Source organism: Cervus canadensis, chromosome 11 (assembly GCF_019320065.1).
Source record: "Cervus canadensis isolate Bull #8, Minnesota chromosome 11, ASM1932006v1, whole genome shotgun sequence".
Taxonomy (NCBI): Eukaryota; Metazoa; Chordata; class Mammalia; order Artiodactyla; family Cervidae; genus Cervus; species Cervus canadensis.
The window spans coordinates 72,327,891-72,472,069 of NC_057396.1; the positions used below are offsets into that span (position 1 = coordinate 72,327,891).

Consider the following 144,179-nt stretch of genomic DNA (forward strand, 5'->3'; position numbering starts at 1 on the left):
AACAAAATTTCCCGTTTCCACTTACCAAGCACCATCCAACTACTATTCTACTTTCTGTCTATAAACTTGACTAGTTAAGTGTCTCAATCAAATGTAGTCACACACAATTAGTTTTTCTGTGTGACTTCCTCTTTCACTTTGCATCAATATACTATCCTTTCTCCATCAAATGCTCTTGACACTCTTGTTGAAAATTATCTAGGATGTATATAAAGCTTTATTTCTAGATCATCTATTTTATTCCATTAATATGTTGTCCATCTTCATTTCAATGGTCGTGCTGGGATTACCATAACTTTGTATAATATGTTTTAGGATCAGGTAACGTGAGACCTACAACTTTCTATTTCCTTTCAAAATTGTTTCAGCAATTTGGAGTCCTTGAGATTCTGTATGAATTTTTCTGTTTCTATAAAAATGATTCTGGGATTTTGATAAGGATTGCACTGAATCTGAAGGTATTATTAACATCTTAATAATATGTAGAGGTATTATTCACATCTTAATACTGTTAAATATCCCAGATCATAAATATCTTTCCATGTATGTGTGTATTTGATAATATCACTGAGATACATTTTGTAGTTTTCAGTTTATAAGACTGTCTCCTTGGTTAAATTTATTCCTAAATATTTTATTCTTTTTGGTGCTCTTGTAAATGTAATTATTTTCTTAATTTATTCTCGGGTTTTTCATGATCGTGTAGACGTTCAACATCATTTCATAAAAAACTCTCAACAAATTGGAAATAGAAAGAATGTAGCTTGACATAATAAAGTCCATATATGACAGATGCACAGCTAACATCATCCTCAACATGGAAAGGTTAAAAGCTGCCCCATTAAAATCTGGAATAGACAAGAAGGCACAAGTCTTTTTTAACATAGTACTGCCATAAAAATTCCTGTGAAAATTTTAAAGTTGTGTTAAGTATAGCTCCTGTCATCTCTGAAGTGGAATACTTTTATTAATTTTTATATACTTTCAATTGCTGTAACAGGGCTTATTAAAAACAAACAAACTTATTTTTATATTGGAGGGTAGCCAATAAGCAATGTTGTGATAGTTTCATGTGATAGCAAAGCAAAGAGCTCAGCCTATGTACACAAGCATCCATTCTCCACCAGACTCCCCTTCACCCAGGTTACCACGTAACACTGCGCAGAGTTCCCGGTGCTCTACAGTAATACCTTGTTGATTATTGAATTTAAATGTTGCAGTTGAAACTGGAGCCTATTATACAGAGTGAAGTAAGCCAGAAAGATAAAGATCACTACAGCATACTAACACATATATATGGGATTTAGAAAGATGGTAATGATAACCCTAAATGCAAAACAGAAAAAGAGACACAGAAGTACAGAACAGACTTTTGAACTCTGTGGGAGAAGGCGAGGGTGGGATGTTTCGAGAGAACAGCATGTATATTATCTATGGTGAAACAGATCACCAGCCCAGGTGGGATGCATGAGACAAGTGCTCGGGCCTGGTGCACTGGGAAGACCCAGAGGAATCGGGTGGAGAGGCAGGTGGGAGGGGGGATCGGGATGGGGAATACATGTAACTCCATGGCTGATTCATGTCAATGTATGACAAAACCCACTGCAATGTTGTGAAGTAATTAGCCTCCAACTAATTTAAAAAAAAAAAAAAAGGAAAAGAAAAAATGTTGCAGTGTGTACATGTCAGCTCCAAAATCCCTAACTGTCTCTTCCCCAAGTTCTCCCACCCTCACAAGCATAAGTTTATTCTCTGAGTCTGTGAGTATGTTGTGTGTGTGCTGAGTCGTGTCCCATGGCCTGCAGCCCTCCTCACTCCTCTGTCCATGGAATTTTCCAGGCTCCATTTCATAAATAAGGTCATTTGTATAATTTCCATAACAGTGTCTCTGATGGATGTCACTTCCTATACTTTCGAACTCAGCTTGAGCATCACCTTAAGAAAGCTCATCTTGGATTACTTTATCCACAGTTGAATTTTCCCTCTTATTTTCTGTCACTATACCCTATTTCTTGTCTTTTAAGCAGGGAATAAAACTGCAACTTCTTTCTTAAAATTGTCTCCTTCTTTTTTGTATGATTCTATTATAACAAAATAAGATCCACACAGGGGAAAGTTTTACATGATTTCCCCCTGATTTTATTAATTCTTGTATCCTCACTTATAGCATGGTTGCTGGTCAAATGCGGGTATCATCAACTTTTTGAAAAATTAATTGGGTTATTTACTATATATAAAATTTTAATACATTTAATTGTGTTTTTGGATATTTTATATACATATATAAAAGCAAATTTAAGATAATTAAATCTTGTCATGGCTGGTAGGGAAACACATAACAAATAATTTCACTAAAGCTAAATGACTGAGTTGATATTTCATTCTTGATTTGTAGTCATTTCATGATTCTGGAGCTCTTTGTCCACGTTGCACCTTTCTGACATTAATTTTGTGATTTGGCCTATTAATAACTTTACATATAGACTTCCTTTAAAACTTTGGGGAAAATCACAGTGAATTAATTAAGCAAGAATTAGTCCTGGACACATGCCAATTCCAAGACTCAATGATAATTGCAGCTGGAAGGGATGAAATATCTTGTGATCTTCACCCCTAACGGGAAGAAGATGCTACCCACTTAGTGACTGACAGAAATTTTTCAGAAGGTCCTTTCTTAGACTTAAGGCATGGCTTAAAAAAGGTTAGGAAATTTTTTCAAAATCTCAGTCAACTATTCTGTCCATGCTAACATGACAGTGAAAAGGGATAAAAAGTCAAATTCATTTTTTTTTTTTTGACATTAGCAGGAATAAGTTACTTGTGAAAAATTTCCCTGCGAAATGACTAATTGATATCTTCTATGTATATATAGAATTTCCTGGTCATTTCCCAGCGTAACAAACTTCTCTTTTCTCTGTGCACCATGGAATTCCATTAAAGTAATATATACTGCACATAAAAATAACCTTCTGAATAATCAGAAGACTCCATGAAGTTAATGAACAGACAGTCAAACAAAATAAACTATATCCTCAATTAATAAGGCAGCTTTTTGCCCTCTGTTGCCAAACTGGATGAAAAATAATTTCGGTGTTTATGAGTAATTTAAGGTCATCCTTCAGATTCTGAACAAGCCTCCACAAGGTAAAACTAACAGTAAATAGTGGGAACCAGTCTCCCAATTGTGAGACATTATTATGTAGAAATTAAATTACTTTGAAATCAAACTTAGACTCAACTCTAGGTATATCACTTAAAAATGTGACTTGGGAAACTGAATTAGTTGTTCTGAACCTTAGCTTCTTCAGTTATGAAATGAGGATTGTGGTTCTTGTTACAGTAAATATTAAATGTGTTACATTAAGATATGAGTATATGTTTGAAATATATTTAGGAGCTTTGAGCAAAAGAGAGATGCTGTCAGAATAAGATTAAAAAGGACAATTTGGGCAGCTTCAGGAGAGCCAATTTTTTGGAGGCCAGAATAATTTTTTCTCCAATTATTTGGAGAGACTTGGTAGAAAGCTATTTCTAAGAAATTAAGAAGTTGAGTATGACCATATTTGTAATATATTTTGAAAGTAGAGTTGATAGGATTTATTAAGATTTTATGAAATTGATAAATGAGAACAGTACTGAAAGTTTTTTGTCTGAAAAATAACATGGAAAATGATAGCATTTAATGAGATAAATACAGAACACCTCTTTAAATTTTATATGTTTAGTGTTATGTTTAGTGTGGACAATTTGAAACCATTATGTATAGTGTGGCCAATTTAAAAGTTTAATAAGTACTAAATTGTCAATCAATCGAATGTCCAAAATTAGAAATGTTGCATATAGGCAGCTTGGTGGTAAAGTATCCGCCTGCCAGTGGAGGAGAGGCAGAAGATAAGGGTTAGATCCCTGGATTGGGAAGATCCTTCTGAGGTGGAAATGTCAACCACTCCGGTATTCTTGCCTGGGAAATTCCATGCATGGCACATATCTAAGTTTGAGAATTAGAAGAGAGTTAGGGACTGGGGACACAGTTTAGATTGTTGCCGTGTTTATTGGTCAGGAAAAGGGAAGTATCCACCTAAAGACCTAAGAAGTGTCAGTGCAGTTTGAGACACTTCAGGACAGGGAACTTTTATTTATTGTTTGATCTACTCATATTGATCATGTAAATTACCTTAAGCGGGTCTCAAGTCTTGCACTTTTTTGACCTTATAAATGGTGCACCTCTTCATGAACTTCTCTTCCCATCTTTTTTATTCTTGCATTTTTAAAAACTCAGCTTCAGCATTGCTTCTACTGGGAAGCCTTCCTCTGATTCTAGTTTGAGAAAATCCTACTGTGACTCTTAGCCCTGTATTGATACTCATTTAATGGCATCTATTATGTGGGTCTGGAATTGCCTGATTCCTCATTATGTGTCTAGCACTAGAGTGAAGGGAACTATACCTTATTCAACTTGGTAATAAAAATGTCCATGACGTATTGGACACAAATAGATGCTCCATGCATATCTTCTAATGAATGGATAAATAAAAAACAAACATTGAAGTTTTTTCTGTCTTTAAGTGTTTTTCCCTTCATTTTGGAGGTAAACTACTCAGATGTGAAGTCAGCTTCTGTACAGACGAAATGGAAGCAAGGAGCAATGTGACTTACTTTGTCCTCCTGGGCCTCATACAGAATCCAAAGTAGCAGAAAATCCTTTCTGTTATGTTCTTGCTCTTCTATATTTTGACTGTGGTGGGAAACCTGCTCATTGTTGTGACTATAACCGTTAGTAAGACCCTGAACTCACCGATGTACTTTTTTCTTGCTAGCTTATCATTTATGGATATCACTTATTCCTCTTCTATTACTCCCAGGTTGATTTCAGAGTTGTTCTTTGGGGAAAAAATCATAACCTTTGAATCTTGCAAGACACAGCTGTTTACAGAGCACTTTTTTTGCTGGATCCGGGGTCTTCCTTCTGCTGGTTATGGCCTATGACCGCTATGTGGTCATCTGTAAGTCCTTGCATTATTTGGTGATCATGAGGCAAAGGGTGTGTGTTTTACTGCTGGTGATGTCCTGGGTTGGAGGTTTTCTACACTCAGTAATTCAACTTGGCACTGTTTATGGGCTCCCATTCTGTGGCCCCAATGTCATTGATCACTATATGTGTGACATGTTCCCATTATTAAAACTCGTCTGCACTGACACCTATGTCATTGGCGTCTTAGTTGTGGTCAATGGAGGACTGATCTGCAGTCTTGGGTTTCTGCTCTTACTCGTCTCCTATGGAGTCATCCTGCACTCTCTGAAGAACCTGAGTCAGGAAGGGAGGCGGAAAGCCCTCCAGACCTGTGGTTCCCACATCACCGTGGTTGTCTGCTTTTTTGTTCCCTGTATTTTCATAAACACAAGACCTGCTAAGACCTTCCCCATTGACAAATTATTGAGTGTGTTCTATACAGTCATAACCCCCATGCTGAACCCATTAATCTACAGTCTAAGAAATTCTGAGTTGACTAATGCTATGAAGAAGCTCTGGAGAAGAAACGTCATATCTCATATTAAATAAGTACATCATCCACCATGAAGGGAGTCATTCGACATCAGGGTCCATTTCCTTACAATGCAGAAGTCATTTTAAAATTTGATTCTTATTTCTCTTTTTTGCAAAACCTTTACTATAATTATAATTAAAGATAGTTATACAACTGTGCTGTTAAAACAGTTTTCCTCTCTACTAGAGTATAAAGCCTATAAATTCCTATTTATCACTGTAGCTAGCAAGATTTAATGGCTATGCAGCAAGATATTAATAATATATAATAATTTGCAAGGTTACGATTATATAGTTACACTGATTTTTGATCATTTATGCTTTTATCTTTTTTACTCTTGTTCAGACATAGAGTAATTTTTATTTAGATTCTTGTCATTTAAGTAAGCTCATTTATTTATAGAACTTAAAATTTTTATTTTATATAGATTGTCTTCTTTGCTATGTTTCCATCACATTATGCCCCCAAATTTTAACTTAAATATTTTGCTGTTTACAAGAAAATTTGAAGTAAAATAGGGATTAATTAACAGCCTATATGAGAACCAAACAATATAGGATTGAAAGAAAGTGAAATTTGCTTAGTCGTGACCGACTCATTGCAACACCATGGACTGTATAGTCCATGGAATTCTCCAGGCCAAAATATTGGAGTGGGTAGCTTTTCCCTTCTCCAGGGGATCTTCCCAACAAGGAAATGAACCCACGTCTCCTGCCTTGCAGGCAGATTCTTTACCAGCTGAGACACAAGTGTAGCCAAAGAATACTGGAGTGGGTATCCTATCCCTTCTACAGCGGATCTTCCCACCCCAGGAGTTGAACCGAGGTCTCCTGCATTGCAGGTGGATTCTTTAACAACTGACCTATTAGGGAAGCCCAAACAATATAGGATTAAGTCTCAAATAAATTTCCAAATTTCCTATTTTTTTCTCAGCATTTTCTGGTCTTCATAAATGTAACCCCTAATTTTGTTTCTTAATTTTCATTTGACAATAATCTTTGCAAATGCAAATGTGTTTAACAAAAGGATATTTGTTACTATCTCTATATATAATCCTTGCTTTTATTATGCAATGTCTTGAAAAAATGTTTTCGTAGGAGTCCATATATATCTCATAACCTTTCTTATGCTGCACAATACTCCTCATAATTTTATACTAAAATTAATATGTCCATTTCTCTTCATGTGGCTGCTAAATTTTTCTATGACAAATAATTTTCCAATGAACATATGATTTTGAGTATGTACAAATATAGTTCATAGGCATAGAAGTGTAGCTATGATATTTGAATCAGTGGTAAAGTAGTATATGAATTTAAAATGTTGAAATTGATAGTTATTGCCAAACTACCATTCTTGAGATTGTCCTAACAGCTACTGTCCTGTACACTGTCTATGAGAAGTCTTTTGTCCACATTCTCAAGACCAGTCACTGATAAATATTTATGATAACTGATTAAAGTTAATTTTACATTTTAACCATTACCCTTTTGATATAATTGAGTTTGGACATTTTTCCATATGTTTTGTTTGATTTGTATTTTTTCATTTTTTTTTTTTTTTGATGCTGAAGCTGAAGTTCCAATACTTTGGCCACTTGCTAAGAAGAACCCACTCACTAGAGTGTTATTAATTTTTGCCTTTTGATATTGAAATTCCAACTAACAATGTTAATTTATGTACTTAAAAAGTAACTGTAGTATATAGTGGAACTATGAACTTCCCTGACGGCTCAGCAGGTAAAGAACCCTGCCTGCAATGCAGGAGACACAGGGGATGTGGATTCCATTCCTGGGTTTGGAAGATCCCTTGGAGGAGGGCATGGCAACCCACTACAGTGCTCTTGCCTGGAAAATCCCATGGACAGATGAGCTTCATGGGACACAGTCCATGAGGTCACAAAGAACTGGACATGACCGAGTGAGCACCCAGCACGCACACAATGGAACTATGTGTAACTTTGTTCTGCATTTTCCAAGTCTCCTATAAATGTGTTATCTTACTTTCCTAATTTAAAAAATAAAATAGAAGGAAGAAAAAAAAGTCTTTTTACCATTGAATATGTAACTACTATTTTCTGGTTATATGTTTTTACCTTTTTAAACTACTTGCAGTATTTTGATGAAAGTGAAAGAAGAGAGTGAAAAAGCCAATGCTATCTCAAAATGCATGTTGTGGGTGAGGGGCCTGTTGCAACTCTCTCAGTTTTCAGGCATTTCCTTTCTCTACTTAGGAACTTGCTAAAGGTCTGTATAGTCAAGGCTATGGTTTTTCCAGTGGTCATGTATGGATGTGAGAGTTGGACTGTGAAGAAAGCTGAGCGCCAAAGAATTGATGCTTTTGAACTGTGGTGTTGGAGAAGACTCTTGAGAGTCCGTTGGACTGCAAGGAGATCCAACCAGTCCATCCTAAAGGAGATCAGTCCTGGGTGTTCATTGGAAGGACTGATGCTGAAGCTGAAACTCCAGTACTTTGGCCATCTCACGTGAAGAGTTGACTCATTGGAAAAGACCCTGATGCTGGGAGGGATTGGGGGCAGGAGGAGAAGGGGACGATGAGATGGTTGGATGGACATGGGTTTGGGTAGACTCTGGGAGTTGGTGATGGACAGGGAGGCCTGGCGTGCTGCAGTCCATGGGGTCGCAAAGAGTCAGACACGACTGAGAGACTGAACTGAACTTAACTGAATAGGCATATAACTTTTTGCTACAAACCAGCAAGGGGGCACTCTATCTGTCCCCTTCTGATGTCTATGTCAGAAGATTTCACTGTCTCTTTTATACTTTAATAAAACCTTGCTACACAAAAAGCTCCAAATGATCAAGCCTTGTCTCTGGCCCTGGATCAAATTCCTCTCCTCTGGAGGCCACAGATCCCAGCGTTGTTCCCGGCTCGTAACAGCAACATTTCAAAACCATCATATCATGAGTGACATGATGGTTTCACAGTACAGGAAGGGATGTGGCTCACTCTTTCAGATATGGGAGCTACAGGATTGTCCTTGCAATCACCCAGATTCTCTTCATGATGTTGCTGCCTGTCTGCGGCTCCCATGTCACAGACCATCCATGTGTGAATTAAACCCTTTACTGAAACCTGTCTGCACGGACTCTCATACCCTTGGTCTCTCTTGCTGCTAACAGTGGGTTCATTTATCTGTTAAATATTTTTCCCCTGATGGTCTCCCATGTGGTCAGCTTGTGCTGCATAGAGACTTATAGGTTGGAGGGAAGACTGAAAGGCCTCTCCACCTATGTCTTTCACATCACTGTGGTCATCGTAATCTTTGTGCCCTGCTTATTTGCCCTGAAGGCGTGGCTTATTTTATATCACGATAACTCCTTTGTTAAACTTATTAAACTTACTCACTCAGAAATCTAGAGGTGAAAAAATGCTATGAGGAATTTTTGGAGTGAAAATATGAGCTTGGGAAATAATCATAACAATATGAAATGGCTTTGTATTTTAAATGGTGAATAGAAAATAAATACAATTTTATTGTTCAGGGCCAACTGAACATTGTTTATCAAAAGTATGTTGATTTTGATATATAAGTACTCAGGGGTAAGGTCCAGGCAGGATATCACTAACCATTATGAAAATTGTATTTAAATTTATATATTGCCCTGTTCAGAATTCATTATGGTTCTGAGATTCTCTGGGTTTCCAGTGGTTGGGACTACAGACTGTTATTGCCTAGGGCTTAGATTCAGTCCCTGGTAAAAGTAGGATCCCACAATTCACATGGCATGACCAGAAGCAAACAAACAATACCAAGAAAAACATACAAATAAAAGCTAGTTAACAAATAATCAAAAAAAGAGAAGTTGTTAGGATGGTTATAGAGATTTTACTTTTTGAAATGCAAACATGTTTATTTTATTATGACTCAATACAATTTCTCTTTAGGTCGTCACTCTTCCACATAGCACAGATTATTCCCTGTCACTCTGAGAGTAAACTCTTCCCAATCGGGGGTCCATCAGTCACTTTGGTGCCTTTCTTTGCAGGGTAGAGTTTAAGTCCAGTCTCTGGTGTACAATCTGTGTTGTGTATATTTCTACTGCTTTGTAGAGAGGGACGTTCACTTATAAAATCCACTCTTCCCCATGCATAACCAGGCATTCTGAATGTATCTGGAGGAGCATAAAATCCTTCAAATATGTTTTCTAACTTACAACCAAAACCTGATTTTGAAACTTCAAAATAAAAAATTTGGATTTCATTTCTTTCTTTCTCACCCAGGCTTTTTTTGGGTCTCCTTTCTTTTTCTGATGCATCCTGAGTACTTAGAACAATGCCTAGTCCATGGTAGTCCATGGTAGGTACTTAATATTTGTTGAATTGATTATAAAAAAATTTGAGATTGACAAATATTTGCTACTATATTTAAAGTAGATAGTCAACAAGACATACTATATAACACAGGGAACTCTACTCACTATTTTGTAAAAACTTAAATGAAAAAAATTGAGAAAAAAATTGACATCTGTCTAACTAGCTATATACACATATGTCTGAATCACTTTGCAGTACACCTGCACCTAACACATTTTAATCAACTATACTGAAATATAAACTGAAAATTTAAAACTAGGCAGGAAGGGGGCGAGGCCGGGCGCGGGAGCCGGCGGCGGCCCCGGGAGCTCCGGATCGGCGCCGGGACAAAGGCGCGGCCGCCGGCGCCGCGAGCAGCCCGAGCCGGGGCGCACAGCCGGGGCGCACAGCCCGGGCGCACAGCCCGAGCCGATCCGGGGCGCACAGCCGGGGCGCAACCCGCGCCCCCCGCCGCGACTGACATGATCTTTCCACAAAGCAGGCATTGGGCTCGTCGCACCTCCCCCAGCAACTCAAATTCACCACTTCGGACTCCTGCGATCGCATCAAAGATGAGCTTGAACTGCTGCAGGCTCAGTACCACAGTCTGAAACTCCAATGTGACAAGCTGGCCAACGAGACGTCAGAAACGCAGCGTCGTTACGTGATGCTCTAGGAGATGTCCTATGGCTTGAACGTCGAGATGCGCAAGCAGGCTGAAATCGGCAAGGGGCTACATGGGATGCGTGCCCAGGTCCTGGCCTACCTGTCCCAAGAGCACCAGCTGCAGGCCTTGGGAGCCATCAGAGGGCTAAGCAGGGCACTGCTCCCGAGCTGAACTCCGTCATCCGACAGCAGCTCCAAGCCCACCAGCTGCCTCAGCGGTAGGCTCTGGCCCTGCCCCGACCCCCCTGCCTGTGGGGCTGCAGCCCCCTTCTCTGCCGGCGGTCAGCGCGGGCACCGCCTCCTCTCTCTGTCGGAGCTGGGCTCCCAGGCCCACCTCTCCAAGGAAGACAAAAACGGGCATGACGGTGACACCCACCAGGAGGACGACGGCGAGAAGTCGGACTAGTGGGCGGCTGGGATAGGGAGGGTGGGGGGTGGGACCAAGGGGAGACAGACCCTGAGAGCGAGGAAGGTTCAGCACGCGAGACACAGGAATAGCTTGGGACTGGCCAGACTCCGGCAGTATTTACGGTAGCTGCCTGCCGGGGCTGCCGCCCTGCTTCTGGGCCCTACCCTCGCTTGGCTCCTACCCCCAGTTCCTGGCCTCCCTCCTCCTCCCCTGTAGCCTGAATGGGTCAGTACCCACGCATACCACAGATAAGGCAAGCTGAGGCCTGGAGATGCAGGCGGGAGGCCAGGTCCTCAGGGAGCAAAACCTCAAGAGGTCCAACACCCCCTGCATCTCCCTGATTCACACACATGTAACTGACAGTCTACCCGCCAGGGGGGCCCCCACCTTGGGGGACGCCCAGCCTCCCATCCCGGCACTGCATGCGAACACAGTGCTACCTGCCCCTCCCCGCCCTGGGCACCCTGCGTCTCCCCCTCCCACCCACTCACCCTCCATGAGCTCCTGACGCCTGCACCCACAAAAGAAAGGGGCCGCCGACAGCGATCTTAGCCCCAGGGGAACAGAGTGGGGCCAGCAACTCAGAATCCCCTCTCTCCCCTTCCCGAATAAAGATGAGGGTACTCAAGTTGTCTTGGTTTTTATTTCTCCTCCCCCTTTTCCAGTATACTAGCTTGTCTTTTAAGAAAAGGGATATTAAAAAAAGGAAAAAGAGAAAAATGAAAAAAGAAAAAAAAAAGTAACACCCACACCTGTGTCTGTATATAGCCTTTTAGACTGTCAGCTTTTGTTGTGTTCAGGCGTTTGATCTCTAAAGAAGTGAAAATGCTGGATCAAGGGTGGGCTTAGCTGTGCCTTTCAAATGAAGATGTGAGAAGGTTAAAAAAAAAATGTAAAACTAGAGGTTCTAATTTAGTAGTTTGTCATTGGATTGACATGAATCTGAAAGTGTTAGTTGCTTAGCTGTGTCCTACTGTGACTTTGTAGACTGTAGCCCACCAGGCTGCTCTGTCCAAGGAATTTTCCAGGCAAGAATACTGGAGTGGGTTGCCATTTCCCTCTCTATTGGATTGACATATTTGTCTCTTAAACAATTACCCATGTGTATCTGAAGCCAATGATATTTGCATATATTTGGGGCTATTGGGTTATTTGCCTACTGTACTTTAGTCCAGATTCACATCATAAATCAATTAATGAGGTGACCTGAGTTCTTAAATTTGTTTTTTTAAATTATGGTCAAGTATGGTCAAGTATGGTCAATTATAATAAATTTATAATTTCCACAGGACTGGAAAAGGTCAGTTTTCATTCCAATCCCCAAGAAGGACAATGCCAAAGAATGTTCAAACTACCTCCCAATTGCGCTCATCTTACATGCTAGCAAAGTAATCCTCAAAGTTCTCCAAGCCAGGCTTCAACAATACGTGAACTGTGAAATTCCAGATGTTCAAGCTGGATTTAGAAAAGGCAGAGGAGCCAGAGATCTAATTGCCAACATCTGCTGGATCATTGAAAAAGCAAGAGAGTTCCAGAAAAACATCTACTTCTGCTTTATTTTATTTTTTTTAATTTTTATTTATTTATTTATTTTTGTCATACATTGATATGAATCAGCCATAGATTTACACGTAAAGACTTTGACTGTGTGGATCACAAAAAACTGTGGAAAATTCTTCAAGAGATGGGAATACCAAACCACCTTACTTGCCTCTGAAAAATCTGTATGCAGGTCAAGAAACAGTTAGAACCAGACATGGAACAAAGGACTGGCTCCAAATTGGGAAAGGAGGACATCAAGGCTATGTATTGTCACCCTGCTTATTTAACTTATATGCAGAGCACATCATGAGAAACCCTGGGCTGGATGAAGCATACGCTGGAATCAAGATTGCTAGGAGAAATATTAACAACCTCAGACATGCAGATGACACCACCCTTATGGCAGAAAGTGAAGAAGAACTGAAGAGCATCTTGATGAAAGTAAAAGAGTAGAGTGAAAATGCTGGCTTAAAACTCAACATTAATTAGCTGGGATCTGGTGGAGAGGGAGGTGGGAGGGGGGATCGGGATGGGGAATACATGTAAATCCATGGCTGATTCATGTCAATGTATGACAAAAACCACTACAATATTGTAAAGTAATTAGCCTCCAATTAATAAAAATAAATGGAAAAAAAAGAAAAGAAACCAACATTAATTAGCCTGCAATTAAAACAAATAAATTAATTAAAAAAATAAAAAATTAATGAAACAAACAAAAAAATGATGTTCACAGTTGTGCCACTTACAAGAGTTAAAACAGCAGAAAAAACCTACATGTCTAATAAACAGAACTGCTTAAAGGAAAAAAAAAAAACACCTCAACATTCAAAAAACTAACATCATGGGATCCAATGCCATCACTTCATGGCAAATAGATGGTGGAACACGAAAAACAGGGAGAGACTTAATTTTCTGGAGCTCCAAAATCACTGCAGATGGTGACTGCAGCCCTGAAATGAAAAGACGCTTGTTCTTTGGAAGAAAATTATGACCAAGCTAGACAGCATATTAAAATGCAGAGACATTACCTTGCCAACAAAGGTCCGTCTAGCCAAAGTTATAGTTTTTCCAGTAGTCATGTATGGATGTGAGAGTTGGACTATAAAGAAAGCAGAGTGTCAACAATTGATGCTTTTGAACTGTGCTGTTGGAGAAGACTCTTGAGAATCCTTTGGACTGCAAGGAGATCAAACCAGTCCATTCTAAAGGAAATCAACCCTGAATATTCATTGGAAGGACTGATGCTGAAGCTAAAACTCCAATACTTTGACCCCCTGATGCAAAGAACTGACTCACTGGAAAAGACCCTGATGCTGGAAAAGATTGAAGGCGGGAGGAGAAGGGGGAGGACAGAGCATGAGATGGTTGGATGACATTATCAACTCAATGGACATGAGTTTGAGCAAGCTCTGGGAGTTGGGAATGGACAGGAATTTGGTGACAGACAGGGAAGCCTGGTGTGGTGCATTTCATGAGGTCACAAAGAGTCGGACAGGACTGTGGGACTGAACTGAACTGAACTGTTACATAATAAAATGTACAATTTTCACCATCTTAAGGTGGTATTAATTTAATTCACATTGTTGTGTAAATGTTACTAATGTCTATCTTGAGAACTAGTCCAACTTCACAAACTGAAAGTCCATAATTATTAAAGAAAATTTCCCATTTTCACCTACAGAGACCCAGGCAACCTCCATTCTACTTTCTGTCTATGAATCTGTTTTATTTGCCTCAGTCAGTTGGAATCATACAAAGTCTGCTTTTGTGTGTGTGCGTGTGACTGCCTTTTTCAATTAGTGTCATATAAAACCCTTTTTCCATTAAATGTTCTTGACACCCTTGTTGAAATTTATTAAATACATATTTAGAGATTTATTTCTAGGCTGTCTATTATATTTTATTAATCTGTTATTCATCTTTATTCCAATATGGGTGCTTGGATTACTATAGCTTTGTAGTTTGTTTTAGAATGTGGAAGTATGAGCTCTCTAACTTCTTTTTCAATATTGTTTTGGTAATTTGTAGTCCTTGAGATTCCATATGAATTTTAGCTTGGATTTTTCCATTTTTGCTAAAAATATTTTTGGTGTTTTGATAGGGATTGCACTATATTTTAGATCACTTGAGGTAGTATTAATTTCTTAATACTGTTCAATAGTCCAGCTCATAAATGTCTTCCCATATATGTGTGTGTTCTATCATATCTCTGAGTCATGCTTATAGTTTTCAATTTACAAGACTATTGTCTCCTTGGTTAAGCTTATTCTTAACTATTTTATTCTTTTTGATGTTGTGGTGGAGTTATTTCCTTAATTTCTCCTTGAGTTGTTTATGATCATACAAACTTTCACATTATTTCATAAAAATACTTTCAATAAGCTGCAAATAGGAGTGTACCTAAACATGATACTGTTCAAATACGAGAGATCCACAGATAATACACTCACATTTAGGAGTTTACAGCTTCCCATTAAAATCTGGAGCAGGACGAGCAGGCACGCATTTTTAAATTTAGTACTACCGTATAATTTTCTATGAAAATCTTAGATTTTTCCAAGTACAACTCTTGTGAGGCACTTTTATTTTTGTTTTGCTTTTGTTTTAAGCCTTGGTGGTGATATTTATTGGGATTGAATTGAATACATAGATAATGTTGAGGAGTAAATTGTTATCTTTTCAATTATTTTCCTATCCAATGTGGTTCTAGATTAATGTTAATTCTAGGCATTTACATTTTTGTTGCTTTTGAGGAAGCAATCTCTTTTTGTCATATTTTCTTTTTTTTTAAGTTTAGTTTTCTTTTTTTTTTTTTTTGACGTGGATCATTTTTAAAGTCTTCATTGAATTTGTTACAACATTTTTACAGTATTGCATCTGTTGTATGTTCTGATTTTTCGGCCGTGAGGCATGTGGGAACCTAGGTCCCCAACCAGGGATTGAACTTGCATCCCATGCATTTGAAGGCGAAGCTGCAACTACTAGGCTTCCCTGGTGGCTCAGAGGTTAAAGCATCTGCCTGCAATTCAGGAGACCGGGGTTCGATCCCTGAGTCAGGAAGATCCCCTGGAGAAGAAAATGACAACACACTCCAGTATTCTTGCCTGGAGAATCCCACGGAGGGAGGAGCCTGGTAGGCTATGGTCCATAGGGTCACAAAGAATTGGACACGACTGAGCACTTCCACTTTCACGTTCCCCACCTGGGAAGACCTTACACTAAATAGGGTCTATTTTACTTTTTGCATGTGTATGGATTGGCTGGGAGCTTCCCAGGTGACTCAGTAGTAAAGAATACGCCTGCCAATGCAGGAGATATAAGAGGAATGGGTTTGATTCCTGGGTTGGGAAGATCCCCTGGAGAAGGGAATGGCAACTCACTCCAGCATTGTTGCCTGGAATATCCCACGGGCAGATGAACATGGTGGGTTGCAGTCCAGGTGGTCATGAAGAGTCAAATATGACTGAACACACACACACACGGACTGGATATGGATTTTTTGTTTATCATGTGGCTGAGGTACTCCTGAACTCTTTTAATAATTTAACAGTTTTTTTTAATTGGAGGATAATTTTTTTACAATGTAGTGTTGGTTTCTGCCATACATCAGCATGAATCAGCCCAGGCATATGTACGCACCCTCTCTCGTGAACCTCCTTCCCACCACCCGCCCCATCCCACCCCTCTAGGCTGTCACAGAGCACAAGGTCGAGCTCCCTGTATTAATTTTCCATTAGCAATCTATTTTATATATGGTAATGTGTATGCTTCAATGTTACTCTCTCAATTCGTCCCACCCTCTTCATCCTCCACCGTATCTACCTCTATTGCAGTCTTGCAAATAGGTTCGACAGTACCATTTTTCTAGGTTCCATATATATGTACTATTATACCATATTTATTTTTCTCTTTCTGACTTACTTCATGTTGTATAACAGGCTCTAGGTTAATCCAGCTGAAGTGAGATAATTTTATTTGTGAATTTTTATTTAGTTTTGCTTTCTGTAACAGTGCTTCTAATGGCAGCTTCTTCCTACCCTTTCAATCACAGCTTAAACATCACCTTTTCAGGTCAGTTCAGTTCAGTTATTCAGTCATGTCTGACTCTTTGTGACCCCATGGACTGCAGCACACCAGGCTTCCCTGACCATCACCACTACCTAGAGCTTACTCAAACTCATGTCCATTGAGTTGGTAAGGCCATCCAACCATCTCATCCTCTTTTGTCCCCTTCTCCTCCCACCTTCAATCTTTCCCAGAATCAGGGTCTTTTGAAGTGAGTCAGTTCTTCCCATAAGGTGGCCAAAGTATTGGAGCTTCAGCCTCAGCATCAGTCCTTCCAATGAATATTCAGGACTAATTTCCTTTAGGGTTGACTGTTTTGATCTCCTTGCAGTCCAATAGACTCTCAAGAGTCTTTGCCAACACCACAGTTCAGAAGCATCAATTCTTTGGTGCTCAGCTTTCTTTATAGTCCAACTCTTACATCCATACATGACTACTGGAAAAACCATAGCTTTGACTAGATGGACCAGTTTGCTGGCAAAGTTATTTCTGTTTTTTAATGTGCTGTCTAGGTTGGTCATGGCTTTTCTTCTAAGGAGCAAACATCTTTTAATTTCATGGCTGCAGTCACCATCTTCAGTGATTTTGGAGCCCCCCAAAATACAGCCTTGTCTAACTAAATGAAACCATGAGCCTTGCTGTGTAGGGCTACCCAAGATGGACAGGTCATGGTGGAGAGTTCTGACAAAATGTGGTCTACTGGAGAAGGGAATGGCAAACCACTTCAGTATTCTTGCCTTGAGAACCCCATGAACAGTATGGAGTGTTAGGTTCACAAGTCAAGGTAAATTGGGTGTGGCCAAGTAGGAGATGAGGGCTTCCCTGATGGCTCAGAGGTTAAAGTGTCTGCCTGTGTCTGCCTGCAATGCGGGAGACCTAGGTTCGATCCCTGGGTGGGGAAGATCCGCTGGAGAAGGAAATGGCAACCCACTCCAGTATTCTTGCCTGGAGAATCCCATGGACAGAGGAGCCTGGTGGGCTACAGTCCACAGGGTCGCAAAGAGTCAGACACCACTGAGTGACTTCACTTTCACTTTCACTTATGTAGGAAATGACAAGAGTGAACATTGACATCTTAGGAATCAGTGAACTAAAGTGGATGGGAATGGGCACATTTAATTAAGATGACCATTATATCTGCTACTTTGGGCAAAAATTCCTTAGAAAAAATGGAGTAGCCCTTATAGTCAGCAAAAGAGTCTGAAATGCAGTATTTTGGTGCAATCTCAAAAAAAAAACAGAATGATCTCAGTTCATTTCCAAGGCAAACCATTCAACATTACAGTAATCCAAATCTATGCCCCAACCACTAATGCTGAAGAAGTTGAGGTCAAATGGATCTATGAAGACCTACAAGAACTTCTGGAATTAACACATACACACACACAAATATTTCTTTTTCATTATAGGGGATTGGAATGTAAAAGTAGGAAGTCAAGAGATACCTGGAGTAACAGGAAACTTTGGTCTTTGAGTACAAAATGAAGCAGGGCAAAGGCCAACAAAGTTTTGCCAAGAGAACAAACTGGTCATAGCAAACAACCTCTTCCAACAACACAAGAGACAACTCTAATATGGACATCACCAGATGGTCAATACCAAAATCAGATTGATTATATTCTTTGCAGCCAAAGATGGAAATGTTCTATACAGTCAGCAAAAAGAGCAGGAGCTGACTGTGGCTCAGATCATGAGCTCCTTATAGCAAAGTTCATACTTACACTGAACAAAGCAGAGAAAACCCCTAGACCATTCAGGTTTGACCTAATCAAATCACTTATGATTATACAGTGGAAGTGGCAAATATATTCAAGGGATTAAATCTGACAGTGTGTCTGAAGAACTATCAACAGAGGTTTGCAACACCACCCAGGAGGTAGTGACTGACACTACCCCCAAGAAAAAGAAATGCAACAATGCAAATTGGTTGTCTGAGGAGGCCTTACAAATAGCTGAGAGAAGAGACATGGAAGTAAAAGGAGAAAGGGAAAGACATATCCAGCTGAATGCTGCTGCTGCTGCTGCTAAGTCGCTTCAGTCGTTTCTGACTCTGTGCGACCCCATAGACGGCAGCCCACCAGGCTCACCATCTCTGGGATTCTCCAGGCAAGAACGCTGAGGTGGGTTGCCATTTCCTTCTCCAGTGCGTGAAAGTGAAAAGTGAAAGTGAATTTTTCACCGGTGCCCACTCTCACCACTACTGTTCAACATAGTGTTGGAAGTTTTGGCCACAGCAATCAGAGCAGAAAAAGAAGTAAAAGGAATCCAGATAGGAAAAGAAGAAGTGAAACTCTCACTGTTTTCAGATGACATGATCCTCTATATAGAAAACCCTAAAGACTCTACCAGAAAATTACTAGAACTAATCAATGAATATAGTAAAGTTGCAGGATATAAAATTAACACACAGAAATCCCTTGCATTCCTATATACTAACAATGAAAAAACAGAAAGAGAAATTAAGGAAACAATACCATTCACCATTGCAACAAAAAGAATAAAATACTTAGGAGTATATCTACCTAAAGAAACAAAAGACCTATACATAGAAAACTATAAAACACTGATGAAAGAAATCAAAGAGGACACAAACAGATGGAGAAACATACCGTGTTCATGGATTGGAAGAATCAATATTGTCAAAATGGCTATTCTACCCAAAGCAATCTATAGATTCAATGCAATCCCTATCAAGCTACCAACGGTATTTTTCACAGAACTAGACCAAAGAATTTCACAATTTGTATGGAAATACAAAAAACCTCGAATAGCCAAAGTAATCTTGAAAAAGAAGAATGGAACTGGAGGAATCAACCTGCCTGACTTCAGACTCTACTACAAAGCCACAGTCATCAAGACAGTGTGGTACTGGCACAAAGACAGAAATATAGACCAATGGAACAGAATAGAAAGCCCAGAGATAAATCCACGAACCTATGGACACCTTATCTTTGACAAAGGAGGCAAGGATATACAATGGAAAAAAGACAACCTCTTTAACAAGTGGTGCTGGGAAAACTGGTCAACCACTTGTAAAAGAATGAAACTAGAACACTTTCTAACACCATACACAAAAATAAACTCAAAATGGATTAAAGATCTAAATGTAAGACCAGAAACTATAAAACTCCTAGAGGAGAACATAGGCAAAACACTCTCCGACATAAATCACAGCAAGATCCTCTATGACCCACCTCCCAGAATATTGGAAATAAAAGCAAAACTAAACAAATGGGATCTAATGAAACTTAAAAGCTTTTGCACTACAAAAGAAACTATAAGTAAGGTGAAAAGACAGCCGTCAGATTGGGAGAAAATAATAGCAAATGAAGAAACAGACAAAGGATTAATCTCAAAAATATACAAGCAACTCCTGCAGCTCAATTCCAGAAAAATAAATGACCCAATCAAAAAGTGGGCCAAAGAACTAAACAGACATTTCTCCAAAGAAGACATACAGATGGCTAACAAACACATGAAAAGGTGCTGTAAGCCAGAAAGATAAAGAACATTACAACATACTAACACATATATATGGAATTTAGAAAGATGGTAACGATAACCCTATATGCAAAACGGAAAAAGAGACACAGAAATACAGAACAGACTTTTGAACTCTGTGGGAGAAGGTGAGGGTGGGATGTTTCAAAAGAACAGCATGTATATTATCTATGGTGAAACAGATCACCAGCCCAGGTGGGATGCATGAGACAAGTGCTCCGGCCTGGTGCACTGGGAAGACCCAGAGGAATCGGGTGGAGAGGGAGATGGGAGGGGGGATCGGGATGGGGAATAAGTGTAAATCTATGGCTGATTCATATCAATGTATGACAAAACCCACTGAAATGTTGTGAAGTAATTAGCCTCCAACTAATAAAAAAATTAAAAAAAAAAAAAAGTGAAAGTGAAGTCGCTCAGTCGTGTCCGACTCTTCACGACCCCAGGTGTCAGGGAATGTTTAATTTTAAGGAATCCTATATGTTGTTTTCTGTTTCTCAAGGGCTCTCTGTTCCTTATCAGTTCCTGGAAAACAGGAACGAGCAGAACTGCACGCAGTTCTCAGGACTGAGGTCACGAGACGGCATGCATACGTGGATTCTTTTCAGTAGCCTTTTACTTTTCTGCAAAAATGCTTAGTCGTGTTCCTATTTCTCAAGATATCGACTGTCTACTGGCCTTGTGATTGTTATTCCCCTGGTTACTGTTGTCATGGCCCTATGATGGTCATTCCCTTAGTTATTGTAGCTATGCATCTGGTTTCGGTGGTTTTGCTCAACTCTATTTTTTTGCCTGAAGTTTCCTTGTGTAACAATATATAAGCACACACTGCCATGAGTAAAGCACCCTTGTTCACCAGAGACTTGCGTCCCCCACGTCCTTCTTTTCGTCGCTTTCTTTTCGTTGTCTCCAGTCCCCAGGTCCGATCTGTCAAGAAGACCATAACACCCAGGGACTGTAGCCTACCAGGCTGTTCCATCCATGGGATTTCCCAGGCAAGAGTACTGGAGTGGGTTGCCATTTCCTTCTCCAACCCAACTGAATACAGAGTTTCAAAGAATAGCAAGGAGAAATAAGAAAGCCTTCTTAAGTGAACAATGCAAATAAATAGATGAAAACAGTAGAGTAGGAAAGACTAGATATTTCTCCTAAAAAATTGGAGATACCAAAGGAACATTGCATGCAAGGACAGGCACAATAAAGCACAGAAATGGTATGGACCTAACAGAAGCAGAAGATATTAAGAAGAGATGGCAAAAATATGCAGAAGAACTGTACAAGAAAAGGTTTTCATGACCCAGTTAACCATGATGGTCTGGTCACTCACCTGAAGCAGATATCCTGGAGCATGAACTCAAGTGGTCCTTAGGAAGCATTACTATGAACAAAGCTGAGGGAGGTGAAAAAATTTCAGCTGAGCTACTTCAAATCTTAAAAGATGATGGTGTTTAAATTGCTGTATTCAACAAGCCAACAAATTTGGAAAACTTAGCAATGGCCACAGGACTGGATAACGTCAGTTTTTGTTCCGTTTCCAAAGAAGGGCAATCCCAAAGAATGTTCAAACTATTGTAAAATTGTGCTCATTTCACATGTTAGCAAGGTAAGGCTCAAAATCCTTCACTAGGTTTCAACAGTATGGGGACCAAGAAATTTCAGAAATACAGTGTGGATTTAGAAAAGCCTGAGGAACTAGTGATCAAATTGCCAACATCCATTGGATCACAGGAAAGGCAAGAAATTCAGAAAAACATCTGCTTCATTGACTATGCTTGAGCCTTTCACTGCGTAGATCACAACAAGCTGTGGAAAATTCTTAAAGAGATGGGAATACCAGAGCATCTTACACAGCTTCTGAGAAAGCTGTATGCAGGTCAAGAAGCAGCAGTTAGAATTCAGCATGGAACAGTGGACTGTTCCAAATTGCGAAAGGAGTATGCCAAGGCTGTATATTGTCACCCTGCAATTTAACTTCTTTGCAGACTGTTGTTGTGGTTTTCAGTCGCCAAGTCATGTCCGACTCTTTGTGACTCCATGGAATGCAGCACGACAAGCCTCCCCTGTCCCTCACATTCTCTTGGAGTTTGCCCAAGTTCATGTTCATTGCATCTGTGATGCCATTCAGCCATCTCATCCTCTGACAGCCCCTTCTACTTCTGCCCTCTGTCTTTCCAGCATCAGGGACTTTTCCCATGAGTCGTCTGTTTGTGTCAGATGACAGAACTCCTGGAGCTTCAGCTTCAGCATTAGTCCTTCTAGTGAATATTCAGGGTTGATCTTCCTTAAGATAGACTCATTTGATCTTCTTGCTGTTCAGGGGACTTTCAGGAGTCTTCTCCAGCACCACAGTTTGAAGGCATCAGTTCTTTGGTATTCTGCCTTCTTTATGGTCCAGTGGTCCAGCTATCATGATGGTACATGACCACTGGAAAGACCATAGCCTTGACTATCCAGACCTTTGTCAGCAGAGTAATGTCTCTGCTCTTCAACACACTAGCTAGGTTTGTCATCGCTTTCCTGACAAGAAGCAATCATCGTTTGATTTCATGGCAGCAGTCACCATCCACAATGATTTTGGAGCCCAAGAAGAGGAAATCTGTCACTGCTTCCACCTTCTACCCATCTACATGCCATGCAGGAATGGAGCCAGATGACATGATTTTAGGTTTTTAATATTTAGTTTGAAGCTGGCTCTTTCACTGTCTTACTTCATTATGCAGAGTTCAGTTCAGTTGCTCAGGCATGTCCAACTCTTTGCAACCCCATGGAATGCAGTACTCCAGGCCTTCCTGTCCATCACCAACTCCGGGAGCTTACTCAAACTCATGTCCATTGAGTTGGTGATGCTTCAAACATCTCATCCTCTTTCATCCCTTTCTCCTCCCTTCTTTAGTCTTTCCCAGCATCAGCATCTTTTCCAATGAGTCAGTTCTTCACAGCAGGTCGCTAAAGTATTGGAGTTTCAGCTTCAGCATCAGTCCTTCCAATGAATATTCAGGACTGATTTCCTTTATAATGGACTGGTTGGTCTCTTTGCAGTCCAAGGGACTCTCAAGAGTCTTCTCCAACACCACAGTTCAATAACATAAATTCTTTGGTGCTCAGTTTTCTTTATAGTCCAACTCTCACAACCATACATGACTACTGGAAAAACCATACCTTTGACTAGATGGACCTTTGTCGGCAAAGTAATGTCTCTGCTTTTTAATATGCTGTCTAGATTGCTCATTTCTAGGTCATTGCTGTCTAAGTTGGCTTTTCTTCCAAGAAGCAAGTGTCTTTTAATTTCATGGCTGCAGTCACCATCTGCAGTGATTTGGGAGACCAAGAAAACAAAATCTCTCACTGATTCCATTGTTCCCCCACCTATTTGCCATGAATTGATGGGGCTGGATCTCAAGATCTTAGTTTTTTGAATGTTGAGTTTTAAGCCAGCTTTTTCACTTTGCCCTTTCACTTTCGTCAAGAGGCTCTTCAGTTTCTCTTTGCTTTCTTCCATAAAGATGGAGTAATCTGCATGTCTGAGGTTTTATATATTTCTCCTGGCCATCTTGATTCCATCTTGTGCTTCATCCAGCCCGGCATTTTGCATGATGTACTCTGCATAGAAGTAAAATAAGCAGCATTACAATATACCGCCTTGATGTACTCCTCTCCCAAATTTGAACTAGTCTGTTGTTCCATGTCCAGTTCTAACTGTTGCTTCTTGACCTGCATATAGATTTCTCAGGAGGCAAGTAAGGTGGTCTGGTATTCCCATCTCTTGAAGGATTTTCCACAGTTTTTGTGATCCACACAGTCAAAATCTTTGGCATAGTCAATAAAGCAGAAGTATATGCTTTTCTGGAACTCTCTTGCTTTTTTGATGATACAACAGATGTAGGCAATTTGATCTCTGGTTCCTCTGCCTTTTCTAAATCCTGCTTGAACATCTGGATGTTCTCTGTTCATGTACTATTGAAGCCTGGCTTGGAGAATTTTGAGCATTACTTTGTTAGCGTGTGAGATGAGTCCAAGTGTGTGGTAGTTTGGACATTCTTTGGCATTGCATTTCTTTGGGATTGGAATGAAAACAGCTTTTCCAGTCCTGTGACCACTGCTGAGTATTCCAAATTTGCTGGCATATCGAGTGCAGCACTTTAACAGTGTCATCTTTTTGGTCTTAAAATAGCTCAACTGGCATTCCATCACCTCCACTAGCTTTGTTTGTAGTGATGATTCGTAAGGTCCACTTGACTTTGTACTCCAGGGTGTCTGGCTATAGCTGAGTGATCACACCAATATGGTTATCTGGGTCATGAAAATCTTTTTTGTATAGTTCTTCTGTGTATTCTTGCCATCTGTTCTTAATTCCAAAGAAAATAGCTAGTTCCAAAGAATAGCAAGGAGAGATAAGAAAGCCTTCTTAAGTGATCAATGCAAAGAAATAAAGGCAAATAATAGCATCAGAATGACTAGAGATCTCTTCAAAAAAATTAGAAATACCAAAGGAATATTTTTTCAAAAGATGGACACAATAAAGGACAGAAATATTACAGACCTAACAGAAGCAGAAGATATTAAGAAAATGTGGCAAGAATGCACATAAGATCTATACAAAAAAGATCTTAACAAACCAGATAATCATGATGGTGAATTTAAAATTAACTACTACATATTTTATTTTAAGGCATTTAACTGTATTTTCTGATGTAACTTTCATATATCTAACCAAAATTTAAGGTGATTAAATTACATCTTAAATAAAAGGATAGAAAATCATGCTATGGCAGGTGGGGAAATACATAACATATCTGTTCACTGGACAAAAATGACTGGGTTTATATGTTAATTGTCTTTAATTAATTGTCTTTAATTGATTGTCTTTAGTCTCATGATGATTCTTTTTTTCTCATGAAATTCTCATTCTTATGAAGAGTTTTTCCAATGTTGGACATTTCTGACATGAATTATGTGACTTGTCCTATTAAAATCTTTGCATATAGATGATCTTTAAAAACTCTGGGGAAAGTCCCAGTGAATTAATTAAATAGGAACCAATCTTGGACATCTTCCAGTTCTGAGACTCAATGAGAATTGCAGCTGGAAGGGATGAAATATCCCATGATCTTCACCCCTAAAGGTAAGAAGATGCTATCCACTTAGTAAGTGGCATCGAGTTTTCCTGAGGTCTTTTCTTAGACTTAAAGTATAATTAAAAAAAAAAAAAATCACACTAACATCTTTCAAAATCTTAGGTCAATTAATCTGGCCAGATAGCATGACAGAATGAGAAGGGCTAAACAGCCAAATGCTATTTTTCTTTTTCAAGCTAGTAGAAAGAAGTTCCTTGTGAAAAATTTTCCTGGGAAATGGCTACTTGATATCTTCTATGTATATATAGGATTTCTTGGTCATTTTGATAAATTTCTAATTTGATAAACTTTTGTTTTTCTGTATGCACCCTGGAATTCCTTTCAAATAATCTACACTGCACATAAAAATGACTTGAATAATCATGAGACTCCATGAAGAAAATGGACAGACAGCCAAATGAAATCAAATTTATCCTCAAATAATAAGGCAGCCTTTTGCCCTCTGTTGTCAAACTGGATGAAAAATAATTCTTAGTGTTTACGAGTAACTTAAAGACATTGTTCAGATTCTGAAGAAGCCTCTAAAGGTAAGACTAATGGTAAATCATGGGAACCAGATTCACAAGTGTGGAATGTTCTTTATTGTAAAAGATTATATTACTTTGAAATCAATCAAACTTAGATTCAAATCTTAAAAATATGTGATTTGAGGGAAATGAATGAGATATTCTGAGCATTAGTTTCTTCCATTATAAAATGGGAATTCCAGTTCTTGTTACTCTAAACATTAAGTGTGATACATTAAACTATGAGTCTGTGATGGGAATATACTGTCAATACTTTTCAGCAACAGGATGATATCATCAGAATAAAATTTAAAAGGACAATTTGGGCTGCTTCAGGAGAATCAGTTTTTGGAGGCCAAAATAAACAGGGAGAGATTTGGCAGGAGGCTACTGCAGTAGACCAGGAAGAAATTAAGAAGTAGGATATGATCAAACTTGTGATATATTTTGAAAATACAATAAATAGGAATTATTAAATTTTTATGAGAGTATCAAAGAGTGAAGAGCATTGAAGTTTTTGTCTGAACAATAACATGGAAAATAATAGGATTTAATAGATCAATAAGGAGCACCTGTTGAAATTTTGTATAGAGAATGCTTATATTTATAGCAGAACTTTTAAAAGTTAGCTTTATAAATACTACATTGCCAGTAAACTATGCCAAAATTAGAGATGTTGCATATCAGCTCAGTTGCTCAGTCGTGTCCCACACTGCAATCCCATGGACTGCAATATGCCAGGCCTCCCTGTCCATCACCAACTCCTGGAGTTTATTCAAACTGATGTCCATTGAGTTGGTGATACTATCCAACCATCTCATCCTCTATTGTCCCCTTCTTCTCCTGCCTTCAATCTTTCCCAGCATCAGGGTCTTTTCTAATGAGTCACTTCTTCACATCAGGTGGCCAAAGTATTGGAGTTTCAGCTTCAGCATCAGTCCTTCCAGTGAATATTCAGGACTGATATCCTTTAGGATGGACTGGTTGGGTCTCCTTGCAGTCCAATGGACTCTCAAGAGTTTTCTCCAACACTACAGTTCAAAAGCATCTATTCTTCAGTGCTCAGCTTTCTCTATAGTCCAACTCTCACATCCGTACATGACCACTGGAAAAACCATACATTTGACTAGATGGATCGGTTTGTTGGCAAATTTATGTCTCTGCTTTTTAATATGCTGTCTAGGTTGGTCACAACTTTTCTTCCAAGGAGCAAATGCCTTTTAATTTCATGGCTGCAGTCTCCATCTGCAGTGATTTTGGAGTCCAAAAAAATAAAGTCAGCCACTGTTTCCACTGTTTCCCCATCTATTTGCCATGAAGTGATGGGGCCAGATGCCAGGATCTTAGTTTTCTGAATGTTGAGCTTTAAGCCAACTTTTCCACTCTCCTCTTTCACTTTCATCAAGAGGCTCTTTAGTTCCTCTTCACTTTCTGCCATAAGGGTGGTGTCATATGCATATCTGAGGTTATTGGTATTTCTCCCAGCAATCTTGATTCCAGCTTGTGCTTCATCCAGCCCAGCCTTTCTCATGATGCACTCTGCATATAAGTTAAATAACCAGGTTGACAAAATGCAGCCTTATTGCACACACATGTTTGAAAATTAGGGGAGAAACAGGGGCTAACCCAAAATTAGACCGTGGTAGCATTTGCTGGTCAGGAAAAGGGAAATATCCAACTCAAGACCTAAGAAGTGTCAGTGAGGTTTGAGACAGTTCAGGACAAGGATCTTCTGTTCACAGTTTGATCTATCTACACTGTAAATTACCTCAAGTGGGTCTCATTTATTATACTTTCTGACTCTATAAATGGTGCACTTTTTCATGGAATTCCCTCCCATCTATTTTTCAATTTTTGAAAAACTCAACCAAAGCATTTCTTCCTCCAGGAAGCCTTCTTTTATTACAGTTTGACATACTCCTAAAGTGAAGGAAAGTGAAAGTCAAGTCATTCAGTCGTGTCTGACTCTTTGCAACCCCATGGACTGTAGCCTACCAGGCTCCTCTGTCCATGGGGTTTTCCAGGCAAGAGTACTGGGGTGGGTTGCTATTTCCTCTTCAGAGGATCTTCCCGACCCAGGGATCAAACCCGGGTCTCCCTCATTGTAGGCAGACACTTTTACCATCTGAGGGGCCTGTGATCCTAAGCACTGTGTGATATTCATTAAAAAAAAAATAACATTGCTCAGTCATATCTGAGTTCGTGACTGCTTGGACTGTAATTTGCCAGGCTCCTCTCTCCATGGAATTTTCCAGGCAAGATAATGGAGTGGGTTGCCATTTCCTCCTCCAGTGGATGTTAACAATCTTGGGATCAAACCTAGGTCTCCTGCACTGCAGGCAGATTACCATCTGAGCACCAGGGAAGCCAAATATTAGTGGTATCTATAACTTGGGTCTGGAATTGCCCGATCCCTTGTTATGTACCATATCACTGAGGGAAAGAAACTACGCCTTACTCAACTTGTAATCAAAATGTCTGTGACATATTAGACACAAATAGATATTCTAGATACATTCTTCAAGTGAATGTGTAAATAAACAATTGTGCATTTAAGTGTTTTCTCCTTTAAGTGTTTTTTTTTTTTTTTTTTCCCCAATTTAAGTGTTTTTCCCCTTGTCTTTTAGACCAACTGCTTCTAATACCTGAACTCAGCTTCTGTCCAGACTGGATGGAACCCAGGAACAATGTGACTTTCTTTGTCCTCCTGGGCCTCACTCAGAATCCAAAGGAACAGAAAGTCCTTTCTGTTATGTTCTTGTTCTTCTACATTTTGACCCTGATAGGCAACCTGGTCATTATTGTGACTATAACTGTCAGTAAGACCCTGAACTCACCGATGTTCTTTTTTCTTGCTAGCTTATCATTTATGGATGTCACTTCTTCTTCTTCTATTACCCCTAGAATGATTTCAGACTTGTTCTTAGGGGAAAAAATCATATCATTTGAATCTTGCATGACTCAGCTGTTTACAGAGCACTTTTTTGGTGGATCAGAGATTGTGCTTCTGCTGGTGATGGCCTATGACCGCTATGTGGCCATTTGTAAGCCCTTGCATTATTTGGTGATCATGAGGCAGAGGGTATGTGTTCTGTTGCTGGTGGTGTCCTGGGTTGGAGGTTTTCTGCACTCAATTATTCAACTTGGCACTATTTACGGGCTCCCGTTCTGTGGCCCCAATGTCATTGATCACTTTATCTGTGACATGTTCCCTTTATTGAAACTCGTCTGTACTGACACCTATATCATCGGCATCTTAGTGTTGCCCAATGGGGGACTGATCTGCACTGTTGTGTTTCTGCTCTTACTCGTCTCCTATGGAGTCATCCTGCACTCTCTGAAGAACCTGAGTCAGGAAGGGAGGCGGAAAGCCCTCCAGACCTGTGGTTCCCACATCACTGTGGTTGTCTGCTGCTTTCTTCCCTGCATTTTCATGTATGCAAGACCTGCTAAGACATTCCCCATTGACAAATCTGTGAGTGTGTTTTATACCGTCATAAGTCCCATGCTGCACCCACTAATCTACAGTCTAAGAAACTCTGAGTTAACTAGTGCTATGAAGAAGGTCTGGAGAAGGAACATCATATCTCATTTTAAGTAAGTGCACTGATTACTATGAAGGTAGTCATTTGAAATCAGGGGACATTTCCTTTGAATGCAGAAGCATTTTGTGCTCAGTCACTCAGTCATGTCAGCTGTTTGCAACTGCATGGACTGTAGCCTGCCAGGCTCCTCTGTCCATGGGGATTCTCCAGACAAGGATACTGGAGTGAATTGCCACGCTCTCCTCCATGTGATCTTCTCAACCCAGCGATCGAATCCAGGTCTCCCCCATTGCAGGAAGATTCTTTACAATATTAGCTACCAGGGAAGCCATTTTAAAATTTGATTCTGATTTCTTTTTCTTGAACAAATTTATGATAATTATAATTAAAGATTGCAATTATACATCTGTGCTATTAATAACAGTTTTTCTGCTTACTAGAATGTAAGGTCTATAATTACTTGTTTATAACTGTACCCAGAATGGCATAAAACCTATATAGCAAAAAAAAAAAAAAAAAATGTATAATAAATTCATGAGAAAATTATTGCACTGATTTTTAACTAATTTATGTATGCTCAGTCGCTTCAGTCTTGTCCGAGTCTATGTGACCCTAGGGACTGTAGCTCACCAGGCTCCTCTGTCCATGGGATTCTCCAGGCAAGAATACTAGAGTGGGTTGCCATGCCCTCCTCCAGGGGATCTTCCTGACCCAGGGAATGAACTGGCATTTTTTATGTCTCCTGCATTGGCTGCTGAGTTCTTTACCACTAGAACCGCCTGGAAAGCCCAACCAATTTATGGATTCATATTTTTCACTCTGCTTCATGAAAAAAAGAGCAAAAACGATATTGCAGTTCATGGAGAAGCACAGAGTTGGACTTAGAGGTTGAATAACAACAACTCTTTTTCAGGACAGGATTTTTATTTAGACTCTTATCATTTAAATGAACTTTTTTATTTATAAAATTTAAAATATTTATTTATATATATCATCTTTTTTTATTATACTTCTGTGGCATTATGCACAAAATCTTTAACTTAATACTCTCCTATTTACAAGAAGATTTGAAGTAAAACAGATATCAATAAACAGTGTAAATGGAAACCAAACCATATGGTATGCAGGGCACATGAATTTCCTATTTTTTTCTCAGCATTTTCCAGCCCTAGTTGTTGGCCCTAAATTTATTTCTTTTCATCTGGTAATAATCTTTGCAAATGCAAGTGTAATTAACATACATATATTTGCTTCTTTCTATATATGTAACACTTGCTTTTACTATGCAACATCTTGAAGATGTTTCCATACAAGTCCATATATTTTGTACATGCATGATCAGTCGCTTGTAGTTTCTGATTCTTTGAGATCCCATATACTATAGCCTGCCAGTCCCCTCTGTCCGAGGAATTTCCCAGGCAAGAATACTGGAGTGGGTTGCCATTTCATACTCCAGGGGATCTTCCTGACCCAGGATCAAGCTCGTGTCTTCTGCATCTCCTGCACTGGCAGCCAGATTCCCACTGTGCCACCTGGGAAGCCCAGTCATATATATGTATAATTTCTCTTATAGTGCACAGTTCTCCTTATAAATTTATAGTGAAATTAATATGTACATTTCTATTAATGTGATAGCTAAACTTTTCATAAGGCAAATAATATTCTAACTAATATATGTTTTATGTATATGCAAATATAATTTTATAGGGATAGCATTGTTCCTATGATATTTGAATGAATGGTCAGGTAATATATGCATTTAAATGTTGATATTGATAGTTATTGCCACATTACCATACTTGAGGTTAAGTAGCTACAGTCCTGTCCACTCTATGAGAATTCTTTTGTCACATCTCAATCACCAGTACCTGATAAATATATATGACATCTGATTAAAGTTACTCTTATTCTTTAACCACAACCCTTTTGATATAACTGAATTCGATAATCTTTCCACATGTTCAATTTGATTTGTATTTTCTGTGAGTTTATATGTATATAAATATAAACACATTTTTACATATATATTCATTCAGATTTTACCTATTTAATTAGATGGTTAGTCTTTTCCATGCTGATTTTTATGAGATGTTTATATAGTAAGAAACGATCGCTTTCACCACTGCGTGAGTAGTTTATGCTTTCTGGTTGTGAAAGTGTCTCAGCTGTGTCTTACTTGTGTGACCCCAAGGACTGGAACCTGCCAGGCTCCTCTGTCCATGGAACTCTCCAGGCCAGAATACTGAGGTGGGTAGCCGTGCCCTTCTCCCGGGGATCTTCCCATCCCAGGGACTGAACCAAGGTCTCCTGCATTGCAGGTGGATTCTTCACCGTCTGAGCCACCAGCTGCTAAACAAATAGAATAAGAACACAGGACTATGGTACCACTCACTTTAGTGAAAAGCAAAAACCTAAACCACCAAAAATATTTGACAAGTAAATGAATACAATCTATTCATAAGATGGATTATCATGCAGCTATTAAAAATTGTGTTTTCAAAGAAAATTTGAAGACATGAGAAAAAGTGCATGATATAATGTTAGTTGAAAAGGGATGATGAAAAATGCACACACAATATGACATCAAATTAGGTTTAAAAATTAGATTTCTTGTTGTTTAGTTGCTAAGTTGTGTCTGACTCTTTTGCTACCTTATGGATTGTAGCCCACCAGGCTTCTCCGTCCATGGGATTTCCCAGGCAAGAATACTGGAGTGGGTTGCCATTTCCTTCTCCATTTCCTGGTTACATGTTTTTAACTTTATAAACTATGTAGAATGATTTTTACATGTAAATTTTTTATTTTTACATTTTGTATTCAATTTTTTTCATTTGTGTATCTTGCTTAGAAAGATACATTTTCCCATTCCACTTGTGCCAAATAGTCTTCAGTTCTTTTCCAGTGCTTTTTTTAAAAAGCCTTTTTATATCTTATATTAAAACTTTTGATTAACTTGAATTTATTTTGCTATAGGAGTTAAAGAGAGATTGAAATTTTAGTGGTTTCTCTATATTTTATGGTTTTTAAAAATAGTTGCATAGCTATCTTTTTGCCATTAACTTGAAATCCTTTTTGTTTCTTGAAATCCCAGTGTATTTGGATCCAATTCAACACACTCTTCTGCTTCACTAATCTCTTTTTTCATGTGCAGGTTGACACATAATTGCCATAATGTGTAACACATTTTGATCTGTGAAGAGACTAGCAGTCTCTCATTCTTATTGTTTCTCAGAACTATACCTAGGCTTGAGGGTTGCGATGCCCTCCTCCAGGGATCTTCTCAACCCAGTGATGCAACCCAGGTCTCTGGTGTCTTCTGCATTACAGGTGGGTTCTTGACCAGTGAACCACCAGAGAAGCCCCCAATACACACTCCTATATTTAAAATAGATTATAGCAAGGCCTACTGTATAGCACAGGGAACTCTGCTCCATATTTTGTAATAAACTAAATGGGAACAGAATTTGAAAAAGAGTAGATACATGTATATGTATAAGTCAGTCACTTTGCTGTAGACATTTTTTAGCAATGTAGACAATTGTAGCAATGTAGACATTGCTAATCACTATACTCTAACATGGGCTTTCTTGCTGGCTCTGTGGTAAAGAATCCACCTGCAAAGCAAGAGCTAGAGGAGATGCAGGCTGGATCCCTGAGTCAGGAAGACCTCTTGGAGGGTCTTGCCATCCCTCTCCAGTATTCTTGCCAGGAAAATCCCATGGACAGAGGAGCCTAGCAGGCTGCTGTCCGTGGTATCGCAAGAGTTGGACATGACTTAAAGACTAAGCCACTACATATTTAACATAGATTATAACAAGTCCTACTGTATGGCACAGGGAACTCTACTCAACATTATGTAATAAACTAAGTGGGAAAAGAAGTGGAAAAAAGGTAGGTACATGTATATGTATAACTCAGTCACTTTGCTGTAGATCTGAAACTCGCACGTTGTAAATCACTACGGTCTAATGTGGGTTTCCCGGTGGCTCTGTGGTAAATCCGCCTGTAATTCAGGGGCTACAGCAGATGCAGGCTTGGGCCGGGAAGATCCCATGGAGGAGGGCAAGGCGCTGCAGTCCAGTGTCCTTGTCAGGATCATCCCATGGACAGAGGAGTCTGGCGGGCTGCAGTCCACACGTTTACAAAGAGTCAGATGTGACTGAAACCACAGCACAGAAGCATACATGCTCCAAATTAAAATAAAAATTTAAAGATAGAGATTTTAATTTAGTAGTTTTGTCATTGGATTGACATATTTGCCTCTTAAATTCCCCAGATGTATCTGAAGCCAATGATATTTGCCTTTACTTTGGGCTATCAAGCTATACTCTATATTCATATCATAAATCAATTAATGAGGTCACCTTAGATCTTATATTTACTTTTAAAATTATGGCCAAGTATACATGACAAAATTCATAACTCTAATCATCTTAAAGTGGCATTAAGTTAGGCAAATGTGACCACTGTCTATATCCAAAACCTTCCCAACTTCTCAAGCTGAAATTCTAAAACCGTTAAACAAAAATCTCCCTTTTCCCTCACTGACCTGTGGGCAACCACCATGCTACTTTTTGCCCATGATTTGACTCTTTAAGTGTCTCAGTCAAGTGGAATCATACAGTATCTGTTTTTTGTGACTGTCTTTTTTCACTTAATGCCATATTATATCTTTTTTTTTTTCATAAAATGCTCTTGGCAGTCTTGTTGAAAATTATCTGGGACATATACAAGGTTTATTTCTAGAGTCTGTTTACTCCGTTAGTCTGTTGTCCATCTTTGTCCCAGTACTAGTGCTGCGGTTACTGTAGCTTTGTAGTGTGTTTTAGAACCAGGAAGTGTGAGACCGCAACTTTCCTCCTTTTCAAAACTGTTTTGGCAATTTTGAAGTCCTTAATATTCCATACGAATTTTATCATGAATTTTTCTACTTCTGCAAAAAACATTTTTATAGTTTTGATAAGGAGTGTACTGAATCTGTACATCACTTGAAGCAATATTAATATCTTAACACTATTAAATATTCTAGTTCATAAATGTTTTCCCATATATGTGTGTGTTCTATAATATCTCTGAATAAAGTTTTGTGATGTTCAGTTTAAAATGCTTTTGTCTCATTGATTAAGTTTTCTCTTAACTATTTTCTTCTTTTTGGTGCTCTTGTAAGTGGAATTATTTTCTTAATTTCTGCTTGGTTTGTTCATGACCATATAAAAATTCAACAACATTTCACAAAAAACTCTCAGCAAGTTTGAAATAGAAGGAATGTGCCTGGACATAATAAAGTCCATATGTGACTGATCCACTGCTAACATCATCCTCAACACTAAAGCTTTGAAACTTCCACATTAAAATCTGAAAGAAGACAAGTGGGCACACTTTCACAAGTCCTTTTTTAAAAAATTAATTTATTTTTTATTGAAGGATAATTGCTTTACAGAATTTTGTTGTATTCTGTCAAACCTCAGCATGCATCAGCCATAAATATACACATACCCCCTCCCTCTTGAACCTCCCTCCCATCCCACCTCTCTAGGTTGACCTGTTTGAGTCTCCTGAGCCACACAGCAAATTCCCGTTGTCTATCTGTCTTTCATATGGTAATGGAAGTTTCCATGTTACTCAGATTTTTTTCTAAGTATAGCGCCTATTTTCTGAAGTGAGATAATTTTATTTTTAAATTTTCAGTTAGCTTTGCTTTCTGTAACAGTACTTCTAATGGTAGTCACTTCCTGTCTTTTTAATCTGAGTTTAAATATCACTTTTTAAGGAAGGCCTTCTCTGATTACATTATCCACAGTAGAACTTCCTCTTATTTTCTGTCATAGTAAACTATTTCTTATATTACAAGCCATTAATACAACTACAATTACTGAATGTCTCCTTCTTTATCGTCTGACTTTATTCTGAGAAAATAATACAGGAACGCAAGAAAAAATTTCTTTACATGATTTAACCCTGGTTTTATTAATTGTTGTGTCCTTACTTATAGCACAGCTGCTGGCCTAACAGAGGCATCCTACTTTTAAAAAAAAAATTGTTAAATGTTTAAACTATTAGCTCTTATATCTACAATTTTAATATATTTAATTGTGTCTTTTGATATAATTTTCATATTTCTAACCAATTTTTTTGGTGATTAAGCTGAGTATGAAATAAAAGGAAAGAAAATCTTGCTATTTCAGGTGGGGAAATATATAACAAATAAGTTCACTGGAGCAAAATGACTGGGTTGATATTTTATTCTTGATTGGCAGCAGTCTTATAGAGATTCTAAAGTACTATTTTTTTCTGACATGAACTATGTGATTTGGCCTATTAATATTTTTCCATACAGATGTTCTTTAAAAACTTTGTGGAAAATCCCACTGAATTAATTAAGCAAGAATCAGTCTTGGACACATTCCAACTCTAAGATTCAATAATAATTGCAACTGGAGGGGATGAAATACTCCATGATCTTCATTCTTAACAGGAAGAAAATGCTATCCACTTAGTAACTTGCACCAATTTTTCAGGCGGTCCTTTCTTAGACTTAAAAAATATCATAGAAATATTTTTCAAAATTTCAGTTTGAACTAGTCTGGCCATATCAACATGACAGAGTGAGATGGGCTAAACAATCAATGCTATTTTTCTTTTTAATGTTATTAGGAAAGAGGTTACTTATGAAAAAGGTCCCTGGGAAATGACTAGTTGCTGTCTTCCTATGTTTATATAGAATTTGTTGGCCATTTTGATAAATTCCCTAATGTGATTAAGGTTTGTTTTTTCTGTGTACACCAAGGAATTCCTTTCAAATAATCTAGCATATAAAAATGACCCTCTGAATATTGAGAAGAATCCATTTAGAAAATGGACAGTCAAATGACTATACAAATTTATATCCTCAGATAATAAGGCACCCTTTTGCTCTCTACTGTCATACTGGATGAAAGAATTCCAGGACTTACATTGTGTTGAAACTCATCAGATTGTGAACAAGCCTCTGCAAGGTAAGACTAATGGAAAATACTGGAAAACAGGTTAACAATTGACAGACATTCTTTATTATGAAAGAAATTAACTTTGAAATAAATCAAACTTAGATTCAATTCTAAGTATAGCACTTAAAAATGTGTGACTTTGGGAAAATGAAATAGATGTTCTGAGCCTTAGTATTTTTTAGTGATAAAACAGGGATTGTAGTATATGTTACTATAAATATTAAATGTGATACATTAAACTATGCATTATTGGAATATACTGTAAGACTTTTAAGCAGCTGAGTGGTGATATCATCAGAATAAGACTGAGAAGGACAATTTGGGCTGCTTCAGGAAAACCAGTTTTTGGAGGCCAGAATAAACATGGAGAGACTTGGGAGGAGGCTATCACAGTGGACTATGAAGAAACTTTAAAAAAAAAAAAAAAAGCATAGCATAAAAAAATAGATGAGAATATTCCAATTTGTGATATATTTTGGAAGTAGAGTCAATAGGATTTATTTAATTTTTATGAGAGTAAAAAATAACTGAAGAGCACTGAATTTTTTTGTTTGAACAATAGCATGAAAAATTATATCATTTAGCAAGGTAAAAGGCAACACTTCAAATTTTGTATAGGAAGTACTACATATTGTGGAAAATAAAAAACTTAGTTTTGTAAATACTAAATTGCCATTCAGTTGCTTGTCCACATTTAGAGATGCTGCATATACATATTTGAAAATTAGGGGAAACACAGGGTTTGGAGGCACACAATTAGACTGTTGCAGTGTTTACTGGTAAGGAAAAGGTCAATATCCACTTAAAGACCTAAGAAGTATCAGTGAGATCTGGGACAATTAAGGACAGAAACCTTCTATTCATGCTTCGATCTACTCACATTGATTATGTAAATTACCATGAACCTCACTTTTACAGTTTTGTGACTTCACTGAATTCCCTTCCAGTCCGTTCTTGTTTCACTTAAAAAAAAAAAAATTCAAAAAAAAAAAAAAATTCAGCTAAAGCATTAATTTCTCTGGAAAGTCTTTTCTGATTTAATTATTATTGATGCATAACTGTACTATGACTAACCATTTGTGAATTTCCTTAAAACTTATTATACGGATCTGGAATTATCTTATCCCTATTCCTGTATTATATCATGAGGGCAAGTAACTCTACCTTATTCAACTTGGAGATACACTATCAATGACACATTGGACATGAAAAGACTCTCGACATACATTCTTTTAATTGAATATATAACAGCAGATGAAAATTTAATTCATTTAAAAGTTTTCCCCTTGTTTTGTAGGTACACTGCTTCTAACAAGTGAACATAGAATTTAGACAGACTAGATGGAAACAAGGAACAATGTAACTTACTTCATCCTCTTGGGCCTCACACAGAATCCAAAGGAGCAGAAAGTCCTTTTTGTTACATTCTTATTCTTCTATATCTTGACTGTGGTGGGAAACCTGCTCATAGTTGTGACTATAACTGTCAGTAAGAACCTGAACTCACCGATGTACTTTTTTCTTGCTAGCTTATCATTTATGGATGTAACTTACTCTTCTTGTATTACACCTAGATTGATTTCAGACTTGTTCTTTGGGGAAAAAATCGTATCCTTTAAATCTTGCATGACCCAGCTATTTACAGAGCACTTTTTTGGTGGATCAGAGATCATACTTCTGCTGGTGAAGGCCTATGACCGCTACGTGGCCATCTGTAAGCCCTTGCATTATCTGGTGATCATGAGGCAGAGGGTATGTGTTCTGTTGCTGGTGGTGTCCTGGGTTGGAGGTTTTCTACACTCAGCAATTCAACTCAGCACTGTTTACGGGCTCCCGTTCTGTGGCCCCAATGTCATTGATCACTTTACCTGTGACATGTTCCCTCTACTGAAAGTCGTCTGTGCTGACACCCATGTCACTGGCATCTTAGTTGTGGTCAATGGAGGACTGATCTGCAGTCTTGGGTTTCTGCTCTTACTCGTCTCCTACGGAGTCATCCTGCACTCTCTGAAGAACCTGAGTCAGGAAGGGAGGCGGAAAGTCCTCCAGACCTGTGGTTCCCACATCACTGTGGTTGTCTGCTTCTTTGTTCCCTGTATTTTCATAAATGCAAGACTGGCTAAGACTTTTCCCATTGACAAATCTGTGAGTGTGTTTTATACCATCATAAGTCCCATGCTGAACCCAATAATCTACAGTCTAAGAAATTCTGAGTTAACTAATGCTATGAAGAAGATCTGGAGAAGAAACATTTTTATCTCATATTAAATAAGTGCATCATTTACTATGAAGGGAGACATTTGACATCAGAGTCCATTTTCCTAGAATGCTGAAGTCATTTTAAAATTTGTTTCTGGATTCACTTTCTCCAATGAATATATATTAATTATTTTTAAATAATGTAATTATAGAACTGTGCTATTATTAACAGTTTCCCTCCCTACTATAATGGAAGGTCTATAATGCCTTGTTTATCACTGTACCTAGAAAGGCATAACGCCTATATAGTGAGAATTAATAATATATGGTGATGAAACTTATAGTGGGAAAATTATACACAAAATTTTTAATTTAATATGTTTTTTTTTGTAAGTAATATTGAACTAAGATATTAATAATCAAGATTTTCCAGGTGGTGCTTGTGGTAAAGAATCCATCTACCAATGGTGGAGACCAGTGTCAGGATGATCCCCTGGAGAAGTGCGTGGATACCCACTCTTGAATCACCATTGTCAGAGGAGTTTTGTGGGCTACAGTTCATGGGTTGCAAAGAGTCGGACATGACTGAAGTGACTTAGCATGCATTAGTAAACAGAATGAATGAAAACCAAACAATATGGGATAAAGTTTTCTTTTTTTTTACAGTTTATAGTTTTTTTTTTTCATTTATTTTTATTAGTTGGAGGCTAATTACTTTACAATATTGTAGTGGTTTTTGTCATACATGGGGATAAAGTTTCAAATAAATTTCCTATTTCTCTCAGCATTTTCCAGCCCTCATTCTCAGCTGTTGTTGGGTCACTAAGTTGTGTCCGACTCTTTGCTACCCCATGGACTGCAGCATGCCAGACTCCCCTGTCCTTCACTCTCTCCTGGAGTTTGCACAGGTTCATGTCCATTGAGTCAGTGATGGTAGAGGTTGGCCTTAAATGTGTTTCTTTTCATCTGGTAATAATCTTGGTACATGCAAGTGTATTTAACATACAGATATTTGTTTCTATATATATATTTAACACTCGCTTTTACTATGCAAAATCTTGAAAATGTTTTCATTCCAGTCCATATATTGTGTGCATTTTACAGGCAAGATTACTGGCGTGGGCTGTCATTTCCTCCTCCAGGGGATTTTCCTGACCCAGGGACAAACACCCATCTCTTGCATCTCCTGAATTCACAGGTAGATTCCTGACCACTCTGCTACCTAGGAAGCCCAATCCTTATATATAACCTTAATTTTTCTTATGGTGGGCAATACTCCTTATAAATTTTTACTAGAATTAATGTGTACAGTCCTCTCCAGTTGCTTGCTAAACCTTTCTATGACAAAAATTATTCAAAAATACATGGTTTTATAAATAGGTAAATATGAGTTCATTGGCATAGAATCATTGCTATATTTGAATCAATCATCAGGTAGTATATGCATTTAAAATGTTCATATTGATAGTTGTAGCCAAACTACCATTCTTGAGGTTCTTCTAATAGTTACAGTCCTATCCACTATCCATGTGAATACTTTTATCTGCATCTCAATGAGCAGTACCTGATAAATATGTCATCTGGTTCAAGTTATACTTTAGCAACAACTGTTTTGATATAATTTAGTTTGGTCATATTTCCACATATTTAATTTGATTTTTTTGTGAAAAAAATATTTATTTTACCCATTTCATTCAATTCGTTCTCTTTTTCATACTGATTTTTATGAGATATTTATGAACTAAAGAAATGATCCTTTTTACCACTGCATATGTAGTTAATATTTTCTGGTTATATGTTTTTAACTTTTTGAACTATGTAGAATGATTCTTGCATGTAATTTTTTTTTTACATTTTATATTTAATTTTTTTGTTTTTTGTATCCTACTTGGAAATTTTTTCCCATTACACTTGGGCAAAATATTCCTCAATTCTTTTTTAGTATTTAATTTTTAAAGCCTCTTTATATCTTATATTAAAAAGCTTGATCCATCTTGAATTTATTTTTGGTATAAGAGTTGAACAGGGACTGAAATTTTAGTGCTTTTACAATATTTTGAGGTTTTTAAAAATAGTCTCATAATTATCTTTTTGTCATTAATTTGAAACCTGACTATTATATCCCAGTGTATTTGGATCCAATTCAAGACAATCTTCTGTTTCAATGATCTCTTTATTCATGTGCAGGTTGACATAGAATTGCTATGATGTGTAACACATTTTGATCTGTGAGGAGACTGGTAGTTTTTTATTTCTGTTGTTTTTCAGAAATATGCCTAGATCTTCATAGTTCTATTTCAAAATTGTTAAAAAATAAACAATAATTTGAATATAAATCAGATAAATAATATAGTTTAGAATGAAAATTAAGTTAAATATATTTAAAAGAGGCTAGTCACAAAACAATTTTCAGGTGTTATTTTCAATGAGATTCCTTTTAAGAAGGCTACTTTAGGAAGAGCTTAAAAACCTATTACCCAGTCACTGGAGGTGTCTTCAGCCAACACGTCACCTGCCGTAGGCTTGGGCAGAGCTCGAGTTTCCTGTCTGTGTTTCTGACACCTCGTGGCTAGCTGTTGTTCTTCAGCTATGACACCTAAAATGCTAGCTGACATTTGCTGTAAGAAAAAAAAAAAATTCTTTCAGCAAGTTCAGGTCTCAAATGTTTGCCGAGAATCTACTGGTGCTGAGATCATTCCGCCCATACTGGTTGCCAGGGAGCGCTGTGTGGCCATTTGCAAAACCTTGTGCTGTAAAACCACCATCAGCGACAGGGATGAGGCTTCTTCTTTCAAGTGGCATGAGCTAGAGGGCTGTACTTGCTGCCGCCCAGGTTCTCTTCATGGTGTGGGTGCCTGTCCGCGGCTACAGTGTCATAGACGTTCATGTGTGACGCAAACCCTTTGTGGAAGCTTGTTTGCATGCACAGTCACAGCCTTGATCTCTGTTGCTGCCAGCAGTGGGTTCTTTTGCCTGTGAAATATTTTCCCTTAACGGTCTCCTGTGTGGTCATCTTGTGCTCCCAAAAGATGTACAGGTTGGAGGAGAGATGGCAGGTCCTCTCCATCCGTGTCTCTCACATCACTGTGGTCCTCTCAGTCTTTGTACCCTGCTTATTTGCAGCAAGCAGACCATGGCTGCATTTTATACTTTGAAAACCCCCTGCTAAATCTCTCAGGCTTGCACACTCAGAAATTTAGAGGCAAAAAAATGCTATGAGGAAGGTCTGGAAAAAACAAAGTGAGTATGGAAAATAAGCATAACAATATAAAATGGCTTTGTCTTTTAAAGGTAGAAGAGAAAATGTAATTTTATGGTTTGGGGCCATAAAATAATACTACTTATTAATAGTATGTTTATTTTGAAATTTAGGCACTCAGAGGCAAATTCCAGGTAGAGAATTATTTACCATTATAAAACTGTATTTATATTTAGGTATTGCCCAGTTGTTAGTTAAACTTTAATTTGCTGTCAGAATTAGGGTTTGACAGATCACCAGCCCAGGTTGGATGCATGAGACAAGTGCTCGGGGCTGGTGCACTGGGAAGACCCAGAGGGATGGTGTGGGGAGGGAGGTGGGGGGGAGATTGGAATGGGGGACACATGTAAATCCATGGCTGATTCATGTCAATGTATGGCAAAAACCACTACAATATTGTACAGTAATTAGCCTCTAACTAAAAAATAAATGGGAAAAAAAAATTAGGAGGGTACATGTTGAAGATAAGCAATTAAGAAAAAAAAAGAATTAGGGTTTGAGAACTCCCTGGCAGTTCAGTGGTCGGGGCTATGTGGTTCCATTGCCAAGGGCCAGGGTTCAGTCCCTGGTAAAGGAACTGGGATTCCACAGTCCACATTGTTGTTTTTGAGTCACTCAGTCTTGTCTGACCCTTTGTGGTCCCATGCACGGCCACACAACCGGCTTCCCTGTCCTTCACCATCTCCCGGAGTTTGCTCAGATTCAAGTCCATCGAGTCGGTGATGCCCGCCAACCATCTCGTCCTCTGTCGTCCTTTTTCCTCCTGCCTTCAGTCTCTCCCAGCATCGGGGTCTTTTCCAAGGACCCCTTCCAATTTGGGTCGTTTCAGCTCTTCACATCAGCTGGCCAAAGTATTGAAGCTTTAGCTTCAGCAGCAGTCCTTCCAGTGAATACTGAGGCTTGATTTCCTTTAGGATTGACTAGTTTGGTTTCCTCGCAGTCCAAGGGGCTCTAAAGAGTCTTTTTCAGCACCACAGTTGAAAGGCATCAATTTGTTGGTGCTCAGTCTTTTTTATTGTCCAGCTCTCACATCCGTACATGACTACTGGAAAAACCACTGCTTTGTCTGTATAGACTTTGTAGGCAAAGTAATGTCTCTTCTTTTTAATATGCTGTCTAGATTGGTCATTATTTTTCTTCCAAGGAGCAAACATATATTTTTTTATAAAATAAATTTATTTATTTATTTTAATTGGAGGCTAATTACTTTAGAATATATTGTGGTGGTTTTTGCCATACATTGACATAAGTCAGCCACAGGTGTACGTGGGTCTCCCATCCCAAATGCCCCTCCCACATCCCTCCCCATCCCATCCCTCTGGGTTGTCCCAGTGCACCAGCTTTAGTGCCCTGTCTCATGCCTGGCACTTGGACTAGCGATTTATTTCACATATGGTAACATACATGCTTCAATGCTGTTCTCTCAAATCATCCCACCTCACCTTCTCCCACAGAGTCCAAAAGTCTGTTCTTTATATCTGTGTCTCTTTTGCTGTCTCACATTAGGGTTGTCATTACCATCTTTCTAAATTCCATCTATATGTGCTAAAATACTATATTGGTGTTTTTCTTCCTGACTTACTTCACTCTGTATAATGGGTTCCTTGCATCTCATTAGAACTGATTCAAATGTATTCCTTTTTTATGGCTGAACAATATTCCATTGTGTATATGTACCACAACCTCCTTATCCGTTTGTCTGCCAATGGACATCTAGGTTGCTTCCATGCCCTGGCTATTATAAACAGTGCTGTGATGAACATTGGGGTACACGTGTCTTTTTCAATTCTGGTTTCCTCAGTGTGTGTGCCCAGCAGTGGGATTGCTGGGTCATATGGCAGTTCTATTTCCAGTTTTTTAAGGAATCTCCACACTGTTCTCCATAGTGGCTGTACTAGTCTGCATTCCCACCAACAGTGTAACACGGTTCCCTTCTCTCCACACCCTCTCCAGCATTTATTGCTTGTAGACTTTTGACAGCAGCCATTCTGACCGGTGTGAGATGGTACCTCATTGTGGTTTTGATTTGCTTTTCTCTGATAATAAGTGACGTTGTGCATCTTTTCATGTGTTTGCTATCCTTTTGTATATCTTCTTTGGAGAAATGTCTGTTTAGTTCTTTGGTCCAATTTTGATTAGGTCATTTATTTTTCTAGTATTGAGTTGTGTGAGCTGTTTGTATACTTTTGAGATTAATTCTTTGTAGCTTTTTGTGCTATTATTTTCTCCTATTCTGAAGTCTGTCTTTTCACCTTGTTTATAGTTTCCTTCATTGTGCAAAAGCTTTTAAGTTTAATTAGGTCCTGTTTGTTTATTTTTGCCTTTATTTCCATTACTCTGAGAGGTGGGTCATAGAGGATCCTGCTGTGATTTATGTCAGAGACTGTTCTGCCTATGCTTTCCTCTAGGAGTTTTATAGTTTCTGGTCTTACATTTACATCTTTAATCCATTTTGAGTTTATTTTTGTGTATGGTGTTAGAAAGTGTTCTAGTTTCATTCTTTTACAAGTGGTTGACCAGTTTTCCCAGCACCACTTGTTAAAGAGATTGTCTTTTCTCCATTGTATATTCTTGCCTCCTTTGTCAAAGATAAGGTGTCCATAGGTGTGTGGATTTATCTCTGGGCTTTCTATTTTGTTCCATTGATCTATATTTCTGTCTTTGTGCCAGTACCACACTGTTTTGATGACTGTAGCTTTGTAGTAGACACTAAAGTTGGGCAGGATGTTGGCAATTTGATCTCTGGTTCCTCAGTCTTTTCTAAATACAGATTTTACATCTGGAAGTTCTCAGTTCACATACTGTTGAAGCCTAGCTTGAAGCATTTTGAACATTACTTTACCACAATCCACATGGCACAACCAAACATGTTGGCAACACCAACAACAAAACAGACAAGCAAAGAGAAACTAGTTAACAAATATCTAAAGACAAACCAACAAGAGAACAGTTGTTAGTATATAGTTCTAGAGATTTTGTTTTTAATTTTTGAAATGCAAATGTATTCATTTATTATTACTCATTACAATTTTTTATTTATGTTGTGACACTGCCACATACATAGATATTCCCTGTAGCTCTGAGAGTAAGCTCTTCCCACTTAGGGTCCATCGGTAACTTTGGTGACTCTTTTGGAAGGTGGAGATGTAGTACAATTTGTGGTTTGTAAACTGTGTGGTATATATTGACACTGATTTGCAGAGAGGAAAGTTTCACATTATCAAGCCCCTCTTCCCCTTGCATAGCCAGGCAATCTGAGTAGTCCAGAAGAGAACAAAATTGTTCAAAGGTGTTTCAGTTCAGTTCAATTTCAGTTCAGTTGCTCAGTTGTGTCCGACTCTTTGTGACCCCATGAATCACAGCACGCCAGGCCTCCCTGTCCATCACCAACTCCCGGAGTCTACTCAAGCTCATGTCCATTGAGTCGGTGATGCCATCCAGCCATCTCATCCTCTGTTGTCCCCTTCTCCTCCTGCCCCCAATCCCTCCCAGCATCAAGATCTTTTCAAATGAGTCAACTCTTCACGCGAGGTGGCCAAAATATTGGAGTTTCAGCTTCAGCATCCAATTAACACCCAGGACTGATATCCTTTAGGATGGACTTGTTGGATCTCCTTGCAGTCCAAGGGACTCTCAGGAGTCTTCTCCAATACCACAGTTCAGAAGCATCAATTCTTCGGTACTCAGCTTTCTTCACAGTCCAACTCTCACATCCATACATGACCACTGGAAAAAACATAGCCTTGACTAGACGGACCTTTGTTGGCAAAGTAATGTCTCTGCTTTTTAATATGCTATCTAGGTTGGTCATTACTTTCCTTCCAAAGAGTAAGCATCTTTTAATTTCATGGCTGCAATCACCATCTGCAGTGATTTTGGAGACCCCAAAAATAAAGGCTGACACTGCTTCCACTGTTTCCCCATCTATTTCCCATGAAGTGATCGGACCGGATGTCATGATCTTAGCTTTCTGAATGTTGAGCTTTACGGTGTTTAGTATCGTGCATTTAAAATCTAGTTTTGAACTCCAAAATAAAGAGTTTGGGTTTTAGTTCCTTCTTTCTCTTGCCCTCCTTTTTTTTTCTTTTTTCTTCCTTTTTTTCCTTTTAGTTTGCTTTGTTTTCTTCATGTGTTCTGAGTACTTAGAGCAACTCCTGGCCCATAGTAGGTACTCAACATTTGTTAAACTGTTTACATAAATATTTAGACTGACAAATAGCACTAGTATATTTAAAATAATCAACAAGGCCAACGGTATTACACAGGGAACTCTGCTGAATATTTTGTAATAAGTTAATGGGAAAAGAATTTGGAAAAGAATAGACACATGCATACACTGTGTACGATTCAGGACAGCTGAACAGTTGAAACTAACATGTTGTTAATCACTATACTTCAATATAAAATAAAAATTTAAAAATAGAGATTTTAATTTACTGGTTCTGTCATTGTATTGACATATTTACCTCTTAAACAAACTATGCAGGTGTATCATATTCCATAAAAACCTGGAGTGTTAGGTCCATGAATCAAGGCAAATTGGGCATGGTCAAGCAGGAGGTGACAAGAGTGAACACTGACATCTTAGGAATCAGTGAACTAAATGGGATGAGAACGGGCAAATTTAATTAATACAACCATTATATCTACTAATTTCGACAAAAATTCCTTAGAAGAAATGGAGTAGCTCTCATAGTCATCAAAAGAGTCTGAAATGAACTATTTGAGTGCAATCTCAAAAAAGACAGAATGCTCTCAGTTCATTTCCAAGGCAAATCATTCAATATCACAGTAATCCAAACCTATGCCCCAACCACTAATGCTGAAGACGTTGAGGTTGAATGGCTCTATGAAGACCTACAAGAACTTCTGGAATTAACACACACACACACACAAAAATTTATTTTTCATTATAGGGGATTGGAATGCAAAAGTAGGAAGTCAAGAGATACCTGGAGTAACAGGTAAGTTTGATCTTTGAGTACAAAATGAAGCAGGGCAAAGGCCAACAGAGTTTTGCCAGGAGAACCAATTGGTAATAGCAAACACCCTCTTCAACAATACAAGAGACGACTCTAATATAGACATCACCAGATGGTCAATACCAAAATCAGATTGATTATATTCTTTGCAGCCAACAATGGAAACACTCTATACAGTCAGCAAAAAAAGAGCAGGAGCTGACTGTGGCTCAGATCATGAGCTCCTTACTGCAAAGTTCATACTTAAATTGAAGAAAGTAGGAAATAACCACTAGACCATTCAGGTTTGATCTAAGTCAAATTACTTATGATTATACAGTGGAGGTGGCAAATATATTCAAGGGATTAGATCTGATAGATAGAGTGTTTGAAGTGGACAGAGCTTTGTAACATTGTCCGTGAGGTGGTGACCAAAACTGTCCCCCCAAAAAGGAATGCAGCAAAGCAAAATGGTTGTCTGAGGAGGCCTTACAAATAGCTGAGAGAAGAAGGGAAGTGAAAAGCAAAGGAGAAAGGGAAAGATATACCACCTGAATGCAGAGTTCTAGAGGACAGCAAAGAGAGATAGGAAAGCCTTCTTAAGTGAACAATGCAAAGAAATAGATGAAAACAATAGAGTAGGAGAGACTAAATATTTCTTCTAGAAAATTTGAGATACCAAAGGAGCATTGCATGCAAAGACAGGCACAATAAAGGACATAAACGGTATGGACCTAACAGAAGCAGAAGATTTAAAAACAGGTGGCAAAAATATACAAAAAAAAAAAAAAATTCATGACCCAGATAACCATGATGGTCTTGTCACACACGTAGAAGCAGATATCTGGTGTATGAAGTCAAGTGGACCTTAGGAAGCACTACTATGAACAGAGCTGGGGGTGGTAATAAAATTCCAGTTGAGCTACTTCAAATCCTAAAAAATGATGGTATTAAAGTTCTGTATTCAATAAGCCAACAAATTTGGAAAACTCAGCAATGGCCACAGAACTGGAAAAGGTCAGTTTTCATTTCAATCCCAAAGAAGGACAATGCCAAAGATGTTCAAACTACTTTATGATTGCACTCATTTCACCTTCTAGCAAGGTAATGCTCAAAATCCTTCAAGCTAGGCTTCAACAGTATGTGAAACAAGAAATTTCAGAAATACAACATGGATTTAGAAAAGGATAAAGAACTAGTGATCAAATTGCCTCCATCCATCCCATCATAGAAAAGGCAAGAAATTCAGGCAAACATCTGCTTCATTGACTACACTATAGCCTTTGACAGTGTAGATCACAAAATACTATGGAAAATTATTAAAGAGATGGGAATACCAGGCCACCTTACCTGTCTTCTGAGAAACCTGTTTGCAGGTCAAGAAGCAGCAGTTAGAATTGAACACGAAACAGTGGACTGGCTCCAAACTGGGAAAGGAGTGTGTCAAGACTATATATTGTCACCCTGCCTTTTAACTTCTATGCAGAGTGGTGTTGTTGCTTTCAGTCACCCAGTCATGTCCGACTCTTTGTGACTCTGTGGGCTGCAGCATGCTAAGCCTCCCTGTCCCTCACATTCTCTTGGAGTTTGCCCAAGTTCATATTTATTGCATCTGTGATGCCATCCAGCCATCTTATCCTCTGATGTCCATTTCTTCTTCTGCCCTCTATCTTTCCCAGCATCAGGGACTTTTCCAATGAGTCATCTGTTTGCATCAGATGACCAAAATCCTGGAGTTTCGGCTTCAGCATTAGTCCTTCCAGTGAATATTCAGGGTTGATCTCCCTTAAGACTGACTGGTGATCTTCTTGTTGTCCAACAGACTTTCAGGAGTCTTCTCCAGCACCACAGTTTGAAGGCATCAATTCTTTGGCATCCTGCCTTCCTTACTGTCCAGCTTTCACAACCATATGTGACCACGGGGAAGACCGTAGTCTTGACTATCCAGACCTTTGTTGGCAGAGTAATGTCTTTGTTTTTCAACATGCTGGATAGGTTTATCATCACTTTCCTGCCAAGAAGCAATCAACTGCGGTCACCATGGCAGCAGTCGCCATCTGCAGTGATTTTGAAGCCCAAGAGGAGGAAATCTGTCACTACTTTCCAACTTCTCCCCTTCTATTTGCCACGCAGTAATGGGGCCAGATACCATGATCTTAGTTTCTTTTAATATTTGGTCTTAAGCTGGCTCTTTCACTCTCCTCCTTCACTCCACAGAGTACATGATGCTAAATGCTGAGCTAGATGACTCACAGGCTGGAGTCAAGATTTCCAGTAGAAATAACAATCTCAGGTATGCAGATGACACCACCTTAAAGGCAGAAAGTAAAAAGGAATTAAAGAACCTCTTGATGGGGGTGAAAAATAAGAGTGAAAAAGCTGGCTTAAAACTCAGCATTCAGAAAAAAATAAGGTAATGGAATCAAATTCTATCACTTCCTGGCAATTAAAAGGGGGACAGGTGGAAACAGTGGCAGATTTAATTTTCTTGTGTGCATGTTAATTCACTTCAGTTGTGCCTGACCCTTTGTGACCCCATGGACTGTAGCCTGCCAGACTCCTCCATCCATGGGATTCTCCAGGCAAGATTGCCATCACCTCCTCCAGGGGATCTTCCAAACCCAGGGATTGAAACTGCATTTCTTATGTCTCCTGTGTTGGCAGGCGGGTTCTTTACCACTAATTTTCCTTAATTTTCTTGGTCTTCAAAATTGCTGTGGCCTGTGACTGCATCCATAAAATTAAAAAAGTACTTACTCCTTGGAAGAAAGACAATTACAAACCTAGACAATTTATTTAAAGGCAGAGACATCACTTTGCTGACAAAGGTCTGTATAGTGAAAGCTATGGATTTTCCAGTAGTCATGGACTGTTGTGAGATTTGGACCATAAAGAAGGCTGAGGGTTGAAGAATTGATGCTTTTGAACTGTGGTGTTGGAGAAAACTCCTGAGAATCCCTCAGACTGCAAGGAGATCAAATTAGTCAATCCTAAAGGAAATCCTAAAGGAATATTCAGCTCTGAATATTTATTGGAAGGACTGATGTTGAAGCTGCAGCTCAATACTTTGGTCACTTCATGCAAAGAGCCAACTCATTGAAAAAAATCTTGATGCTGAGAAAGATTGAGGGAAAGAGTAGAAGAGGGTAGTAGAGGATGAGATGATTGGATGGCATCACCAACTCAATGGACATGAGTTTGAGCAAACTCCAGGAGATACTGAAAGACAGGGAAGCCTGACATGCTGCTGTCCTTGGGGTCACAAAGGGTTGGACACGACTTAGAGGCTGAACAAGAACAATCCTAATCCCATGATATTTGCATATATTTTGGACTATCATGCTACACAGCTTATGTTCACATCATAAACCTATTAATGAAGTCACCTTAGTTCTTAAATTATTTTTTAAATTATGGTCAAATGTGCATAATAAAATGTACAATTTTAACCATATTAAAGCAGCATTAGGTTAATTCACGATGTTATGCAAGCATTACCATGTCTGTATCCAGAACTTTTCCAGCTTCTCAGACTGAATTTCTGCAACCATCAAACAAAACTGTCCATTTTCAGCCACTGAGCCCCAGGCAAACACGATTCTACTTTCTGTTTATGATTTGCCTTTCTAAGTGTTTCAGTCAAGTGGAATCAAACAATATTTAGATTTTTTGTGACTGCTTTTGTCACTTAATGTCATATAATATCCTAAAGACATATGCAAAGGTTTATTTCTAGACTTTGTGTTTTACTCCATTAGTCTGTTGTCCATATTTATTCTAACACTAGTGCTGTGATTACTATAGCTTTGTAGTATGTTTTGCAATCTGGAAGTATGAGACTTCCAACTTTCTTATTTTTCAAAATTGTTTTGACAATTTGGAGTCTTGAGATTCTTATGAATTTTATCATGAATTATTCTATTTCAGTGAAAAATAAGTTAGAATTTTGACAGGGTTTGTACTAAATCTGTAGATCACTGGAGGTAGCATTAACATCGTAATATTATTAAATATTCTAGCTTATAAATATCTTCCCATATATGTGTGCATTCTTCAATATCTCTGACTAATGTTTTGCTGTTTTTAGTTTATATGACTATTGTTCTATGGTTGTCTATTCTTAATTATTTTATTCTTTTTGGTGCTGTTGTAAATGGAATTATTTTCTTAACTTCTCCTTGGTTTGTTCATGATCATACAAAAATTCAACATTTTACGAAAAATCTCAGCAAGTTTGAAATAGAAGGAAAGTACCTCGACATAATGAAGTCCATGTATGACAGATCCACAGCTAACATCATCCTCACCATTGAAAGATTTAAACCTTCCCCTTAATATCAGAAAGAGGACAAGAGGGCTCATGCTGAGAAAGCTTTTCATACACAGTACTGCCATAAAAATTCCTGTGAAAAATTCAGGGCTTTCTATGTAAAGCTACTGTCACCTCTGAAGTGAGATAATTTTATTTATTAATTTTTATTTAGCTTTCCCTTCTGTAACACTCCCTCTATTGGCAGCCACTTCCTCTCCTTTAAGTCACAGATTAAATATCATCTTCTAAAAGAGGACTCCATTTCGGTTCAGTCGCTCAGTCGTGTCCGACTCTTTGCAACCCCATGGACTACAAGCACGCCAGGCTTCCCTGTCCATCACCAACTCCCAGAGCCTACTCAAACTCAGGCCCATCTCATCGGTGATGCCATACAACCGTCTCACCCTCTGTCATCCCCTGCTCCTTCCACCTTCAATATTTCCCAGCATCAGGGTCTTTTCCAATGAGTCAGTTCTTCACATCAGGTAGGGAAAGTATTGGAGTTTCAGCTTCAGCATCAGTCAAATTCTCCCTCTTTTTTGTCACAGTACTCTAGTTCTTATATTGCAAGGCATAAATAAGAACACAAGTACTTTATTAAATGTCTCCTTCTTTATTTTTTGACTGCTCTATAAGAAAATAAGACTCTTGCAAAAAATATTTTTTTTACATGATTTTCCCCCAGGTTAGGCTAATTGCTGTATCCTTATTCATAGCAAAATTGCTGGCATAAAGAGGTGGCTTAACATTTAAAAAATTAATAACTGGATATATAATTAGCTATTAGCTATTTTATTTTAAGGTGTTTAATTGTGTTTTTTGATATAACTTTTGTATGTCTAACCAAAATTTAAGGTGATTAAATTGCATATTAAATAAATGGAAAGAAATGCATGCTCTGGCAGGTGGGGAAATACATGACAAGTTCACTGAAGAAAAATGACTGGGTTTATATATTATTCTTGATTGCCTTTTTTTTTTCTTTACTGTTTGAAATTCTTTTTTTTTTTTCTTCATTTATTTTTATTAGTTGGAAGCTAATTACTTTACAATATTGTAGTGTTTTTTGCCATACATTGACATGAATCAGCCATGGATTTACATGTGTTCCCCATCTCGATCCCCCCTCCCGCCTCCCTCCACATCCCATCCCTCTGGGTCTTCCCAGTGCACCAGCCCTGAGCACTTGTCTCATGCATCCCACCTGGGCTGGTGATCTGTTTCACCATAGATAGTATACTTGTTTCAATGCTATTCTCTCAGATCATCCCACCCTCGCCTTCTCCCACAGAGTCCAAAAGTCTGTTCTGTACATCTGTGTCTCTTTTTCTGTTTTGCATATTGGGTTATCGTTATCATCTTTCTAAACTCCATATATGTGCATTAGTATACTGTATTGGTCTTTATCTTTCTGGCTTACTTCACTCTGTATAATGGGCTCCAGTTTCATCCATCTCATTAGAACTGATTCAAATGTATTCTTTTCAATGGCTGAGTAATATTCCACGGTGTATATGTACCATAGCTTCCTTATCCATTCGTCTGCTGATGGGCAGCTAGGTTGCTTCCATGTCCTGGCTATTATAAACAGTGCTGCGATGAACATTGGGGTACACGTGTCTCTTTCAGATCTAGTTTCCACGGTGTGTATGCCCAGAAGTGGGATTGCTGGGTCATATGGCAGTTCTATTTCCAGTTTTTTAAGGAATCTCCACACTGTTCTCCATAGTGGCTGTATTAGTTTGCATGCCCACCAACAGTGTAAGAGGGTTCCCTTTTCTCCACACCCTCTCCAGCATTTATTGCTTGTAGACTTTTGGATAGCAGCCATTCTGACTGGCATGAAATGGTACCTCATTGTGGTTTTGATTTGCATTTCTCTGATAATGAGAAAAATTTGATTGCCTTTAGTCTCAAAGGATTCTAAATCACTTTTTAGAATGTTGGACTTTTTTTTCCCCCATGTTGGACCTTTCTGACATGAATTATGTGACTTGGTGTATTAACATCTTTACATATAGATGACCTTTAAAAACTTTGGGGAAAATCCAAGTGAGTTAATTAAATAAGAATCAGTCTTGGACACATTCCAGTTCCAAGACTCAATAATAATTGCAGCTGGAAGGGATAAAATATCCCGTGATCTCCACTCCTAAGAAGAAGAAGATGATAATCGCTTAGTAACTGGCATTGATTTTTCCGAAAGTTTGTAAGTGTGACTAAAAAAAAAAATTCATGGAAATATCTTTCAAAATCTTAGATTAACTAATCTGACCATGTTAACATGACAGAGTGAAAAGGGCTAAATAGCCAAATGCTAATTTTCTTTTTCAAGTTAGTAAAAAGAAGTTACTTGTGAAAAATCTCCCTGGGAAATGGCTACTTGATATCTTCTATGTATTTATAGGATTTCTTGGTCATTTTGATAAATTTCCTAACATGATAAACTTTTGTTTTTCTGTATGTACCTTATTTGAAATTCCTTTCAAATAATCTACAGTGCACATAAAAATGACTTGAATGATTATAAGACTCCATGAAGAAAATGTACAGTCAAATGAAATAAAATATATTCTCAAATAATAAGGCAACCTTTTGCCATCTATCATTATACTGGATGAAAAATAATTCCTAGTGTCTATGTGTAACTTAAAGTCATCGTTCAGATTTTGAACAAGTCTCCAAAGGTAAGACTAGTGGCCAGTCGTGGGAACCAGACTCATAAGTGTGGGACTTTGTTGTATAAGAAGCTATATTACTTTGAAATCAATCAAACTTAGGTTCCATTCTAGATATACCACTTAAAATTTGTTATTTGAGGAAAATGAAAGAGATATTCTGAGTACTAGTTTTGTCCATTATAAAATGGGAATTCCAGTTCTTGTTAACTCTAAATATTTAATGTGATACATTAAATCATGAGTGTGTGATTGCAATATATGGTTAAGACTTTTCAGCAGCAGGATGATGTCATCAGAATAAAATTTGAAAGGACAATTTGGGCTGCTTTGGGAGAACCAGTTTTTGGAGGCCAGAATAAACAGGGAGAGGTTTGGCAGGAGGCTACTGCAGTAGACCAGGAAGAAAGTAAGAAGTAGGATATGACCAAACTTGTGATATATTTTGAAAGTAGAGGAAAGAGGAATTAAAGTTTTATGAGACTATCAGTGAGTGAAGAGCACTGAATTTTTTTGTCTGAATAAGAGCGTGGAAGATAATAGGGTTTAATAGATAATATGGAACACCTGTTTAAGTTTTGTATAGGAAATGTTTATAGTAGAACTTTTAAAAGTTGGTTTTATAAATACTACACTGTCATTAAACTGTATGTCAGAATTAGAAATGTTGCATATATGGGTTTGAAAATTAGAGGAGAAATAGGGACTGACACAAAATGAGATTTTCGTGGCATTTATTGGTCAGGAGAAGGGAAATATCCAACCAAAGACCTAAGAAGTGTCAGCGAGGTTTGAGACAATTCAGGGCTAGGATCTTCTGTTCACAGTTTGATCTCCCTACACTGAAAAATCCCATGGACAGAGGAGCCTGGCGGGCTACAGTCTATGGGGTTGCAAAGAGCAGGACACGACTGAGCGACTAGACAGAGAGGGGACAAGGATCTTCTATTCACTGTTTGACCTCCCTACACTGATTATGTAAATTACCGTAACTGGGTTTCATTTATTATGCTTTCTGACTCTATAAATGATGCACCTTTTTATGGAGTTCTCTTCCCATCTTTTTTATTCTTTCAATTTTTTTTTTAATCTCAGCCAAAGCATTTCTTCCTCCAGGAAGCCTTCTTTGATTATAGTTTGTTATACTCCTATACTGTGACCCTAAGCACCGTGTAAATATGCATTTTAAAGAAGTAGTCTCTCAGCCGTGTCCAACTCTCTGACTGCTTGAACTATGGTTCACCAGGCTTCTCTCTCCATGGAATTTTCCAGGCAAGAATAAGAGAGTGGGTTGCCCTTTCCACCTCCAATGGATCTTAACAACCTAGAGATCAAACCTGGGTCTCCTGCATTGTGGGCAGATTCTTCACTATCTGAGCACCAGAGAGGCCAAATATTAGTGGCACTTATAACTTGGATTTGGAATTGCCTAATCCCTTGTTATGTACCATATCATTGAGGGAAAGAAACTACCTCATTCAACTTGGTAATCAAGTGGCCACGACACAGTAGACACAAATAGATGTTCTATATACATTTTTCTTTTTTTTTTTTTCTAATGAATGGGAAAATAAACAATTATACATTGAGTGTTTTCCCCTTCAAGTGTTTTTTTTCCCCCAGTTTAAGTGTGTTTTTGTTTTTGTTTTTCCCTTGTGTTTTAGATCAACTGCTTCTAATACCTGAGCTCAGCTTCTGTCCAGACTGGATGGAACCAAGGACCAATATAACTTACTTTGTCCTCCTGGGCCTCACTCAGAATCCAAAGGAACAGAAAGTCCTTTCTGTTATGTTCTTGTTCTTCTATATTTTGACCCTGGTAGGCAACCTGCTCATTATCATGACTGTAACTGTCAGTAAGAACCTGAACTCACCGATGTACTTTTTTCTTGCTAGCTTATCATTTATGGATGTAACTTACTCTTCTTGTATTACCCCTAGAATGATTTCAGACTTGTTCTTAGGGGAAAAAATCATATCATTTGAATCTTGCATGACCCAACTGTTTACAGAGCACTTTTTTGGTGCATCAGAGATTGTGCTTCTGCTGGTGATGGCCTATGACCGCTATGTGGCCATCTGTAAGCCCTTGCATTATCTGGTGATCATGAGGCAGAGGGTTTGTGTTGTGCTGCTGGCGGTGTCCTGGGTTGGAGGTTTTCTGCACTCAGTGATTCAACTCAGCACTGTTTACGGGCTCCCATTCTGTGGTCCCAATGTCATTGATCACTTTATCTGTGACATGTTCCCTTTATTGAAACTCGTCTGTACTGACACCTGTATCATCGGCATCTTAGTGTTGGCCAATGGAGGACTGATCTGCACTGTTGTGTTTCTGCTCTTACTCGTCTCCTACGGAGTCATCCTGCACTCTCTGAAGAACCTGAGTCAGGAAGGGAGGCGGAAAGCCCTCCAGACCTGTGGTTCCCACATCACTGTGGTTGTCTGCTTTTTTGTTCCCTCTATATTTGTAAATGCAAGACCTGCTAAGACCTTCCGCATTGACAAATCATTGAGTGTGTTTTATACAGTCATCAGTCCCATGCTGAACCCTTTGATCTACAGTCTAAGAAATTCTGAGTTAAGTAATTCCATGAAGGAGGTCTGGAGAAGGAACATCATAGCTCATTTTAAATAAGTGCATTAGTTACTATGAAAGGAGTCATTTGACATCAGCGGCCATTTCCTTTGAATGCAAAAGTCATTTTGTGTTTAGCCCCTCAGCTGTGTCCAACTCTCTGCGACCGCATGAACTGTAGCCCGCTAGGCTTCTCTGTCCATGGGGATTCTCCAGAAAAGAACACTAGAGTGGGCTGCCATGTCCTCCTCCAGGGGATCTTCCCAACCCATGGATCAAACCCAGGTCTCCCACATTGCTGGCAGATTCTTTACTATCTGAGCCACCAGTGAAGCCATTTTGCAGTTTGATTCTTGTTTCTCTTTCTTCAACAAGTTTATGATAATCATAATTAAAGATTACAATTGTACAGCTCTGCTATTAATAACAGCTTTTCTCCCTACTAGAATGTAGAGTCTATAATTACTTGTTCATCTCTGTACCTAGAATAATATAATGCCTATATAGCAAAGAGACACCTGGGAAGCCCAACCAATTTATGGATATATATTTTTTACTCTTTTTCATGAAAGAAAAAGTAAAAATGATGCTGCAGTTCATGGGGTAGCAGAGAGTTGGACACAACTTAGAGACTGAAAGCAACAACAACTCTTTTTCAGGATAGATCCATTTTTATTTAGATTCTTATCATGTAAATGAACTTTTAATTTATACAATTTAAAGTATTTAATTCTATATATATTGCCTTCTTTACTATATTTCAGTTGCATTATACACAAAATTTTTAACTTAATGCTTTTCCTGTTTACAAGAAAATTTGAAGTAAAACAGGTATTAATAAACTGCTGTGATGGAAACCAAACAATATGGTATGAATTTGCTATTTTTTTTCTCAGCATTTTCCAGCCCTAATTGTTGGCCCTAAATCTGTTTCTTTTCATCTGGTAATAATCTTTGCAAATGCAAATGTAATTAACGTACATGTATTTGTTTCTTTCTATATACGTAACACTTGCTTTCACTATTCAACATCTTGAATATATTTCCATACCAGTCCATATATTTCCATACCAGTCCATATATTTCGTGCATGCATGCTCAGTTGCTTGTAGTTTCTGACTGTTTGAGTTACCGTGGACTGTAGACTGCCAGGTCACTCTGTCCATGGAATTTCCCAGGCAAGAATTCTGGAGTGGGTTGCCATTTCCTTCTCCAAGTGATCTTCCCAATCCAGGATCAAACTTGTGTCTTCTGCATCTCCTGCATTTACCAATGTGCCACCTGGGAAGCCCAAGTCCAAATATATATATGTATATATATATCTTATCTTAACATATATATATATCTTAATTTTTCTTATGGTACAAAGTTCTCCTTATAAATTTATACAAAAATTAATATGCACATTTCTCTTCATGTGGTTGCTAAACTTTTTTATAACAAATAATATTCCAATAAATACAAGCTTTATATATGTGAAAGTATGAGTTCATAGGCATAGGATTGTTCCTATGATATTTGAACCAATGATCAGGTAATATATGAATTTAAAATGTTGATGTTGATAGCTCTTGCCAAACTACCATACTTGAGGTTGTTTAAATAGTTACAGTCCTGTCCACTCTATGAGAATTCTTTTGTCCACATCTCAATGACCAGTACCTGATAAGTATTTATGACATCTGATTAAATTAACTCATAGTTTAACCACAACCCTTTTGATATAATTGAATTTGATTATCTTTCCATATGTTTATTTTTATTTGTATTATTTTTGTGTGAATTTATGTGTATATAAATATACAGAATTATATACACATATTCATTCAAATTTTTTCTGTTTCACTCAATGGTTAATCTTTTCCATACTAAATTTTATGAGATATTTATATACTAAAGAAATGATCACTTTTACCACTGCATGTGTAGTTAATATTTTCTGGTTATATGTTTTTAAGTTTTTAAACTATGTAGAATGCTTTTTGCATGTAATTGTTTTACATTTGGTATTCAATTTTTAAAATTTTTTTACCTTGCTTAGAAAGATTTTCCCCATTCCTCTTGTGTCAAATATTCTTAAATTTTTTTTCCAGAGTTTAATTTTCAAAGCATTTTCATATCTTATGTTAAAAATTTTGATTCATCTCTAATTTATTTTGGTTTAGGAGTTAAATGGGGATTGAAATTTTAGGGGTTTCTCTATATTTTATGGTTTTTAAAAAATAGTTGCATGATTATCTTTTGGCCATTAATTTGAAATCATGATTATTATATCCTGAAATCCCAATGTATTTGGATCCAGTTTGACACTCTTCTGTTTCACTAATCTATTCATGTGCAGGTTGACATGTAATTGCCATAATATGTAAGATATTTTGATCTGTGAGGAGACTCGCAGTCTCTCATTCCTGTTGTATCTCACAAATATGCCTAGACTTACATATTTCTATTTCAAAATTATTAAAAATTAATGATAAATTTAATGTAAATAAAATAAATGATATAGTTTAAAAGTAAAATTAAAATTAAGTAAAAGAAATTTAAATGAGGTCGGGCTTCCTTGGTGGCTCAGAGGTTAAAGCATCTGCTTGCAATGGGCGAGTCCTGGGTTTGATCCCTGGGTTGGGAAGATCCCCTGGAGAAGGAAATGGAAATCCACTCCAGTATTCTTGCCTGGAGAATCCCATGGACGGAGGAGCCTGGTGGGCTACAGTCCACGGGGTCGCAAAGAGTTGGACATGACTGAGTGACTTTAAAAAAAAAAAGTCACAAAACTGTTCAGGCAGTACTTTCAATTAAGATTCACCTTAAGAAGGTGAAATTAGGAAGAGTTTAAAAAACTGTTATTTAGGTCATAATACACATCTTCAGTCAGCAAGTCACCTATTGTAAGCTTGGGTAGAGTTTAGCGTTCCTGTTTGTGTTTCTTGTAGATCACTTTCTTATCCCTTGTAGATCGCTGTTGTTTTTCAGCTATGACACCCAAAATGCTGGCTGACACTTGCTGTAAAAACAAAAAACAAAACATAACAAAAAAAACAGCAACAAAAAATCCTTCCCTTTCAGTCAGTTCAGCTCTCAAATCTTTGCTGAACACCTTTTGTCTCTGCTGAGATCATTCTGCCCATCGTGATTACCGTGAGCACTATGTGGCCATCTGCAAAATCCTCTGCTACAAAACCAGCATAAGTGACAGAGATGTGGCTTCCTCTTTCAAGTAACACGAGCTGGAGGGTTTGTCCTTGGAACCACCCAGATTCTCTTCATAGTGCAGCTGCCAGTCTGTGGTTCCAATGTACTGGGCAGTTAATGTGTGACGAACTCTTTATTGAAACTTGTCTGCATGGACGCTCACATGCTTGGTCTCTGTTGCTACCAGCAGTGGGTTCATTTCCCTGTTAAATATTTTCCCTTGAAGGTCTCCTGTGTGGTCATCTTGTGCTCCCTAGAGACTTATCTGTTGGAGGGGAGAGGCAAAGTCCTCTCCACCTGCGTCTCTCACATCACTCTGGTCATCTTAATCTTTGTGTTTGCTTATTTGTGTATCTGTTCCCAAATCCTGGCTACGTTTTATATCATGGTAACATCTTTGCTAAATTTCTTAAGCTTGCACACTCAGTAATTTAGAGGTGACAATGTTATGAGAAATTTCTAGAATGAAAAAGTGAGTGTATAACAATATACAATGAGTTTTTCTTTAAAATGGAAAAGAGAGAATACAAGTTTATAATTGCAGACAACTGAACACTACTTATCAAAATTATGTTGATTTTGAAATATAGGCACTCAGAGAAAAGATCCAGGCAGAGCATTTTTCACCATTATAAAGACTATTCAGATTTATGTATTGCTCAACTGTCAGTTGAACTTTAATTTTTGTCAGAATTAGTTTTCGGAAATTTCCTGCAGTCCAGTGGTTGTGACTACCTGGTTTCATTGACAAGGGTCAGGATTTCAGCCCCTGGTAAAGGGGCTAGGATCCCACAAGCTGCATGGCACAGCCAAAAACAACAAACAAACAAAACAGCAAAACAAATAAAATCTAGTTAACAATAAAAAAAAGAGAGAAGCCATTAAGATACAGTTCTAGAGATTTTGTTCTTTTCTTTTTTTCATTTATTTTTATTAGTTGGAGGCTAATTAGTTTACAATATTGTAGTGGTTTTTGTCATACATTGACATGAATCAGCCATGGAGTTACATGTATTTTGTTCTTTTGAAATACAAACATATTTATTTATTTCAAGTCATTACAATTTCTATTTAAGTCATCACTCTTCCATGTAGCATAAATTTCCCCCTGTTACTCAGAGGGTAAACTCTTTCCAATCAGTGTTTCATTGGTCACTTTGGCATCTCTGTTTGCAGCAGGGAATTGAAATACAATCTGTAGTGTGTATTCCCACTGCTTTGTAGGGAGGGAAGTTTCAAGTCATAAAATTCCCTCTTTCCCCTGCAAAAGTAGGCAATCTGCACTAGTCTGGAGGAGCACAAAAATCCTTCAAATGCGTTTGCTCACTTGCATCTAAAATCTGATTTTGAAACTCCAAAATAAAGAGTTTGGGGTTTGTTTCCTTCTTTCTTCTTGCCTTCTTTTTTTTTGTCTGCTTTGTTTTTTGATGCATCCTGAGTACTTAGAACAATGACTAGTCCATGGTGAAAATGAAAGTGTTGGCTCATGTAGGTCCTCAGTATTTGTTGACTTGATTACAAAAAATTTAAAAATTGACAAATACACACTCCAGCTCATGCTCAGTCACTTCTGTCATGTCAGACTCTAAGACCCTATGGACTGTAGCCCACCAAGCTCCTCTGTTCATAGGATTTTCCAGGCAAGAATACTGGAGTGAGTTGCATGCCCTCCTCCAGGGGATCTTCTCAATCCAGTGATGGAACCCGCGTCTCCTATGTCTTCTGCATCGCAGGTGATTTCTTTACCACTGAGCCACAAGAGAAACCCCAAATATATCTGGTAGCTCAGTCTGTAAAGAATCTGCCTACAGCGCAGGGGATCCAAGTTCCATCCCTGAGTCGGAAGTTCTCCTGGAGAAGGAAATGGCAAATCACTTCAGTATTCTTACCTGGAAAACCCCATGGACAGAGGAGCCTAGCGGGCTGCAGTCCCTGATATCCCAAGAGTCAGACACGACTGAGCAACTAAATCACCACATATTTAACATAGATTATGACAAGTCCTACTGTATAGCACAGGGAACTCTACTCAATATTTTGTAATAAACTAAATGGGAAAAGAAAGTGAGAGAGAGTAGACACATGCATGTGTGTAACCCAGTCACCGCTGTAGGCCTGAAACCAGCACTTTGTTAACACCGGACTCTAACATGGGCTTCCACGGTGGCTCTGTGGGAGAGAATCCGCCCGCCATGCAAGAGCTGCAGGAGATGCGGGCTGGATCCCTGGATTGGACAGATCCCATGGAGGAGGGCACGGCGTCCCAATCCAGTATCCTTGTCAGGAGCATCCCACGGACAGAGGAGTCGAGCGGGCTGCAGTCCACAGGTTTACAAACAGTGGGACATAACTGAAGCCACCGAGCACGCAAGCATGCATGCTCCAAATTAAAATAAAAATGTTAAAGTAACAATTTTACTTCAGTAGTTTTGCCACTGTATTGACATATGTACCTCTTAAATTGCCCAGATGTATCTGAAGCCAATGATATTTGCCTTTACTTTGGGCTATCATGCTATATACTCAATGTTCATATCATAAATCAACTAATGAGGTCATCTTAGTTCTTAAATTTACTTGTTAAATTATGGCTGAATATCCATAATAAATTCATAACTTTCATCATTTTAAAGTGGCATTAATTCTCATTGTTATGCAATTATTACCACTGTCTATATCCAGAACTTTTCCAACTTCTCAAACTGAAATTCTAAAACCATTAAAGAAAATTCTCCATTGTCCCTCACTGACCTGTGGGCAGCCACTATTCGACTTTTGGTCGATGATTTGATTAAGTGTCTTGGTCATGTGGAATCATATAATATTTGTTTTCTTGTGACTGCCTTTTTTTTCACTTAATGTCATATTATATTCTTTTTCCATAAAATACTCTAGGTGATTGAAAATTATCTGGGACAAATACAAAAGCTTATTTCTAGACTCTTTTTACTCCATTAGTCTTTTGTCCATCTTTACCCCAATACTAGTGCTGTGGTTACTATAGCTTTGTAGTATGTTTTAGAATCAGGAATTATGAGACCTCCAACTTTCTTCGTTTTCAAAACTGTTTTGGCAATTTTGAAGTCCTTGATATTCCATATGAATTTTACCATGAATTTTTTACTTCTGCAAAAAACATTTTTGAGTTTTGATAGGGAATGTCCTGAATCTTTAGATCACTTGAAGTAATATTAACATTTAAATACTATTAAATATTCTAGTTCTTAAATGTTTTCCCATATATGTGTGTGTTCTAGAAATACTTTAACATTTTGTGATTTTCAGTTTACAAGACTTTTGCCTCATTGGTTAAGTTTGCTGTTAATATTTTGTTCTTTTTGGTGATTTTTAACTGAAATTAATTTCTTAATTTCTCCTTGGTTTGATTACAACCATGTAGAAACTATACATCTTTTCATAAACAACTCTTAGCAAGTTGGAAATAAAAGGGATGTCAGTTTAGTCCAGTTCAGTTGCTCAGTCATGTCCTACTCTTTGTGATCCCATGAATCTCAGCACACCAGGCCTCCCTGTTCATCACCAGCTCCCAGAGCTTACTCAAACTCATGTCCATCGAGTCAGTGATGCCATTCAACCATCTCATCCTCTATCATCCCCTTCTCCTCCTGTCCTCAATCCCTCCCAGCAGCAGGGTCTTCTCCAATGAGTCAGTAATTTGCATCAGGTGGCCAAAGAATTGGAGTTTCAGCTTCAACATCAGTCCTTCCAATGAACACCCAGGACTGATCTCCTTTAGGATGGACTGATTGGATCTCCTTGCAGTCCAAGGGACTCTCAAGAGTCTTCTCCAACACCACAGTTCAAAAGCCTCAATTCTTCAACACTCAGTTTTCTTTTTAGTCCAACTCTCACATCCAAACATGACAACTGGAAAAACCATAGCTTTGACTAGATGGAATTTGTTGGTCACATAATGTTTCTGCTTTTTAATATGCTGTGTAGTTTGGTCATAGCTTTTCTTCCAAGGAGTAAGCGTCTTTTAATTTCATGGCCGTAATCGCCATCTGCAGTGATTTTAGAGCCTAAAAAACTAAAGCCTGCCACTATTTCCACTGTTTATCCATCTATTTGCCATGGAATGATGGGACCAGATGCTTAGTTTTCTGAATGTTGAGATTTAAGTCAATTTTTTCACTCTCTTCTTTCACTTTCATCAAGAGGCTCCTTAGTTCTTCTTCTCTTTCTGCCATAAGAGTGGTATCATCTGTGTATCTGAGGTTATTGATATTTCCCCCAGCAATCTTGATTCCAGCTTGTGCTTCCTCCAGCCCAGCATTTCTCATGATGTACTCTGTATATAAGGTAAATAAGCAGGGTGACAATATACAGCCTTGACATACTCCTTTTCCTATTTGGAACCAGTCTGGTGTTCCATGTCCAGTTCTAACTGTTGCTTCCTGACCTGCATATAGGTTTCTCAAGAGGCAGGTCAGGTGGTCTGGTATTCCTATCTCTTGAAGAATTTTCCACAGTTTTTTGTGATCCACATAGTCAAAGGCTTTGGCATAGTCAATAAAACATAGATAGATGTTTTTCTGGAACTCTCTTGCTTTTCTGATCATCCAGCAGATGTTGGCAATTTGATCTCTGGTAGGTCTACCCTTTCTAAAACCAGCTTGAACATCTGGAAGTTTATGGTTCACGTATTGCTGAAGCCTGGCTTGGAGAATTTTGAGCACTACTTTACTAGCGTGTGAGACGAGTGCAAGTGTGCGGTAGTTTGAGCATTCTTTGGCATTGCCTTTCTTTGGAATTGGAATGAAAACTGAGCTTTTCCAGCTCTGCGACCACTCCTGAGTATTCCAAATTTGCTGGCATATTAAGTGCAGGACTTTCACAGCATCATCTTTTAGGTTTGAAATAGATCAACTGGAATTCCATCACCTCCACTAGCTTTGTTTGTAGTGATGCTTCCTAAGGCCCATTTGACTTCACATTCTGGGAAATCTGGCTCTAGGTGAGTGATCATACCATCGTGATTATCTGGGTCATGAAGATCTTTTCTGTACAGTTCTTCTGTGTATTCTTGCCACCTCTTCTTAATATCTTCTGCTTCTGTTAGGTCCATGCCATTTCTGTCCTTTATTGTGTCCATCTTTGCATGAAATGTTCCCTTAGTATCTCTAATTTTCTTGAAGAGATCTCTAGTCTTTCCCATTCTATTGTTTTCCTCTATTTCTTTGCACTGATCACTGAGGAAGGCTTTCTTATCTCTCCTTGCTATTCTTTGGAACTCTGCATTCAAGTAGGATTATCTTTCCTTTTCTCCTTTGCCTTTTGCTTTGCTTCTTTTCACAGCTATTCTTAAGGCCTCCTTAGACAGCCATTTTGATTTTTTGCATTTCTTTTTCTTGTGGATGCTTTTATCACTCTCTCCTGTACAATGTCATGAGAAGGAATGTACCTTGACATGATAAAGTCCACATGTGACAAATCCATTGCTCACATCTTCCTCAACATTAAAGCTTTAAAGCTTCCACATTAAAATCTGGAAGAAGACAAACGGTCACAGTCTCACAAGTCCTTTGTAATACAGTGCTTACATAAAAATTCCTGTGGAAATTTTAGATTTTCCCAGGTATAGCTCTTGTTTTCCTAAGTGAGATAATTTTGTTATTAATTTTAATTTAGTTTTGCTTTCTTAACAGTGCTTCTAATGATAGTCATTTCCTTTCCTTTTAATGCTTTCAGTTTAAGCATCACTTTTTAAGAAAGACCTTCTCTGATTACATTACCCACAGTAGAATTCTTCCTCTTATTTTCTATCCAGTACTCTATTTCTTATACTACACACCATGAATACAACTACAATTAACGTCTCCTTCTTTATTGTCTGACTTTATTATGAGAAAGTAATAAAGGAATGCAGGAAAAAGAAATTTTTACCTGATTTTAGCCCAGTTTTATTAATTGCTGTGTCCTTACTTATAGTACAGTTGCTGGGATTTACAGAGGTGCCCTACTTTTTTAAAAAAAATTGCTAATTGTTGAAATTATTAGCTTTAATATATTTAATTGTGTCTTTTGATATGATTTTCATATTTGTACCAAATTTTATGGTGACTAAATTGAGTATTAAATAAAAGCAAAGAAGATCTTGCTATTGCAGGTGGGGAGATACACAACAAGTAAGTTCACTGAAGCAAAATGACTGGGTTGATATTTTATTCTTGATTGTCAGCAGTCTGATAGAGATATAAAATACTATTTTTTTGCCCGTGTTGCACTTTTCTGACCTGAATTATGTGATTTGGCCTATTAATATCTTTACATATAGATGTTCTTTAAAAACTTTGTGGAAAATCCCACTGAATTAATTAAGCAAGAATCAGTCTTGGACACATTCCAAATCTAAGATCAATAATGATTGCATCTGGAAGGGATGGGGTGTTCCATGATCATCATTCTTAAGTCGAAGAAAATGCTACCCACTTAGTAACTGGCATCAACTCTCCAGGAGGTCCTTTCTTAGACTTAAAAAATACAATCTGGCCATGTCAATGTGACAGAGTGAGAAGGGCTAAACGATCAAATGCTATTTTTCTTTTTAATGTTATTAGGAAAGAGGTTGCTTATGAAAAATTTCCCTGGGAAATGACTAGTTGCTATCTTCCTATGTTTATATAGGATTTGTTGGCCATTCTGATAAATTTCCTAATGTGATAAACCTTTGTTTTTCTGTGTACACTGTGGAATTCTTTTCAAACAATCTACACTTCATATAAAAATGACCTTCTGAATAATGAGAAGAATCCATTTAGAAAATGAACAGTCAAATGACATAATTTTATCCTCAAGTAATAAGGTATCCTTTGCCCTATACTGTCATATTGGATGAAAGAATTCCAGGGCTTACATTGAGTTAAAACTCATTCTTCAGATTGTGGACAAGCCTCCACAAGGTAAGACTAATGGAAAATACTGGGAGACAGCTTAACAATTGAGTGACTTTATTTATTATGGAAGAAATTAACTTACTTTGAAATAAATGAAACTTAGATTCAATTGTGGGTAAAGTGCTTAGAAATGTGTGACTTTGGGAACAAGAAATAGATGTTCTCAGCCTTGGTTTTTTCAGTTATGAAACAGGGATTATAGTCTATGTTACTATAAATATTAAATGTGATACATTAAACTATGACTGCATGATTGGGATATACTGCAATACTTTTGAGCAGCAGAGTAATATCTTCAGAATAAGACTGAAAAGGACAATTTGGGCTGCTTCAGGAGAACCAATTTTGGAGGCCAGAATAAACATGGAGAGACTTGGTAGGAGGTTATCACAGTGGACCAGAAAAAAAAAAAAAAAAGTATAGCAGAAAAAAAATAGAAGAGATTGCAATTTGTGATATATTTTGAAAGTAGCATCAATAGGATTTGTTTAATTTTTATGAGTGAAAAATAAGTGAAGAGCACTGAAATTTTTTATCTGAACAATAACATGGAAAATTATACCATTTAGCAAGATAAATAGGTAATAATTCTTTAAATTTTGTATAGGAAATGCCTATGTTTATTGTGGAAAATAAAAAAGTTTGTTTTATAAATATTAGTTCAGTTCAGTTCAGACTCTTTGTGACCCCAAGAACCACAGCATGCCAGGCCTCCCTGTCCATCACCAACTCCTGGAGTTTACAAATATTAAATTGCATTCAACTGGATGTCCACAATTAGAGATATATAATTTGAAAATTAGGGGAAACATAGGGTCCGGAGGCACAAAATTATACTGTTGCAGTGTTTATTGGTCAGGAAAAGGGAAATATTCACTTAAAGACCTAAGAAGTATCAGTGAGGTCTGGGACAATTCAGGACAGAAACCTTCTTTTCATGATTTGATCTACTCACATTGATTATGTAAATTACCTTAAGTGAGTCTCACTTTTACACTTTGTGACTTCACTGAAGTCCATTCCTATCCTTTCTTGCTAATTCACTTAAAAAAAAATCAACTGAAGCATTAATTCTTCTGGAAATTCTTCTCTGATTCTATTTTGATTGATACATTCCTGTACTGTGACTCTTAACTTCTGTGAATATCCTTATAACTTAATACATGGGTCTGGAATTATCTGATCCCTAGTCGTGTGATATATCATGACGGAAAGCAACTCTATGTCATTCAACTTGGCAATTAAAATGTCAATAACACATTGGATATGAAAAGATTCTCCACACACATTCTTTTAATTGAAATTGTAACGAAGGATGAAAATTATAATTCATTTAAAAATTTCCCCCTTGTTTTGTAGGCACACTGTTTCTGACATGTGAACACAGCACCGATACAGACTAGATGGAACCAAGGAGCAATGTAACTTACTTCATCCTCTTGGGCCTCACACAGAATCCAAAGGAGCAGAAAGTCCTTTTTGTTATGTTCTTGTTCTTCTACATCTTGACTGTAGTGGGCAACCTGCTTATTGTTGCGACTGTAGCTGTCAGTAAGACCCTGAACTCACCGATGTACTTTTTTCTTGCTAGTTTATCATTTATAGATCTAGTTTATTCCTCTTCTGCTTCCCCCAGATTGATTTCAGACTTGTTCTTTGGGGAGAATACCATATCCTTTGAATCCTGTATGACCCAGCTGTTTACAGAGCACTTTTTTGGTGGATCTGAGATATCCCTTCTGCTGGTGATGGCCTATGACCGCTATGTGGCCATCTGTAAGCCCTTGCATTATCTGGTGATCATGAGGAAAAAGGTGTGTGTTGCGCTGCTGCTGGTGTCCTTTGTTGGAGGTTTTCTGCACTCAATTATTCAAGTTAGCACTGTTTATGGGCTCCCATTCTGTGGTCCCAATGTCATTGATCACTTTATGTGTGACATGTTCCCTTTATTGAAACTCGTCTGTACTGACATCTTTGTCATTGGCATCTTAGAGGTGGCCAATGGAGGACTGATGTGCACTCTTTTGTTTCTGCTCTTACTCGCCTCCTACGGAGTCATCCTGCACTCTCTGAAGAACCTGAGTCAGGAAGGGAGGCAGAAAGCCCTCCAGACCTGTGGTTCCCACATCACTGTGGTTGTCTGCTTCTTTGTTCCCTGCATTTTTATGTATGCAAGACCTGCTAAGACCTTCCCTATTGACAAATCATTGAGTGTGTTTTATACAGTCATAAGCCCCATGTTGAACCCATTGATTTATAGTCTAAGAAGTTCTGAGATCATGAATGCTATAAAGAAGCTCTGGACAAAAAAAGTGAGATCAAGTAGCAAATAAGTGCATTGTGCATTACAGAGAAAGTAGTTTAACACTAGGAATTTACTTCAAATATCAAAGTCTATTGTTTTGATGAAAACTTTTCTTTTCTCTGAAGAATTTATCATGTGTTTTATTAAAGAATAGAATATTTGTTTATGTTATTAATAGTAGTTACCTTCCTTGAATGTAAACATCAATGTCTAGTTTATCACTGCAACTGGAAAGTTGAAATGGATTTAAAATAGAGTCAATAAGTCATATGTAATGTGTTGGTCAGAATTACGAAAATAATTAACTAATATGCATTACTTTTATTACTTTCTCATTTTTTGTAACCAGATTCTTACCTTTTATCCTCACTTTTTATTATACTAATGAAAATATTTTATACTATATATTCTATCCTCTTCATTCACTTTTATTTGCTACATATGAAAATTTAGTGTAACAGTTTCCTTTATATAGGAAATTGAAAGTATGATGGATAATAGTAAATGTTAAAAAATAGAATCCCTACAGAAATAGAATCATGTAAAATGTACCCCCTGTCCAACCAATATCAGAGTTTCCCAGTTTTTCCAGATGTAGTCACTATACTGTTTCTAAGATTACTCAAATAATAATTTTTGCAAAAGAAGCATATTTTCACATGTGTTTGCCTGTATATCTCTGTGTATAAATTTGCATTTTGCAGCTCAGTTTTCTGAAGATCTTTCCATACAGTCTTCACAGATCTAACTCATTCTAGTTTTCTCATACTGCTCAACTTCTTTAAAAGTCTCTAAAATTTAGGTATCCAGTTTTCTTCAAGTTTGTTCTCTTTTTCTACAATAAATAATTCTGCAAAGAAGTCTTTAAAATTTTCTCAGCATGAGTTTCTAGAAGTGGAATTGTTGAGTTAAGTGGTATGTGTATTTAAAATATTGATATTCATAGTTACTGCAAAAATGTCATTATGAGTTTGAACAAACTTATTACTCTCCTCACTTTGGAAAATACATTTGACAACATGCTGAACCACTAGGGCTTGATAAACATCTCTGGTATATGAAAATATGATTAAACAAATTGTTTCATTTGTATACTTTAATTGATATTCAATAAACATAATTGAATTGGAGTATCATCCTTGTTTAAATGATTTGTAGTCCTTTTTCATGAATTGCCTATTAATGAATTTTTGTGTGTATTTGACTGCTGACACTGTTCCATACTGATATTAATGATTGAGTTACACACTAATTATCCCTATTACCCTGTGTTTGGATTACTGTTTTTCCTGCTTGTGACTTATTTTTTAATTTTTTAAATAATGTGAAGAATATTTTGGGGCATGGACAAATATTTATACATTTGCATAATTAATTCTATCAATATTTTTTGCCTTTATATCTTGAATTTGTCTAACTCAATGTTGTCAAAATATTCTTCACATTTTTAACACTCAATTTTTTGTCTTTACATTTTATGCTTACATTTTCCTTTGATATAAAGAGATAAGTAGGGATTATATTTTAATTATTTTTCTAGATTGTCATTATTTTAGATGCATAGTTATTTTTCCCCATGGCTTTGATATCCTAACTTTGTAAATATGGCATATGTTTGCATCAAATTCATTCCTCCACTAGCTTCTATTGATGTCTTTATTCATGTGCCATTTAACACACAATGTAACTGTGTACATTTGATTTAGAATATACTTTACTATCTTAAAAGCCTAGGATTCCTTCACTGCTAATTTTTTATCAGAACTACGTCTATTTTTGCATATTTGCTTTTTTTTTTGGCATATTTGCATTTTAAAATTAAATTTCCGTAAGCTAGTCTGGTAAAAACTACATTGAGTTAGTATTTTGAGTAATATTTGATTGAGAAAGCATTTGTATCTTCAGAGAATTGAGAATTCCTATCCACAAACTAAATGGTATCAGATCCATAGATTGTAATGAAGATTTATGCCACCTATTTGTGGTCATATTGCATACATCTTATTCAAGAATATGTGATTTCAAAAATCTCTTGGTTTGAAAAATATTTGCATCTGGTAATTGAATGAGGGAACATGATTTTCCTGAGTTGAGTTCTGGTTGTTCAGTTCAGGCCTCTATTCACCAGACCTACATTATTATTATTATTATTATTATTATTATTATTATTATCATTATCATTATCATTGTCACCTTAGTCTGCATGGGTTGCCATAACAAAATACTACAGACTGTGGAGCTTAGACAACAGACATTTATTTTCCCGTAGTTCTGCAGGCTGATGTCCAAGATCAAGGTATTGCTAGGTTGGTTTCTGGTGAACCCTCTCTTCCTCCCTTGCATGGGGCACCTTCTCACTCTGTCCTTGCATGGCCTTTCTTCTGTGCACTTGCGCAAGAGAAAGCTCTTTGCCCCTTCCACTTCTTATAAGGATGCCGGTTCTATCAGATTAGGACCCACCCTTATGATCTCAAGGAGTATGAGCTATTTCAGTCCCCATTTCAAGGTTTCCAAGCCTAGGTACAAGATGTAGGAGTGAATAAACTTTTTAGATGACCTCAGTCTGACAATTTCTAACTGCAATCATGAGAGAAGTGGAGACAGAGCTATTCAGCTGAATGGGTCAAATTCTTGACCCACTGAAATAATCTAGTGTAATAGAGTGAATATTGGTGCTTTTAAATAGTGAATTTTTTTCAGATATCACAATAGTATCTGAAACACTGTAGTAATTTAGACACTATGGTCCTGGCTCATGGATATGTACACTGATTGAACAAAAGAGAAAGCTAAGAAATAGAATAGTAAATATACAGATTTTTGTATCTGGAAGTAATGATGTTGCAGGGTATTTGGAGACAGAATGGTTATTCAGTATATGTACCAGGAAAATTTCTTTATCCTTTTTTTTTTTTTTAAAGAAATCATGATTTTAAAATTTTTAAAATTTTTTTGTCTGTACCAAAAGGCACATGGAGTTTTAGTTCCTCACCCAGGGTTCGAACCTGCACCCCTGCATTGGAAGCACAGAGTCTTAACCACTAGACTGCCAGGGAAGTCCCTATTTATCCTTATGATAGGAAAGTGTATTTTCATGTCACACTATAAAGAGTATAGTCTATGCGGGTTATATATGTAAATGTGAAATAAATAACTTTAAAATGTTTAAAGATAATTATCTTTGTAAACTTGAGGCAGGGAAGGACTTTGAGAAGTACACGCAGAGAACTCTCACCCTGAATCTAGTTTCCATATTCCTACATGATAGAACAGGTGGTTAATCCTTGATCCCAACCATGTTCACTGCAGTATCCAGGTGTGAGCTCCCCCTATTTTCATAATCTGGAAGTGTGTAATACAGTGAATTAAATATTCCTTTCTCAGATCCCCCATAGAAAGGTTGGAATGAAGACTTACATCACCTATGTGTGGTCATATTGCAAACATCTTATTCCATAATACATGAAGACTCCTTCATTCAAAAGTCTCTAGATCTGGAAAAATATTGTGTGTGTATGCTCAGTCATGTCTGCCTCTTTGCAACCCCATGGACTGTAGCTGCTCTGTCCTTGGAATTTCCAGGCAAGAATACTGGAATCGGTTGCCATTTTCTACTCCAGGGGATCTCTCTGACTCAGGGATCAAGTTGGCCTCTCTTGTGTCACCTGCATTGGCGTGTGGATTCTTTACCACTGCACCACCTGAGGAGTCCAAAAAGTCTTTACACCTGCTAATTAGATGAGGGGCCATGATTTTCCTGAACTGAATTCTGGTGTTTTAATTCAGGCCTCTGTTCACCAAACCTAGATTACTTTTTTATCATCATCATTGTCACCTTACTCTACCTGAGCTCTTTTCAAAATCCTGTTTATCCTCTGGGTGCCAGAGCCTGTGTGATTTGCATGCATGCTTTGAGGTTGGAGTCTGCTTCTTACAGCTATCTTCTGACTCTCCCCAAAGTAAGCCCCATTGGTCCTCAAAGCCAGAATGTTTTGAGGGTCCCCCTTCCTGGTGCAGCACTCTTGGCTGTGGAGCTTGAAGTGAGGCTCAGACTCCTGACTTCTCGGGGAGAAACTCTGCAACTGTTATTACCATCATGTGTGGTTCACCCGCTCAGGGGCATGGTCTTGACTATATTGTGTCTTCACTCTTCCTACTTGTTTGTTGTGGTTCCTTCTTTATATCATATCTTTTTCTGTAGGGGATTATCCTGCTAGTCTTCAGGTTGTTCTCTTTAGTAATTGTTCTATATTATTAGTATGTGTGTGTGCTCAGTCATGTCTGACTTTTTGCGACCCCATGAACTGTAGCCCACCAGGCTCCCCTGTCCATGGGATATTCTAGGTAAGAATACTGGAGTAGGTTGCCATTTCCTACTCTAGGGATCTTCTTGACTCGGATACAACCTGCATCTCTTGCGTTGCCTGCATTGGCAGGTAGATTCTTTGCCACTTGAAAAGTGCTCTGTAAATAGTTATAATTTCGGTATCCCCATGGAAAGAAGTGAGCTCAGGGTTTTCCTACCCTGCATGTTGGCCACTGACTCCTATATGTCTGTTTTTATGCCAAAGCCACACTGTTGTGATTACCATTGTTTTGTCGTATGTTATAGAACCAGGAGTAGGAAATCCACAAATTTTTTCTTTTTTTCAAGATTGTTCTGCCGATTTAAATTCCCTTGAGGTTTCATATGAATTTTAGGATGAAGTTTTCTGGCACCCTATCTCAAAAGTGCATATTGTGGGAGAGAGGTCTGGTGAAACCCCCTCAGCCTTGGGGTGTCTCTCTCACCTGGTGAATAGCTTTCTAACAGACATGAAACACCTTGCTATAACCCAGCAAGGGGGCACTCGTTCTGTCCCCTTCTCATGTCTGTGTCAGAAACTTTCCCTATCTCTGTTATACTTTAATAAAACTTTGCTACACAAAAAGCTCTAAGTAGTCAAGCCTCGTCTCTGACTCCAGATCAAAATCCTCTCCTTCGGAGGTCATGAATCCTGGAGTAACACCCGGCTCACAGCAGCAAACTTTCAGTATAAATTTTCCTTTTATTTCTGTCATGGTACCCTATTTTCTTTCTTATAAGCAGTGAATAAGGCTATACTTACCTTATTAAATTTTCTCCTTTATTGTTTGACTCATAAGAACATGAGACACATGCAGGAAAGAATTTTTACATCATTTCCCCCCTGTTTTATTATTTGCTGTGTTCTCACTCAGAGTATAGTTCCTGACTTTAAATACATAACTTAAAAAAAAAAATCAGATAAATAATTAGGCATTACATCTAAATTTTTGTGAGAAAATTATTGTATACTTAATCGAAGTTCAAAGCAGAATAAATTTAGTATTAAAGAAAAGGAGACAAAAATTGCTGTTGCGGGTTGGGAAATGTGTGTCTAGTTAGTCTAACTGGAACAAATTGATTGAGCTGCTATTTGACTCATAATAACATCATGAAGGTTCTAAAGCAATTTTTTTTCTTCCATGTTACACTTTTAGATCCTAATTATGTGATTTGACCCAATAGTATTGTGAGGCTGTCACGGCTAACACCATGGCAGGCAGCCTAGATTAGGAGTAGGCCTGGTTTCCCAGGGTAACAATTATCAGGCCTCCTGGAGCCAGCCAATCAACATATGCCTAGCCAGAAAAAAAGGGAACCTATCAGGGGAAAGCTGAAAGCCCCACGTTGGGCCAACAAAAATTACCTTGCAACTGTGTAACCAATCCGCTGACGCCAACTACCCACTGTGTAACCAATCCGATTGCGCCAACTACCTGCTGCTTATTTTGACCTAATAAATACCCGAGAGAACTGGGGCTCGGGGCCTTTCGTCCTCACACACCTGGTGAGGGCGGGAGGCCCTGGCTCGAGTCAGTAATAAATTCCCCTATTGCGAGTTGCATTGTTTCGAGGAGTCTTCTTTCCCGATCGGGGACTCGGACTACGGGCAGAACAAGATGAGAAAATGATCTGCAGTCTTAATGACTGACTCTGTCCTTCAAGTAGATGGTGTCAGTGTGCTTAGCCTTGTCTCATAGGTGACAACATATTTCTGCAGTGCAAGTTTATTCTCTTCTTGAAGGTTTGTTATGCCACTTCACTTTTACAAAGACCAACATGAGTATAGTAATGGTAACCTATAAAGACAAAGAATCTGAAAAAGTATATATGCATACGTATACCCTGATAGCTCAGCTGGTAAAGAATTACCCGATGCAGGTGACACCAGCTCAACTCCTGAGTCAGGAAGATCCCCTGGGGAAGGGATAGGCTCCCGACTCCAGTATTCATGGGCTTCCCTGGTGGCTCAGATGGTAAAGAATCTGCCTGCAATTCGTATTCCTAGATCAGGAAGATCCCCTGCAGACGGGGAATGGCTACCCACTCCAGCACTTTTACCTGGAGAATCCTGTGGACAGAGGAGCCTGGCAGGCTATGATTCAGGGAACTGCAAAGATTTGGACATCACTGAGTAACTAAACTTTCAGTTTCATTTATCTTCAAGGATAGGATAAGTCTTGAGTAAATGTAGTTTTTACTCTAAGAGCAATGAGAGCATTTAAAGAGGAAAAAACTAAGGCCAATGATTATATCTTAGGGGCTACACCAGAGGCTCAGTGGAGGAGTAAGATTAATGCAACACAAATTATAAATCGTCAACAGAACACTTGGAAGGTATGAGAACTGAAAAAGGAAATGCAAGCAGTCTGGCATTCACAGTGGATGCAATTTTACTAGATTGTCAGTAAATTTAAAGCTCATTTAAGATCTTCCTTTACACATTCTCAAAAATCTGTCCACCATGTGACTATTTTTTATTCATTAAAAATATATATTTAGGGAATAAGTGTGCTTCTCCTAAAAATCAGTGAGAGATAATGTTTGGATCTGTTGTATAAACATATTTGGTTTAATCTGGAATATCATTTGGTAAAAATGTTAGGTGTTAGTGAGGGAAGTGAGCTAACTACTGTTGAAGATAAACTATGAGGCATACATCCTGACAGGCTCTTTATATACATTATTACTGTAGGAACAAGTATTGGTAAATAGATTTCTATCCATTTTATACAAGACAAAAGTGACTCAATAAAGTTAAGTAAGAATATGACGTCTTTCAGACTGCTTCCTCTACTCATCCCACTTCATGATGGGAAAATATCACTTTCCCACTTTCTCACTCCGTGCTGGGAAAATATCAAAACACAGGTCTGATCATTGGCCACATTGTGAAGACTGTCTTTGAGGCATTCTTCTGTTTTTCTTTGGAGGGGAGATTTCTTTCCTTCATCTCTCTGTTGATCTCAATTTCCCAGGTTTGTCACACACTCCTGATTCCATTTGTGTCAAGGAAAATCATCTGCTGATCTCTTTTTGGCAGATGTATTATCCTTCATGGACATCATGAAAAGTGGGGTACAATAGGCTCAAGAAATGAAATTCAAAGGCTGCATTTCAAAGGAAGGGACACTTGGGTAAAAGAGATGTTTAGAGGAGAAACAAACCACGTAGAGCAGCCAACATCTGCTGAACGGAAGCTGCAGGCACACAGCGGTGGGAGCTGGCCCCTGGGGAGACCTTCCGGACAGTGTACCGGCTGGATCCTGCAGCCTCTCCTTTCAGGAACCAGCCCTGAGAGGTTACTGCCCTGGTTGGCGACCTGATGGGTTGAAGAGGGCTGTCCGGCCGCGTCTGTGCGGAGCTAGGAGTAGGTCTCGCCGGCACCACGTCCCGCCTCCAGAGTCTCGAGTCGTCTCCCTGAGTGCGGCCTTCCGCCCCTGCCCGCGTGTCCGCAGTGCCCGTCCTTCTGGGCCCCCAGGATGGGAACCTTGCCGTCCACAGTCTCACGTGCTCTCTTGCTCCTCTAGTTGCTTCCGGTTCCGGGTGCCCTGTGCTTTTCACTTCCCCTTCTTCACTGGGCCTCCAATCCTCTAACCTCTTTTCAACTCAGCTTCTGGCCAGAGAGCTCTCCTGGGATCTCAGCTCCCTCCTGCCCGCCTGTGCCTGTCAGTCCCTGACTTTGACCTATGCGTCTATACCCTGACCCTCAAGTTCCCCTGCTGTTCTAACTGCCTGTGATTCGCTTTCACTGAACGTTTTTGTGGTCACCCCATTTCCCTATGTCAACCTCCCAATCTAACTTCTTGTCCTTCAGTAACATGACTCATTTATCCACCGTGAGATCTCAAAGAAGCTCAAGTACAGTGATTTGCCTTTACGTATGTAATATATTCTTACTAATTTTTACCTCTGCTGTGAATTAAATCAGTCTTCCCAGGTGGTGCAGTGGAAAAGAATCCACTTGCTGATATAGGAGATGCAAGAGAGACTGTTCGATCCCTGGGTCAGAAAACTCCCTGGGAAAAGGAAATGGCAACCCACTCCAGTATTCTTGCCTGGGAAAGCTCATGGACAGAGGAGCCTGGCGGGCTATAATCCATGGGGTCACAAAGAGTCAGACCCAACTGAGCGACCGAGCACAATCACTGAAGTAATTGATATTCTGTTTGGCATGGGTAACACCTTGAAGAACTATAAAGGTGCTATTTCTATAGAGCTTTTCCCTTTGTTATGCCACAGAGTTAACATTTATATTTATATTTGTATTTTGAAGCACTGTTGGATTTGTTTAGTAGTTTTAACAGGTTTGGTGCAATTATTTGCATTTTCTATATGTAAGATTGTCTCCTCTGGACTCTGTTAGATATGGCTACTTGCTCTTAGTAACATGCATATGAGGTTTATGCATGTCAATGTGTTCATCAGTAAGTTATTCATGTGATTGCTCAGTAATATTTTGATTTATGGATGTACCACAGTTTATTTTTTTTCTCAGTTAACAGATATTTTGGCTATTTCCAGCTATTTGAACTTATAATAACAGTTGTTCTAAATATTCAGAACTGGACACGGAACAACAGACTGTTTCCAAATACGAAAAGGAGTACATCAAGGCTGTATATTGTCACCTGCTTGTTTAACTTATATGCAGAGTACATCATGAGAAACGCTGGGTTGGATGAAGCACAAGCTGGAATCAAGATTGCTGGGAGAAATATCAATAACCTCAGATATGTAGATGACACCACCCTAATGGTAGAAAGTGAAGAACTAAAGAGCCTCTTGATGAAAGTGAAAGAGGAGAGTGAAAAGTTGGCTTAAAGCTCAACATTCAGAAAACCAAGATCATGGCATCTGGTCCCATCACTTCATGGGAAATAGATGGGGAAACAGTGGAAACAGTGTCTGACTTTATTTTTTGGGGCCCCAAAATCACTGCAGATGGTGACTGCAGCCATGAAATTAAAAGACGCTTACTCCTTGGAAGGAAAGTTATGACCAACCTAGACAGCATGTGAAAAATCAGAGACATTGCTTTGCCAACAAAGGTCCGTCTAGTCAAAGCTATGGTTTTTCCAGTTGTCATATTCGGATGTGAGAGTTGGACTATAAAGAAAGCTGAGTGCTGAAGAATTGATGCTTTTGAACTGTGGTGTTGGAGAACTCCTTGAACTGCAAGGAAATCCAACCAGTCCATCCTAGGGGAGATCAGTCCTGGGTGTTCATTGGAAGGACTGATGGTTGAAGCTGAAACTCCAATACTTTGGCCACCTGATGGGAAGAGCTGATTCGTTGGAAAAGACCCTGATTCTGGGAAAGATTGAGGGCAGGAGGAGAAGGGGATGACAGAAGATGAGATGGTTGGATGGCATCACTGACACAATGGACATGGGTTTGGGTGGACTCCGGGAGTTGGTGATGGACAGGGAGGCCTGGCATGCTGCAGTTCATGGGGTTGCAAAGAGTCGGACACATCTGAGAGACTGAACTGAACTGAACTGATAATGCATCTAAAAGTGTTTCCCCTTGTTTTGTACGTTAACTGCTTCTAATATGTGAACTCAGCTCCTGTTCAGACTAGATGGAACCAAGGAACAGTATTTCTTATTTTGTCCCCTTGGGCCTCACTCTTTCTTTTATATTTTGACAGTGGTGGGCCACCTGCACATTATCATGACTAAAACTCTCAGTAAGAGCTTGAACTCATAGACATAAATACCCGGGGCTGTAGGTATGTGTTTTACTGCTGGTGGTGTCCTGGGTTGAAGGTTTCCTGCACTCAGTAATGCAACTTAGCACTATTTATGGGTTCCCATTCTGTGACCCCAAAGTCACTGATCACTTTATGTGTAACATGAACCCTTATTGAAACTGATATGTACTAACACCTATATTATTGGCCTCTTAGTATTGGCCAATGGAGGACTGATCTGCACTTTTGTGTTTCTGGTCTTATTGATCGCCTATGGAGTCATCCTGTACTCTCTGAAGAACCCGAGTCAGGAGGGAGGCAGAAGGCCCTTCACACCTGTGGTTCCCACATCTCTGTGGTTGTCTGCTTCTTTGTTCTTGTAGTTTTATATATGGAAGACCTGGTAAGACCTTTCCTGTTAAAAAATAATTGAGTGTATCTTATACAGTCATAATTCTCATACTGAACTCATTAATCTACAGTCTAAGAAATTCTGAAATGACTAATGCTATATAAATAAGCTCTGGAGAGAAAAAAGGCAGACCAAGTTTTAAATTAGTGCATTATCCATTATGAAGTTAGTAAATTAGCATTAGGGCCAGTCTCCTTAGAATGTAAAAGTCTTCATAAATTTGATACATACTTTTCATTTCTTTAACAGATTAGTGACAATTATAATTAAATTATGTGTTCATGCTATTTATTAATAACAATTCCCTGATGGGTATGTAAACTGACTAACATCTAGTTTATCATTGAATCTTGAAAGGTAGCATACATTTAAACTAGGGAGTCAATAAATAATATGTCACAAATTAGTCAATGAAATTTTTTTTTTCAATGAAATTTTTATAGTTACTAATTTTAAATTAATTTGTATTTACTTTTATTTTTTCTTATTCTTGTTTTTATTGTTAGATTCTTATTTTTTATCTTTCTATTTATTGTACTATTTAAAATATATTGTGTGGATAGAGTGTTTTTTCCCTCAGTTTCATTTGTGTTCATATGAAATTTTAGCATAATATTTATTTTAATTTTTTAAATAAGAAAAAATTCTATTCTAATAATGGATTTCATGCAAAATGAAATCATGTAGAATAAAACTTATCCCCATCATAACACAGATTCTTCTAGTCTTTTCAGATGCAGTCACTATATTCTCTTTCTCAGATTTCTCAATTTATAATCTACAAATACAAGCATATTTTCATTTATGTGTTTGTGTTTCTGCTTCAGTGTATACATTTTTCATTTTACTGCACAACCTCCTGGAGATCTGTGCATGCCAGTTTACTTAGATCCTAACTCAGTCTAGTTAGTTCCTACTACTTAACTCTTTCATGCAGCTACACTAAAATTGATACATCTGGTCATTTTCATGTTTTCTTCAGTTTTTTTCAATGTTTAGTAATTCTGTGATGAAGTTTTTAAAATTTTGTCTATGTGAGTTCCAAGAAGTGGAACTGTTGAGTCAGTTATTTTATGTATTTAAATTTTGACGTTTATAGTTATTGTCAGAATGTCATCTGTTTGGGCATCTTTTCACATGTTTCAAGGCATTTATATTCCTTTTTCATGAACTGCTTATACATTAACTTCATATATTTTCTTTGATCGCTGATCTTTTCCATTTGATTTGGATAGTGTGGCCACTTTAACAATATTTTTCTTTCTTACTCCAATTCATGACAATTGGGCATCCTTCTTTGTTCCTTTAATTTCTTTCATTGATGTCATATACTTTTCAGTGTACCAGACTTTTACTTCCATTATTTACTTTATTCCTATATATGTTATTCTTATTGATACTATTTTAAATGGGATTAGTTTCTTAATTTTATTTTTATATATTTTATTGTGAAATATGTAAATACAACTCATTTTTGCAGGTTGACTTTGTACCCTGAAACAAAGGGTATTTATTAGATCCAGCAATTTTGGTTCAGTTGTCTGTATTTTCTGTGTAAAGATTATGCCTCTTCTGTACTCTTTTAAATATGGATTTTTCTTATAGCATTAAGTATTTGAGATTTATGCACATCCTTGTGTTTATCAATAGTTTATTCATTTTATTGCCAATTAGCATTCCATTTTGTGGATGTATCACAGTCCTTTTAACCTTTTTTTGATTAAGAGATATTTTGCCTGTTTCCAGCCATATTAACTTATGATTAAAATTGCTGTAAATATGCATGTAAACTTTTAAAGAAACAAGCAAACAGATTCAGAAAAAATAGAAAATAATTATTTTTGAGGTGCTGCTGCTGCTGCTGCTGCTAAGTCGCTTCAGTCGTGGCTGACTGTGTGACCCCATAGACGGCAGCCCACCAGGCTCTCCCGTCCCTGGGATTCTCCAGGCAAGAACACTGGAGTGGGTTGCCATTTCCTTCTCCAATGCATGAAAGTGAAAAGTGAAAGTGAAGTCGCTCAGTCATGTCCAACTCTTAGCGACCCCATGGGCGGCAGCTCACCAGGCTCCTCCGTCCATGAGATTTTCCAGTCAAGAGTACTGGAGGGGGGTGCCATTGCCTTCTCCATTTGAGGTACTAGATATAAGAATTAAGTGGCAGTGATCACTGAGAGATGGAAATTTAGTTGAGTTCCAAGTGTTTCCCTGTTTATTACTTTTAAAATGTCTCATGTGTCGTACGGAGAGGGATACATAAAAAAAAAAAAAAAAAAAAATCCCAATAGACTTTCTGAGTTGAAGATAGGAGGTTCAGGGTCTGAGGACACCCAGGCAGCTAAATTTATGAGAGTAAAATATGCAGAGGATACAACTATAGTTCTGGAGTCTTGAGGGGGTTGTGGGAGAGAGAGAGAGATTATTCACTACTCAGGTTTCATCAGAGTACTGACCTGTCCTTGTATTTGAGGAAAATACCTGAGGCTGGAGGGAGATTTACCCAGAAGGATTACAAAGAGGGCTTGGAGCTCACATTGGGCCTGGAATAATGCTTATTCTCACCAGCCGGGAAACCTCATCGTTCACAAGGACAGTGCTGTTGGTTGAATACTCAGAAAGATTTTACATCAGTAATGGGACATGATTAGTCCTAGATTGAGCACTTCTCAGGATGTGACTCAAAAACCATATTAACAAGTTAAAAAAATAATCCCGAAAGAAAGCATCCAAAGGAATCAAAATAAGAATTATGTTCAGGATTTTGTGTATTTGCTAATGTGAGAAATTGATCTCACTATTTTCCTTGTGATGCCCTTGTTTCTTTCTCTGTGAAGGGTTATTCCGGGGGCACGCTGTTTTCTCCCTTCTGTGAAAGTGTTTATGTAAGATTGGTACCATTTGTGGATTAGTTGTTATAGAACTGATTGATGAAAGCCACATGAGAATGACATTTTGAGGGGGAAAGTAATTCTGAGCATTGATTTATTTAGATGTTAGATTATCCCAGCTTTTAGTTATTTCGCTCTGTGTGATTAGAAAGTTGTCTTTTTCATAGCAGTGCTTCATTTTCTTTTCTTGACAAGTATACATCTGTGAATTCATTTGTAATATCATTGTATCATCTTTTCAAGATCTCTAGAATCAGAGTGATGGCTCTTTCTTCAATATTTGTTTAAAATCTACCGTTTTAACCATTTTATTTATTTATTTCAAAATTTCGTTTGTATCCCTGCATCCAGTCTTAGTTCCGCCTTCAGGGTGTCTGCTGTCTCACGCAGGATCAGTCTTTGCAGCGTGTCAACTCTCTGAGCGCACAGGCTCAGAAGTTGTGGCGGGAACTCATCTGCTCCAAATCCACTCCAGGATTCTTGCCTGGAAAACCCCAGGGACAGAGGTGCCGTGTGGGCTACAGTCCATGGTGTCGCAGAGAGTTGGACACGCCTGAGCGACCTGCACAAACCCACGCGTGGGGTCTTAGTTCCCCAACTAGGGACTGAACCCAGATCCCCTGCACTGTGGGGATCCCCTGGTGGCTCAGACGGTAAAGAATCTGCCTGCGATGCGGGAGGCCTGGGTTCCATCCCTGGGTGGGGAAGATCAGCCCACTCCAGCATTCTTGCCTGGAGAATCCCATGGACAGAGCGGTCTGGCGGGCTCCAGTCCATGGGGTCGCAAAGAGTCGGACACGACTGAGCCACCGCGCACACAGCCCCTGCTCCGTAAGGTGGATTATTAACTAATGGACCATCAGGGGATTCCCCCTCTCTTCAATCCTGATTCTGATATTATTTTCTTTTCTTTTTTTCCTTAGTACATTTCGCTAGAAATGTATCAATTTAAAGCTCAAAGACCTAATTATTGCTTTTAAATAGATTTATTATTTTTAATGAATTCCTCTTTACATGATGTCTGTGTTCTCAATACTGTTTCCAACTACAATGCTCTCTAGGTTTATTTTAATTTTTCTTTTCTAGTATCTTGAGACAAAAGCTGAGTTCATTTCTTAGAATATTTATTGTTTTCTAATATTTGCATATAAAGAAAACTCTACATTTCTTTCTAAGCACTCTTTTAGTTGCATCCAGCTAATATATACATATTATGTTATCCTTTATGTGTGTGTGTGTATACATATATGGATACATATATATATATATATATATATATATATATATATTTCTAGATATGTGTGTTCGGTCGTGTTTGACTCTTTGTGACCCCATGGACCCATGGACCGTAGCCCAGCAACTCCTTGGTCCATGAGATTTCCCAGGCAACAATACTGGGGCAGGTTGCTATCTTTTAGTCCAGGGGATCTTCCTGACCCAGGGATCAAACCAGCGTCTCTTGCAACTCTTGTACTGGGAGGCAAATTCTTTACCACTAGCACCACCTGGGAAGTCCTGCTTTTTAGACACCTTTAATATAGATTATTTTATATAATGTGTATCATTATCTTTCTGTAGAAAATGTCTGAAGATTTACACAGGTAATTTTAGGCTTGTATTGCTTAATTTGTAAATGAAAAATGTTATATTTTCCTTTTATTTATATATTTCCATATATGCTATATATATATATGATGTAAATATAGATATGTGCTATATGATTTAAATCCTTAAAAATGTACAGCAACTTCTGTCATGGCCTAGGGTGTTTTCTACTTTGGCAAAGTCCACGTGAGGACTTTGAGATAAATGGAGTAACCCCACAAATGTTTTCTCTTTCACCATTTTGATACTAAAACAGATTCTATCAACTTGTCTGCCTGAAATCATATGACAACCTTTATCTGCATTTGAAATAAACCTTAAATAACTTATTCTGAAGTTAGCATTAATAATATTTGGAAATAAATTCAGATATTATCTTCAAAGACAAAGCTTAAACTTAGAAGAATATTTGCCTATTTTTAAGGTTTGATTTAAGCTAGAAAGTTTTTACATATTTCATTTCTGTCCAGATTTGATTTTCCCTTTTGGTGATATGGTCTCAATTTACACTTTATGCTTTTTCCCCCAGAGGGCAGGATTCTATAAGTCCTGTTCCACATGGTGATTGTTCTGGTACCATCTCTGGAGACAACGACTCTACCCTCAAAATTATGATTAATGTTCCAATGAATTTAATTAGGCAAAAATCACCCTTGGAGATGGACCTACTGAATGCCTCACCTGTATGTACTGCAGTTAAATATAGACCAAGTGTTGACAGCCCTTTGCCTTTAACCTGAGGAGTGTTTGTCTGCAGTAGCAATCACATGACAGACCTACTAGAATTAAAATGATGGACTCAGAACATAATAAAGTGTATACATGAAATCATTCCCATCCTTCAAGAAACCCAAAATTCAACAATGCTGTCAGGACAATATAAGTGGGAATCAAAATTTTGCAAAGTCCATTTCACTTTCACCAGTATAGACACAAGCAGCAAATTAATTTTTTTTAATCAATCCTTACATAATTTGAAGTTTTCTCTCTCTCTCTCTTTCTCTGATTAAAATGGTGATTTAACATTTGTTTGTTATCAGGACAAATTCTGATGATAGTAAACATTTTGAGCTTCTTTTCACAATCAAGATTCAGAGTTCCTTAGGTAACAGGACATTCATATTCATTTTGAAAATTCCAATAATTGAAAAGTATTTTTTTTCTGAATGTCTGAGATGAATTACACTTCCTGCAAGATTGACTCAAAATCCAGTGATGCTGAATGTACCTTGCTCATTATTTTGCCAGAGATGGCATCAGTGCATGAAGGACTAATGGCATCAGTGCATGAAGGACTAAAGAGATGGCACCAGAGCTCAGAACATGGATTGAATAACTTTCATCTTCTGCAGGTAACCCAGGAAGTGTATTCAGACACAAAATTCTTAACGAGGCTTTCTGTTTTGTAAGAGTACATTGGTGGAGTGAGAATTCAACCCTTTAAGAGTTTTCCTTTGTGATTTTCATAATCAGCCATGTTAGGATTTCTTCATGATTATTAAATATGTAAAAATTGATTCTATTTGGTGATACACCTTTTGGATAATTTCATATTCTAATGATCTGAAAAAAATTTACCTTCCACAAAGTACTCTTAGAAATTAATTTCAAGGTTAATGATATGGCAGTATTTTCATTTCAGGTTTTTATAACTCTGACCCTACTTTCAATTTTTATGTTCTCTAAATACAGCATGCTAATCTGTTAAAATTAAATGATGAGGTAGCATCCATATATCTTGACTGATTGACTTCCAAGAACTCAAGCAAATACTGTACTAAGCAAGCTGTGACTTCAAGTCCTACTTTTCTATTCACAGACGAGCTTCAGCATCTGATCATATGTTTGTTGGTCACTCAGAGGCATTTTTCCTCTGTTTGTTGACATTTTAATTTATTTCATATTTTTATCTTTTGTTAGTTAATTGCTTACAGATCTTTACTTTCGATAATAACTCTGTGCATATCATCTAACATGTGTATATTCAGACTATTTTGTCCATTGGTGTTTTGTTATACTTTCCTAAGTTCTTTAAATATTTGAAATTTTTAGATATATTTGTTTGAGATTCATTGATTGGTTAAGAAGTTTCTTCCAACCCTAGAAGGAGGAAAGTCACCTCTTTCATGAAATGGACATTAAATCTTGCTTTACTTCTTTTTAAAATTTTAATCAGCTTTTATTTTTGTCTGAGATATTAGCTATATGTACAATTTAAAGATTCTAGATAGAAAATTAGTTGCAGGGCTTCACTCATTTAGTGTTCTTTTCTCACACTTTTTTATTTTTTATTTACTTGCCTACCTATTAGTTTGTGGTCAAGGAAGATGATTTATTCAGCCTTGTATTATATCTGAAAGTACCCAAACATAATGAACCACAAGGACTGTTTGTTGAATAAAAAACAAATTATTTTAAGATTTTAGGAAGTCACTTTTAATAATTGTATTTATAGATAATGCTGTCCTGAACTCTAGAATAAGACATACAGAAGAACCTATGGAACAAAGGAAAAATGTAACTGAGTTTGTCCTCTTGGGGCTCACTCAGAGTGTTGAGGGGCAGGAAATTTTATTTGTCATGTTCTTGCTCATTTACATTGTGACCATGGTGGGCAACCTGCTCATTGTCTTGACTGTGGTACTCAGCCCAACATTAGATGCCCCTATGTACTTCTTTCTTGGCTACTTATCATTTATGGATGCCTTTTATTCTACTTCAATCACCCCAAAGACAATTATAGACTTACTCTATGAGAAGAAAACCATTTCATTTCAAGCTTGCATGACCCAGCTTTTTACAGAGCATCTATTTAGTGGTGCTGAGGTCTTCCTCCTGGTTTTCATGGCCTATGACCGCTACCTGGCCATCTGCAAACCCTTGCATTATTTGACAATCATGAATCACAGAGTGTGTGTTCTGATGCTGCTATTGGCTTGGGTTGGTGGGTTTTTACATGCTCTACTTCATATTATTTTCTTTTACAACCTTCTGTTCTGTGGCCCTAATGTCATTGACCACTTTGGGTGTGATACGTATCCTTTGTTAAAACTTGCCTGCACTGACACCCACATTACTGCCCTCACAGTAGTTGCCAATGATGGGGCGATCTGTATTACCATTTTTACACTCATACTCATCTCCTATGGGGTCATTCTGTGCTCCTTGAAGACTCTTAGTCAGGAAGGGAAGCATAAAGCTTTATCCACCTGTGGCTCCCACATTACAGTGGTGGTCCTCTTCTTCGTGCCCTGTATTTTTACGTATTTGAGACCTCCTGTTACCTTACCCATTGATAAACACTTCGCTGTGTTTTACACCATTGTCACCCCTATGCTGAACCCTCTAATCTATACTCTGAGAAATGGAGAGATGCAAAATGCCATGAAAAAGCTATGGATCAGAAAAAAGCAATGAAGCAGCTGCAAAATATATTACTTATTTTCAACAAACAATTGCTCTTTCAATGAGCAAGGAAAGTCATGTGTGATTTTTTTTTAAACTGTAATAAGTGTCTCCTCAGTTTAAATAACTTGGGTATGATGAAAAAGGTTTATCATTTGAATACTTCCAATGATCAAAATAAGCTTATAAACATTTCATATTTTCCTAATGCAAACTATATATTTAGTTTGAAACACGTTTTTTATGATTTCTGCAATTTTGGAGGAAAATGTATACAGTTTGGGGGTATAAAATATCTCTATTGAAGCAGTAGATTTATGTTCTATATGATGAGTTATACTGCAGCTAATACTGCAAATTTATGTAATTAGGGAAAGGTTTTCTCATGTTTTCTCTTCAAAAATGTAATCTTCTTCAGAATAGAGCTCATTACAGATTTCTGGAAAAATAATTTAAAAAATGTGATTAAAAACGGTTTATGCCTTCATACACAAAGACATTCCATATTAACATTTGAAGTCGATTTCTTATTTCTCTATGAGATTCTTTATGCACATTATTTTATTTCTATTGTTTAGCACGTTAATGTTGAAGAAGAATGTTTCAGTCATAATATTATTGAGGAGGTTGTGTGCCGGGAGCCGGCACACGAGATCCCACCCATGACAAGGTCATGAGGGAGAAAGCCTGATGGGCAAGGCGGATCAGGTTTTCAGGGATTCCGAAAAGCTGCCCCCGGCGCTCACCTTAAAGATGGTATCTGTCTTTCTGGTGCTTGCTTCAATAGACTACTCCCTAATTTCTGTGACACAGGCAGAAGGCCTTCCCCGATCTCTTTCCAAATAAGAATCAATTTAGAACTTTAACCAATAAGTTTCCTGGGCACTGGTATTTTATGAGATTATCCAGGGTGAAAGGAGGGTTTTAATTTAAACTCCTTTGCTGGTATTTTAGTTTGTGCGTCTATGCCCTTGGTGCTAATATGCATGATTGCTTATAATACCCTAATCATAAAACAGCATAAAGAACCTACATAAAGGCCCTAATAGGCACAGAGCCCTTCGGGGGTGAGGAAGCCCTATTAGAGAACATAAAAATATTATTCTAAAAGTGGTTATAGTTAAAGATTTAGAAAAATAAGAGTTTAAAATTGTTAATTTTAACCAGGAATGCTAAACAGGGGCTGCCTCACTGGAGCTGCAGAGTCTTTGTGTGGTAAACCTTTTAGATAAATTTAACTGATAACTTCTGCAAAAGGACTGACCTTTGTGTTCATTAAAGAATAGATTATGGGAAACAGCTTTGCATTCACCTAGGTCATAAAATGTCAATAGGCCCCAAGGCCAGAAGATAATGTACAAGACCCTCATAAACAAAGAAGTATGCAGAAAACACCCTGGTTTCGTGCAGGACAAGCTGATGTAATGTTAAACTATCTTCCCCTTAGAAATGTACTAATTTAGGGTATAAAAGCCACGGTAAAAAATAAAGCATTGCCAGACCCTGCAAACACCCCCGTCTGGTCATTCTCTCTCTCCCTCTCTCTCTCTCTCTCTCTCTCTCTCGCCAACGCGGTTCATCCTGAGGGTATCCCCTGGATCCTGCCGAGGCTGGACCCCGGCAGTTATGTTTGTAAAAATAATCTGAAAGACTAAAGTTTTATACAGAAAAATAAACAAACCTTACTCAGTATTCCAACTGGGTAATCACATTAGTGCCTCGTTTTTGCAGCTTTGTTTGGGGTTACGTTTTCATAGAGGTGGACCCGGTAAAACCCCTGCTGCATGTTCAGTGTCCTGGTCACCTTTTCTGCTTACATAACCTTCTGTAGAGACCCAGGCACACTGGTCTCTCTCATGTGTAAATTTAGCACAATCTATCATCCGTGCACTTTAAATATTCAGTTTGGAACTTGACACCTAAATATTTGGGGTTATATCATTGTTAAGAAAGATTCTGACAATATATACCATTATTATCTCTCTTATTAATATAATAGAGATTGCTAGGTAATAAAGATGCCAGAATATATTGTTTTATTTGACAGAAACTGCATTCATAAAATCCTCCTCTGAATTAGGCTTGAAACAAAATATTATCTGCCTCTAATATGGTCAGTGCATGTGGTCAAAGAAGATGATTATTTTGCCTCTCTTGTTTACTCTGGTTTCATGAGGGGCTAAGCCTCTGGGGTGATGAGTGCTTTTTACTAGTAAATCACACGGTGTGAGCAGAGAAGGCGACCGCACCCCACTCCAGTGCTCTTGCCTGGAGAATCCCGTGGATGGAGGAGCCTGGTGGGCTGCGGTCCATGGGGTCGCTAAGAGTAGGACCCGACTGAGCGCCTTCACTTTCACTTTTCCCTTTCATGCAATGGAGAAGGCAATGGCAACCCACTCCGGTGTTCTTGCCTGGAGAATCCCAGGGACGGCGGAGCCTGGTGGGCTGCCGTCTGTGGGGTCGCACAGGGTTGGACACGAATGAAGTGACTTAGCAGCGGCAGCAGCAGCACGCTGGGTGAGAAGCCTCATATCCTGATTTTTATGCCTATTACCTGAAGATTTCTCATATCTCAGTGAAAGTGCTAGTCACTCAGTTGTGTCCGACTCTGTGCGACCCCGTGGACTGTAGCCCACCAGGCTCCTCTGTCCATGGGATTCTCCAGGCAAGAATACTGGAGTGGGGTGCCATTTCCTTCTCCAGGGGAACTTCCTGACCCCGGGATCAAACCCGTGTCTCCTGAATTACACACAGATTCTTTACCATCTGAGCCATCAGGGAAGCCCTTTATTATCTCAAGGTCTTCTCAAATAAAATACTAATCACCAAATAATAACAAGCCTTTGGGTTTATTAGAACTTATGTAATTTATTTCTCCACTTTGGGATGTTGCTATAGACTGAAAGTTTATTTCCCTCTCCAAAATCATAAGTCAAATCCTTTCTAATGTGATGGTATTGGGAGGGGGGCCCTCTGGGTAATGAGTAGGTCATAAAAGCTTCACCCTGATGAGTGGGATTGATACCCTTATAAAGAAACATCAGAGAGTTTACTTAACTCTTTGGCATATGAGGACACAGGAAAAAAAAAAAAGAAAAAAGGCTGTATGTGACCTAGGGACAGGACTTCACCAGATTTGGAATCTGTCAGCACCTTAATCTTGGATTTCCTAGCCACCAAACCACTGAAAAATAATATTGCTTAATCTTCTAGTCTATGATGTTCCATAAAAGCAGGCCATGTATACCAAGACATATGTTTCATTAATTTTCAAACTTGTGTATTATTTCAAGTAATAAGATAAAAATATTTGCTAACTCTCTATGTTCCTTAGTTTATAAGCTTCCTGAAGTCAGGGACATTGTTCTGTCTTTATATTTTCTATTCCTCCGGTATATGGGGCATAGAATCCACTCTATAGATTTTGTCAATTATCAGAATTATTGGTCTATTGGAGTGAGAATCTTTACTAAAAGGTTATGATTAACTCTTTTTACATCAAATATACTTACAAATAATACTATTCCTTGAAATCTCTTACAAACATTTATTCTATTGTTTATGTTAAATTTTAAGTGTTTTATATATAGCTCTTATTTTCATATTTTTCCTTTTTATTTCTTCTACCACATTACTTTTGAAAAGTTTCATTTCCTAGCAATTATTTTAAAGTTTTAACCTCTTTTTTTAAAAAAAACAACTGATGGTATAATGCCATTTGAAGAAACATGGATGGACTGAGAAAGTATCATTCCAAAGTAAGTCAGAGAAAGAAAGACAAATAGCATACAATATCATTCATACGTGGAATCTAAAATATAACACAAATAAATTTTTCCACAGAATAGACACAGACTAAAGACACAGAGAGCTGACTTGTGGTCGCCAAGGGGTTATCTGGGGAGAGGGATGGACTGAGTTTAGGATTAGCAGATGGAGATGATTATGTTTGCATTGTATAGGCAACAAGGTCCTACCGTATGGCACAGGGAACAATAGTCAATGTCCTGTGATAAAGTGATAAAACACCATATAAAATATATGAAAAAGAATATGTGTGTGTATATGTATAAGTATAATGGAGTCACTTTGCCATGTAGCAAAAAATAAAGCATTGTAAATCAATTACCCCTCAATAAAAGAATTGAAAAATTCAATTATTCATTAACAACCTAGAATTTACTTTTATTTGTGATAGGTAAATATTTAAGCCTATTTTTCCCAAACAGGTAAAATAATCTATCAACATAATCATTAATTTCAGTTTATTTGACAATTTTCTTTTTACTATGTGAGGTTATGACACCATTTAGAAGGCTGAATTCTGAGGAACTTGCTCCTCCTCATCACTCTCCTCCTTTGCTACCTTCTCCTCCAGCTCTAAACATCAGGCTCATTTTGAAAAGTTTGCAAACTTCCCATAAAAGTATATATAGCTTGCCGTGACACTATATATTTGCTTTGATGAAAATTACATGTTTTAATAATATATTTTCTCATCCAGAATAAGACACATATCGTATTCACTGATGTCTCAACAAAAATTTGTAAGTATCTCCATAGAGTGTATACAAATCTTGTCTTTTCATTTTCTTATAGAAAAGGATGACTCTCTTATTTGCATTTGATTTACTGACACATTTTCAATGAACAGCTCAGAGAAGACTCAGTGTCTTTTTCTGGTGTAAATTATAGCTCATTTTTAAAGGTCACAGGCACATCAGTCAGTTCAGGTCAGTCACTCAGTCATGTCCGACTCTTTGTAATCCCCATGAATTGCAGCATGCCAGGCTTCCCTGTCCATCAACAACTCCTGGAGTTTACTCAGACTCATGTCCCTTGAGTCAGTGATGCCATCCAACCATCTCATCCTCTGTCATCCCCTTCTCCTCCTGCCTTCAATCTTTCCCAGCATCAGGGTCTTTTCCGATGAGTCAGTTTTTCACATCAGGTGGCCAAAGTATCGGAGTTTCAGCTTCAGCATCAGTCCTTCCAATGAATATTCAGGTCTGAAGTCCTTGAGGACTGACTGGTTGGATCTCCTTGCAGTCCAAGGGACTCTCAAGAGTCTTCTCCAACACCACAGTTCAAAAGCATCAATTCTTTGGCACTCAGTTTTCTTTAGAGTCCAACCCTACATCCATACATGACCACTGGAAAAACTGTAGCTTAGACTAGACGGACCTTTGTTGGCAAAGTAATGTTTCTGCTTTTTTATATGCTGTCTAGGTTGGTCATAGCTTTTCTTCCAAGGGGCTAGAGTCTTTTAATTTCATGGCTGCAGTCACCATCTGCAGTGACTTCAAAGTTCCCCAAAATAAAGTCTGTCACTATTTCCATTGTTTCCCCATCTATTTCCCATGAAGTGATGGGACCAGATGCCATGATCTTAGTTTTCTGAATGTTGAGCTTTAAGCCAAGTTTTTCACTCTTCTCTTTCATCAAGAAGCTCTTTAGTTCTTTGCATTCTGCCATAAGGGTGGTGTCATCTGAGTATCTGAGGTTATTGATATTTCTCCCAGCAATCTTGATTCCAGCCTGTGCTTCATCCAGCCCGGCATTTCATATGATGTACTCTGAACATTAGTTAAATAAGCAGGATGATAATATACAGCCTTGATGTACTCCTTTTCAGATTTGGAACCAGCCTGTTGTTCCATGTCTGGTTCTAACTATTGCTTCTTGACCTGCAAACATATTTCTCAGGAGGCAGAATAAGGTGGTATGGTATTTCCATCTCTTGAAGTATTTTCCACAGTTTGTTGTGATCCACACAGTCAAATACTTTGGTGTAGTCCATAAAGCAGAAGTAGATGTCTCTCTGGAACTCACTAGCTTTTTCAATAATCCAACGGATGTTGGCTGTTTGATCTCTGGTTCCTCTCCCTTTTCTAAATCCAGCTTGAATATTGGGAAGCTTGTGGTTCACATACTGTTGAAGCCTGGCTTGGAGAATTTTGAGAATTACTTTGCTAGTGTGTGGGATGAGTGCAATTGTACAGCAATTTGAACACTCTGTGGCATTGCCTTTTTTGGGATTATCCAAACATTCCTAGGCCTATGTCCAACAGTACACAAGTATGTATCCCACCACACTCTCAGGTCTGTATCCAATCTCATGTGAATCTCTATGACAACTTGTAACTACATATTCAATGTTATTTAGGTATCTATTCAATTGCTTGCATGTGTCTATATGTGAACACACACAATATATAGTTACTGACAAGATATAGTTACTAAGTGAACTAGTGAATATGCTAATAATTGTTATGCATTTTGTCTAGAATGGTGTTGATTTTAATCTGTGCTTTCCAGATATTGGGAGATCCTTCCTCTTTATATTGTTGGTTATTATTTGCAACAAATTTGGTAAAGTATGCCTCTGTGAGTAGACTTGAGATGTTTTCCTTTTCCCTCTGCCTGTTTGCTTCAAAAATTGGAGACTCTGGGCTACTGTTAAAAGCCCTAGTCCAATAATAGCACACTGAGTGGCCTGTCAGTGAAATTTTCAGCAGATCTTTGAATGAACATTTCTAGCACCACAGGTTGAAATAGTCATAAAATATCCCCAATACTATATCTGAATTTAAGATCCTGAAGGTGACTTGCCAACTGGAAACTGGCACTTGCTGTCAGCTTCTGCAAGGATTAAGTCAATGGTCACCACAGCCACTGACCCTCAAAACTCCCTGAAAGGAGTTCAGGGAAGAGATTTGGAATGAGGCACTCTGTGCTCTGAGAAAAGCTGAAAGAATAGGCCTTCAGATAGATAGTCTCCTTTCAGGAGACTTTATGAGCCACAAATCTTACATCTTCTCGTGTCTAGAAAAGCACTGAAATCATTAACGGTAACATCTGCTTTGGCCATTTGGGAGGAAATAAATTTGAAGGTCAAAATTGGATAACTGTAGTTCAGATTTCCAAGGTGAAATTAGATGGCTATTATGGATTTCAGACACATTCCTGTGTTTCTAAGAACTTAAATTTTCTGAGCTGTGTCAGATTAGGGGATGGCACTTGTCACTGGTAGCTACAACCTTATGATTTCAAGGTACCCTCTTGTAACTATTAAGATCTTCTACACCAAAATTGTTTTAGATCAGATATTAACAAAAAAGAGGAGACATATGTAGTGGCCAATAACTCCTGTTTTATATATATATATATATATATATATATATATATGTGTATGTATGTATGTATGTATGTATATATATACACATACCACATCAGAAGTTAAAACCTACTTAGATAAAGTTAAATAACTGGTTACCTGGCTGCAAGTCTCCCTTGAGTGTCAGGTCCAGATAGACTTATTCTCCTAAATCCCCAAGTGATTGAGTTCTTAATCACACCAAACTCAACTTGGAAGTCAGGAATATTTCAACCTGATATTCATTACATGAGTTGAGGCAGAACTGTGCCCCATTTCAGGGGGAAGTAGCCAGAGCATTTGTCCCCCCATTTCCTGAAAGACTTAGGGAAGGTTAACCTAACGGGAAATTAAAAGCCATTTCCCATAAAACCGAGTTCCTATCCTAAGTTTGACTAATGTCTCTATCCAAAATGATTATTCCATTTTTGTCCAGCACTTTTTCTCCTCAAGATTGATGAATATCAGAGAAAAGGGGGAATTGATACTGAGCAAAGCCATGTGGGGCTCCGGGGCATAAAAATCTTTATGTGTTCCTCATTTCTTTGATTACAAAAAACTGATTTCATTCAACATCCTTGACCTTCCCTGAATTCCAAATGGAAGATTCAAGTAGTTGTTAATTAGGTAAGGAAGAGGGTGTGAGACAAGGGAAAAGCAAACAGTCAAGGAAATGATAGTCAGTCTTGGGGAAGATCCTAATTCCCCATCAAGTGATACACACAACATCTTTGAGCTGTTCTGCAGATACTGAAACCCCCCACCAGGTGGGAGAAGTTTACAATGGTATACTGCCTACATGCACTTGACCGTAGACCAGTTGGAACCAGAAAGTTGGTGGTGTTGACTCCCACTTACCTCATCACCAACCAATCAGAATGATGTCCACTAGCTGATCACAGTTTTTTGAACCATTGCTATAAAACTTCTCACTATCCTCTCCAAGTAGACACACACAGTTTTGAAGGCTGCTCTGCCCGCCTTTGCCCAGCAAAGCAAATAAAGCTATTTTTTCCTACTTCCCACAAAACTCTCTCCAATAGCTTAACAGTGTTTTCAGTGTTACTTCAGATCTCAGGCTAAGTGAAGTCCAAAGCAGAATTAAATGTCTATCTCAAGATAAATCCATCTTAAGCAATAAATGATCTTTTGTAATTTACCTACAACCTATGTAGGAATCTTTGGCCTTTAACTAAGTTACTTTGAACTAAGTTATTTTGATTATGGTCCTACCTAAAATTCTTTAAAAAATTTTTGACAGTATACTCATATATATCCCTAGGGGGGAAAATGATAAAAAAAATAGTGTAGTCTTTTCTACATAAAAGTAAATGATGGCTGACATTCCTATGTTTCCAAAGTTCATCTGAAAGCATAACATTATGCAAATAGCAACTAAATTAAAAAAAAAATCTATATTTCTGACTGCATCTGGTCTTAGTTGTGTCATGTGGGCTGAGTTGCCCTGTGGCATGTGAGATCTCAGTTCCTCAATCAAGTGTTGAACCTGTGTCTACTGCTTTGGAAAGCGGAATGTTAACCACTGGGCCACCAAGGAAGTCCTGGCAATTCAATTTTGAAAGAGTAATGAGTCGTTCTAGTGACAACACAAATTATAATGTTACAATTAAAATCATGTTGTACTGGTTCAAAGATAGTTATAATGTAAATGAGTAATAGGACTTATAAATTCACCCAGGCTCATAGCATTTTTCTGTAGTATACTTTTGGATGTAAGTGACAGAAAGGTTAACTGAAATGCTTTTGAAATTTAAGGATATTTGTTGATTGGCTAATATAACTGCAAACTTCAAAAAAACTAAGCTTCACAGTTAGTTGATATATTGGATCAATTATGGCATAAAGGAGTCCTTTTCTTGTTTTCTTGTCTGATTTATCTTCCATCTGATTTACCTGGCACCTAGAAGGATTGCTATCTGTAACAACTCAGAGAAAAGGCTCTTCATATGACTTTGGCAGAAGTAATTGACCTTGATCATCAGATACATACGGCAAGGACTAAACCACAGTGGAGACAGGGCAGAATATTTTTGCATTTCAGGTGACCTGTTAACACGTGGCTACCTCTTGCAACTCATATTGTGACAGTAAGGACTCAAAATGCATTTTGGGTAGATTGAAGATGTGATTAGACATTGCAGGGGTAAAATTCTAGGCTATACCTTTAGCTAAGCCACTAAAATCAGTTGAGGAGTTAGTGGAAGGTGAAGGGAGAACAGAGTCGATAGTGAGGGGAAAAGACAATAGACAGACACTGCAGCTCTGTGATCGGCAGCAGTGTCAAGTGGCATAGTTCATTACTCCTGCCGTTCTCCTCTAATCTGTCAGGAAACTATTTTTAGGTAAAGTCCCCACTTCTGAATTCATCATCAGCATTGAAATGAAAGAAGACAGAATGAATGCGACTGAATTCATTCTAATGGGACTTACCCAGGATTCTCAGATGCTGATAATTCTATTTTTGGTGTTACTTAGCATCTACATGGCAAATAGATGGGGGAAAAAATGGAAACTGTGACAGACTTTATTTTCTTGGGTTCCAGATGGTGACCATCATTGCAGATGGTGACCACAGCCATGAAATTAAAAGACACTTGCTCCTTGGAAGAAAACTATGACAAATCTAGACAGCATATTAAAAAGCAGAGACATAAATTTGCTGACAAAGATCTGTAGAGTCAAAGCTATGGTTTGTCCAGTAGTCATGTACAAATGTAAGTTGGACCATGAAGAAAGCTAAGCACCAAAGATTAGATATTTTCAATCTATGGTGTTGGAGAAGACTTTTGAGAGTCCCTTAGACAGCAAGGAGCTCACACCAGTCCATCCTAAAGGAAATCAACCCTGAATATTCATTGGAAGGACTGATGTTGAAGCTGAAAGTCCAATACTTTAGCCACCTGATGTGAAGAGCCGATTCATTGTAAAGGACCTTGATGCTGGGAAAGATTGAGGGCAGGAGGAGAAGGAAGCAACAGAAGATGAGATGGTTGGATGGCATCACCATCATCGATGGACATGGGTTTGAGCAAGCTCTGGGAGATGGTGAAGGACGAGGAATCCTGGCTGCTGCAGTCCATGGGGTCACAAAGAGTTGGACATACTGAGACACTGAACAACAATAACAATGAGAAAAATTTCCATGGTGTGGCAGAGAGGGATATCTCCAAAGATCCTGACCTTGCCTCCGAGTTGAGAATCTGAAAGTCACACTCAAGGACACTAATGCAGAAAACACATCTATAGTCCTGGAGAGGATGAGTGTGAGAAAGAGAGAGAGAGAGAAAATTATGCAAAGCTAAGAGGATCCATCTCAAGTATTCATCAAAGAACTGATCTGTGTGTGCATTTGAAGAAAATAACTGGGTCTGGGGAAAGATTTACCCAGATGAATTAGAGAGAAAAGTGCTTGGTTCTCAAACCAGGCCAGGAAGACAGCCTACTCTCATTAGCTGGAAACCTCATATTTACAGGGGTGGGGGGCAGTGCTTTTGGTTTAATATTTAGAAAAATTTTCATTAGCTGTGGAACATGACTAGTTCTAGACTGAGCATATCCCAGGACCAGCTTCAAGACTTGTATCAGGAATATATTTAAAAAAAAAAAAATCCCCAAAGAAAACACCCAAAGGAATCAAAACAAGTATTTTGTTCAAAATTTTGTGTCTTTGCTAATGTGAGCTATTAATCTAAATATTTCCACTTGATGCCCTTGAGTCATGCTGGTATAAGGGTTATGCTGGGTACATAAAATACATTAGGAAGTACATTGTTTCATTACTTCTATGAAAGTGGTGTGTAACAAGTTATTTCTTGATTAATTTTCATGTAAAATTAATTGATTAAAGCTATATGGGAATGAACTATCTTGCAGGAGAATGTTAGGACTCTAAATATTCAATTTATTTGCACTTAGATTATCCCAGTTTTAAACTATTTCTCGATGTGTGTTTAGACCATTGTGTTTTTTCAAAGCAATGGTCTGTTTCTTTTCTTGGCAAGTTAACTGCCATACATTCTTTTATCATATCATTTTGTTGTCTTTTTAAAATTTGTGGAATCTGCAATGATGGCCCTCTTTTCAATCTTGATTCTGATAATTTGGTTTTTCTCTTATTTTTTGTTAGTCCATTTGGCTAGAAATTATAATTTATTCAATGTTCAAAAGGATCAATTCCTGGTATTTTTTACTTTATATAAATTACTCTTTTAATGATGTATGTCTTCTCAACACTTCCCACACTACAATGTTCTTTATGTTTATTTTAAATTTTCTTTTTTAACATTTTGAGACAGAAGCTTAGTTCATTCTTTAAAGTATGTATTGTTTTCTAATATTTGCATTTAAATATAGAAAAGTCTCTATAATCACACAGTTAGCTGCATCCAGTTAATTTATACACATTGCAATGTATTACACAGTCTTTTATGTATATATATATATCTTTTTATAAATATTTCTCATATAGTTTTTATATACATGTATATCATAATGTTTCTGTTGAAAATATATTTTTGAAAATAGTCATGAGTGATTTTAGGCTAAATAATTGGAAAATATTACATTTTTGTTATAAATTTCTGTTTAAAGTACTTATGTACTTTATGATTTAAGTTCTTAGAAATTAAATATATTGCAAATTGTGTCATGGCCTTAGGTATTTCTTACTTTGGTGGATGCCTGATGAGCACTTTGAGATGAATGGAACAGTCCCACAAATACTTTTTTCTTTTCCTAGTATGGTACTAAAACTGATAAAACAGTTTCTATCAATTGTGTATATGAAATTATGTGCATTTAACTGCATTTGAAATAAGGTTTAAATGACTTGTTCTGAAATTAACATTCATGATTGGAAACTGGTTCAGATATCATCTTCAAAGATAAAGCTTAAACTTAAAAAGATTTGCTTGTTTTGAAGAACATAATTTCACAAGAAAGTTTTCACATATTTCATTTCTGTCCAGACTTGATTTTCTCTTTTGGTGATATGACCTAAATTTGCTTTTCATGATTTTTTCCCAAAGGGCAGAATTTTATAAGTCTTGTTCCACACGGTGATTATTCTTGTACCATCTCTGGAGATCTGCCCTCAGAATTATGACTAAGGTCCCAGTGAATTTAATTAGACAGAATCATACTCGGAGACGCAGGGATCGAATGACTCAGTTGTATGAGCTGCGCTTAAATGTAGACAAAGTGCTTACGGCTCTTTGCCAGGACCTGCGGAGCATTTGTCTACAACAGTAATCACAAGCCCGGCTTCTTCTGGAACTGAAATGGTGGACTCAGAACATAATAAAGTGTGTATATGAAATTATTCGTCCTTCAGGAACTCTAAAGTTCAACAACACTGTGTGAAGACGGGACAGTAAGTGATTAAGAATCAAAATGCTGCAACAGCTATTTCACTGTTTCACTTTGACTGCTACAAGTGCAAACAAAATATTTTATTATAAACAATTTACACACAGTTTGAAGTTTTTTCTCTGTCTGATTACAACACTGATTTAATATCTGTTTATTATCAGGACAAATCCAGCCAACAGTGAACATTCTGAGTTTCTGTTCACAATCAAAATTCAGAGTTCCTTAGGAAACAGACGTTCATATTCATTTTGAAAATCTCAGTAATTTGAAAAGTAATTTTTTAAAAATAACTAAGATGATTTTGATTTTCTGCAATCATGTAAAGCATTGGCCACAGGAAGCAGCTCAAGGTGCTGTGAGGCTGCATGAATCTCACTCTCTGCATTACCAGAGACAGCATCAGTGCACGAAGGACAAGCAAGAAGGAACCAGGGCCCAGAACATGGATTGAAGAGCTTTCTTCATAGACAGGTAGCATATTTTAGAAACAAATATTTTAGAAGCATATTTAGAAACAAATATTTTAGAAGCATATTTAGAAACAAAATTCTGAACGAGGCTTTCAGTTTTGTAAGAGTATGTTGGTGAGGTGAGCTTTCTTTTCTTTTTTCATTTATTTTTATTAGTTGGAGGCTAATAGCTTTCTTAGTTGCTCAGTCATGTCCAGCTCTTTGGGACCCTTCGGATTGTAGCCCACCAGGCTCCTCTGCCCATGGGATTTTCTAGGCAAGAATACTGGAGTGGGTTGCCATTTCCTCCTCCGAGGGATCTTCCTGACCTGGAGACTGAACCCGCATCTCCTGTGTATCCTGCATAGAAGGCTGATTCTTTGCCCACTGAGCCTTCAGGGAAGCCCAGGATGGGGTTAGAAGTCAGTCTTTTAGAGTTTTCCTTTGTGATTTTCATAAGAAGTCATGTTAGAACTCCTTTATGATTATTAAATATGTTGATTCAATAGATTGATTCTATTCTGTAAAACTTCTTTTGAATAATTTCATTACTAATGATTTGGAATAAAGTTACCCACTTGAAGATAAAATATCCCTAGAAATTAATTTCAAAGGTAATGATCTGGGGATAGTTCCATGGGTAGAGATATATAACTCTGATGATAGTTTTAATTTATATGTTCTCTAACATTGTGTGTTAATTAAAAGATGAGGTAACATCTATAGACCTTGACTGAGTGACCCTCAAGAATTCGAACAAATGCTGTAATTAGTAAACAGTGACTTAAAGTCCTATTTTTTTGTTCACAGGTGGGTTTAGGCATCCTGTCATGTTTGTTGTCCATTTAGAAGCAGTCTTATGTTAATTTTTTTGTTGATATGTTATTCCACATTGCATACTTTTATGTTTATCTTTTCTTCATTAGATGATAACTCTCTGTATCATCCGATATGTAAGTCTTTCTTCAAACATTTCATCTATTGCTGTTTTGGTATCATTTCCTAAATCCTTAAAAAACATGAAATTGTCAAAAAACCTATTTGAGATTTCAAGGATTGGTTAAGAATATTCTTTCAACCCTAGAATGAAGAAGTGTACCTCCTTTATGAAATGGATAGTAAATATAAAGTAAATCTTGCTTTACATTTTTATTAAACTTTTAATCAATTTTTAAATTTTTAATAGATATTAGCTATATGTACAACAATTAGCTTCCAGATGGAAAGCTAATAGTGACACCTCATTTATTTAATGACGTATCCTTTTCCCACAAATGTCTCTAATTAATTGCCTCTCAATTGGTGTGCAAGATTGAGATTAATGATGATGTTTTAATAAGCCTTGATCTTATTAATAATATCTGAAAGTATAAGAACCATACTGCTCATTTGTTGAATGAATGAACAAATTATCATGACACGTCAGGAAGTCAGTCATAAGAATTATATTGATAGGAAATGTTGTCCTGCACTCTGAAATAAAAGATGCAGAAAGACCTATGGAACAAAGGAACAATGTAACTGAGTTTGTCCTCTTGGGGCTCACTCAGAGCCCCCAGGGTCAGAAGATATTATTTGTCATCTTCTTGCTCATCTACATCGTGACCATGGTGGGCAATCTCCTCATTGTCCTGACTGTGGTGTCCAGCCCAATGCTTGACATCCCTATGTACTTCTTTCTTGGCAACTTATCATTTATGGATGCTGTTTATTCTACTACAGTCACCCCAAATATGATTATAGACTTATTCTGTGCGAAAAAAATCATTTCATTCCAAGCATGCATGATCCAACTTTTTACAGAGCATTTATTTGGTGGTGCTGAGATTTTACTCCTGGTGGTCATGGCCTATGACCGCTACGTGGCCATCTGCAAACCTTTGTATTATATGACAGTAATGAATCAACGGGTATGTGTTCTGTTACTGCTGTTAGCCTGGACTGGTGGGTTTTTACATGCTATCCTTCATATTCTCTTTGTTTACAGTCTCCCCTTCTGTGGTCCCAATGTCATTGACCACTTCGGATGTGACATGTACCCCTTGTTAAAACTGGCCTGCACTGACGTCCGTGTTATTGGCTTCACGGTGCTGGCTAATGATGGGGCCATCTGCGTGGTCCTCTTCACACTCTTACTCATCTCCTATGGGGTCATCCTGCGCTCCCTGAAGGATCTCAGTCAGGAAGGGAGGCGCAAAGCCTTGTCCACCTGTGGCTCCCACATCACTGTGGTGGTCCTCTTCTTCGTGCCCTGTATTTTTCTGTATGTGAGACCTCCTTCCACTTTACCCATTGACAAATCCTTGGCAGTGTTTTACACCATCGTCACCCCTATGTTGAACCCTCTGATCTATACGCTGAGAAATGGAGAGATGCAAAATGCCATGAAAAAGCTCTGGAACAGAAGACGAAAATGAGGCCGTAGGGAAATATGTCACCTATTTTCAATGAAAAATTGCTCTTCTCAGGAAACCAATGTGTGATTTTTTAACTGTAGTATCTTCTCAGGCTAAATAACTTGGGTATGATGGAAAACATCTTTAATTTGAATGATCAAAATATACTTTAATATTTTCAAAATTTCCTAGTTCAAAATACATATTTGTTTGAAATGCATTTTTATGATTTCCATGATTTCTTGGGGGAAGTACATATAGTTTTGGGGTAAAAAATGTTTCTTTGAGACTATAGATTTATGTTCTATGTGATGAGTTAAGCTATATAGTTAACACTGTTAATTTATTAGATTAGGGGAAGATTTTACCATATTTCTCTCTAAAATAATGCAATATTTTTCAGAATTAATAGGGTCTATTACATTACAGATTTCAGAAAAAATAATTAAAAATATAAATTCCTCCATACACATACTTATTAATATTTGAAGTATAGATACAATTATTCTATCTGCAAGATTATTTATACATCACTTTGTTTCTGCTGCTTAACATCTTAGGATTGAAGAAGAATGTTTCAAAGATTTAAATTTAATAACAAGGCCATGTTTATAAAAATAATCTAAAGGAATGAAATTTTATGTAGAATAAAACCAAATCTTAATTTTCCAACTGTTATGAGTATTTTAAAATAAATGTGCTATTTTAATATTTTTTGCTTTTACATTTCTATTACCATATTACTTTTGAAAAATTCCATTTCCTTCAAGTGATTTCATACACTTTAACCACTTTTTTGAAAATAACTTTTAAAAACACATTATGAAAGTGAAAGTCATGTCTGACTCTTTGTGACCCCGTGGAATGTAGCCCACAGAATTCTCCAGGCCAGAATACTGGAGTGGGTAGCTGTTCCCTTCTCCAGCAGATCTTCCCAACTCAGGAATTGAACCCAGATCTTTCCCGCATTGCAGACAGATTCTTTACCAGCTGAGCCACCAGGAAAGTCCAAAAACACTTTATATTTTAATCCATCTAGAATTTACTTTCATTTGTCATGGGCAAAGACATAAGTCTATTTTCCCTAAAGAGGTAAAATAGTCTGTCAACATAATGATTTGTTTCACATAGCTTGAGAAGTTTCTACTTAGTAGGTGATGTTTTGCATCATCTAAGATGTTCCGTTCTGGGGCACCTTCTCCTCTTCTCCATCTCCTCTCTCACATTTCCCTTATCCTCTGAACTTTAGGGCCATTTTGTAAAGTTTGAAAATTTCCATAAAAACATGTTTAGCATGTCAATGCTGAATATGCTTAGGCTTTCCCTTCTCCAGGGGATCTTCCTGACCCTGGGATCGAACCCAGGTCTCCTGGATTGCAGGTGGATTCTTTACCAGCTGAGTCACAAGGGAAGCCCAAGAATACTGGAGTGGGAAGCTTAACCCTTCTCCAGGGGATCTTCCTGACCCAGAAATTGAACCGGGGTGGGATGTTTTGAGAGAACAGCATCGAAACATGTATATTATCAAGGGTGAAACAGATTACCAGCCCAGGTTGGATGCATGAGACAAGTGCTCGGGGCTGGTGCACTGGGAAGACCCAGAAGGATGGGTTGGGGAGGGCGGTGGGAGAGGGGATCGGGATGGGGAACACATGTAACTTCATGGCTGATTCATGTCAATGTATGACAAAACCCACTACAATATTGTAAAGTAATTAGCCTCCTACTAATAAAAATAAATGGAAAAAAATAAAAAAAATAAATGGGAAGGGAACTGAGTAGATATTTCTCCAATGAAAATATAAGAATGGTCACAGGAACATGAGAAGGTGCTCAACATCACTAATCACCAGAGACATGCCACTCATAACACAAAAGGAGATCGCCTTTCATCTGTTAGGATGGCCATATGAGATCTATATGAGACAAAAATGTTTGGTGAGGATGTAGAGAAAAATGGAACTATACTATTAATGGGAATATAATTTTTTCAGTCACTACAGTGAACATTAGGGAGGTTTTTCAGGCAATTAAAAACAAAACCATTGTATTATGCAATCGTGCTTTTGAGTATATATTCAAGAATATGAAATCAGGAATCTGAAAGGTCATCTCTACTCCCATGTTCATTGCAGCATTATTCACAATAGCCAAGATCTGGAGACAACTAAGTGAGCATTGAAAGATGAACGGATAAAAGAAATATGAGACATAAATATATATATATATTTATATATAGACTTCCCCGGTGGCTCAGATGGTAAAGTGTCTGCCTACAATGCGGGACACCCGGGTTCGGTCTCTGAGTTGGGAAGCTTTTCCTGGAGAAGGGAATGGAAACTCACTCCAATATTCTTGCCATCCCTCAAAAAAAAAAGAATGGATAAAAGAAATATGATATATATACATGTGTGTGTATATATATATATACACACACATATATATATATAAAAAGACTTTCATTTAGCAATATAAAAGAAGGGAATTCTGAAATTTGTGAAAACGTAAAGTAACTTTAATGGCACTATGCCAAGTGAAATAAGCAGAAATAGAAAAACAAATACTCTATGATCTCACTTATATGTGAAACTAAAAAAAGAAAACAAAAACAAACTCAGATGCAGAGAGAAGAATGTTGATTGCCAAGGGCTGGAGGATGAGAGCTAAAAAATGACATTCAGTTCAGTTCAGTTCGGTTCAGTCGCTCAGTCGTGTCCGACTCTTTGCGACCCCATGAACTGCAGCACGCCAGGCCTCCCTGTCCGTCACCAACTCCCGGAGTTTACCCAAACTCATGTCCATCGAGTTGGTGATACCATCCAACCACCTCATCCTCTGTCCTCCCCTTCTCCTCCTGCCCTCAATCTTTCCCAGCATCTGGGTCTTTTCCAATGAGTCAGCTCTTTGGCTTCGCGTCAGGTGCCCAAAGTACTGGAGTTTCAGCTTCAGCATCAGTCCTTCCAGTGAACACCCAGGACTGATCTCCTTTAGGGTGGACTGGTTGGATCTCCTTGCAGTCTGAGGGACTCTCAAGAGTCCTCTCCAACACCACAGTTCAAAAGCATCAATTCTTCGGTGCTCAGCAAATATTGTCATATTTGCATATTGTCATATTTGCTTCTACTTCAATTTGAAGAAACTTTGAAAGATTTATGAAACCACAGCCCAGAACTTTTCAACTTCTGGTAAACAACCTAGATGCCCTTCTGGGATCAAAGGATTTCGGTTTGGGCTGACAGCATGGGGTCACAAAGAGTCGGACACGACTTAGTGACCACCAAACAACAGTACAACGTGAGCTCTGTCGTGAGTGCTTCAGCGTTTTGAGAACATGTTTCTCTATCTACTGAAATGCATGACGTTGCCCATAAGATTATTCTGGCAGGTATTGGGTTTTGTAAAATTAGTCCCTGAAACTATCAAACATCAAAACATACCTCAACTATTTTCTGATGAACTATGATTTGATCCATACATAACATTTTTTGTTTTCATTCTAGTTTACCCTTCAAGTTTGAGAATCTGTGTTGCTGTCTCTCCAGGGTTTTAAACCACTGTTTTTGGATTTGTATTCTGGAGACAAACTTTTCTGGTATAGCTCCAAAAACTCTTCTTTTGAAAAATTATTTTCATGGGCAATCGTCACTGATTTAGACCTTATTCCACGTGACTCAGATGGTAAAGAGTCTGCTTGCAGTGTGGGAGACCTGAGTTTGATCCCTGGGTCAGGAAAATCCCCTGGAAAAGGGAATGGTAACCCACTTCAGTATTTTTGCCTGGAGAATTCCATAAATAGAGCAGCCTGGGGACTACAGTTCATGGGACTGTAAAGGATCAGACATGCCTGAGTGTCTAGCACTTTCACTTTCCTCTCTCTTTCCCTTTTATGCTTCTCTAGGGCTTTTGGAGCTGGGCTAAACAGACATAGGGGTTCTAAGGCAATCTCTTTGCCCAGTATGTTAGCTATTTAAGTGGAAACTGGGTGACCCCTTAATGGACCATAGTGAGTAGATTTCAGTCTCTTATGAGGTTGAGAATGATGACTTTTTCAGTACATGCTAATTCTCTAATCTCACGCTTTAATTTCAGAGCTAAAAGAAGAGTTCAAGATACTTTCATAATATTTCAGCAAAATCCATATTTATCATGGTTCTTTAAATAGGTTCAAATCCTCATTCAAACTGTTTTTGGCATCTGCCTTCACAAATATTATTGCAGAACCATAATAATAAAATATCCAGCCAAACTATTAATAGATTTAGTCACATGGTCTCAGTTCTCATAATCACTTTTCCTTCATGATGCATGCTGCTCACAGTGATTATATTCTCCAGAACCCATCCACAGTTATGTCCAATTTATGTTTCTTTTTAAGGAAAGCATATTTGAATGTTTTGAGTAAGTGTAGCTAACTATATAGGAATATCAATACATTGAATTCAGTTGAATTGAATTCAATGTACTTACAAAATAATTTCAAACTTCGGTATTTATTTCTTTTCATAGATAATTGCAAAGAGGCTTAAAGTTGGTGGTAGCATAAACATGTCATGCCTGTTTAGTTGTAAAACATAATTTAAAGACAAAAGTCCTGACCCAGGATTTAATGATGTGATTCTTCACCTTCCCTTGGTAAATGGTGTCCCTATTCACTTTTTCATGCTTCCTTGTTATAAACTGTGTATGTCATTGCTCATTTTTAATATTCCATAAAGATATTATAGGACTAAATTTAAATGTAAAATGCATTTTACCATTTTTTAATATAACTGAAGAATGGAATTACTGTCATCATAAACATGTTAATCTAATTACAGAATTGGCACAATAAACATTTTGAGGAAGTATTATAAACTTTTTCTATTATGAAGTGCTAATATTACAAAGAGGTTCATAATTATCACTTAACATACATATGGAAACAATATTTATAAATTGTGATTAACATGACAGTAGATCAATTAAAAATAAAATATCAAAATAAAAATTAAAAATAAAACACACATCTAAGTGTTTAATTTATATGGTATCAAATATTCAGACTCCACATTTAAGCTCATTTATTATCAAATATCCAGTTTATGGCTTCCCAGGTGACCCCGTAGTAAAGAATTTGCCTGACAATGAAGGAGATGCAAGCGATACAGTTTTGGTCCCTGGCAGGCTATAGTCCATGGGGATCACAAAGACTTGGACACCACTGAACACACACACACACACACACACACAATCCAAGTCTATAAGTGATCAACTTTTTCTCTTTTGAAATGATGTTTTGTTTTCATATTGACTTATGGATGAAGTTTAAAATTAGAGAGGAACACTGTAAAAGTTCCTCTCTGATGTTGTCACCTTATTTGAAATAATTGGTTTTCTGGCAAGACCTGTTAATGATAGGGAAATACCCATGAGTTCCAATTAGTCACAGCGAAGAAATTTCATAGATTTTGCCAACAAATAGGATATATGGTAGTGCTTTTAGGACTTCTACAAAGTTACGACTTATAAATCAAGAGACACTTACTGCAGCTGAGTTAGTTGACATTTTTATCTTACGGGTTTTACCTCTTTCCTGAGCAACTAACAGCTGCCTGGGGCCTAGCCATGGAGGTATGTCAGACACTTTCATAGGTGAGATTATTATTTTAGAAATCATATAATCATACATTCTCAGGTTTAAATACATATTACAAATCATACAATCAACCCTCATCCAAACTTACCTTAGATTTAAACCCCTTCTTCAGCATATAAAATAACAAGGTAGACTCAGCTATAGTACTACCAATTTAGAACTAAGGATATTTTGGGGTCATTTATTTCTTATTGATATAGACTTAAATGTGCTTCCCTGGTGTTCAGATGGTAAAGAATCTGCCTGCCAATGGAGGAGACGTGAGTGCGATGCCTGAGTAGGGAACATCCCCTGCAGAAGGGAATGGCTACCCATTCCAGTATTCTTGCCTGGAGAATTCCATGGGAAGAAGAGCCTGGAAGGCTACAGTTCATGGGGTTGCAAAGAGTTGGACATGATGGAGTGACTAACACTTTCTCCTTTCATATATTTAAATTAGTTGAATTAATAATATAATTAGCTGCAATTACATATGTTAGAATAAATTTGCAAGTCAAATATGCATCCAAAATTTCCTTCACTTAATATTACAACTTTAGAATTTTTATGACATTGCACAATTTTTAAAAGCATCACTCTTAAAAAGTATATATTATTCAAAAAGATGTACTATATGTTGTTCAAAGAGATGTAGAATTAAAAGGAATTTTAATTATCTTATTCCCCAGTGTTGAACATTCCATGCTGTTTCTAAATTTTCCACAGTTCTTATTAATAGTATTGGACAAATTTGTACATAGTGATTTTTCTCTTTTAAAAATATTTTACATTAGGGTTTATTCCTAAAATAAGTATCGCAGAGCCAAAGAAAAAATGAAAAAAAAAGTAATTTACATTTTTTTATAGTTGTTTCTAAAATACTTTCATAAACTGTGTTTAATTCTTACTTTATTTACACTATCCTCTTCATTATCTGCTGGGGGATCCCGCTAAAGAAAGAGGAAATGCTGTGACAACGGGGCACTTTGTTTCCACATATGCATAAATGTTTCATCTTAGATAATTAAAAATACAGTTTTTTATTCATTTATCTTTGAAAAGATATGCTTTATGAAATATATTTAATTGCATCTATTTCTCTTCTCCTTGGCAAATTTAAAACTGCAAATTTCTTGTTCTGTTAGTCATGCACTGTCTTGTAACCAGGAATGATGGATGCTGTTGGAAGATGGTAGAAGACGGCGTGAGAATGCATGGAGCAGAGACATAAAGGACTGGGAAGGTCATTCCTGCTGTGGATGGGTGAGCCGCTGCTCTTTGGTAATGGTAGGTCAGGAACTAAGGGCATTTAATAGCAACACCGTTTATGACTTTGTATGAATAAGCATACATTAATATACATAGTAAATGTCCAGTAAACTTTTGTTGACTGAGTGAACTTGTAGGAATAAATAGCAAGTAATGGATTTTATGTGTTTGTGGTAGTCGGTGCATATACACTTATATGCATGGTGCATTACCTGTCTCTCTAGCAAATTATTCCTGTTCTTCATATTAAATTTTTATTTACAGAACTTGAAAGTAAGTATTTCCTTTACTTGAAAGATCTTTGTGTGTTGAACACCTATATGAATTGAGTTTTTCTTTTTTTTTTTTTAACTACTGAAGTTGTGGGTTTTTTTTAACCCAAACTACTGAAGTTGTGGGTTTCTCTGGTGGCTCAATTGGTAAAGAATCTGCTTGCAATGCAGGAGACCTGGGTTCAATCCCTGGTTTGGGAAGATCCCCTGGAGAAGGAGATGATGACTCACTTTAGTATTCTTTCCTGGAGACTATCATGGACAGAGGAGCCTGAGGTCTGGCAGGTTACAGTCCGTGGGGTTGCAAAGAGTCGGACACAACTGAGCAACTAACACACACACACACACACACACACACACACACACTGAAGCAATGAATATGCAGAATATGTATATTAAGTTATATGTGGAGCAGAATTTTGAAAAATAAAATAATCAATTAACATATACACAAATTATCTTTAAAGTAAAATGATCCATAACATGCACTTTTCTAGAGACATTTAAATATTTTCATGCTTATTCTGGAGAGTGTTCAGAAACTCTTTTTTTTTTTTATTAATTAGTTTATTTATTTTAGTTCAGGTTCGATGCATGATACAGAATCTCTTAAACTGGAGTGCAGCTTCCCTTCCAGTTTCTCATACAGTAGAGAGACTATAGATCGACAGGTCTGGAGGACAAGGGCATCAGAACTTCTGTTGAGTTTATGCTTCAGTGAAGCAAGCATATCTTTACTTTTTTGGAGAATGACAATGTAATACCAAACGTTTACTCATCACCTGATCAGTTTCAGGCACTGCGGACATTATTCCACGCACTCTAGTGGGACAGTGAGGAAACACAGCTGAGTAGTTGATGTGTTCTGATAGGTACCAGAGAGGATGTTTCACCAAGGACTTCGATCTATTTCCCTAAACTCCCTGATTTCTTGATCATGTTTTTTCTTTCCAAAGTTAGGAGTCGAGATGTCAAACTGAAATTCCATCACGGAAAAGGGAATAACTCTTATGTGTGTACAGCAGTTCTCAGCCTATAAAATGCATCTGAGAATTACGATTTGTAATCTCACGGACACAGTGAAGGGCCTGAAGAACTGAGATGATGCAGCAAAGTCCAATGGGGTCAGAACAGGAAGGAGAATTCAGATCTCGAGTAGACAGTCCAGAGTTTTTTCAGTAAATCACACATCAAATTTGCCCTACAGATGGTTTACAGGTGACTGGTGCTAGGTATCTGAAGAGATGGAAAGCTTTATGGAGGAAATAAGAAAAAAATGAAACAAGTACTGGGACAAAGTGTCAAGGGCATACTCCACAGTTACAGTGATTGTACTATTTTGTTGTAAAAGTCAGAACACAATTCTTTGTTGATTAACGAGTATGATTCTTTGTTCCTTTGTAGGTAAGTCAGGCCCCAGGAAGCCGTTCCTTGCTGAATGGAAGTCCTCAGGCCTCCCAACAATGTGACTGCATTTGTTCTCCTGGGACTCACACAGAATCCACACTTGCAGAAAATACTCTTCATTGTCTTTCTGTTCATTTTTTTATTCACTGTTCTGTCCAATCTGCTCATTGTCATCACCGTCTCCCTCAGCCCTACACTTTCTGCTCCCATGTACTTCTTTCTCACTTACTTGGCTTTATTAGATGCCTCCTTCACCTCAGTCACCACGCCTAAATTGATCATTGACCTGCTGTCCCAGAGGAGAACCATCTCCTGGCGAGGATGCCTGACTCAGATCTTTTTGGAGCACTTCCTGGCAGCATCAGAGATCATTGTCCTCACCGTCATGGCCTATGACCGCTACGTGGCCATCTGCAAGCCTCTGCACTACACGACCGTCATGCGCCAGGGGCTCTGCCGGCTCCTGGTGGTGGTGGCCTGGATCGGGGGGATCCTGCACGCCTCAGTGCAGATTCTTTTCACCATGGACTTGACCTTCTGTGGTCCCAACGTCATTGACCACTTCAGGTGTGATTTCTCCTCACTGTTGGAACTTGCCTGCAGCGACACCTACAGGCTGGGAGTGGTGGTGGCAGCCAACAGTGGGGGCATGTGCTTGCTCATTTTTTCCCTGCTGCTCATCTCCTACATAGCCGTCCTGAGCTCCCTGAAATCCCATGGCTCTGAAGGACGGCGCAGAGCCCTCTCTACATGTGGCGCCCACTTTACAGTAGTGGTGCTCTTTTTTGTGCCTTGTGTGTTCACCTACATGCGTCCTGTGGCCACTTACCCTGTGGACAAGTGGGTGGCTATGTTCTTTGCAATCCTCACACCCATGTTAAACCCTATTATTTACACAGTGAGAAACACAGAGGTGAAAAATGCCATGAGGAGTCTGATGAAGAAGAGAGTAACTTAGGCTGTTCATGATACCAAGAAAGTGATGATTTATAAATATATATAGGAAGGATTATACATGCTGCAAATTGTGAAAGTAAATTAGCAAATTTTGCAGATTATTGACAAAAACGGCCTAGAAAATAGGCATTTTGACAACTTTTTAAAATACTTTGCAAGACTTGTATATTCATACTCAAGTTTCAGAATAGCCAATGGGAAGAATATCAACATTAAGCCCCTAGTTTATTTATTGTAGAGTATATTCTTCCAGTGTCTTATTATTAATTTTTAAAGATTATTCAGATAAGTTACTTGGATGAAATTGATTTTTTCATATGACCTTCATGTCAGAAACCTTATTTTTGCATAACCTGTGGTCCAGCCAGTAAGGAACAGATATACTTAGATACATGTGTGGCAGGGAGAGTTGGGGAAGTTTAAGAATCAGGGTTGAATTTTCTATTAATTTTCCAAAATCAGCAAGAGGAAACACCTAGAAAAAGAGATAATGATAACTCACAAACTATTTCTTTTTTTGGCACAAAAATTAAGCCAGAAACTTTGAAATTATTCTTTATTTGCTCTTATTTTATAAAGTATCTTCATGACTCATAGCTTTTCTTGAACATGAAGGAAAGGTTTCTTTTTATGTCTCAAGACTTGAGGAGCCATTTGAAACTAGAAGGGTAAGCATCTTTTATTAAATTTCAATAGAAAATCATATGGGTAGATCCCAAAGCTCTAGATCTATACATCTGATACATATATTTACATTACTTGAAGCTTTTATTAATATTATCTGTCAAGCATCTTTGTTTCAGCTGATTTCGTCATGTACTAAGCTGGTGGTTCCATTATCATTAACCCCATTTGGTTGCTGTTGTTTAGTTATTAAATCATGTCCAGCTCTTTTGCAACCCCATGGACTGCAGCCCACCAGGCTTCTCTGTCCGTGGAATTTCCCAGGCAAGAATACTGGAGTGGGTAGCCATTCCCTTCTCCAAGGGATCTTCCTGACCCAGAAATTGAACCTGCATCCCCTGCATTGACAAGCCAATTCTTTACCACGGAGCCACCTGGAAGCCCTATTCTGCCCATTTTACAGAAGCAAATTGAAGCCAAGAGAGGTTTACTAATTTACTTGTCTCGCCTCACATGCCCTTCCTCCATTAGTGTGTTAGGAACTATTACACTAGGATGTATCATCCTTTCAAAAGTTTCAGCTACAAGCTTCCAATCCAGGTCTTTAAAACCCAGTCTTACTGCTTTCAAATGAGACAGGGTTGCCTGTGGTGTGTGTAGGTGTATCGGTTCAGTTCAGTTCAGTCACTCAGTTGTGTCTGCCTGTATGACCCCATGGATTGCAGCACACCAGGTGTATAGATAAATTTATCTGCAGTCTTAATGATCCACTTTGTCCTTTAAGAAGATGGTGTCAAATACAAAAATAAACTCAAAATGGATTAAAGATCTAAATGTAAGACCAGAAACTATAAAACTCCTAGAGGAAAACATAGGCAAAACACTCCCTGACATAAATCACAGCAGGATCCTCTATGGCCCACCTCCCAGAATATTGGAAATAATAGCAAAAATAAACAAATGGGACCTAATGAAACTTAAATGTTCTTGCATAATGAAGGAAACTATGAGCAAGATGAAAAGCCTTCAGAATGGGAGAAAATAATAGCAAACGAAGCAACAAGGAATTAATCTCAGAAATATACACAAGCAGCTCCTGCAGCTTAATTCCAGAAAAATAAGCAACTGAATAAAAAAATGGGCCAAAGAACTAAACAGACATTTCTCCAAAGAAGACATACAGATGGCTAACAAACACATGAAAAGATGCTCAACATCACTCATTATCAGAGAAATGCAAATCAAAACCACAATGAGGTACCATTTCACACAAGTCAGAATGGCTGCTATCCAAAAGTCTACAAGCAATAAATGCTGGGGAGGGTGTGGAGAAAAGGGAATCCTCTTACACTGTTGGTGGGAATGCAAACTAGCACAGCCACTATGGAGAACAGTGTGGAGATTCCTTAAAAAACTGGAAACAGAACTGCCATATGACCCAGCAATCCCACTTCCGGGCATACACACTGAGGAAACCAGATCTGAAAAAGACACGTGCACCCCAATGTTCATCGCAGCACTGTTTATAATAGCCAGGACATGGAAGCAACCTAGATGCCCATCATCAGACAAATGGGTAAGAAAGCAGTGGTACATATACACAATGGAATATTACTCGGCCATTAAAAAGAATGCATTTGAATCAGTTCTAATGAGGTGGATGAAACTGGAGCCTATTATACAGAGTGAAGTTAGAAAGAAAAACACCAATACAGTATACTAACACATATATATGGAATTTAGAAAGATGGTAATGATGACGCTATATGCGAGACAGTAAAAGAGACACAGATGTATAGAACAGTTTTTTGGACTCTGTGGGAGAAAGCGAGGGTGGGATGATCTGAGAGAATAGCATTGAAACATGTATATTATCAAAAGTGAAACAGATCGCCAGTCCAGACTGGATGCATGAGACAAGTACGCGGGGCTGGTGCACTGGGATGACCCTGAGGGATGGGATGGGGAGGGAGGTGGGAGGGGGGTTCAGGATGCGGAACACATGTACACCCATGGCTGATTCATGTCAATGTATGGCAAAAGCCACTACAATATTGTAAAGTAATTAGCCTCCAATTCAAATAAATAAATTAATTAAAATAATAATATAAAAAATGAAGATGTGTCAAATATGTTGCAGACTTGTCTCACATGTAGCAGTGTATTTCAGCAGTAAAAGCTTATTAGTTTCATGAAAGTTCAAGTTATGCCACTTCACTATTACAAAAGACAAACATTATTATGGCAAAGTTTACTTGCAATGGAAAGGAATCTGAAAAAATGCATGTATATATATATATATCTGAATCACTTTGTTCAGCAATTGAATCTAACACAATGTTGTTAATTAAAATTAACAGTTAAATTAACTGTTCTTCTATTAGAAAGTGGAAAAAAATATTTTTAATAGCTCTGTAATATTAATATGATTTTTTTTAAGTAAAATGAAAAATCCCCTTTGATTAAAAAAAAAAATTAGTGAAAATAAGTACTAATGTCGGCCTTCATAAAAGCCACGTGGCTAAGGTGAACTTTCCGCAAATGGGGATACCCACAGTGCTAATCTGTGCCCGTGGTCACATGTGAAGCTTGTCTTCGAGGTGTTCTTCCCTTATTTATTTATTGTTTTGGATGGTGGGGCTTTCTTCTCTTCATCTCTCTGTTGAACTCCATTTCCTAAGTTATTTGCATGTTTTGGGGTAATCTTGTGTGAAGCAAAACCATCTGATGGTCTCTTCTCTGCAACTATGTTTCCCTTCAGGGATTTTATGAAAAGAGGGATGTAATTGGGTCAAGAAATAAAATTCAGTTTTCATATTTCACAGGAAGTGACACATGGGTAAAAGAGATGTTTAGAAGAAAGTAGAGCAACTCAGTCACTGAGGAAATTGATACTTGGTTTGGGCATGAGGTAGAACCTTGAAGAGCTAAATAGGTGCTGCTTCTGCTGGAATGCTTCCATTATTATACTGTAGTGTTAGCATTTATTATTGAAAAAAAGGATTTCATAGTGTTAACATGTATTGCTGATAAAAAAAGGACTTTGGGAAAATTTGACTTCTTTAATTAATGGAAAAAGTAATGTTCTGTGAATACAATGTGCCAGAGAGTTATGGGAGCTCCATATACACCGTTGAATGATACAAACAAAGGCTGTGTTTATGTGGAAGTAAAATTCCAGTGGGGGAATAGATGGATAATAAGCAAGTAAACAAATAAATGAAAAGTATAATTTTGTTAGTAATGGTGAAAATTTAAAAAAAGGCATTTTATAAGGGTGTGATATAGGAGAGAAGAATTAGACACATATTTGTGTAGTTGTGTAAATCCCACCTAGGATTTCGCTTTGATAGAAATATAATCACACATGCTATTACTTTTTTAAAGTAGATTATTTAAAAACCTGTGTTTGAAATGGGGATAATATCTTTTATCAATGAGAAAAAAGTAGTTTCTTAGGGGATGATCATTTTTTTACTATATATATATGTATATATATATATATATAACACATAGATGTACATAAAGCACATGAATAGATAGTATATTTATGGTATGATTATTTTAGAGGGGAAGGTTATTAAGGGAATATAATATCTACAAAAGCAAAAAAGCACCTTTTAGAGGCAATAGTGGGGAAAAAACGATTGAAGAATACTGCCTTAACTCATATCTAGAACAGTAGGTAAGACCATGGAGTAAATTTGGAATGATAGTAAAGCTCATCCAAGAACAGAGCCTGGCCCACCACCTGTAAGGATCGTATGCAGGAAAACTGAGAAACTCTGCATTCTCAGGGGACTTCCCAGAGTGTGCTCACCTGTATTAATAATCAGGTTGTAATCGACAAACTACGTTGTAAACTGATATTTTATCCATTTGGATTTAGGAGAAGAAAGAAGGCTATAATCCCTAACATTTCTAAATCAAAAACAAGAAATTTGAGAGTACTAATTGCTATGCAATGAGAGAGAATTTAGTCCTTATTTTTCTGAATGAGGAACGTTTTAGAATCCTTTATAATGGAAACGATTCTGTAGTTCGATGTGACACAGTTGTAATAATCATCTTGAAAGAGTTAGAGAGCCCCAGATTAGGTGATAGAAAACTTCACCCCCAAAAAATTGGAAAGGAGGCTGGTGTGGGGCTGCTGCTGGCTACCTGGTGGGTGGGTCCCAGGTCAGGTGTGGACTCAAGGTGTTCTGAGGTAGCGGGTCTAAGGGCAGATGGGTGGGGCTCTGTCTTTGCTCTGTTAGCTACTTGTCCTGGGGCTTCTCAACATTGGTGCCACCTGGCTGGTGAGTGATGTTTGCACCCACCACAGAATTGCTAGAGGGAGGGTTTCAATATGATGCTTGCCAGCATCATGTCACTATCACAGGATAGCTACCCAAAATGGTTGCGACCAGTGTCTATGTCCCCAAAGTGAGGCTCAATTTTCTCTTATATTTCTGGGATGCTCTGTTCATTATGAGCAATTCGATCTGACTCAAGCTCTTTTCAGATTTCTATTTCATACTGGACTGGATGTGACTTTTAAGGCTGAAGTCACTATTTTCCAAAGCCCCCTGGCTCTCTGAAAAGGAATCCCCACTGGCTTACAAAGTTGTATATTTTAGGGGAGATCACTTCCCAGTGTAGGAGTACTGGGCTAAATAGTACTGTGTGGGGTTCAGAACAATCTCCTCCTTTGGGAAAATGTCTGCAACTGGATTATCGCCCTAGGTTTATTGCCAACCTGAGGTGTGGGACTGGACTCTGCCCTGTATCACTCCCTGCTCTCTGTCCTGCCACGGTTCCTACTCTGTGTAGTTTATTTTATTTTTTTACTCTATGTATTTTAATAACAGAGGATCTGCTAGTCAGGTTATTCCCATCGGCAGTGGCTCCTAGATAGTCATAATTTTGGTCTTTCCTTAAGAGGGCATGATTTCAGGATCTTTCTGCTCTGCCAATCATGACTGCCTCACCATGTACGTATGTCTGTATGCCAGGGATAGCCTTAACTTTATTGTATGTTTTAAAAATAAGAAGTATGATTGTTCTTTCTACTTGGAATCACTTGAGATTTCATATGAATTTTAAGATGGCTTTTTCTATTTATGCAAAATTTTTTTGAGGTTTTCGTAGAAATAACATTGAATTTGTAGATCACTTTAGGTCATCTTGGTATCTTAATTTTTGTTGTTCAGTTGTTAAGTCTTGTCTGATTCTGCAAACCCATGGACTAAAGCATGCCAGGCTCTTCTGTCAATTACTGTCTCCCGGAGTTTGCTCAAACTTATGTCCATTGAGTCAGTGATTTTACCTAACCATCTCATCCTCAGTCACCACCTGCTCCTCCTGCCCTCAATCTTTCCCGGCATCAGGGTCTTTTCTGATGACTTGGCTCTTTGCATCAGTTGGCCAAAGTATTGGAGGTTCAGCTTCAGCATCAGTCCTTTCAATGAATATTCAGGATTGATTCCCTTTAGGATTGACTGGTTTAATGTCCTTGCAGTCCAAGGGACTCTCAAGAGTCATCTGCAACACCACAGTTCAAAAGCATCAGTTGTTCGGTGCACAGCCTTCTTTACGGTCCATCTTTCACAACTGTATATGACTACTGGAAAAAACATAGCTTGGACTGTTATGGCCGATGTCTGAATCCCCGAGCGGGAATAGAGAAGGCCTCCAAGACAATGCAACTCGCAGAAAGGGAAGTTTATTACTGATTCAAGCCAGGACTCTCTGCTGCAACCAACACAGTGGTGAGGGTCAGAGAGCCCCGAGCCCAAGCTGTTACACAAATTTATAGGGTGAGAAGCGGATTGGTTACACGTTTGCAAAGCAATTTCATTGGTCAAAACTTCTGCGTGCGCAGGACTTTTCTGGGGATTTCTGCCCCGTTCCTAATTTCCTAATTGGCAAACAGCGGTCAGTATTAAGTGAAAGCTAATTGGTCCTAATTGGCAAACAGCGGTCAGTGTTAAGCGAAAGCTAATTGGTTGTATCCAGGTGGCCTGATAATCTTACCAGGTAGGAAGGCCTACTCTCGCCTCACATTCCCCCCTGTCTGTTGTTCAAGTGAGGAATCTTCCTCTTTTCTATCCTGGGCCACTGACACTAAGTGGACCCAGGAGGGTGGAAATTAAGGTAGTCAGCCAGGGGGAGTGTTGAAACCAAGACTCAAACCATCTCTGCTGGGCTTCCCGTTCTCTCTTTCATTGTGCCAGTCCCTCTCTCACTTTTGCCATAGATTCTACCACCTCAGACAAGGAAGTCAAAGACTCCTCTAAGTGACTGATTGCATCTACAGCGGCTCGTAGGGAGGAAAGCCCTTGGCCTTGCAGAGATAGTGAAGCTTGGTTAAATTGCCCCCATATCTGAGGTACTTGGCTCTGCGGATTGTGCCACACTCAGGGCTACCAAATCTCTGTTTCCTACGTCCCATTCCCGGGGCCCATCACAAGAGGTTACGCAGCTTCAGCTCCTGCAATAATCAGCAGGAGAATTAGGAGACCTCCCGTTGGATGAGTCAAAGGATTTGACGGGTGAGGACTCACCTTCCATTCTGCTCCTGTTCTTCCGGTGTGGCTTGCCGCACGTGATTGCAGTGAACCCAGGGTCCAATCCCGTCGACCTTGACAGCAGTAGGACTGGTAAGGAGAACAACATAAGGGCCTTTCCATCTAGGTTCTAATACACACAGGAGGGGGTCTTCCATACAGAATCTCTTATAAGGGGTGGTACATGCCCGAAAGAGTGCGAAGGGAAGGAGGGTCACCCAGTCCCCGCCAGTCTCTATTGCCAACTTTGTTCTCTCAACCTGTCCTGAGCTCTGGGGATTATATTCACAATGTAATTTCCATTTCATCCCCAGAGCTTGGGCCAGCCCTTGTACAATCTGGCTCACAAAGGTAGGTCCATTATCAGAGTCCATAGTCACTGGCAGCCCATACCTAGGCACTATCTCCTCTAAGATCTCCCTTAGTGGGGAAGGCTTCCACTCACCCCGAGAAGGTATCTACCAGAACCAACATATAGCGATACCCGTACTTGCCTGGCCTTACCTCAGTGAAATCTATCTCCCAGTGTTGCCCTGGCTCTTCCCCTTGGTACCTCGTTCCCGTGTGCTGCTTTTTCCTTGTCCTCATCAGCTGGCACGCTTTGCAAGCCTGGATTATCTCTCGTCCAGTTGCATTTTTCTCAAACACTGATCAACACACAGATTCAGTCCATATTTGCTTTCATTTATCTACTGAGTGTACCCAAGCTTCTTCTTCAAAGACTCTGGCATCTCAGGGGGAGGAGGGCGAGGGAGCCTGAAGTAGACCTTCACAAAATCATAGATAAACCACTGTAGTGCAGTCAGAGTGCCGATCACGATGATACGGGCAAAGAGTCCCTTCCATGCACCTCTAAATCCAAGTCTCTTGAGGACCTGAGAGGCACTGCTACCCTTCTCTTTATTCAACACAGACACCACGGAATCAGCAACAGTACGTTCAAAGCAGGCAAACTTCATCATGGTATACTTCATAAAAGCCAAACTTGCAGAGCCCCTGCAGGGAGTAGCCAATGAGGGTCGGGGCCCATCCTTTGGCCAAACCACGGAAACCATCCTCTTTGAGTGTACTTCTGTGGGTCCACCTGCATACGGACCACAACTTAAGACCCCACCAAAGCCACACAGTGCATAAAATTTCGCGGAGCCATATTCACAACTGTACTCTTCTACCGTGGTGGCTCCAGCTTTCCTTTGCCCATCTTTTTGTCTAGGGGTACATCAGTTAAGTCTTTTTGTGCCGCCAGGGCCTCAGCCAGTATCTCGCTGCAATCATGGAGCTACAAACAGCTGGAATGGCTTATTTGGGTTAGGCAGGGCAAGGGCTGGGGCTTCTAGTAGGGCCCGTCTGAGTGTCTGGAAAGCTCGGTCCAAGTCCAGTTTGGGGTCTCTTTACTTCCCTCATACAAGGGCCAGGCCTTCTCAGCAAACCCCATGATCCACAGTCTGCAATATCCAACAGTCCCCGGAAACTCTCTCACCTGGCGAGGGGTCTTGGGCTCTGGTCAGCAGAATTTTCCAGTTCCTCATGACTGCAATTATCCAACATGGACCCAGGACTCGGGGAGGGGTGCCGAGTTGACTCCCCTAGTCACTGTCTTCCCCTGCATATAGAACTCGAGTTCCAGGGGAGATTCTCTCTCTCTGGGTTGTTCCTCTCCTCAGGTCCCTCTTAGGGCACTCGTTTTTCCAGTGCCCCTGTTCTCTGCAGTAGGCGCACTGATCTTTCTTTAGGGCCTGCCTTTTTGGTTTCTGTTTTTCTCTCGTCCAGGGGTCTCGAGGTTCCCTCAATTCTGTTCTGGCTTTTATCCCCACAAAAAGAATCTGGGCTAGCTCCCTCTGGTTCTTCCGGTTTTCCCTAGTTCTATCCTTCCTGATCTTCTCAGCTAATTCCCTTTCCTCCCGTCGAATTCGTTCTTCCCTTTCTTCTGGGGTCTCCCTATTATTAAATACCTTTTCAGCTGCTTTCAGTAAATCCTGTATCATCTGTTCTCCCAATCCCTCTATCTTTTGTAATTTCTTCCTAATATCTGGGGCTGCCTGATTTACAAATGCTAACAGAACTGCAGTGCGTGACTCCTCAGCCTGGGAGTCCACAGGTGTATATTGCCTGAAAGCTTCCATTAGCCTCTCTAGGAAGGCTGCCGGGCTCTCAGTGGGCTCTTGCCTTACTAAATTTACCTTTGCCAAATTTCTTGGCTTTCTTGCTGTGGCCCGCAGGCCAGTCATCAGAGTCTGGCGGTACACTCGGAGACGCTCCCTACCTTCTGCTAGCTCAAAATCCCAGTTAGGCCGCAACAGAGGAAATCCCTTGTCCATGAGATGAGGCTAGGCGGTTGGCCTCCCGTCGGCCCCTAGGACCTGTTTCCGCGCTTCTGCCAGAATTCGCTCCCATTAAGAGCACCTGCAACAGCTGCTGACAATCGTCCCAGGTGGGGTTGTGAGTGGAGGCTCACTTATTGTAGGGCCTTCAGAGTCCGCCAGAGTGTAGCCCTGGCTGGGACTCATCATTTGCCCCCACAACCATTCGCCTGTTCACTGAAACTCCTGAAAAGAGTAGGAACGAGACCAGAGACAATGCCAGCACACACACAAACACTGACAAACACGGAGAGCAGAAGACAAACATACGGACAGACAAACGTCAGCCGACAACACAGCGCTGGGTTTTCAGGCCCCCTGAGTTTTCTCACCAGATAGAAAGCTTTCTCCTGTGCCAGATACCTTCCTGCTTCACAGCAGGGCCCCAGATTTACACTGGACTTCCTGCTCCAGACACCTTCCTGCTTCACAGCAGGGCCCTGGATTTACACTGGACTTCTCCTGTCCTGCCTGAGACAACGCCGGCACACACACAAACACGGAGAGCCAAAGACAAACACACGGACAGCTGACAACACAGCGCTGGGTTTTCGGGCCCCCTAAGTTTTCCTGAGCACTGGTGCTATTATCTATCCTTCCCCTCTGTCCTGGAAGTGTTCTCTTCCCCCAGTAAAGGGATCCCGGACAAGCCCCCAAATGTTATGCCTGATGTCCGAATCCCCGAGCGGGAATAGAGAAGGCCTCCAAGACAATGCATCTCGCAGAAAGGGAAGTTTATTACTGACTCGAGCCAGGACTCTCTGTTGCAACCAACGCAGTGGTGAGGGTCAGAGAGCCCCGAGCCCAAGCTGTTACACAAATTTATAGGGTGAGAAGCGGATTGGTTACACGTTTGCAAAGCAATTTCATTGGTCAAAACTTCCGCGCGTGCGGGGCTTTCCTGGGGGTTTCTGCCCCGTTCCTAATTTCCTAATTGGCAAACAGCAGTCACTATTAAGTGAAAGCTAATTGGTCCTAATTGGCAAACAGCGGTCAGTGTTAAGCGAAAGCTAATTGGTTATATCCAGGTGGCCTGATAATCTTACCAAGTAGGAAGGCCTACTCTCGCCTCACATTGACCATATAGATCTTTGTTGGCAAAGTGATGTCTCAATTTTTTAATACGCTGTCTAGGTTTGTCCTAGCTTTTCTTCCAAGAAGCAAGTATCTTTTAATTTTGTCTTAGTAATATTAAAAATTCTAGCTTATGAATGTATTTCCATTTATATGTGTCTTCTCTAGTATCTTTTGGCAATATTTTGGAGTTTTCCTTGCTTAAGTGCTCTGCCTCCTTGCTTAAATTTATCCAAATATTTTATTCTTATTAATGCTGTTGTCAGTGGAATTGGTTTCTTAATTTCTTCTTTGTGTTGTTCATTGATAGTGTGGAAATTCTACATCCCTTCATAATAAGAATAATTTTAAAAAACTAAACAAGTCAGGTATTGAAGGAAATTACATCAACACAATTAAGGCCGTAAATGTTACAACTACAGTTCACATCATACTTAACATTGGAAGACTGAAAGCTTTTCCATAAAGGTCAGAAACAAGACAAGAATGTACTTTCTGATCACTCTTTTACAACAGCATTACAATAATAATTTCTGCCAAATATTTAGTGTTTTCTACATATAGACAAGCTCATCTCTGAAATTGATTTTTACTTAATTTTACTTAAGAAGCAGTGCTTCTGAGGGTAGCCACATCCACTTCTTTGGATCTTACCTTAAACACACCTTTCAGGAAAGGTCATCTCTGATTATATTATTGATAGTAGAATTTTCCCTCTAATATCTGGTACAGTCCTCTATTTGTGGTCTTGAAACACTGAAAGACTACACCTACTTTACTACTTATTGTCTCCTTCCTTGTTGTGAAATCTATTATAAGAATATAACATCCACACAAGAAGAAACTTTTATACACTTTCCATTTTATTATTTGCTGTGTCCTCAGCCATAGCATAGTTTGTGTAGTCAAATAGATAGTCTAAGTACAATTTAATGATTGGATAAATATTTGTTATATCTGAGTTGATTATGCATTTCATATATTGAGCAAACATCAAGGAAGAATAGATTGAGTACTAAAATATTAATAAAAAGAAAGAAAAACTTCCTATGGCAAGTAGAAAAATACATGATAAATTGCTTTGCTGAAGCAAATCAGCTGGGCTGCTGATTTGTTCTTAACTGGCAGTAGTCTGAAAGTAATTATAAACCATTTTGTTTTACTATCACTGTCACATCTTTCTGACCCTAAAAGGTGATGTGGTTTACTAGTGGTTTTTTACATACTTTAAAAATTTACTGGAAAATTCCAGTGAATTGAATTGAGTCAAGAATCAGTCTTGGACACAGTCCAGTTCTAAGATTTAATGATCTGTGTAGATCAGTTTAGTTGAGTCACTCAGTCATGTCCAATTCCTTGTGACCCCATGGACTGCAGCTCGCCAGGCCTCCCTGTCCATCACCAACCCTCGGAGTTTACTCAAACCCATGTCCATTGAGTCAGTGATGCCATCCAACCATCTCATCCTCTGTAGTCCCCTTCTCCTCCTGCCTTCAGTCTTTCCCAGCATCAGGGTCTTTTAAAATGAGTCAGTTCTCTGCATCAGGTGGCCATAGTAATGGAGTTTCGGTGCAGATAGGATAGATAAAATGCAAAGTAATCTCCAGTTCTATTTGGGAAAAAAAGGCATATTCTTTTAAGAAATGATATACATTTTTGAGAAGTCCCTCATTAGGCTTAAAGAAATGTGCAAAAGAAAGGAAAAAAAGGAAAAAAAAGAGTGAGAATGTCTCCCAAAATCTCAAGTCATCTAGTCTGGCCACACCAACATGACAAGATGAGGACTAAGTTGTTGAGTGGGGCGTTTTCTACTTTGGAGTTACTTGGAAAAGTAATTGCTTAACATATATTTCCCTGGGAAATGGCTATTTGCTGTCTTCCTAGGGAAACATAGGATTCACAGGGATTTTTTTTCATAAATTATCCTAACATGATAAACATTTGTTTCTTTGTGGGCACTTTGAATTTTGTTTAAATAATTGACAGTGTAAAAAGAACAGCTGTCTGAAGAATCAGAAGACTCCTGGGAGAAAAGAGAGAGACCACTAAATGAAATAAAATATTTCTTCAGGTAATAATGGTCTGTCACATTTTCTTGTCATCCTAGATTAAAGATGAATTCTGCCAAATCACATCACAGCAAGCCTCCTAAAGTTGACAAAATCAACTGATATTGGGAATCAGATTTCAAAATTTTGTAACTTTATTATGTAAGAAATTAAATTATTTTGAAATAAACTTTGATTCCAGTTCTTATTTTATCACTTAAAATATTTAATCTTTTGAAAATTAATAGGATGCTTTAAGCCTCAGATTATTCAAATAAAAAATAGAGATTCCCATTTTTGTTACAGTAAATAGAAAAAGTGACACATTAAATTGGGTACATGATTGGAATTCACTGTGGGAGGTTTGAGCAGTGAAGGGATACAATAGGACAAGACTGAGAAAGAATAACTTGAATTGCTTCAGGATAACAAGCTGGCAGAGGCCAGATTAGAAGAGGACATACTTGACTGGAGGCTTTTGCAGTGGCCAAAAAAGAAACGGGGTTGACATGTGGTAGAAAATGATCGAATTTGTGATGGATTTTCAAACTAAGGACAATGGGATTTACTAAAGCTATGAATAAGTGAGAGGAGGTCAATAAGGCAGTGAACACTGAGATTTATCCTCTGAGCAATGACGTTGAGTGGATACCATTTAACAAGACTGGGTGAACCTTTTATAATGTGGGTGATGTTAAATTCTGTAGTATATGTACTAAATTGCTATTTAACTGCAGGTATCCAAAACTGGATACACTGAATAGAAAAAATTGAAAATAAGGGTAGATGTCGGGGCTGGGGACATAACATTGGTACTTATAGGTCAGGAAATGAGGATCATCAAACTAAAGACCCTCAAAGAGGCTTCTCAGTGAGTTCTGAGACAATCCAAGGCAGTGACCTTCTATTCATATTTCGATCTACTCACACCTAACGTGTAAATTCATTTAAGTGTGTTTCAATAACTATGCCTTCATGACTTTATAATCGTGCATGTTTCCATGGAATTCCCTTGTCATCCGTGTTTGTTCAACCTCATTTCCTTTAATTGGCAACTGAAACACAGCTTTTGGAGGGATGATGTCCCTTGTTCCAGTTTCGTAGATACATTCCTACGCTGTAATCCTTAGCATATTGTCCGTATTTTTATCACAAGACTTCTTCCATTGGTCTGGAATGGTCTGATGCCTCTTTGTGTATCATATCACTGAGGGCAGGGAACTAGGCCTTTCTAAACTTGGTCATCACGATGTCTGTGCCCCTTTGGACACAGATTGGTACTCCATACACAATGTTTTAATTGAATGTAAAAATAAAAAGATTAACGTATAATCCATTTAAAACCTTTCTCCCTTGCTTTGTAACTTAACTGCTTCTAATATGTGAACTCAGCTCCTATGCAGACTAGAGGGACAATGTAACTGATTTCATCTTCTGGGCCTCACATAGAATTCAAAAGGGCAGAAAATCCTTTTAGTTTTGCCTGCCTCTTCTATATTTTGACAGTGGTGGACAACCTGCACATTGCCATGACCATAGCTGTCAGTAAGACCCTGAATTAGATGAAGTATTGTTTTTTGTTTTACTAGCTTATCATTTTTAGACCTAATTTATTCCTCTTTTGTTTCAATCAGATTTAATTCAGACTTGACCTTTGGGGAATATATCAGAGCCTTTGAAATTTGCATGACATAGTATTTTAAACTTTTTTTTTTGATGAACCAGAGATCACCCTTCTATTGCTTATGGCCTATGACCATAATATGGCCATCTGTAAGCCCCTGCATCATTTGGTTATCAAGAACAAGTGGGTTTAAATGGATTATTTATTTTATATCAATTACTCTTTTAATGATGTTTGTCTTCTCAATGCTCTTTCTATACTATGATGTTCTCTGGGTTTATATTAGATTTTCTTTTTTAGCATCTTGAGACAGAAGCTTATTTTACCCCTTATTTGTTGTTTTCTAATATCTGCATTTAAAGCTATAAAATTCTCTCTATAAGCACTCTTTGAGCTACATCTGATTAACTTTTTTTTACTTTAAAATAGGCCCTTATATTTTATTTTTTTTTCCATTTATTTTTATCAGTTGGAGGCTAATCACTTTACAATATTGTAGTGGTTTTTGCCATACATTGACATGAATCAGCCATGGATTTACATGTGTTCCCCATCCCGAACCCCCGTCCCACCTCCCTCCCCATCCCATCCCCCTGGGTCATCCCAGTGCACCAGCCCCGAGCACTTGTTTATACATGTTACATTGTATTGTATTATATATTTCTTTATATATATTTATATGTGTAAGTTTTTATATAAATAATTTTCATAGGTATTTTTGATAGATGCACTTTTTATACATTTATTTCATATAGCTATTATTTACATATGTATCATTATCTTTCTGTTGACAATATTTCTTTGAAAATGTTCACTGATAATTTTAGGCTCTTGTTGCTTAATTGTAAACAGCTGGAAAATGTTATGTTTTTGTTCTCAATTTCTAGTTGAGTTACATTATTGTGATATGTATATGGGGACCCCCTGGTGGCATATATATATATATATATGCAACTGTAGGTGCAGATGCTCAGCCGTTTCCCACTCTGCTGCTACCCTGAACTGTAGCCTTCCAGGCTCCTCTCCCAGGCAGTTTTCCAGGCAAGAATACTGGAGCTGGTTGCCATTTCTCCCTCCAGGAGATCTTCCAGACCCAAGGATGAAACTCAGATCTCTTACATCGCCTGCATTGGTGGGTGGATTCTTTACCACTAGCCATAGCTGGGATGCCATATATGTGTGTATATATACACACACACACACACAAATATATATGTGTATATATAATGTATGATTTAAGTCCTTAAAAATGTATTGCAACTTGTGTCATCGCCTAGAGTAGAGGCCCTCAACCCCCAATCCATGGCTTGTTAGAAACCAGGCCTCATAGCAAGAGGTGAGTGGCAGGCAGGTGAGCAAAAATTCACCTGTACTTACTGCTGCTCCCCATCACTGACATGACTACTTGAGCTCCACCTCCTGTCAGCTCAGTGGTAGCATTAGATGCTCACAGGAGTGCAACAAATGTCATGCACTTCAATCACCCAGAAACCATCCTTTCCCCTACCTTCCACCAACAGTCTATGGAAAAATTGTCTTCCATGAAACCCGTCCCTGGTGCCAGGCTGGTGCCAAAAAGGTTGGACACCACTGGCCTAGGGTATTTCTACTTTGGTGAATGTCCCATGAGCGTTCTGAGATGAATGGACTAGTCCAAAAAACATTTTCTCTTTCCCCACTCTGATACTTGCACAGATTCTATCAACTTGCCTGTCTGAAATTATGTGACAACCTTTATCTGTATTTGAAATAAATGTTAAATGACTTGTTCTGAAATTGATATTCATAATATTTGGAAATCAATTTGGGTATCATCTTCAAAGATAAAGTTTAAAGTTAAAAAATATTTGCTTATTTGAAAGACATTATTTAAATAGGAAATTTATCATAAATTTCATTTCTGCCCAGACTGAACTTTTCCATTTTGGTGATATGACTTCAAGCTGTTTCCTATGGTTTTCCCCCAGAGGACAGGTATCTATAAGTCATGCTAACAGTGATTATTCTGGTGACATCTCTGGAGATAAGGAGGCTACCTGCAAAATTATGACTAAGGTCCCAATGAATTTAATTAGCTGAGACTCATCCATGGAGATGTACCAATTGAATGCTTTATCCACTGTATCTGCTGAACTTAAATGTAGATGAAGTATGTACAGTCCTTTGCCCTGACTTGAGGTGCCTGTAGCAGTAATTTCATGAGAGCTTTCTTCTCAAATTGAAATGATGGACTCAAAACATGATAATGTATATACGTGAAATTATTCTCCATCCTTCAGGAAACACAGAGTTCATCAACACTGCATGAAGATAGGACAGTATAAGTGATTCAGAATCAAAATGTCACAAAGGTTATCTCACAATTTTACTTCCATTGTTATAAAACACAAACTGCAAATTCTTACACAATTTGAGTTTTCTTTCTCTCTGATTAAAATGTTGATTTAACATTTGTTTGTTATCAGGATAAATCCTGCCAACAGTGAAAATTTGAATTCTCTTTTCACAGTCAAGATTCAGAGTTCCTTAGGTAAAAGGGCATTCATATTCATTTTGAAAATCCTAACAATTTGAAATGAATTGAGATGAATGACTGAGATGAATCAGTTTTCCTGAAAGCACGGAGAGTTGGTCACTAGGAACCAGTTCAAGGTCTAGTGATGCTGCCTATATCTTGCTTCCCATGTTCCCAGAGAAGGCGTCAGTGCATGAAGGACAAGAAGGAAGGTACCAGAGCCCAGAACATGGACTGAGTGGAGCTCTCCTTATGCAGGGGACCCAGGAAGTGTGTTTAGAGACAACATTCTGAACGAGATTTCACATTTTGCAAGAGCACTTGATGGGATGAGAATTAATCTTTGAAATTTTCCTTTGTAATTTTCTCAGTCAACCATGTTAGGAATCCATTGTGATTATTTAGTATGTGAAGATTGACTATAGTATTCCTTTTGGATAATTTCATATTCTAATAATCTGAAATAAGTTATCCTACTCAAAGATAAAGTATACTTAGAAATTATTTTCAAGAGTAATGATTTGAGGATATTTTCATGAGCAGATATTTGTAAATCTGATCATAGCTTCAATTTATAAGTTCTCTAAACACAGCCTGCTAATCTGTTAGAAAATACAGAAAAAATGAGATAGCACCTGCAGACCTTGACTGATTTAATTTTCAAGAAATCAAGCAAATACTGTGGTAAGAAAATTGTGACTTCAAGAACTAATTTTCTGTTTACAGGTGAGCTTCAGCATCATATTATATGTTTGTTGGTCTTTCAGGGGTATTATTCCTTTAATTGTTAGTTAATATTTTAATATATTTTATAATTTTACTTTTTATTATTTAATTGCTTGGAGATCTTTTTCAATTTTAGATACTGACTCTGTGCATATCCTCTAACATGTAAATCTTTCTTCAAGCTAACTTTGTCTATTTGTGTTTTGGTAGCATTTCTTAAATTCTTTAAATAATTTGAAATTGTCAAATATGTCCATTTGGGATTTAGTGATTGGTTAAGAAGATTCTTCCACTCCTATAGTGTAGAAAGTAACTTTCTTTTTTAAAAACTGGAAAATAAATATGAAGTAAATCTTGCTTTACCTTTTTATTAAACCTTCAATCAATTTTTATTTTTATATAAGATATTAGCTTATGTACAATTTAATTAACTTCCAGAAGGAAAGCTAGTTGTGGCAATTCATTTCTTTAATATTTAGTCCTTTTCCCACATATATCTCTAATTACTTGCCTTTCCGTTAGTCTGTAAGAATGCCGAGTTTAGGGACAACATTTTGATATGCCTTGTATTATAATATCTGAAAAATACCAGAACATAATAAACCATATTGCTTATTTGTTCAATGATTGAACAAATTATCTTAAGATGTGAAGAAGTCAGTCATATTAATACTAATTATATTTGCAGGTAATTTTGCCTGAGCTCTGAAAGAACATTTAGAAGCACCTATGGAAGAAAGGAACAATGTGACTGAGTTTGTCCTCTTGGGGCTCACTCAGAGTGTCCAGGGTCAGGAAATATTATTAGTCGTGTTCTTGCTCACCTACACTGTGACAGCGGTCGGCAACCTACTCATTGCCCTGACTGTGGTGTTCAGCGCGGCCCTCGATGCCCCTATGTACTCCTTTCTTGGCTACTTATCGTGTATGGATACTCTTTATTCTACTACGGTCACCCCAAAGATGATTGTAGACTTACTCTATGAGAAGAAAACCATTTCATTTCGAGCTTGCATGACCCAACTGTTTACAGAGCACTTATTTGGTGGTGCTGAGATTTTACTCCTGGTGGTCATGGCCTATGACCGCTACGTGGCCATCTGCAAGCCCTTGCATTATCTGACAATCATGAATCAGCGAGTGTGTGTTCTGCTGCTGCTGTTGCCCTGGGTTGGTGGGTTTGTACACGCTGTTGTTCATATTCTCTTTGTTTACAACCTTCCCTTCTGTGGCCCCAATGTCATTGACCACTTCATCTGTGACATGTACCCCTTGTTAAAACTCGCATGCACTGACACCCACATTATTGCCCTCACAGTGCTGGCCAATGATGGGGTAATATGTGTGGTCCTCTTCACACTCTTGCTCATCTCCTATGGGGTCATCCTGCGCTCCCTGAAGGATCTCAGTCAGGAAGGGAGGCGCAAAGCCTTGTCCACCTGTGGCTCCCACATCACTGTGGTGGTCCTCTTCTTCGTGCCCTGTATTTTTCTGTATGTGAGACCTCCTTCCACTTTGCCCATTGATAAATACTTGGCAGTGTTTTACACCATCGTCACCCCTATGTTGAACCCTCTGATCTATACACTGAGAAATGGAGAGATGCAAAATGCCATGAAAAAGCTATGGATCAGAAAAAGAAAATGAGGCAGCAAGGGAATGTATCAATTCTTTTTCTTGAATAAATGCTCTTTCCCAAGAAAGTCACTTGTGATTTTTTTTAACTGTAGTAAATATCTCCTTAGATTGAATAACTTGGTTGTGATGAAAAACATTTTTTACTTAAATAGGTCCAGTGGTCATACCATATATACATATATATATATATAATGCTTTCATATTATCTTAGTTCAAATTATATATTTAGTTTGAAATACATTTTTATGATTTCCACAATTTCTTGTGGAAAATATGTATACTTTTAGGATATAAATATGTTTATTGATATTACAGCTATATGTTCTATATGATGAGTTAAGCTAAAACTAATACTGTAAATTTATTTAATCAGGGGAATATTTTCTCATTTTTCTCTCTTAAATAATACAATCTTTTTCAGAATTAATAGAGCTCATTACAGATTTCAGACAAAATTTTTTTTAAATATATGACAGAAAATTTTGGTTTGTCCCACCACACACAAGTATCTGAAAGATACTTTATATATATTATTTCTCTTTTGCTTAGCATGGTAAGATTAGGGAATGTTTCAGAGCTGTAGTATTAATAAGGATGCTATGTTTGTAAAAATAACCTGAAGGAATAGTTTTATGCCGAAAAATAACCAAATCTTACTTATTTTTCAGTTGGGTAGTCATATTATTTCCTCAAGTTTAACATCTTTGTTTGGAGTTACATTTTCTTGAAAATGAGCCATTCACTTTCCCAGATAGTTTAAAATACCTAGAAACAAAAAACGCTGATTTTTTCCCCCAATATTCTCTTTTCCTTTTTTGCATGTGGTTGTTCCATAACCTTCTAGATTCAGGCTCAGCCTTCCATGTGTAAATTTATCATATTCTATGATCCATGACTTTCGTATGTGCACTACGGAACTGGACACCAGGTATTTTGGGTGACATCACTGTTAAGAAGGATGCTGACAAGATATGTCATTCTTATCACTCTTATCAATGAAACACAGATTACTAAGTAATAAGGAAGCCAGGGTATATTGTTTTATTTGACAGAAACAGCATTCATAAAATCCTTCTCTGAATCAGGCTTGAAAGAAAATATTATCTGCCTCTAGTATGTACTCCAATACTTTGCCCACCTCATGCGAAGAGTTGACTCATTGGAAAAGACCCTGATGCTGGGAGGGATTGGGGGCAGGAGGAGAAGGGGACGACAGAGGATGAGATGGTTGGATGGCATCACCAACTCGATGGACATGAGTTTGAGTGGACTCCGGGAGTTTGTGATGGACAGGGAGGCCTGGTGTGCTGCGATTCATGGGGTCGCAAAGAGTCGGACACGACTGAGCGACTGAACTGAATTGAACTAAGTATGGTCAGAAGCATGTGATCAAAGAAGCTTATTATTCTGCCTCCTTTATTCAACCTAGATTTACGAGGACCTAACGATACGGTGCCGGAGAGGGAAATGGCACCCCACTCCAGTGCTCTTGCCTGGAAAATCCCATGGATGGAGGAGCCTGGTAGGCTGCAGTCCATGGGGTCACGAAGAGTCGGACACGACTCAGTGACTTCACTTTCACGCATTGGAGAAGGAAAGGGCAACCCACTCCAGTGTTCTTGCCTGGAGAATCCCAGGGACGGGGGAGCCTGGTGAGCTGCCATCTATGGGGTCACACAGTTGGCCGCGACTGAAGCGACTCAGCAGCAGCAGCAGCAGCAATGATATGTGCAGTGTGTGCTTTTCACTAGTAAATCAGCCTATAAGCAACCTCATATCCTGATTTTTACCCCATTTACATGGAGTTTATTTTATCTCAAAGTCTTCACAAAACAATGCTATTGACCAAATAAAATCAAGTATTTGGGTTTCTTGTTATTGTTCAGTCACTAAGTTGTGTCCAATTCTTTGCATCTCTACGGACCTCAGCACGCCAGGCCTCCCTGTCCATCACTAACTCCCAGAGCTTGCTCAAATTTATGTCCATCGAGTCGGTGATGCCATCCAACCATCTCATCCTCTGTCATCCCTTCTCCTCCTGCCTTCAATCTTTCCCAGCATCAGGTTCTTTTCCAATGAGTCAGTTTTTTGCATCAGGTGGCCAAAGTATGGGGATTTCAGCTTCAGCTTTAGTCCTTCCAATGAATATTGAGGACTGATTTCCTTTCAGATGGACTGGTTGGATCTCCTTGCAGTCCAAGGGACTCTCAGGAGTCTTCTGTGACACTACAGTTTGAAAGCATCAATTCTTTGGTGCTCACCCTTCTTTATGGTCCAACTCTCACGTCTGTACATGACTACTATAAAAATCATAGCTTTGATTATACAGAACTTTATCAGCAGAGTAATAAATCAGCTTTTCAATGTTCCTTCTATGTTTGTCATAGTTATTCTTTCAAGGAACAAGTGTCTTTTAATTTCACAACTACAGTCATTGTTTGCAGTGATTTTGGAGCCCAAGAAAATAAAGTCTGTCACTTTTTCCCCATTTATTTGCCTTGGAGTGATGGAACAGAATGTCATGATTTTTCTTTTTTTTTTTTTTTTTTTGAATGTTGAGCTTTAAGCCAGCTTTTTCACTCTCCTCTTTCACCTTCATCAAAAGATTCTTTCAAACATATGTAATTTATTTCTTCACTTTTGGATGTTGCTATAGACTTAAAGTTTTTGTCCCTCTATGAAAGCATAAGTTAACTCCTGTTTAATGTGGGAGTATTTGGAGGTGGGCCCTTTGCGTAATGACTAGGTCATAAAATCGTTATGAAGAGACATTAGAGAATTCTCTCAACCCTTCTGCCATGTGACGACACAAGAAAAAGATGGCTGTCTGTGAATGAGGTCGGGGAACTCACTGGACATGGAGTCTGTCTGCACTTTAATCTTGGATTTCCTAGCCACCAAACCTGTGAAAAATGTTTATTATTTAATCCTTCTGGTCTATGGTGTCATGCAATTGTAATACAAATGAGTTAAGAGAGATGTTAAGTAATTTTCATATTTGTGTATTTATTTCAAGCTATGAGATAAATATCTTTATTAACTATCTATGTTTATTGATCTATAAGTTCCCCGAAGTCAAGGAAACTTACACCATTCTCTGTTTCTCTCACAATGTATGATACATAATATCCACTCTATATGTGTGTTAATCACTCAGTCATATCTGACTCTTTGCAACACCATGGACTGTAGCCCACCAGTCTCCTTGGTCCATGGCTAGAATACTGTTGTGGGTTGCCATTCCCTTCTCAAGGGGGTCTTCCCAATCCACTCTATAGACTTTGTCAATTACTTGCATTCTTGATCTTTTGGAGTGAGAATTTTTACTGATAAATTTTGACTAACTCTTTCTACATTAAATATGTATGTTTCCTTGAAATATTCACTCTTTGAAATTTGCTAGAATACTTTATTATGTTACTCATGTTCTAGCTATGAATATTTTAAAATTAAGCTATTAATTTAATATTCTACTTTAAAAATTTTTTTCTATCACATTGCTTTTGGGAAATTCTGTTTCCTTCCAGTGACTTTATAAATTTCAACATCTTGTTTTTTTTCCAATAACTTTTCCAAGTATTACTTTGTAACCCACCTAGAATTTATTTTTGTTTGTAATGGGGACATATCTTAGTCTATTTTCTCCAAACAGGGGAAATAATCCTTTAATATAATTATTAATTTCAGGTAATTTGAAAATTTTCTATTTAATATATCAAATTTTACATCATCTAGAAAGTTCAGTTCTGGGGCAGTCTCTCCTCTTCTTTCTCTCCCTCCTTCCTGATCTTCCCCTCCCCCTATAAACTTTAGATTCATTATGTAAATTTTGAAAACTTTCCATAAAATATACATTTAACATGTTATAACACAGCATATTTATTTTGAGGACAAAGATATATGTTATTATTTTGTTATCACATCTCGAATAAGACACATATTGTGAAGGATCGACATCAAAATAAAAATTTGTAATCTTCACCATTAGAATGCCTAAAAATCTTGATTTTTTTCCTCTACATTTTGAAAAGAAGACTTTCTTATTTACATTTGATTCACATTTTCAGTGAGCTGGTCAGAAAGAACTTAGTGTCTTTTGCAGGCATGTATTAGAGCACAAACCTTAAAGCCAATTTCTTTGCAAACATCTATTGGTCGGTATCCAACAACATACAAGTATGGATCCAACCATAGATTCATATCTGTTTCCAAACTCATGTGAATCTCTGTGACTGCTTGTGTGTATACATTCAGTGATATGTATGTCTGAATTCAATTTCATGTATGTGTCTAAACGTGAAAACACCTGGGTCTCTATATGACAGCACATGGATTGGTATCTGACTACCAGTAGGGATGTGTTTGTGTATGCATATGTGTTTATGTATTTAGTATGATCACACACACACCTGTGTATATTCACACATAGGGCTGTATCTTTCCATTTGCTGCTCTGTATCTGGCCATAATTAATTTAGGGAGAACATGACTGAGCAATTCTTCTGTTCCAAGTGGCACAGACCAAGGTCACTCTCTGGTCATTAGCATATTGCTGGGCTTATATGAATGATGCCTTTGTAGAGATGGATAAAAGATGGGGTGCTCCTGGGGCTCTTTTCTTCTCCATGTAGATACAGGGCTATATGGATATTGTCTGTCCAGTGAGATGGTCAGAACCCTAAAAGGGCAGCTCAGGGCCACCAAGCAGAGGAGACAAAAGCCAGCAGGTCAGTTAAGTTACACCCCATCATGACATCAGCCTGAAGTCCAGGATCTCAAGTTCTAAACCAGACTGCTTCTACACATGGGAGGAAACAGCAAACTGAAAAGAATGCCTATGGAATGGAGAAAATATTTACAAATCATATACTCATAAGGCATTTATATCTAAAATATGTGTGCATCTTCTGCAGTTTAAGAGTATAACAAATAACTCAATTTAAAAATGAATGAAGAAAAAACAAACAAACAAAATAAATAAATAAATAAAAATGAGTGAAGAAACTGAACAGATAGTTTTCCAAAGAAGTTATACAACTAGGAATTTGAGAAGGTGTTCAATATCACTAATCAACAGGCAAATTCAAATCATAACAAAAATGAAGTATCACCTCTCAACTGTTAGGACGACTATATGAGATACACAGAAGTCAGCATTCTTTTTAAGTTGTAGAGAAAATGGAGCACTCCTGTAATGGGAATATAATTTTGCTCAGTCACTACAGAAAACATTATGGAGGTTTCTCAAGCAATTCAATATGACTACTGTATAATTTTTCAATCCTACTTTTGTGTATTAACCAAAGAGCGTGATGTCAGGAATCTGCATTTGATTTTAGCCAAAAGGCCGAGAAGTGATGAAGTCAGGAATCTGAAGATATCAGCACATCCATGTCCACTGCAGCATTATTCACGATAACCAACACCTGGAAACAGCTAAAATGTACTCTGCTGGATGAGTGGATAAAGAAGATGTTATATATGCATAATACAAATAAGGCTGTAAAAGAATAATATTATATAAACTAACATATTAAATATACATATAAATAAAACAATAATAATGTAATATAAATATCATATATTTATATACATAAGTAAAATGTTATTCAGTAATGCAAAAGAAGGGAATTTTGCCATTTGTGACAACATGATGGGACTTTAAGGGAATTATGCTAAAAGGATAAGCAGAAATAAAAAGACCAATACTGTGTGAATCCATTTATATGGATTCATATAAAAATCCATTTACATGGAATTTAAAGCAAAACTCAGAAACAGCAAGTAGAATATTGATTATCAAGGGCTGAAGGACAAAGGTTAAAGAAACGCCATTAGAATGTATTGAACAGAAATGCGATTTCAGAGAGTAAATGACCTAATATGAAGATTTTATTCCAATCATAATGTTCACACTTTCATAGTTTATCACTAGAAAGTCTTTCTCATACCTCTCACCTGACACTAACAGCACCTCTGTAAGGTAGGTATTCTTGTGATTTAACTTTATTGTGATCATTCCTGTTTTAATGATGAACAACAAAGTTCAAAAAAGTTCAGTAATCCATCCGCTTTCAGAGACAGAACTGGTATTCAGATCTGCATCCTTCTAAGTTAAAATCTGATGCCCTTTAAGCCATTTCAAAGGATATTAGATTTTATAAGAACCTCTTTTGTATCATAGCAATTAAAAATGTTTCCTTTCTGTCTAAACAGAGGGTGGACGATGCTCAATGGGCCGTTGTGTATGGATTTCAGACGTTTTTGAGGTTAGGGATGATAATTTTGTCAGGACATACTGATTCTCTGATCTGATTCTGATTTCATTTCAGAGTTTAAAGAATAGTCCAAGACATTTTCATGATGATGCTTCAACAAAATCCATGTGGCTCCTCTGTCTATGGGATTTCCCAGGCAAGAATACTTGAGCAGGTTGCCATTTCCTTCTCCAGAGGTTCTTCCCAGCCCAGGGATCAAATCCATGTCTTTTGAGTCTCCTGCGTCAGGCAGATTCTTTACCACTAGTTCCACATGGCGACCCTTATAGTTCTTCAGACAGATTACAATCCTCATTGAAGCTGTCTGCTATCACAGATATTATTGCAGAACTATAATATTACTGTGTCCAGTCAGACTATGTTTGGTCATGTGTTTTTAGTTTTCTTAAAATGTTTTCCTTCATTGATACATGCTGATCATAGTGACTACATTCTCTAGAGTCAATCTAGAGTTATCTACAATTTATTTTTCTTCTTATTAAAGCACATTTGAACATCTTTAAGTAAGTTTGGCTTTATATAAAAGCATTCTTGAATTGAATTGAATTTTTTTACCAAATAATTTTAATATCAGTTTTATCTCTTTTACTAGATAATTATAATGGGCCTCGCAGTTGGTAGCAATGTATGAATATCACAATACTTTAGTCATAAAACATAATTTAAAGATAATAGTCCTGTCCCAGGTTTTAATGGCCTGGTTTCTTATTTCTTCATGGTAAATGTGTTCCTATTCCCTTTCTTATGTTTTACTATATAAATTCTGAATATTATTTCCTACTTTTAATACCTTATATGGATATTATAAGATTACATTTAAATGACAAATGCATTTTACTACCTCTGAATATAATTGAAAAATAGACTTATTTTCATCATTATCATGTTAATCTAATTCCAAAATTGACACAAAAAACAACTACTTTGCAGAAGTACCGTAAAATGTATCTGGTATGAAGTGCTAAATTTATAATGAGGTTCATAACAATCACTTAACATACAGCTGAACACAGTATTCAGAAATCACGGCTGCTGTGAGTGGTCGCTGATGTTGTTTAGTAGTGTCATTAGGTCGTGTCCTAGTCTTTGCTCTCCCGTGGGCTCTAGCCCTCCAGGCTCCAGTGTCCATGAGATTTCCTAGGCAAAAATACTGGAATGGGTTGCTATTTCCTTCTCCAGGGGATCTTCCTGACCCAGGGATTGAACTCATTTCCTGCACTGGCAGACAGATTCTTTACTGCTGAGCCAACAGAGCAGCCTATCATGAATGGTAGATCAGTTAAAATAAAATTTTTGTTCAGTTGCTAAGCTGCAATGAGTCCCGACTCATTGTAACTCCATTGCCTACAGCATGCCAGGCTTCCCTATCTTTCACTGTCTCTAGGAGTTTGCTCAGATGCATGTCCATGGAGTAGGTCATGCTATTTAACCATCTCATCAAAATAAAATATTATAATAAATATTTAAAAATCCAATAGTAATGCCCCAAAACATTTAATTTATAAGTACCAAATACTCAGACTCTGTATTTAAGCTCATTCACTATCAAATATCCAAGTCCAGAAGTGGTCAACTTGTCCCTATGTTTTTCTCTTGTGACTATGATTTAAAGAATCTGCCCAAGTGCAGGAGACCTGGGATCAATCCCTAAGTTGGGAAGATGCTCTGGAGTAGGAAATGCCAACCTGCTCTAGTACTGTTGCCTGGAGAGCTCCATGGACAGAGGAGTCTGATTGGCTACAGTCCATGTGGTCACAAAGAGTAGGACACGACTGAGTGACACTTTTCACTCTGGTTTCACATAGACTTAAAGATGAAGTTTAAAATTGAAAAAAATGCTATAAAAGTATTTCTCTGATGTTGTTATGAAATAATTGGTTGTTAGCAAGACCCGCTAATGGTGGAGAAATACCCATGAGTTCCAATTAGCCACACATAAGAAACTTCTTAGACTTTACCCACAAATAGGATGCATGGTAGTGCTTTTAAGACTTATCCAAAGGTGCCATCAAGAGACACTGAGTGAGCCGGCACTTTTAACCTCATGACTTCACTTCTTTCCTGGTGAACTAACAGCTGCCTGGGGCCTTGCCATGGCGCTAGGTCAGACAATCTCATTGGTGAGATTATTTTTTGAAATCACACAATCATATATTCTCAGGTATAAATGTGTGTTGCAAATCATATCATCACTCCTGATCCAAATTTACCTGAGGTTTTAAACTGTCTTAAGCATGCAAAACATCAAGAAAGGTAGAGTTGACTACAGTACTAGCAATTTAGAAGTAAAAATATTTTAGAATCTTTTTTTCTTATTGATATGTATTTAAATTAGTTGAGCTAATAATACAATTAGCTACAATGAGATAAGTTAGAATAACTATACAATTTAAATATGCATCCAAAATTTACCTCACTTAATATTATAGCTGATAATTTTTTCACATTGCACAATTTTTAAAAGCGTCTCTGTTAAAAGCTGCATATTATTCAAAAAGATCCACTATATTTTAATTGTCCTTTTCTCCATTATCCTTTTCTTCCACACCCTTTCTAAATTTTTCACAGCTGTTAATGATTATGTTGACCATATGTGTACATAATGATGTTTCCCTTAAAATATTTTACGTTAAGGTTTATTCCTAGAAAAAGTATTATGGAGCTAAAGAAAAATTTAAAAAGTAACTTATTTTGCTTCATAGTTGTTTGTAAAGCACTTCTGAGAATCGTGTCTAATTCTCACTTTATTTGCACCGTCTCTTCTGTGGTCTGCTGGGAGATCCCACTAACAAAGGAGGAAGTTCAGTGAAGCTGCTGCGTTGTGTTCCCACATATGCACACAATTTTCATCTTGGAAAACTGAAAAAATACTGTTTCTACCTGTTTATCTCTGAAAAGACATGCTGTATGGAATATGCTTCATCATATTTATTTCTCTTCTCTTTGGCAAATTTATAACCCCACATTGCATTAGTAACACATCCTGTAACCAGGAGTGATGGGAGACGGCTGCTGTGGGAAGACAGGAGGAGAGGCGTGAGGATGCACGGAGCAGAAACAGGGGGGGGGGAGGTCGTGCAGGTCACGGAGGGTGTGCTGCTGCTTTGATGATACAATTTCAAGGATTAAGTTCATTCAATAACGTCACTTTTCATGATTTTATGTGAGCAACATACATTAATGTGCAGAGCAAGGGCTCAATAAATATTTCTTTGATGAAGGAATCTGTAGTAGGAGTTAATAGTAAGTAATGGACTTTATACATGTTTTGATAGTTGGTGTATTGATATATATGTTTCTTGTATAGTGTATTAGGTATCACTCTAATTTATCTAGCAGAGTATTTTTTCCTGTTCTCCTTGTTAAATTTTTATTGTTAAAGCTTTGAAAATAAGGATTTCCTATGCTTGATAGATCCTTGTGTGTTGAACATCTATGAAAGAGTTTATGTTTCAATTCAAGTCTTCCAAAGCTATAAATTTATAGAATATGACTATGCTAAATTGTATGTGGAGCAGAATTTTGAAGAATAAAAAAAAACAATAAACAAACACACTATCTTGAAAGAAAAGTGACCCAATATGTGTACTTTCTTAGAAGCAATTAAATACTTTCATGGTTACTCTCGGGAGTGTGTCAGAAACCATTATACTGGAGTGTAGCTTCCTTTCAAATGTTTGTGTTTCTTATAAAGTAGAGAGATCACAGATAAACAGAGTTGGAGGACAAGAGCACTTGCATTCCTGCTGAGTTTATGGTTTGGGGAAGCAGACATATGCTTACCCTTCGAGAATGGCCATTCAACACCAAGCCCTTACTCATCACCCATTAGGTTTCAGTCAGTGCAGACGTTCCAGGCACTCTGGTAAGTGATGAATAGCTTATGTGTCCTGGTAGGTACAAGGGAGCATGCGTCTCCAAGGACTTCTACACACCTCACTAAATTCCCTCCATGTGATAGATACTTCTTGACCATATTTTTTTCTTTCTACAGTTTGACCTGAGGGTTGGAATATAAATTCTCACGGAAGAGAGAATAACTCTTTCCCATGTATAGCACATCTCAGCTTTCAAGAAACCTCTGAAAATTGCAATTTGTTACCTCACAGACACAGAGTGGGGCTTGGGAAGCAAGGGGCACTGAGGTGACTTAGTCCAATGGAGTTGGAACCGGTAGGAGAGTCCAAATCTCATGTAGGAAGCCCAGTGTTTTCTTGGCAAATTACACATCAAATGTGGCCCTACTGATGTTTTACAGGTGACAGGTGCTAGATGTCTGAAGAGATGCAAAATACCATGGTGAAAATAAGAAAGAATTGAAATGAGTACAGGGCAAAAGTTCCAAGGGCATGTTGCGCAGTGACGATTTTGTTCTAAGAAAGCCAGATCACAATCTTTCATGATTAATAAGTATCATTCTTTATCCCAGGAAGCTGTCGCTTACTGAATGGATATCCTCAGGTCTCCCAACAATGTGACAGAATTTGTTCTCCTGGGACTCACACAGAATCCACATGTGCAGAAAATACTCTTCATCGTCTTTCTGTTCATTTTCCTCTTCACTGTGCTGGCCAACCTGCTCATTGTCATCACCATCTCCCTCAGCCCCGCACTTTCTGCTCCCATGTACTTCCTTCTCACTTACTTGGCCTTATTAGATGCCTCCTTCACATCTGTTACCACCCCTAAATTGATTGTGGACTTACTTCATCAAAGAAGAACCATCTCCTGGCGAGGATGCATGACTCAGGTCTTTTTAGAACACTTCCTGGCAGCATCAGAGGTCATCATCCTCACCGTCATGGCCTACGACCGCTACGTGGCCATCTGCAAGCCTCTTCACTACACGGCCATCATGCGCCAGGGGCTCTGCCTGCTCCTGGTGGTGGTGGCCTGGATCGGGGGGATCCTGCATGCCTCAGTGCAGATTCTTTTCTTGACGGACTTGACCTTCTGTGGCCCCAATGTCATTGACCACTTCACGTGTGATTTCTTCTCACTGTTGGAACTTGCCTGCAGCGACACCTACATACCTGGAATCGTGGTGGCAGCTAACAGTGGGGGCATGTGCTTGCTCATTTTTTCCCTGCTGCTCATCTCCTACATAGCCATCCTGAGCTCCCTGAAATCCCAGGGCTCTGAAGGACGGCGCAGAGCCCTCTCTACATGTGGCGCCCACTTTACAGTAGTGGTGCTCTTTTTTCTGCCTTCTGTATTCACCTACACACGTCCTGTGGCCACGTACCCTGTGGACAAGTGGGTGACTGTGTTCTCTGCAATCCTCAGTCCCATGTTAAATCCTATCATTTACACAGTGAGAAATACAGAGGTGAAAAAAGCCATGAGGAATCTGATGAAGAGAAGAGTAGTGTAGGTGTTCAGAATGCCAATAAAGTGATGATTTACGTACATCGGGATGATTAAGTGTGAATACTCAGTTGCTAAGTCATGTCAGACTCTTTGCAACCCCATAAAGTGCCACCAGCCAGACTCCTCTGTCCATGGGATTTCCCAGGCAAGAATACTGGAGAAAGTTGTCATTTCCTTCACCAGAGGATCTGTGCAATCCAGGATCAAACTAGCATCTTCTGCATTGGCAGGCAGAGTCTTCACCATCGAGCCACCAGGAAAGCCCACGTTGTTTTTGTTGTTTGGTCACTAAGTTGTGTCTGCTCTTTGCCACCTCATGGATAGTAGCATGCCAGGCTCCTCTGTCCTCCACTATCTCCTGGATTTTCTCAGATTCATGTCCATTGAGCCAGTGATGCTATCTAACCACCTTATCTTCTGCTGCCTCTTTTCTCCTTTTGCCTTCAATCTTTCCCATCCTCAGGGTCTTTTCCAATGAGTTGATCCTTTCTATCAGATTGCCAAAGTATTGGAGCTTCAGCTGAAGCATCAGTTCTTCCAGTTAATAGTTAGGGTTGATTTCCTGTATGATTGATTTCTTTGATCTCCATGCAGTCCAAGGGAGTCTCAAGAGTCTTCTCCAACACCACAGTTCAAAAGCACTGATTCTTCAGCATGCAGCCTTCTTTATGGTCCAACACTCACATCCATACATGAGTACTGGAAACACCATAGCTTTGACCATATGGACATTTGTCTGCAAAGTGACATCTCTGCTTTTTAATATGCTGTACGTATGTTATAGCTTTACCTCCAGGTAGCAATTGTCTTTTAACTTCATGGCTGCAGTCTAGTTCTGCAGTGAATCAATCTGATTGTGATATTGACCATATGGGGATGTCCATATGTAGAGTCATCTCTTGGGTCATTTAAAAGGGTGTTTGCTATGGCCAATGTGTTTTCTTGACAAAACTCTGTTAGCCTTTGCCCTTTTTCATTTTGTACTCCAAGACCAAACTTGCCTGTTATTCTGAATATCTCCTGACTTTCTACTTTTGCATTCCAATCCCCTGTGATAAAAAGGATATATTTTTTTGGTGTGAGACCTAGAAGGTCTTGCAGGTCTTTGCAGAGCCAATCAACTTCAGCTTCTTCAGCTTCAGTAGTTGGGACATAGACTTGCACTACACTGATGTTGAATGGTTTGCCTTGGAAGCAAACTGAGATGAGTCTGTTGTTTTAGAGATTGCCCAAATACTGCATTTCTTACTCTTTTTTTCTAACTCTGAGGGCTACTCCATTTCTTCTAAGGGATTCTTGTGCACAGCAGTAGATATAATGGTCATCACAATTAAATTCAAGTCCCTTTTAGTTCATTGATTCCTAAGATGTCTGTGTTCAATTTTGCCATCTCCTGCTTGACCACATCCAATTAACCTTGATCTATGGACCTAACATTCCAGGTTTCTATGTGATGTTTTTCCTTACAGCTTCAGACTTTACTTTTACCACCAGATG

General features: G+C 38.1%; 9 protein-coding genes and 2 pseudogenes across 9 annotated transcripts; all 11 read left to right on the forward strand.

Moving 5' to 3' along the window:
- Window positions 1–4,629: 4,629 nt before the first annotated feature.
- On the forward strand, window positions 4,630–5,560 carry LOC122449710 (annotated as a pseudogene).
- A 4,785-nt stretch (window positions 5,561–10,345) lies between these two features.
- LOC122449712 lies at window positions 10,346–11,824 on the forward strand (annotated as a pseudogene).
- Window positions 11,825–28,358: 16,534 nt separating this feature from the next.
- LOC122449711 (olfactory receptor 4A47-like) lies at window positions 28,359–29,288 on the forward strand. The gene has a single exon (XM_043481629.1). The coding sequence runs from the start codon at window positions 28,359–28,361 to the stop codon at window positions 29,286–29,288; it is 930 nt and encodes a 309-aa protein (XP_043337564.1).
- An 8,271-nt stretch (window positions 29,289–37,559) lies between these two features.
- On the forward strand, window positions 37,560–38,486 carry LOC122450374 (olfactory receptor 4A47-like). Its single transcript, XM_043482690.1, has one exon. It carries the CDS (start codon window positions 37,560–37,562, stop codon window positions 38,484–38,486), a length of 927 nt encoding a protein of 308 aa, XP_043338625.1.
- Window positions 38,487–55,335: 16,849 nt separating this feature from the next.
- LOC122450281 (olfactory receptor 4A47-like) lies at window positions 55,336–56,265 on the forward strand. The gene has a single exon (XM_043482529.1). The coding sequence runs from the start codon at window positions 55,336–55,338 to the stop codon at window positions 56,263–56,265; it is 930 nt and encodes a 309-aa protein (XP_043338464.1).
- An 11,452-nt stretch (window positions 56,266–67,717) lies between these two features.
- Window positions 67,718–68,647, forward strand: LOC122450322 (olfactory receptor 4A47-like). Its single transcript, XM_043482606.1, has one exon. The coding sequence runs from the start codon at window positions 67,718–67,720 to the stop codon at window positions 68,645–68,647; it is 930 nt and encodes a 309-aa protein (XP_043338541.1).
- A 17,413-nt stretch (window positions 68,648–86,060) lies between these two features.
- Window positions 86,061–86,978, forward strand: LOC122450472 (olfactory receptor 4A15-like). The gene has a single exon (XM_043482850.1). It carries the CDS (start codon window positions 86,061–86,063, stop codon window positions 86,976–86,978), a length of 918 nt encoding a protein of 305 aa, XP_043338785.1.
- Window positions 86,979–101,461: 14,483 nt separating this feature from the next.
- On the forward strand, window positions 101,462–102,379 carry LOC122450471 (olfactory receptor 4A47-like). Its single transcript, XM_043482849.1, has one exon. It carries the CDS (start codon window positions 101,462–101,464, stop codon window positions 102,377–102,379), a length of 918 nt encoding a protein of 305 aa, XP_043338784.1.
- An 8,572-nt stretch (window positions 102,380–110,951) lies between these two features.
- LOC122450545 (olfactory receptor 140-like) lies at window positions 110,952–111,890 on the forward strand. The gene has a single exon (XM_043482915.1). It carries the CDS (start codon window positions 110,952–110,954, stop codon window positions 111,876–111,878), a length of 927 nt encoding a protein of 308 aa, XP_043338850.1. The 3' UTR covers window positions 111,879–111,890.
- Window positions 111,891–130,125: 18,235 nt separating this feature from the next.
- Window positions 130,126–131,043, forward strand: LOC122450558 (olfactory receptor 4A15-like). The gene has a single exon (XM_043482920.1). It carries the CDS (start codon window positions 130,126–130,128, stop codon window positions 131,041–131,043), a length of 918 nt encoding a protein of 305 aa, XP_043338855.1.
- Window positions 131,044–141,759: 10,716 nt separating this feature from the next.
- LOC122450546 (olfactory receptor 140-like) lies at window positions 141,760–142,686 on the forward strand. Its single transcript, XM_043482916.1, has one exon. It carries the CDS (start codon window positions 141,760–141,762, stop codon window positions 142,684–142,686), a length of 927 nt encoding a protein of 308 aa, XP_043338851.1.
- The last annotated feature ends 1,493 nt before the right edge of the window (window positions 142,687–144,179 follow it).

Coding starts and splice junctions, on each gene's coding strand:
- LOC122450322 (XM_043482606.1), top strand. CDS start 67,718: ATGGAACCAAGGAGCAATGTAACTTACTTCATCCTCTTGGGCCTCACA.
- LOC122450546 (XM_043482916.1), top strand. CDS start 141,760: ATGGATATCCTCAGGTCTCCCAACAATGTGACAGAATTTGTTCTCCTG.
- LOC122449711 (XM_043481629.1), top strand. CDS start 28,359: ATGGAACCCAGGAACAATGTGACTTTCTTTGTCCTCCTGGGCCTCACT.
- LOC122450281 (XM_043482529.1), top strand. CDS start 55,336: ATGGAACCAAGGACCAATATAACTTACTTTGTCCTCCTGGGCCTCACT.
- LOC122450545 (XM_043482915.1), top strand. CDS start 110,952: ATGGAAGTCCTCAGGCCTCCCAACAATGTGACTGCATTTGTTCTCCTG.
- LOC122450374 (XM_043482690.1), top strand. CDS start 37,560: ATGGAAACAAGGAACAATGTAACTTACTTCATCCTCTTGGGCCTCACA.
- LOC122450558 (XM_043482920.1), top strand. CDS start 130,126: ATGGAAGAAAGGAACAATGTGACTGAGTTTGTCCTCTTGGGGCTCACT.
- LOC122450472 (XM_043482850.1), top strand. CDS start 86,061: ATGGAACAAAGGAAAAATGTAACTGAGTTTGTCCTCTTGGGGCTCACT.
- LOC122450471 (XM_043482849.1), top strand. CDS start 101,462: ATGGAACAAAGGAACAATGTAACTGAGTTTGTCCTCTTGGGGCTCACT.